The 144,179-nt window shown below is 36.8% G+C and overlaps 3 protein-coding genes across 3 annotated transcripts; 1 reads left to right on the top strand and 2 right to left on the bottom strand.

Annotated features, from left to right (window-relative positions):
* Nucleotides 1-70,599: 70,599 nt before the first annotated feature.
* Nucleotides 70,600-72,358, bottom strand: LOC127080449 (isoleucine N-monooxygenase 1). Its single transcript, XM_051020768.1, has 2 exons — nt 71,396-72,358; nt 70,600-71,205 (listed from the first exon to the last, which is right to left on the bottom strand). The coding sequence occupies exons 1-2, from the start codon at nt 72,356-72,358 to the stop codon at nt 70,600-70,602; spliced, it is 1,569 nt and encodes a 522-aa protein (XP_050876725.1).
* Nucleotides 72,359-87,539: 15,181 nt separating this feature from the next.
* Nucleotides 87,540-90,017, top strand: LOC127080448 (uncharacterized). The gene is made up of 3 exons (XM_051020767.1): nt 87,540-87,734; nt 87,957-89,004; nt 89,107-90,017. The coding sequence occupies exons 1-3, from the start codon at nt 87,540-87,542 to the stop codon at nt 90,015-90,017; spliced, it is 2,154 nt and encodes a 717-aa protein (XP_050876724.1).
* A 22,981-nt stretch (nt 90,018-112,998) lies between these two features.
* Nucleotides 112,999-115,199, bottom strand: LOC127078334 (isoleucine N-monooxygenase 1). The gene is made up of 2 exons (XM_051018782.1): nt 114,214-115,199; nt 112,999-113,762 (listed from the first exon to the last, which is right to left on the bottom strand). The coding sequence occupies exons 1-2, from the start codon at nt 115,177-115,179 to the stop codon at nt 113,160-113,162; spliced, it is 1,569 nt and encodes a 522-aa protein (XP_050874739.1). The 5' UTR covers nt 115,180-115,199; the 3' UTR covers nt 112,999-113,159.
* Nucleotides 115,200-144,179: the final 28,980 nt, after the last annotated feature.

Below are 144,179 nucleotides of genomic sequence, written 5' to 3'. Positions count from 1 at the left end.
AAATTTCAAATTTCAGAAGGATATCCCAATTTGGCATCCAGACAAAACAATTGGAGAAAGCATGGTTCAGATTACCTTTCCAAGGCCAAGCATCAAAGAAGGTAGTCCAATTCTGAGCATCAAAAAGCGCTTATGGAAATTTCCCTTTTTTGAGCTCCATCGTACCAATTGAAAACCCTAATCTGTGAGCATAAAAGGGGAGGCGAATCGTTTCAGAAGGGGGGACGAAAAATTTAAGAGAAGAAGAAAACGGCGAAAAATTCCACTAAGAACCTGAATTCGGAAATCAAAAAGAAATCGATTGAGGGAGGCGAAGTGGAAAGGGTCGATCGTTATCCGAGCTGTCGTCGCCGTCGAAGGTCCGAAGGTGAGTTCCCTGTTTTATGTTTCAGCCATGATCTTTGGTATGTGAGAGAGGGTTTTGGTGAGAGGAACGGGAGACGCTGAGAGTTGAGGGAGAGCGATGGAGATGTTGAGAGTTGAGAGGGAGCGAGACTGAGAGAAGAAAGGCGATTGAGAGCGTTTCTTTTTGAAGCAGATTGGGTTTCCATTTTCTTTTTTTCTTTTTTTAATTTATTTTTTAAACGAGGATAAACATTGGAAACCATTAAGTTTTTTTATGATTAAACTTTCTAGGTTTTCATTTCTTAATGTTTTCATTTAATATACTACATTAACATATGTTTTGATTCCCAATCTCTCATGCCTCTAGAACCCAACAGCCAAGCGGCTGGGTTTAATTAGGGCAGTCCAACAGTTTTTCTTTTTATTAGTTTTTTTATTTTAATTCTTTTTTAATTTATCTTGGCTTATATATCTAAATTAGTGTTAAAATAATAGCTAGTCATAGGTGGTCTGGTGGAGAAGGGTGGTTTCTATGATCTTTAGTGGAGTGGGTTCGATACTTATGTGTAGTATTTTTATTTCTTTTAACTTTTTTTTTTATGTTTATGCTTTATTATATTCATAGTTTCATTATCATAACATAGATTTGTTTTCTTTTAATTTCATCATTCATTCAAAACCATTTTAAAACTATAAAAATCATATTTTTTTCGATTCAATATCGAGCCCATTTTCACACCCTTGTAAGTCGATTGCTTTTTAAGCATCGCCGTGAACCTCACATAGCTTACTCTTGGGCTTTCTTACAATGAGCCGGTTCTCTTGCACTTACACTCATGCATTATTTGTTGTTTGGGCCCGATTTAATTATTTCATGATTTTTTAATCCCCATTTAACAAGATGTACCCCACTCCCCCGATGTGTAATAATCTTGTACTATTTCATTTCTTTATTTGTTTGGCTATTTAGTTATATACTAACACAAGAATAAAATCAACCATTTCCAAAAAAATACAAAAATAATGACTCGATCCAACGTCGAGTATTTTCTCAATAAACAAATCAATTCATTTTTCCTCCTATTCTATTCCATTTCTTTCAAACTTTCATCAAACGCTTGATTCAACGTCAAGCCATTTTTTCTGATAAAAACTCAAAAAATATTAATTCATATCTAAACACCTTTCAATAAAGATGGAAGTGGAACGTGGTGTATACCGCGCACTCCTGAGACTAGGATTCGAGATGTATATCTCGCCAATCCTAGCTCTCGCCATCATCCAAATTCATCCACTTTGTTTTTAGCACTCATCCAAATTTCTCTTAAACGTCCATCAATACTTGATCTAGGTCAAGTCATTTTCACAACAAAACTCAAAATACCTAAATCTTATTTAACACTTTCTCAATAAAGATGGAAATGGAACATGGTGTGTACCATGCACTCCTGAGGTTAAGATTCGAGACGTATGCCTCGCCAATCTTAACTCTCGCCATCGCCTAAAATTGTCAATGCGGTTTCTTCAAACCCTTTCTCAATCAAATTCCAAAATACTTAATTCCTATCTTAAACTCTTTCAATAAAGATGGAAATGGAACATGGTGTATACCGTGCACTCCTGAGGCTAGGATTCGAGATGTATATCTCGCTCATCCAAGTTCTCGCCATCACTCAAAATACATCCAACTGATCAAACTCTTTTCTCGCCGCCGTGCGATTAACCAAAAATCTTTTTTCATAAATGAAAGATATATTGTCTTAGGTGATACAAAACAATGTTTCGGCCACGATTGTTGAGTAGAGATAAATGACGCTTTTCCGAATGTAGATTTATAAATCCGTTCGGTGTGTGGTACGCGTCCACTCCTCATCTGTTTTGGGTAAAACAATGTTTTCGTCGATTAATATAATGTAGCTTTCGCTAAAATCGACCAACAAACAAACATTTTTCTACCCAGAACTACGTAAGCCTTGATTTCTCTTTTGAGATACGTAGGAGCAGGATTTATAAATCTTGTCAGGCCCACTAATAAAAAACTTAGGTTTAGTCCTTTGTCTAAAAAATCCAAAAACATTTCTTCTATCTTCTATTCTTTCTTTCCCACCTAATAAATTGAAAAGCCTAACATTTCAAACTAACATTAATGCACACAACTGACCTAATGGTTCCCGTTGAGTACAACGGACGTGAGGGGTGCTAATACCTTCCCCTTGCGTAATCGACTCCCGAACCCTGATATTGGTTGCGATGACCATATCTTATCCTTTCTTTTAGAGGTTTTATCGATATTTTCCTTTTCCCATTTTTGGGAATAAATAAAGTTCGGTGGCGACTCTGTTCAATCCATCATTGCGAGCGTGTAATCGCGCTTCGCTTTGAAGTCGTATCCCCATTTTTTCGAGGTGCGATAATAGTTCCAATAAATATATTCCAAACATCATTGGTTGCTATAAGGTCTCCGAGAGACATATTCCCAGTTTTCCCCTTAAATTTTCAAACTGAGTAGCATCCAGAGCCTTTGTAAATATGTCAGCCAGTTGCAGTTCAGTGGCTACATGTTCCAAAGTGATCACCTTGTCTTCCACCAGATCTCTGATGAAGTGATGTCTAATATCAATATGTTTGGTCCTGCTGTGTTGGATGGGATTCTTGGAAATATTGATGGCACTGAGATTATCACAGAATAATGTCATGACATTTTGAGTGACATTGTACTCAGTGAGCATCTGTTTCATCCACACCAGTTGGGAACAACTGCTTCCAGCAGCTATGTATTCAGCCTCTGCAGTGGACAGGGATACACAGTTTTGCTTCTTGCTGAACCAAGATATGAGATTGTCTCCCAAGAAGAAACATCCTCTTGATGTGCTTTTTCTATCATCAGCACTTCCAGCCCAGTCAGCATCACAGTACCCAAATAGGATGGGCTCAGACCCATGTGAGTACAACATCCCATAGTCACAAGTCCCATTGATGTACTTGAGAATCCTTTTGACTTGATTCAAGTGGCTCACCTTAGGCTCTGCTTGGTATCTCGCACACACTCCAACTGCATAAGAAATGTCAGGTCTACTTGCAGTTAGATATAGTAGACTGCCTATCATGCTTCTATACAAGCATTGATCAACACTAGGCCCTCCATCATCTTTGGTTAACTTCAGATGAGTAGGAGCAGGAGTCCTTTTGTGCCTAGCATTATCCATACCAAACTTCTTGACGATGTTTTTGGCATACTTGCTTTGAGAGAGAAACATAGAGTCCTCCATTTGGTTGACTTGCATTCCAAGAAAGTAGGTTAGTTCCCCAACCAGACTCATTTCAAACTCAGATTGCATCTGTTGAACAAAATGTGTTACCATTTGTTCTGACATACCACCAAAGACTATATCATCCACATAGATTTGAGCAATCATGATTTTGCCGTCTTCATCCTTCACAAACAAGGTTTTATCTATTCCACCTTTTCTGTATCCATTTGAGGTCAGAAATTCGGTCAACCTATCATACCATGCTCTAGGTGCTTGTTTCAACCCATACAAGGCTTTCCTCAACTTGTATACATGCTTAGGTTGGTTAGGATCACAGAACCCTTTAGGTTGTTCCACATAGACTTCTTCATTCAAGTAGCCATTTAAGAATGCACTCTTTACATCCATTTGGAATAGTTTAAACTTCAGAATGCATGCTACCCCTAACAGCAATCTGATGGACTCAAGCCTAGCCACATAAGCAAATGTCTCATCAAAATCAACCCCTTCAACTTGAGTGTATCCTTGAGCTACTAGTCTTGCTTTATTCCTAGTAATTACTCCTTTCTCATCAGATTTGTTTTTGTAGATCCACTTGGTACCAATGATGTTGGTCCCTTCAGGTCTTGGAACTAGCTCCCATACTTCATTCCTTTTGAACTGCTCAAGTTCCTCTTGCATGGCATTGATCCAGTATTCGTCAGTCAGGGCTTCTTTCACATTCTTTGGTTCAACCTTGGATACAAAGCAGGAATTTGAGCTTATTCCCCGTGACCTAGTAGTCACACCACTATTAGGATCCCCTATGATAAGATCCTTAGGGTGGTCTTTCTGAATTCTGATAGATGGCATTTTGGTGGTTGCATCTACTTCACTTTCAGGAGGAGGTTCCTGTACTTCTTCAGACTTGACTGGAATGTCAGTTGAACTGTCAAGGAATGTTTCAACATCCTCTATGACATCGATTCCTTCCTCTTTATCATCCACAATAACATTTATGGATTCCATCAGGACATTGGTCCTGTAGTTGAACACTCTGTAGGCTCTGCTGTTAGTGGAGTATCCTAGAAATATACCCTCATCACTTTTGGGATCCAGCTTCCTTCTCTGTTCACGATCTGTGAGAATGTAGCATTTACTTTCAAAGATATGAAAGTACTTCACTGTGGGTTTTCTGCCTTTCCATATTTCATATAGAGTGGAGGAGGTTCCTTTTCTCAAGGTAACTCTGTTGTGAACATAGCACGCGGTATTCATTGCTTCAGCCCAAAAGTGCATGGGGAGCTTCTTTGCATGAATCATTGCTCTGGCAGATTCTTGAATAGTTCTATTTTTTCTTTCAACTATCCCATTCTGCTGGGGAGTTATAGGAGAGGAGAACTCATGACTTATTCCTTCAGATGAGCAAAACTCATCAAACTTTGAATTCTTGAACTCCGTACCATGATCACTCCTAATCCGGACCACACAGCTGTCCTTTTCCCTTTGAAGTCTTATGCACAGGTCTTTGAAGACATCAAATGTATCTGACTTTTCTCTGATGAAGCTTATCCACATGTATCTGGAATGGTCATCAACCACCACGTAAGCATATCTCTTCCCACCAAGACTTTCAACCTGCATAGGTCCCATTAAGTCCATGTGCAACAGTTCCAGAACTCTGGAGGTTGTAGGATGTCCCAGCTTCGGATGTGACATCTTGGTTTGCTTGCCCACCTGGCATTCTCCACAGACTCTTCCTTCATCAATAAGCAGCTTTGGAATTCCTCTGACTGCTTCCTTGGATATAATCTTCTTCATTCCCCGTAAGTGGAGATGTCCAAGACGTCTATGCCACAGCTTCACCTCCTGTTCTTCCTTGGCTGAGGAGCATATTATGGAAAAGTTAGAGACTTTAGGTTCCCACAGATAACAATTATCTTTGGATCTGGTTCCTCTCATAACTTCCTGATTGTCACCATTTGTCACAATGCATAGCTCCTTAGTAAACTGAACATGGAACCCTTGATCACACAGCTGGCTTATGCTGATGAGGTTTGCAGTTAGTCCTCTTACTAACAGCACATTATTCAGTTTTGGAACTCCATAGCAGTCCAGCTTACCCACACCTTTTATTTTCCCTTTGGCACCATCACCAAAGGTTACATAGCTGGTAGTGTGAGGTTGAATATCCACCAGTAGATTTTCCATACCAGTCATATGTCTTGAGCATCCACTGTCAAAGTACCAGTCTTCTCTGGTAGAAGCCCTTAGAGATGTGTGTGCTAACCTAGCATACCATTGTTGCTTCTTGATAGGGACATAGCGCTTATATGTCTTATGCTTAGGCCTGACATGCGAGGCTTGGTTAGGGAAACCATGAAGCCAGTAACAGAAGGCTTTTATATGTCCAAGCCTACCACAGTGGTGACACCTCCACTCCTGGTATTTCCTCTTCTGATGATTATTCATCCTAGTTCCCCGATGTTGAGACATTGGCTTTGACTTCCGCTTGAACTTCTGAACTTTAGCCTTTGGGCGTTTGTGATCAGCTGAGGATCTTTTCCCAAATCCTAGGTCAGATTTGGTTCCAGACTGCTGTCCCACCTTTAGAATCTCTTCCAAGGTGTCAGTTCCCTTGTTCATCATTCTGATGGATTTGGTCATCTGATTCAGCTTGGAGGTCAGCAAGGCTATCTCACCATTTAGACCCTCTATGGCTGTCAGATGCTTCTGTCTCTCATCTTCCAGTTCCTTGATGAGTTTCTTCTGCTTTTCTCCTTGTGCACGGACTTCTGCACTGGTGGTACACAGCTTCTTATAGGCTGCAGCATGTTCATCAAAGGTCAGTTCATCTGCACTTGAGTCATCATCAGAGGCACAAACACTGGTTAGTGCAGTGACATGTTTGGCAGATTCTCCTTCAGATTCACTTTCAGAATCTCCTTCAGACCATGTGATAGTTAGCCCCTTCTTTTGCATCTTGAGATAAGTAGGACATTCAGCTCTGACGTGTCCATACCCTTCACAACCATGACACTGGATTCCCTTGCCTTGGTTGAACTTTTCTTCAGAAGTTGATCTTTTCCTGATGTCAGACGGGATGTTCTTGACATTAGGTCTCCCTCTTTGATCAATCTTCTTCACGAACTTGTTGAACTGTCTCCCAAGCATGGCTAAGGCTTCTGATATACTTTCATCACCTTCAGTATATCCTGCTTCTGACTCTTCTTCAGCATTAGATACAAAAGCTACGCTTTTGTTCTTCTTTTCAGCATTCTCACACAAGCCCATTTCAAAGGTTTGGAGAGAACCAATGAGCTCATCCACCTTCATATTGCAGATGTCATGCGCCTCCTCTATGGTTGTGACCTTCATAGCAAATCTCTTAGGCAAGGACCTGAGAATCTTTCTTACAAGTTTCTCTTCAGCCATTTTATCACCTAGTCCACCAGAGGTGTTTGCAATTTCAAGAATATTCATGTGAAAGTCATGAATAGTCTCATCCTCTTTCATCCTCAGATTTTCAAACTTGGTGGTCAGCATCTGAAGTTTGGACATCTTCACCTTGGAAGTACCTTCATGAGTTACCTTGAGGGTATCCCAAACTTCCTTAGCTAGTTCACAGTGGTGCACCAGCCTGAAGATGTTCTTACTGATTCCATTGAACAATGCATTCAAGGCCTTGGAATTTCCAAGAGCTAATGCCTCTTGCTCCTTGTCCCACTCTTCTTCAGGAATCTGCACACTGACTCCATCTTCACCTGTCTTCGTTGGATATTCCCATCCTTTGTTGACAGCTCTCCAGACTTTGCTATCTAGAGACCTTAAGAAGGCTATCATACGAGGCTTCCAGTCATCATAATTAGAGCCATCCAACATGGGTGGTCTATTTGAGTGTCCTATATCCTTGTCCATGGTACTAGAAAGTAACTTCCCTAGATCTCACCCAGAAATTCACAGGCAGGGTGCCTGCTCTGATGCCAATTAAAGTTCTAGTTATCAGACTTTAGATGTCACACGGGTTGTTATGACATCCAATTCTGCACAGACAAGAATTATGCAGAACTTAAAAGTAAGTGCAGTAAATAACACAAGTAATTGTTTACCCAGTTCAGTCCAACATGACCTACATCTGGGGGCTACCAAGCCAGGGAGGAAATCCACTATCAGTAGTATTAATTCAAAGCTAAACTCACCCGTTTACAACTTGTCACTTAATCCCTACCCAATGCAATTTCAATCTTACACTAAGATCAGAGTTCCTACTCACTCCCCCTCAATCACCTCAGTGATTACTACCTTTAATCAATATTAAAGACAACTTTGAAGTCACACTTCAAACAACTCTTGATTGTGCTTTACAGCTTTAATCAAGATACACAGCACTCACGCTTAAAAGCTTTGAGCGACACAACACTTACAACTCAATGAACACCCTATGCCAAAGCAATCATCTACGTGATAATGGCTTGGCTTACAAGATATGTCTAATACAAGACTCACAAAAATACAACAGTGAAGTATGATGGACACACTAAATCTTCACGCCTCAAATCCCCAGTTCTGAATGAAGGAACGACTTCCTTTTGTATTGCAGTACTTGGGCCTTTGCACTTGTATTCTCCTGAATTTATGGTCACGCGAGTTCCCCTAAATTCCACATCTAGGTTACTAACAAATAGGCTATTTGTTAGGTTCATTAAATGTAGCTTGGTTGTTGATTTCCTGGATTTTCTCTCAGCTGTTGAATCCCTGAAGAATAGCCTGAGAAAAAGCTGAAACAGAAAACTGAACAACCTACAATATAGCATATGCTGTCAGGAATGAATGTCATGACATTCAGCTTGACATCAAGGATCATATGCTAAGTCTGTTTTTCCAGAAAACAGACTGTACAATTTTGCTGACCTGTACATGACCAAAATGACCATTCTACAGTAACAGCGTACATTAATAAATGTCAAAGTATCCAATTTGACATTTACACATTTGGCCTAAAGTTAGTTCTGTTATCCTCTTGAAGAACAAACTAAGAAACATACTGAAGTGTACCAGAACACCACTCTGTCTATTGTTCAGTATATGTTGTCAATGATGAATGTCATAACATCCAGTTTGACATTCAGTCAGTAGGCCTTATGCCAGGTCTGGTATTTCCTTGATAACCAGACTGGAAATAAATACTAAGTTCTAACATAACACAAGCTGTTCTATTCCTTAGTATCTGCTGACAGGAATGAATGTCACAACATCCAATTTGACATTCAATAAATCCTGTATTAGCTAATCCTGCAGTAACTACTCAAGTGTGTCATGACATCAGTCAAGACATCAGAGTACAATTAGATATTCTAACCTACAATGCAGTCACAGATACATACCATGTCATGACATCAGTCAAGACATTAGAATCCAGCTAGTGTTTTACCATATAATGCAGCCAATTAAACACCTACAAATTTGTTTATTGAGAAAATACTCGACGTTGGATCGAGTCATTATTTTTGTATTTTTTGGAAGTGGTTGATTTTATTCTTGTGTTAGTATCTAACTAAACAGTCAAACAAATAAAGAAATAAAACAGTACAAAATTATTACACATCGGGGGAGTGGGGTACATTTTGTCAAATGGGGATTCAAAATCATGAAATAATTAAATCGGGCCTAAACAACAAATGATGCAAAGTATGAGTGTAAGTGCAAGAGAACCGGCTCATTGTAAGAAAGCCCAAGAGTAAGCTATGTGAGGTTGATGGCGATGCTTAAAAGCAATCGACTTACAAGGGTATGGAAATGGGTATTAATAACCTAAAATTAAAATAAATAGCAAGGTACTATATAGTAAAAGAAATTAAATAAAATAATGAACATAACAAATATAAACACAAAAAATTGGCTATCCCCAAGTATCGAACCCGCTCCACTAAAGACCATGAAACCAACCTCTCTCCACTAGGCCACTCATGACTAGTTATTATTTACAACAACTTGGATATATAAACCAGAATAGGTTAAAATCAAAATTAATTAAAAAAATAAAATGAAAATGAAATGGTCTGTTAGACTACTCATAAAAATAAAGGAGGAATCCCAAATGGTGACGCTAGCCGCCTGGCTGTTGGGTCTTTGGGACTAATAACTAGTAAATTACTAGGGAGCACAAAAAAAAAACAAATGCATTGATATCCATTATTAAAAAAAACAAAAGAAGACTAAACATATTAAGTTTTTTAATGGCTTTAATGTTTGTGTTGTTTAAAAAATAAAAGAAATAAACGAAAAAGAAAATGGTGAGATTCATCGTCCTCCCTCCCTCTCAACCTCACTCACAGAATCGCTCTCTCAAACTCACTCTCAACAAATCTCTCTCTCGCTCTCATCGCGTCTCTCCTTCACTCTCTCCATCCCTCAATCGCTCCTCACCTCAGTCGTCGTCTCTCAATCTAAGCGCGAAAAGATAAAGAAACCATGGTTCCCAAGAGAAAGTTGGACAGGACGGCTCACCTTCGACGGTGACGGCGAGCTCAGGTAATGCATGAATCTCCCTTCACCTCTTCAAATACTGGTTTTTGCTTTGATTTTGAGATTAGGGTTTTTGTAGTATCTTTTTCTGCCTCTCAATTTTTCGTCCCCCCTCACTGATTCCTCTCTTCTCCTTTTATATTTTGCAGATTAGGGTTTCGATTTGGTATCCAAAGATTCAATAGAGAAACTTCCTGGAAGTGCTTTTTGTGCTCAGAATCGGGTTGTCCTGTTTGATGCTACAATCTGGAAACGGTAATTCTACCTAGGCACTTTTTCGCTCTAACTTTGTCTCAATGCCAATTTGGGATTTTTCTGAAATTTTAACGCTTGGTAATTATTTTGTGTTACTGCAGTGAAATGGTGAAAATGTGAGGAGCTTTGGTTTTCACGTGGCTTTGGTTGAATTGGTATTTCCTAGCCTATTGGTTTGGCTGCAAAATGTGATGGTGAGCTCTTGATTATTGCTGCAACAAGTTCACATCATCGGAGGCAGATGCAGTCAGAAACAATCATGAGAAATAACAGGAAGTGGGAAGAAGAAAAAGAAAACGCCATTGTTGTTGGCAGTTACGTGAGGCGATGCTTTTCTTCTTTGTGTTTATAATCAATCTGCTATTGTTTTGTTCTCTTGTATTTATTTTAGCCTTCTTAAACATCCCATGAAGTGGTTTGGTTCACTGGTTTTTTATACTTTGGGTGCAGGTTTTGGTTCAAATGAGGCTATTGGCTTGGCACCTTTAATCACTTTGGTCGTTTGTTGTGCAACATCCGCCACTGTCTTAGCAGCAAGATGGATCGCTTCTCGTTGATGAGAACGAACTTGTTCTTCGGCGTTATCATTCATCGCAATGAGCTTAGCAGCCATAGCAGAGCAGTCTAAGAAAGCACGGTTGGCCTTAGACAGTGAACCTTCCATGTGTCTCATTTTCTGCAAAGCATTCCTTGAAAGATAAGTTGATCCTTAATCTCCAAAACTGTCTGGTTTGTCACTTTGCGAGACTGATAGCGTGAAATATAATGATGTTGGCTTATTGTCAAACTAGATTGCTTTTCAGCAACTTTAGTAATATTCTCAACTTTCTTTCTTTGAAAGGAGCTTGTCTGTTCCTTGGAGAAGGTCATTTTTGTGGATGCTGATCAGATTATCAGGACTGACATGGGAGAACTCTATGACATGGATTCAAAAGGAAGACCTTTGGCATATACTCCATTTTGTGATAACAATAAGGAGATGGATGGATATCGGTTTTGGAGACAAAGTTTCTGGAAGGTTCGTTTGAAATTTTCCTTGTGATTTCAATAGCATTGGATTGTTGAAAATTTGTTGCTTCTGTCAATGCCTTTCTCTTTGCAACATTGCATTTTTCCCATGCCTGTGGAACTGTTCCTGTGCTTGTTGAGCACTGCAATAATTTCCTTTCTGGTTTCTTCCAAGAATTTTCACCATTTGCTCTTTATTTCTTTGTTGTAACAAAAACACCATTTTCTTTATTTCAAGTACATGTTGAGCTGCCCGCCGAGAAGCTTTTAGATAAACCAGATTTGGAGGTCTCATTGCACTTGATATGGTTCTGCGATGTGTTTGTGGTTCGTGGTTGCAGGTTTTGAAATATTGTTGCCGAAACTGGCGTGGCAGGTCTGATGTATGAACTGGGATGAAACCGTGATATGGCTTTGTTACGGTTTTATAGAATGGTTGATGTATGGTATGCTAGATGCACGACTTCGGTGTCTTGAATGTGCACACCAAATAGAATTCATAGCTTTCTTATGTTTCATTTACTTTGTAGGTATTGAACCGTGTTGGACATATGGATCGCATGGAATTAGATGCAAGGCTATGAAGTGCATTGGATGGGGGCTGTTTCGGAATTCTCATGGGATTGGAATTGGGATTTGTTTTTGTTGGATAATTATTTTGGATTAATGAACTTTGGGTTCAAATGGTTAATTGTTATGATTGAATGTATTTTGGATATGAAATGGTTTAAATTGGTTCCAAATGGATAATGAAAATGGATATGGATTTTGGATATAGTTTGAAAAAAATGGATTTAAAAATAGAGTTGGGTTATTGGATTGGAAAAAATGGATTTAATTGTGGGTTTAAGGAATTTGGATATGGGCTGAAATTTGTAAACTCATGCAGAATTTTTTATGATAAAAAAGTGGTTAAATGGCCTACCAACAAATAATACAACCATGGCTAATTAATCGAAACTTCTAAAATTAAATCGACAAAAAGTATTGAAATAATTTCCAAAATTAATCTAATCCTCAAAATCAATTTGAATCTCTAATGTCAATTTTGGATCAAAATCAAATTGAACTTAGTTCGCTACTCCTAGAATTAATTCGAAAATGATGAAATGATTATGGATACATGATTAAGGATTTGGAGGTGGATGGTTGCCTTTGGTCATGAATGTATGCAAATGAACTTTAGGCCAAGTGCCTAATAAAAATGAAAAAATGGAAAAAATTTAGGACCAAAATCGGGGTATGACAATACCATTCTTACAACCAGTATGCAAGTTATAGATAAAATCCAAAGTTAACAAAGTATCACAAAGTTATGTAAAGATCATCCAAGCAAATGTCCTAAATGAGATCCTCTAAGTTCAACTTGATTAAGTGGAAATAATCTTTTTGGTCTTATCATTTTATCATATTTTTGTTGTTTTTAATGTATGATGATATTAAAGATAAATGACAATAATAAACATGCATGATGAGTTTATACAATGATGATGATGATGATGATGATGAGTACTTGAATATAAATTACAAAGTAACAAAATATAACAGCAAATCACAAGGTAATAATGATAAAGTCACAATAACGATGGTTAGTGAATATGGATGACATAAAATAAACCACAAGACAATAGTAACAAGATCACAATAATGTTTAGTGGTAAACAAAAATCAATAAAGTAAAGTAAGTAGTTAGTAGGAATATGTTCAAGTTAAACTCTTGAGGATTATCAATCCTTGGGTCAAAATATTCAAAACATGACGCATCAGGGGATAACTTATCATAGATGCAAAGTATTGAAGATGATCAAATGAGCAACTTACAATAGATTTATCACAATGAAAGTTATGCAAACCCCAAGTCCATCTATCAATAGCTTGACAAAAGAAAGACTATACCAACTCAAGGGTTAAAGGTTAATGTTTTGATTAAATGATTAAGTTAGACAAGTTAGGAAAATCAATATACAATAAGAACAAGTTAACAATAAGGGTTAGTGGGTTAGTATAACAATGGAGACAAAATGGAACAAAAGGAATCACAAGTTAGTATGTACATAAACAAAGCTTCATCTATATATCAAATGATCCAAGTTTGGTTGATATAGAGGTAACCTATCCATGCCCTAAAGTATCATGAATGATCTATTGATCATCCATTAATAAGTTTAAAGCATAGAAGGTTCAATCAACCCTAATCAATCCAATATCATGACAACATAGACTTCATTAGCCACTAATATTCAAGACCTCATAAGTCAAAGAAAAATTTCTCAAATGAAATGAAGCAAAGCATAATAAAATAGTAGAGGCCAAAATAACATGAGTTTATGTTGGAAATATTTTCAGAATAATAAATATGAGTGGATAAAAAATAAAATGAAATGGGAAAAATGGGATAAAAATAAACAAAATAAAAGTGAAAGAAATAAAAAGAGAGTGAAATGTAGGCGTTGGGGGTTAAGCCCATGACCTTGGGGTCATGGGGAATAAACCCCCTCATCTACTGGGCTAAGTGCCCACTTGTGATAAAAATGCACGCTCATTAAATAAAATAACAGACCAAAATAAAAAGAGGTTGCGCGCTAGCTGGCCAATCAGAATGTGTCAGCACAAAATTTCAAATTCAAAACACGCGTAAATAGACCATCTTCAACCTTGAGATGTTGAAACCAAACTAAAAAAATGTGTTATACATGGGATTCAATTAGGTCTTTTTAGGGTTTCAGATTAAAGGATTTATGGCCCAAAATTTATTTTAACCCACCCATTATACTTGATGTTCTCCAGTCCTACATTCAAATGATTCAACACAAGCGTTCATTTTTCAAAAGGATTTTAAATGGTGATGGTAAAGGGACCAACAAGGTTTTTGGAGTGGCGGTCACTTACTTTTTGTTTTTTACTTATAGTAAAAAAAAATTATTCTTGCTGAGGATTTTTTCTTTTGATCCTTTCTTTTTCTTTTTCATTTTTGCTTTCCTTAGTTTTTTCCTGGATTGATTTTTCGAGTTCGTAGTCCACCGAGATACCCTAATTTTTATCTAAGTCACTTGTTTTCAAGTTTTTAACTTAGCAGACTTTTTTTGAATTTTTATTTTATTTTTTTTGCATTTCTCAGTTTGATGGAACAAATCATGTGACATTTGTTAGTTTGATTTGTTCAAAGGGTCATGATTGCTTCGTTCCTTTTATTGGTGAGGGACAACCATTATGGATTTGTGATTATCGTCGTTGCGTGAGGGACAAGAGGTGGTTGATCCCCATATGGGATACTTCTTCTTTTTTATAAATTTGAATGCATGGTTAAACTAACTGAAGACTACCCTGCCTCTAGTTAAGATTGACAGTTTTTCGTATAAAAAAGAAACTCCTACTCCTAGGCTCAATGGGGTTGACTAGGGATTATCTTCCTTATACCTTTGGTGTTTTGGAATTGAAACAATGCTTTACATCGTCATCAGGTTTTTATTCAAAAGCATACAACCAGTAGTCTTGTGTAATTTTATTCCATCATTATCCTTTTGATTTTTTACTTAAACAAAAGTTTGATACTGATAAATAAAATATCAGTGAACATGAATTGATTGATTCAGAACATGCATATTCATTTCATTATTATTATCATTCAGACACAAACAAGTTTTACAGATGAACAATGCTTGACAAGCAAGAAAGATTACAAATGAAAATGATAGAATGACAGAATAACCACCAGTGTTGAGGAGGCGCTCTCAGGCTTGATTAACTGTCTCAAGGGACGCTTCTGCAGTTTGTTCACTCACTCGAACAAGGGATTTTTGTTCACTAACAGGTTCCCTCTTTGCAGAGTTAAGCACTTCTTGTCAATCAACTATTGTATTTTAGCTTTAAAAGCGTTGTAGTCCTCGATCGAGTGTCCTGCCGACCCAACATGATATTCGTATTGTACATTGGATCATACCAAGGTGGGAAATGGTTACGGTGGTGTAGCGGGGTTTTCGTTACCCTTAAGTTTATTGACTAAACCAAAAGTTAACATACAATTCGAGTCGCCACCGCACTTTTATTTGTCCAAAGGAAAGGCTAAAAAGCGAACAAAAGCCAAGGTAAGAAGTTTTTCAAATAAAAAACTAATAAAAATGTCAGAGATCTGGGTAAGGGGGTTGGTTATGAAATGGGAAGGTTTTACGCACCCAAAACATCCTTAGTACTCTAAGGGAACCCTTTTTGCAAATATATGTTGTAGGTTGGTATTTGTGAAAATATTTGTGCAAAAGATTGAGGGGATGAGAAGAGAATAGATTATATTTACAAGTTTGTTGTTTGAATAGATGAACCCATTGTCTACGTACCATCACAAAGGAGGATCAAAACCTCGTAGTTCGGGGTAAAAATCTCAAAGATTGGTGAATTGATTTGACCAAAAGCCTTAAGGTCTTTTGTTATCAAAGGGAGAAAACTCAACCTAAACCAACAATCCACCGTGTGAGGAAGGCTTCAATATACTAGTGAGGGATTAACCCTATAATAAGTATGGAATACTTATAATCCAATCACTAAGGATGGGGTGAGATTTACATCAACCACTATGATAACTCAAACCTATGACTAATGTTTATGAAAAAAGTTTTTAATAAGGTGGCCATTGGAACCACAAAAACAACTTGAAGTGAGTTATATTTATTAGTTAGACTTATTTACAAAATGAAGTCAAAGTTGGATTAATGTTTATTCACAATGAGTATTTATGAAAAGAGTTTTGAAAAGTCAAAGGCATAAGGCCTAGGTTTCTAATTTGAAACAAAGTCAAAGTTTGAAAAAAAAAGACTTTTGGCTTGGTTAGAGTGAGGAGAAGAAGAGAAGGGTTAATCCTAAGCATACAAAGATAAAAGAGAAAAGATAAACCCTTGGAGTTCCTTTTTTTGAAGTCATAAAGATGACTCAAGATGCTCCTTTCCTTTGGACTTAGCACACAAACAACCAATCAAACAATTGAACTCAAGCTCCTAGGATCTCCATTTGGCTTGTCTCTTAACTTGGCTACTCATGACAATGGTCCTCTTTTCACAATCTCAAGATGGAATCCCTATCACACAAGAGCAAACATCAAAAAGTTCACAACACAATAAGGGGAATGGACAAAGAATAAGTTTGGATGAGAAGGACTTTGAAGTCAACTTTGAAATTTAGCATTCTAAAGGCATGAGGCCTAGTTTCTCTTCAACAAGTTTTGCATTCTAAAGGCATGAGGCCTAGTTGCTCTTGAACTCCTTTAAGCATAGGTAAATCCTAATTCTAAGTCCTTTCTCCTTTTTTACATTTGGTTCACACAAAACAAACACAAAGGAAACACAAGATAACAATATATTTATATACAATAATGAGCTCAAATGAGCAAAAGAAAAATGACATAAACATAAAATATGTGCTCAAGTGAGCAAAGTGAAAATCAATATGAATAATGAGCAAGAAATAAATGGCATTAAAAGTAAATGGCAAGAAATTAAATGCTCAAATTAAAGTTAGTAATTAATGAGGTTATATTAGCTTGTCATAAGACAATGTAGCACTATGTTAAGCAATCGTAAGTGGACTAATGTAGTAGTCACACCTATCTGAGGTCGCTCAATAAAAATATAGGCAAAGAACACAAGTTAGAGATCATGACTATTAAGCCAAGCTCCATAAACTTGCCATGCCAAAACAAAAGGGGAATTGCCTTGTATTGTCTTTAGGTTATTTGCTTGACCAAGAAGCAACCTATCTTGGACACAAAACAACTCACTTGATCATTGATCAAGTTGAGTTTGGTTTGGATCAAAGAAGGTTAAACCTCTCATTTGTCAAGACCAACCATAAGAACTTAACTCATTGGTCATTGATGGAAAGAAAGGGATGAAGATGAAAGGGGGGGGGGGGGGGGGGGGGGAAGAATACAAGTATCAAATCCAATTGATCAAATATGGATCAAACCAACATAAATCAACACCAAACAGAAAAGAAATGAAGATTACAAGTCAACAATATTTTTTTGGTATTTTTTTGAATTAAAATAAAATGCAAAATGAAAATAAACAAATAAGGTCAAACCTCAAATTCAATTCACATCAACTTCAACAAGTCCAATTAAATTCTCATAGGTTCAACATGGTCAAACAAGCTATGACTATTTTTCTCATCAATTTTTAAAATCAGAAAGCAATTAAAAACAATTAAAAAACAATTAAAAATAGCACAAAATGGATTAAAATCTCAAATAAATCTCAAATCAAATAAGAAATTGATGAGACTATTTTTCATTGACTTATCATGATCCATAAATGCTAGAAAAATATTTTTGGATTTTTCAAAAGTCAGAAAGTATTTTAAAATGAATTAAAACTATTAAAAATCAAATAATCCATGAAAAATATCAAATGAAGTCACAAAAATAATTAAAAATCAAAATATGAAACTAGATTTTTCAAGAAATTTTTTGGAATTGGTCTCATATTTTTATGACTTCAAATAAATTTTTTATGAATTTTTGAAAATAAAAGGAATTAACTGAAATTAAAAGAAAATGAATTAAATGGAAAAAACCACAGCCGCGTGATGCACCTCATTAATTGACGTGGCAAGGCTGAATGGCTCAGATGTGAGGGCGCAACGTGCGCTCGAGTCAAATGTGCAGCAACATGAATTAAATAAAGTAAACGCAATGAAGGACCAAGATTAGATCCTGAACTCATGATCCAAAGGCCAAGAGTGACACACATGGTGATGGTGGTGGAAACCACCATCTTTTCCGGTGGAACAACAACCTCCGGCCACCAGTTGCAGAGAAAAAAAACTTAACAAAAATGGAAAGTAAAGACATGAAATTGAAGCTCGTGTGATGGAGATCAACACTATATCCATGGATCTTCCTCACTCTTCCTATATTGAGAGAAATGTGAAGTGGAAGATCATGGTGTACCAATTGTAAATGCACGAAATGCAAAATTGAAACCACCATTGGCTTGCCTCAAGTGTGAGGACTTCAGAAAACCACACAAATAAAAGGGTACTACATTGAAATGAGAGTTCTAGATCCAAAAAGTTTGAAGGTATACCTCTGAATTGGAGCACTTCAGGCCACGATTTCTTCAAGATCTTGGCTCCTCTTTACTCTAGGGATGCAGTGGAGATGATAGGCTAAGGAATTAAGCTTTGAAGATCAACTAATGATGTTGAATTTCAAGCTCGAAAGTGAGAAAAATTTCTGAAAAATTCCTTTGGTATGGCTATGGTTTCAATGCTGCAACAATTCAGATCTCCAAAAGGTTAATGAATGAATGGGAAGGAGTGTTTATTTATAGCTGAAATTGGTTGTGCATCATGCTTCCCTCGTGTGCATGGCATTTGAAATTGGATATGCATGGGCCTGTACAGGCGTATGGAAAGCCCAATGATGGGTGTAAAAACCTTGCTGAGTTCACTTGAAGAGTAATTGGACGTCCATTTTGGAGGGAACTAGCTTGCACATTAAGTTTCATCATAAAAAGTTCAAAATGTACATAAATGAAGATCTCTTCGAAACTCACCAATGGCAAGTCCAAAAAAGTATATGAGTAATGGTTGGAAAGCCCTTGAAATAAGGAACAAAAGTCATGTTGGGAAAAAATTCATTTGGAATTTGAAAATTAATGAAAACTGGCTGTGAAAATTTAGGTACAAAACATGTTTAAGTCACCTTTGAAAATTTTCACCAAAAGTAAGCCTAATCAAACCCCTCTGTTTTCATGATGGAAGCTTCAAATGAAAAAACCTCCAACATAAAAGTTGTAGATATTTTCAAGATGATCAATTTAGACTCAAAGTTTGCATCATTTGGATTTTATATGACAAAGTTATGGGCATTTGTAGTTAGGTACTTTTTCAAATTCAATGACTTAGGTCCAATATGACCTATAATATTTTGTATTATCACATGTATTTACTTTAGGATTATGAAATTTTGTCCAACATAAAATTTGAATTAAACATCTCAAGATTTCCAATGAATTTTGTCTCACCTCAAAATCATAAAAATTAAGGAAGTTATTCCCTTGGTAAGTTGACCCAAAATTAGGGTTTCAGTCAAAACGACCTATAATGTTTTGAAATGAATGATGACCTTCCAAGTCTCAAATGGATTTTTGATGAACATGAAAGTTGTTCATATGGGTTTTAAGAACATTTTTATCTTGGGGTCATCTTCATTTTACAAACAAATTAAAAGTTACATCTCAATGGTGTTCAGTTTAGTCAGATGACTTGACTGGTCAACTTCTCAAGGCCAAACTTCCAATCTTGATGAATAAATGATTGAGGATCCTCAACAAGGCTCACATATGAATAAAATGATGAATTAAATAACTTCCCTTGATTAAATTTGATCATAGGTTGAGGTTGTTTCATGGGCAAGGCACAGTCAAAGCACAGATGAATTTAGGGTTTCCTTGGGAAACAATCCTTAACCCCTTTGAGTTATCTTGATAAAATTGGAAAATTGAGATACTTGGGAGACATATATGATGATTAGGAGATTTGTGGAACATTGTCATGATTTTTCTCATCTTCATCTAGCCATTTCATTGAGCTTGGGAGCCTCCTAGGAGCATTGGAACACATGATCACTTTAGCTTTAAAACAAAAAGAGTTAGTGACATATTTTTGTGCTTTTGGTTAGTAATAAAAATAAGAAAAGCAATAATATACAATACAAGCATGCTCGGTGGTCTCAAACCACTCACACAAGTCCCAACCATAGGGTTAAGGAGCCAAACATGTTATGATCCTTGAGGTAATGCACTTGTGCAATAACATGATGTCATGAGGGATCTTAGGATCAAAATTAGGGTCTTACAGATGCCCCTATTTAAGGTCATTCTAGCCGGAGATATGAAGGTTAAAATCTTCATCTCGACGAGATAAAATGAGCTTAAATAATAGCAAAGAGACGAATTTTGGTCCATAAGAGACCTCATGATGCAAATGTATGCATGCAATATAAAATCTTCATGGTGAATACTTGCCACGAAGGAAAAGAAATCAGGAGAAACTGAAAAATCCATAGGAGTAACACACTCACTAGGGAGACAGAGACTCTGGGGGGAAATAAGGAAAAAATACGTGAGCAGGTCACGACTTGAAAACTTGCTGAGAGACACGAAGGGATTCCACGAAAATAAATCGATGGAAAGACTCGAGTTGACGCAAAGATGCATGTACTGGGGAATATGTCAATACAACAGAACTATCCACAAAGGAAACATCGGATAAAAATCTGGACTCAGACGGGGATGTCCATAAAGGACTCAGCTGAGGGAGAAACGACGAGATATTACCGTTTACTGGGTAATAAACTCAAAGAGAGACATGTTATCAAAACACCGGTTACTGGGTGAGAAAACAACACGCTCAAGGAGAAAGAATATCTAAGATCGGTATAAGGGTGAAAGATAATTAAACGTCCAAAACATCTGAGAAGGACCCAAAAGGCACATCTCAACTCAGGAAAAATATGACTCCACAGGGACAAAAAGTCATAATAGGGAGCAGAAGGAAGGAACAACAGGGATACCGGTTACTGGGCATATAATAGGTGACCAACCAGGCGTGAATTGGGAACATATCCAAGACACTCATCATCCAAAAGGAGGGATGAAAAAGCAAACTCGACTTACAGGATGGACATTCGATTCCACAAGGAAATACGAATCTTACTCGACTGAGGAAGAAAAAGACTTCAACTGAAGAGCGCATGAGACATATTATCTATTACCGTCATAACATAGATAACATACTCGCATGGAAGATTATCCACAACCGGTTACTGGGTTAATGAAGGATAAATCGATCGTAAAGAAAGGACATCGGGATACCGGTTACTGGGTATATAATGATGACTAATCAGAAGGAGAAACAATCATTACCAAACAAAGGTAACTGAAAGATAACTCACAAGGGGTGAATTGCCTGACAAAAGCAATTATGCAAGAGATATATCATCGGTTACTGGGTGGTATACTAAAAAACGAAGGAATATCAATATCGGTTACTGGGTAAAGATAGCCAACAAAGAGGGGATTACATCTACCAGCTACTGGGTAGAAAACCACAGAAAAAGAACTTAGAACTACCGGTTACTGGGTAGAAGGCCACAAAATCCACTGAGGAAAAGATGGACAATTACTGGTTACTGAGCAATTGAACAACTAAACCACAGGGAACTGCAGGGGATAACAAGAAAGGAAAGTCAATCTAGGAACAAACTATAAAAACACAATCAAACAAGACTCAATCTGATGAGGATATAACTCAGGGGAGTAATTTCGTCCCAATACACACTTGGGGAGGAAACTGAAACAATAATCATCCATGAGGACATAACTCAGTGGGGAATAAAGAAGGAAAGATATACACTTTCTGCCTATGGGGCTGACTCTATATGAAGAGATCAGACGCAAACATCTTCTTGGGGAAGAACATTTCACCAATAGCAGGAGATAACAATCAAGGATATATGGCAAAGAATGCAACATGAATATCTGAATGCTAGGATTATGCATGTATGCATGATTTGTGTATGATTAATGCTGACAAATAGACATTTCTAACACAAATAAGTCCGAGAATCAAGAACGGACACCCGACACAACATCTCAACAAGAAGGTCAAAGCCTACTGGAGAACTCAGTTCGGGAACAACCCGAGCAAGATGAAAATAAATCATCAGGGATATCAAACCCTATCCCAGAGCTACACTCGCTGAGGATACAAAGAAGATGTATTCAGGAGCAGCGAAAGAAGATAACCAAACAGAGAACTCAACTCTGGTGGGGATGATCTCTGGAAGAAGAATGAACACGGGAAGACACCGACCACAGCTGGGGATAGGGAAAGTCAAAGCTTCCACCTACAGGAAACAACACTATGCACATGGGGAGTCTTCCAGGGGCAAACAATCCTGACATAAGGAAGATGTAGAAGATCTGCCCGAGAGATTCCATCAACTCTCTCAGGGATACGTAGTTGATAAGATCCGTCGGAGGGGAAACTCTTCTAGGGAAGCTTATCAAGGAACGACATGAAACTCCGTGGGGAACAACCACCAACCAGATGCACATCAATCAAAACACTCCCTTCTATCTGCTGGAGAGGAAACTCTGCAAAGGGGGAAAATAGCATTTTGCGCCACTAGGGAAGAAAATAAACACATCTTCAACACCAGCTCTTAATGCTAGAAGAAAACTTCAAACCTGGAGAAGATACCATCATCAAACTCGGATCAGGCAACCCTACTGGGGACAAGCTGCAAATATTCTTGAGGGAACTATCCTGGCTGAGGAAATGGAAATGAATCCTTCATCAACAAGCAACATGCCAGGGATAAAAAGGGAGACAAACTCTTCACCAAATGCTCTAGGCAACTTCCTGCTGAGGAGACAATTATCTGGGAAGATAGCTCTGCAGGGAACACATGCTTACTCCGCTGGGGACTTTTACTCATGCTGGGAAAAGACAAACTTCCTCGTGAGTAGAACACCATATCAACCCTTATCAATCTATAAGGGATTTTAGGTCAGTCCATACAAAGGGATGACAACCATATAATTGATAAAACACAAATGCTAGTGCCTGATATAGAGGGATACAAGTCTCTAAAAGATCAAGGCAAGAACTGGAACAGAAAGGATCACCCATAGATCAACCATACAACCAATCATGGATTGCTAAGACTCCACTGGGGAAACAATCATGTATGCACAAACAAACTATCCTGGAATGCGTTGGGTGAACATCCACAAATTCTGCTAGAAGAAAGAAATCCAACAAGATAGATCAATCCACTTCCATAAAAGAGAACTTCTCATACCAGACCCTCTGGGAAGCTAATGATGTACTATTCTTTCTGCGCTCGCTGGGGGAGACAACCTGAATAGTGATAAAGAGGACATAAGGAGCAAGAATTCCAGAATATAAACAAATGTCTTACCCTTTGGTGATCATACTATCCTTGGGAGAGCACTGAGGACATCCCGCTTATCCTTTTAGTCATTGTGAATGTTCATTTTGTTTAAAATAATTTATTTATGAAAACTTTATTTATTTAAAATAATGATGTTCATCAATTAAAACATGCAAACATTTGTTAAATAGAAACAAATAAGAGTGCAAAGAATTGGATAAAGGCTCAAATTTATTTAATAGAATGGTAGTCCGCAAATGGCGAGACTCCATGGATCTTTACAAATTTGAAATTGGTGATATACATGGAAAAAGGGCTACATTGAACATAATGACCGTTTCTCCACCAACTCTGAATCCACTGTATTAGAAGCTTCAATTGACGATGACTGAGCGAGAATCTTTAACAGATGACAGTTGTAGAATAAAGTCTTGTCAAGATGCAGTTACTTGCCAAATCCCTAATTTTTGCCTAGATTGCCCCAGGGTGAGGTACTCAATCTAGCGGGATATATATATTCATCATTTTTTCATGTCTCTAACTTTTGCCTGGACCTCCCTTTCGGATTTTCAATCCACCGAGACGCTCATTTTTGCCTAAGCCGCCCTTTCGGGTTTTTAACTTAGCGAGCTATTCTGTTTTTATTTTTAGGCAAAGTATTTCTTGACTGCATATGAATTCACAGGACGAGTGAAATCCTCCTCATCCATAGTTGTAAGCAACAAATCACCGCCTGAAAAGGTTCTCTTGACAACGTATGGACCTTCATAGTTTGGAATCCACTTGCCCCTGGAATCGGGCGCGAAAGACAAGATTTTCTTGAGCACGAGGTCACCTTCTCGGAACACACGAGGCTTGACCTTCTTATCAAAATCTTTCTTCATCCTCTGCTGATATAACTGACCATGGCACATGGTAGTTAATCTCTTCTCTTCAATCAAATTCAGCTGGTCATAAACATGATAAATTGGATTTTATTTGATAGATTTTTGTAGCCTAAGTTTTTGGCACATGAGGGGGTGTTTGGATGGTTTAAAACTGATTTTTGGGAAAATTTCACAGTATGCGTCGACCTATGAAGGTCATGTGTTGAACTATGAAGGTCATGTGTTGACACATTGACCAGTGTATTTTGATGCACATTCTTCTATAATTGTACTTAGGTATTTATCTAATTTATTTTTCTTATTTTACTATTTTATTATGTTTTTAGATTCAAGTTCATGTTTGCCTTTAATCTATTTTCGTTTTCTATTTTCAATTTTAGCGGTTAATTGATACCTGTCCACTGTTCGGATCATAACTCGAGCTACGAGATGTTGTTTCACGCGTTCTGACATGCGTTGGAAAGATAAGAGAAAGAGCTATAACCTTTGTGTTGAATATGAAAGCTGATTCGGAGTGTATAAGTCTTAAATAATTTTTTGAAGTTTTGTACTTTAGGAAATAATTTATTTTGGGTCATTTGTTGGGCCGAATTTAGGTTTTTCGGCCCAGTTTAAATTATAAGTGAAACCCTTATTCTGTTTAAAAGGGAAGTCGTGGTACTGTAGCAAACACACATTATTCACGATAACTTTTTGCTTTGTGCGATCATGAAGAAGAACTAATCTTCTAGGGTCAATCTGTTGTAACCGAATTTCCAAGGTTTTGAGGTTTTTATCCTATCAATTTAATTTTGTTCTCTTTCAATTTAGTTCTATGAAATTTCATTTGCTTAATCTGTATTTTATGGAATAATTTTGATTAAATTCGTATGATTGTATTCCTAACTGTTAATCGCCATTTTCGTCGCTTTGTCGTTAAATTACGTTTATAAATCGTGTTTGCTTAATTCACGATTGTATTCATCTATTTGCTTAATTCGGAATATAGGAATATAAATCTGTCATATATCTATTTCTCTTGTCAATCTAAATTGAATCGAATAGAGATCGAAGCCGCTTAGGGAATTGGCAGGTAAAAACCAATGATTAGCCGGAAACCGAAACAGTAGATTGACTTATTTTATAATCACTTTTTTTTAATCACTTTTTTTGCTTTGTTTTCTAAATCAATCACTAAAACATAAACCCCCACTTAAATAGATTTCATTAGGTTAACAATAATACAAGAATCCTTGTGATACGATACTCGAGTTGTCGCTTCCCCTAAAATACAGTTTTCTAATTACTCGTTTTGACCCGTGCGCGACAGCGGATCAAATTGGCGTCGTTGCCGGGGATGGATCAAAATGAGTATAGAGTTGTTCAAGTGAATGAAATATTTTGTAAATTCAACTCCCGCAGTTTCTTTCAAGTCTACTTTATCTCTTTGAATTTTAGCCTAGTCCCTTAGGATTTATCTCACCCTTACCTTGGCCATGTTACAACCAAATAAAAGTACTTTTGATATTTGTGTGCATGCATTTCAATTATGGATGTTAGAGTCTTTTCAAGCTTATGGTTTTACTAACTTTCATGTTGTGCTTTGAGTGTAAACAATTAATCTAAACACTTGAGAGTTGAGTGAATTATATCATGTGAGGATTTTACTGCTGTTGATGTACTCTTTGGTAATCTGTTTTTCTATCTGCTTTAAATGTAACAAAAAGATGCTTACTAACACCATATTCTTGAAGCTTAGACTTAGAATTCTGCTTGTACCTTGTATCTTGAATACTTTTGGAAGTGCATGCTCTATTTTCTTTCCTTTTATTTTGAAATTGTAATTTTGTTCGGAGTGTAAAAGTTCAAGTGTGGGGAAATTTGATCAGTGCATTTTAATGCATATGCTTCTATAATTGTACTTAGGAATTTATCTACTTTATTTTGCTTATTTTACTATTTTATTATGTTTTTAGATTCAAGTTCATGTTTGCCTTTAATCTATTTTCGTTTGCTATTTTCAGTTTTAGTGTTAATTGATACATGTCCATTGTTTGGATCATAACTTGAACTACGGGATGTTGTTTCGCACGTTCTAACATGCGTTGGAAAGATAAGAGAAAGAGCTACAACTCTTGTGTTGAATCTGAAAGCTGACTCGAAGTGCATAAGTCTCAAATAAATCGTTGAAGTTTCTTACTTTAGGAAATAATTTATTTTGGGCCATTTGTTGGGCCGAATTTAGGTTTTCCAGCCCAGTTTGAATTATAAGTGAAACCCTTATTCTGTTTAAAACGGCAGTCTTGATACTGTAGAAAACACACATTATTCATGATAACTTTTTTCTTTGTGCGATCATGAAGAAGAACTAATCTTCTAGGGTCAATCTGTTGTAACCGAATTTCCAAGGCTTTGAGGTTTTTATCCTATCAATTTAATTTCATTCTCTTCCAATTCTATTCCATGAAATTTCATTTGCTTAATCTGTATTTTATGGAATGTTTTTGATTAAATTCGTATGATTGCATTCCTAACTGTTAATCGCCGTTTTTGTCACTTTGTCGTTAAATTGCGTTTGTAAATCGTGTTTGCTTAATTCACGATTGTATTCATCCGTTTGCTTAATTCAGAATATAGGAATATAAATCTGTCATATATCTATTGCGCTTGCCAATCGAAATTGAACCGAATAGAGATCGAAGTCGCTTAGCGAATTGGTAGGTAAAAACCAGTGATTAGCCGGAAACCAAAACAGTAGATTGACTTATTTTATAATCGCTTATTTTAATCACTTTTGTTGCTTTGTTTTATAAATCGATAACTAAAACATAACCCCCCTTAAATAGATTTCATTCGGTTAACAATAATACAAGAATCCTTGCAATACGATACTCGAGTTGTTGCTTCCACTAAACTACAGTTTTCTAATTACTCGTTTTGACCCGTGCGTGACAGCAGATCACACATGCATGCAACATATCTAACAGAACATACAAGCTTTAAAAATGAAGCACATGTGTCGACACATGCAAAATTTTCTTCTATGTGTCAACCTATGGTTCGTATGTGTTAACACATAGTCTGCTTTTTCAGTTAAAAACTTATTTTTCTAGCATGAAACCTTTTCTAACTTATTTCAAAATGCTTATAGGCTTCATAATGCTAAAGTACACTCATAATAGTCAATTGTCAATTGTAGAGATGTTTATGATGACTTGTTTGATTATTTAGTGGATTGTTACATTGAATACAATGATGTGTTATTATTTTTGGGTGAAGTGACATGAATGAATGTCGTGGAACCATGTATGATGAGTTGTTGTTATTTGTTGATGTTATTGACATTATAACCTGAATTGATGGTTGCATTACGAATGATATGATGCATAATTGGTGATATGTGTGTGGGGATAATTTTGGTGAACCTTGTTATGTTAATGCATGTTAATTGAGAGTCATGCATCATGGTGTATAGACTTCGGTCTAGTTTTGGCAAGCCATGGTCCTATCGTGATGGATCGAGTGCGAGTAGTTAATTTCTATTATGGAGGATTAGTGAAACGGTACTGTCATACCCCAAAATTTGCCCGCTAATATTACAAGGCATTTTTCAAGGCACTCCAACTTATTGTTCAAGACATTGACCTTAAAGGAGCAAAGACCCAGCTCACAAATGGCCCAATCCAGAAAAAGACTCAAACTGGCATGCTCGCTAGGCGAGCAACTCCTTCGCCTAGCGAACCCTTCGCTATGCCACTCGCCTAGCGAAGCTTGCGAATACCAGAAAATTCTGGGCTTCATTCTGAGCCCATTAGGTCATAAAAAGAGCATTATAAATACCACAACTTCAGTGAGAAAAAGAGAGAACGAAAAGGGGAGGAAAACGAGAACAAAAGGAGACGAACCGGAACCCTAGCAATCAAACCTTGGAGGCTAACCGAGAGAATTCAGAGCAACCCTAAAGGAAACCCTGAAGGCAACTCATCTGCACAAAGGTTACCTCCGCCCAACTCAATCCGATACTAAAAGGACCTGCCAATTCAACGTTGCAATTCAATTGCAAACAGGTTTGCGCATCACTACTGTTTTATGATTCCAATCTGTAATCTCTCAATACATAATGCATCATGATTGAATTTCTGGATATGTAATTAGAGTTTGCATGTGAGTTTAAATGTGCCTGAATATCCTGAATGTTTGACCATGTTATTTCTGTAATTGAATGCCATAGGGCGTGCAGCATGCTGAGATCGTACTGTTCTGAAATTCAAAACCCGCAGCCGCTCACTAGCGCATCGCTAAGCGAGCATGTAGCGAGTATTCGCTAAGCCTTCGCTAGGCGAGGCAGAGGCGAACGTGACAATCGCTAATATTTTGGTTGTTCTGTTCTATGCTTATCTGATCTGTTCTATTTTAATCATGCGTTATTTTGCCTGACATTCCTACTGCTGTGTTTCTTTTGCGGTGTAATCCTCGATTGCACCCCCATTTGGTATTCTGACCTGTTTGCTGAATATTGTAAGGACTCACATAATCCCGAAGAGGGTAGCTTGCTAGGTATCCCACTTTATTTGTGGGATACCCTTGTGGAGATTCATCCTATTTACTTAATTGATTTTAATGTGGAGATTCATCCTATCTACTTAATTGATTTTAATGTGGAGATTCATCCTAATTACTTAATTAATATGGACCTAATTACCTAATTGATTACAACTACCTAATCGATTGTAAAATGTTGCCTTTGAATATGTGATCTTGGACCTCTCTTTGTTGCCTTACGATATTACGGTATTATGGTCATGTCCCGCGAATGTGGGGATACACTTAGCAAAGACCCTTCGGTTAAATCATCATGTCCCTATAAAATAAATCATAGTCCCTCGGACGTTGCCTGCGAATATATGATTTTGTCCCTCGATGACCCTTCGTTGTAGCCTACGGTTAAATGATGATCGTCCCTTCGAATGCTAAGGTATCCTTCCAAATGTTGCCTTCAATGACCAAACGATGACCCTACGATGTCCCTTTACATCCAAAGGGATAAGACTACTTACTTCTCAATAGTAAGGACAGTTTTACCCTCATAAGGATAGGAAATGCCCATAAAGACCTTGGGTGGTATAACTCTTAATTGCTAGCTCACAACCTAAAATATTTTTCACACCCCACACCTTTCAAAACATCTTTTAGAAAATCACCACTTGGTATACATTCATACTAGAATCATTACCGAGTTATATTTTTCTAAACAACTTTCAAAACTAAACGAGATAACCACTTTGTATACATTCATACAAGAATCATTACAAAGTTAAATTCTCTTTTCAAAACATTTTCTAAACAATTCACAACCACTTTTTCCAGACAAACATAAGTGATCAAGCAATTAAGAGCCCATGGATAACCATGGATACAAAGGGTGCTAACACCTTCCCTTTGTATAATGTACCTCCCGAACCCAAAATCTAATTAAGGTCTTTCCTGTTCTTTTCCACCTTTCCTTATTGGATAAAAGAAAAGTCGGTGGCGACTCTTGCTATCCGCGACATTTGCTTTCCAAAGCAAAAACACACCGAAGTCAGTTCACTGTATGACAGAACTGGCGACTCTGCTGGGGAAATACTTAAAGAGAGGTTACCTTAAAAACAAGATCACTTATTTAAATTGTCTGATTTACTTTTGAGGGATTGCTTGGGTATTTTATGCTTGAGTGAAAGATCCTACACCCGGATCTAGTGTACCTTAGGTAAGTAGCAAAATGATGGAATGGTCAAAATGATGGCTACGGTTAATGTGACACTTTGGATGTCCTGATATTCCTCATGTTTACTTGAGGAAAAATTTGGCTTCCGCGTGGTGTCATCAAAGCATTAACCAGACCTTTAGAACCCTAATTGACTCATCCTAGCCATTAGAAAGTAGTGAGATAACTGACTTCGGTTCCGACTGGGGTTGGTTGAGACTCGATACTACACTCTTTGAGATTGGACTTTAGGGAAGCTTCGGTCAACCACTTGGTGTTGCACTGAAGTGGACTTAAAGGAAGGTCAATGATTTGAGATCCTTCTAGAACCCGGTTACTATTCTAGGACAGGTGGAACCAACCAAACTTCAGTGGGGAGGGTACTTACCTATGGAACTCATGCAGGCCTTAAAACCGAAGAATGATTGTTGTGTGACTTGTTTGTGCTTGTTACTTATTTAACATCATAACATCATAACATCATAACATCATAACATCATGGCATTGTACTAACCATTTCAAGGACTTAGGGATTTAACGTTGCTCTATTTTGTAAGGCTATGGCTTCCAGAAAGACCATTCGGATCAATTTTGTAGCAATCTCTCCTCAACTAAAGGATTTAGTGTCAGAACTTCCCGATCAGGCTCAGTTCATCAAGAAACATGGTTCTCTCCTCAATTTGGTTACCACTGGTTTCAAAGAGGATATGATGAGGGTTCTATTCCAGTTCTTCGATCCTAAACATCATTGCTTCACATTCCCAGATTATCAGTTGGTACCCACATTAGAAGAATTCTCCAGGATGCTTGGGATACCTATCCTTGATCAAACACCTTTCAGTGGTTTAGAAAAGATTCCGAAGTCTGAAGAAGTTGCCGCGGCTTTACACATGACAAAGTCCGATATTGAAACCAATTGGGTAACAAGAAGTGGAGTTAAGGGTTTACTTGCCAAGTTTCTGATAAATAAGGCCCGAGAATTTATGAATGTCCATGCTTTCAAAGGCGTTCTAGCATTACTAATCTATGGGTTGGTGTTATTTCCTAATCCAGACCAATTCGTAGATATGAATGCTATTAAGATATTTCTCACTCATAACCCTATGCCTACCTTGCTTGGAGACATTCTGCATTCCCTTCACACCAGTACTATGAAAAGGCAAGGGACTCTCATGTGCTGCATACCGCTATTGTCTAGGTGGTTTATTTCACACCTTCCTCAATCAGTCTTGAAGAATGAGCAAAATCTGAAATGGTCTCAAAGGATAATGTCGCTCTCCCATTCAGACATCCGTTGGTGTCCTCATCTCAAAGAAAATGTTATCATCATTGACCGTTGTGGAGAATTCTCTAACGTACCACTCCTGGGGATAAGAGGAGGTATTACTTATAACCCAGCTTTAGCCCTACGCCAGTTGGGGTATGCTCGAAGAGAGGGTCCACATGAAAGAATTATTCAAGGCACTGTGTTCGATTATGACACCGATTCCCAAGGTCTCCGTCAGAGATTTGTACGAGCCTGGGGCATGGTGAAAAGAAGCACTTTAGGACAGAAGAACTCTATTCCCATGGAACCTTATCTCAGATGGGTACGCGCCAGAGCTCGCGAACTTGTCATGCCATATCTTGCAGTCGGACCACGGATTGTTGAACCAGAAGTTGAAGGAGGTACTCCCCAGATCATTCCTTATCCAGATATGCCCACCGATGTGGAAGAATTAAAGAGATCCTGGATCCAGTTGAGAGAGGAAAGGGATACTTTTGAGATTCAGTTCGTTGCAGAAAGGAAGAAAGTATTAGAGCTCACCAGTCAGCTTAATGAGGAACGAAGACTCAATACATATCTTCGCCCAAAAAGAAGCCGTCCCTGGGAGATTTGAGCTTTCATTTATTTCCTTTTGTAATGAACATTGATTAAAGAAATTATTAATAAAAGTTCCCCTCTTTTTGGTGGTTTACGCAAAGTTAAATTCCAAAAGTCCTTGAAAACATTTCATACATTGCATAGCATGACATAACATTGCATAACAGGTATTCTAAAGGATCTATATTCTCACGATCTTCCTTGCAAACAGAAAAATGGCTCTCGAACAAATTGTCAAAGATCTCCAGGCTCAGAATGCTCAATTCCAGGAGATGATGCTGAGCTTATCCAAGGGGCAGGAGGAACTGAAGGCCCTCTTGCTCGAGAAGAAGAAAGACCAGAAACCTGTGAGTTACATTAACCCAGGAAGAAGGCATAAAGGACAGGCTGCTGGAGTCAAGATTAGACTTCCGAAGGATCAAGAAGAGGAGACAGAAAATGATTCGGAAGATGAGAATGCTGATCCTCTCAACCAGGAGGACGACGAGGAAGATTATGAAGATGAACAGTACTCTCCAAAAGAGGATAAGTATAAGTTGCTGGAAGAACGTATGTTAGCTATGGAGGGTCAAAAGGCGCCCGGTCTGGATTTCAAAAGCTTGGGACTGGTCTCTGATGTGGTCATTCCTCGCAAATTCAAGATCCCCACTTTCACTAAGTATGATGGTGCGTCTTGTCCTCAGATGCATCTGAGAGCTTATGTGAGAAAGATTCAGCCGTATACCACTGATAGGAAACTATGGATCCATTTCTTCCAGGAGAGCCTGTCTGGCACGCAGTTGGAGTGGTATTATCAACTCGAGAGCTCTAACATCCGCACCTGGACTGATTTAGCGACAGCTTTCTACAAGCACTACCAGTACAATTCTGAATTGGCGCCTACTCGGCTACAGTTGCAGAATATGACTATGGGATCTAAAGAAAGCTTCAAAGAATATGCTCAAAAATGGAGAGATTTGGCTGGCAGAGTCAAACCCCCTATGACTGATCGAGAATTAGTGGACATGTTCATGGGTACACTGACTGGTCCATTCTACAGCCATCTACTGGGAAGTTCTTCATCAGGTTTCACTGACCTTATATTGACGGGTGAACGTGTTGAAAATGGTATTCGAAGTGGAAAGATACAGGCAGCTACCTCCGCAAGCACCAGAAAGACCCATCAGGGAAAGAATGAATCAAATGTTGTGTACGGTGAAAGGAGTCATAACAAGAAAAATCGTGACCATGTCGTTGGAGCAGTTACGATTGCAGCACCGCCATCTCAAAACTTCCAGCACAGGAAAGACAGGCCAAGAAGGTAGTTTACCAAGATCAATATGACTTTGGCGCAAGCACTGCAGGGTATGCTAAAGGCAAATTTAATTACTCTCAGAGATCCTCCTACGAATCCCAACACTACTTCTTCTCGTTATAATCCCAATGCCAGGTGTGCATATCACTCCGATAGCCCCGGGCATGATACAAATGATTGTTGGTCGTTGAAGAATAAGATTCAGGATATGATCGACGCTGGTGAAATTGAATTTGATCCTCCAGGGACTCCTAATGTCATCACTGCACCTATGCCTAACCATGACAAGACTGTTAATGCTGTGGATGACAATTCTCACATTGCTAATGTGGCCGACTTAGTGTCTCCTCTCCTGACCATCAAGAAGAATTTATTGCAAGCTGGTTTATTTCCAGGTTGTGCTGAAAGTTGCGATCTTTGTGTACTCCGACCCGATGGTTGCCTGAAATTGAGAGATGGTATTCAACGGCTGATGGATGATCGTACAATTCTCTTTGAAAGGATTCCTAAGGTGGAAAACGCTGTTGAAGAAATATCTGTGATTGCTAGGTCCAAAGTTCCAGTGAAGATTACCGCCACTAGAGTACCTGTGAAGATTACTGTTGAGCCCAAGGTAGCTCCCCTAATCATTATTGCACCTGGCCCAGTACCGTATTCCTCCAGCAAAGCCATTCCGTGGAATTATGGAGGTGATGTTTACATCCATGGCGTAAAGCAAGTTGGTAATGCTGCTAATCATAATGACATTGTTGGGACTAGTAAAGTTACTCGAAGTGGAAGGATCTTCTCTCCAGAAATCTCACCTCCCGCCCCTGAAACCCGAGGAAAGGAACCAGTCAACCCTTCTCAGTCAGAGACACCCGTCGAAGTTGCTACCGAAGATGTTGCCAAACAAGAAATGGAAGAAATGCTGAAAATCATCCGCAAGAGTGATTTTGATGTGGTAGAACAGCTGGGGCATACTCCGTCTAAGATCTCGATGTTATCCTTGTTATTATCTTCTGAATCTCATGCCAAAGCGTTGATAAAATTCTTGAAGATTGCTCATGTACCTCAGGAGACCTCCGTCGATTAGTTCGAAAACTATGTTGCTAACCTGACTGTTGACAATGGCTTAGGCTTTTCCGATGCTGATCTGACACCAGCAGGAAAGAATCACAATAAAGCTCTGCATATCTCCATTGAGTGTAAAGGGATCACCTTGTCTCATGTGTTGATCGATAATGGCTCTTCTTTGAATGTACTACCGAAAGCCGTGCTCGATAAACTTGACTGTAAAAGCATTGAACTGAAGCCTAGTGACGTTGTGGTGCGTGCTTACGATGGGGCGAAGAGTGTTGTCCATGGTGAAGTGGTTCTCCCTATCAAGATAGGACCTTAAGTCTTCAACACTATCTTTCACGTAATGAACATTCGTCCTGCCTATTCTTGCTTGCTGGGACGCCCTTGGATTCATGGGGCAAGTGCTGTAGCCTCGTCTCTCCATCAAAAGCTGAGGTATCCAATAGAGGGCAAGATTGTCACTGTGTGTGGAGAAGAAGAATATATTGTCAATAGTGTGCAGGCCTTCAGATACGTCGAGATGGATGGTGAATTCTTTGAGACTCCCTCTCAGTCATTTGAAGTAGTTCCTCCGACCAATCCTGTCCTTAAGCCAACTCCCCTTGTGCCCAAGGTTATTCGTGCTCCTCCTGCCATGATTTCTCTGAAAGATGCCCAAGCCGTGGTTGAAAACGGTGGTCGTACTGGTTGGGGTCAACTGATCAACGTACCATACAAGTCTGACAAGTCTGGTCTGGGATTTAACTCTGAAAATATGGTCAAAGATCAAATTAATGCTGTAAAAGATGCTGATAGCGATTGCGATCTGGATAGCTGGATTTTCCCAACAATTGGTGACGGACTCAATAATTGGAAGGCTGAAGACACTATCCCGATTTCCCTTAGTCAGGAGTAATTGTTATTGTCTGTTTTAGGGTTACAATTTTTTAAATTTTACAATTGAACTTCTTAAAGCATTGTGTCTATGCCCGGGGCACAATAGCTAATTTGTTAAGGGTTTTGTCATTTTCATAAGCATATTCACATTCAATAAATCAATGGACTTTTGGCATTCAAATATCGCGCTATTTATCTTTCCTGTCATCTTTTAAACAAGCTATGTATTCTTACACACACTCACGTAACGAATTGCAGAACCATACCCACTCTGGATCCTGTTGATAATAGTTCTACTACTGTTCATTATGACTTTGAAAATCCGATCTACCAAGCCGAGGATGGAAGTGAGGAAGATTGTGAAGTACCTGGAGAACTTGCCAGACTGGTACTGCAAGAAGAGAAGACTATACAGCCGCATGAAGAGTCAATCGAAATGGTAAACTTGGGTACTGAAGTGGACAAGAAAGAAGTCAAAATAGGAGCAGGCTTGGGAGACAGTGTCAAGGAAAGATTGATTCAGATGTTACATGACTATATGGAGATTTTTGCTTGGTCGTATGAAGACATGCCAGGACTGGATACTGATATAGTAGTGCATCGTTTGCCAATGAAGGAAGATTGTCATCCTGTTAAGCAAAAGGTTCGTCGCATGCGTCCTGAGATGTCCGAGAAAATCAAAGTCGAAGTTATGAAACAGTTCAATGCCGGTTTTCTAGCTGTTACTTCTTATCCCCAATGGGTTGCTAATGTGGTACCAGTGCCGAAGAAGGATGGTAAGGTGCGAATGTGCGTCGATTACAGAGATCTGAATAAAGCGAGTCCCAAAGATGACTTTCCACTTCCGCACATTGATGTTCTGGTAGACAATACCGCTCAACACAAAGTATTCTCCTTCATGGATGGATTCTCAGGTTATAACCAGATTAAGATGGCACCTGAAGACATGGAGAAAACTACGTTTGTGACACAATGGGGCACTTTCTGTTACAAAGTAATGCCATTCGGTTTAAAGAACACTGGGGCAACGTACCAGCGTGCTATGGTGGTTTTGTTCCATGACATGATTCATCATGAAATAGAGGTATATGTGGATGACATGATAGCCAGATCTCATACTGAAGAAGAACATCTCGATCATTTATACAAACTGTTTGAGAGGTTGAAGAAATACAAGCTGAGATTGAACCCGAACAAATGCACCTTTGGAGTAAGATCCGGTAAACTCTTGGGATTTATTGTCAGTGGTAAAGGAATTGAGGTTGACACGGCTAAGGTGAGAGCTATTCAAGAAATGCCAGTGCCCCGTACAGATAAGGAAGTCAGAGGTTTCTTGGGACGTTTGAATTACATCGCCCGGTTTATCTCCCATTTGACTGCTACCTGCAAACCCATCTTCAAGTTACTGAGAAAAAATCAAGAGATGATATGGAATGATGAATGTCAAGAAGCTTTCGACAAAATCAAGAAGTATCTCCAGGAACCTCCGATCCTGATACCACCAGTTGAAGGAAGACCTCTAATCATGTATTTGACCGTGTTAGAAAATTCAATGGGGTGCGTGTTGGGGCAACATGACGAGTCTGGTCGAAAAGAGCATGCCATATACTACCTTAGCAAAAAGTTTACCGACTGTGAAACAAGATACTCGCTGCTCGAGAAAACTTGTTGTGCTTTGGCCTGGGCTGCTCGCCGACTAAGACAGTATATGTTGAATCATACCACTTTGTTGATTTCTAAGATGGACCCTATCAAATACATATTTGAGAAACCTGCCCTCTCCGGAAGAATAGCAAGATGGCAGATGATTTTAACAGAGTATGATATCCAGTATACTACCCAGAAAGCAATCAAAGGAAGCGTGCTAGCCGATCATTTGGCTCATCAAGCAGTGGATGATTACCAATCTATGAATTTTGAGTTCCCAGATGAGGATGTCATGCTCGTTACTGATTATGAAGAACCTGGACCGGATGAAGGACCCGAACCGGGATCCCGATGGACTATGGTTTTTGATGGATCTTCTAATGCATTGGGCAATGGTGTTGGTGCTGTAATTATTTCCCCCAAGGGTTGTCATACGCCTTTCACTGCTAGACTATGTTTCGATTGTACCAACAATATGGCCGAGTATGAAGCATGTATTTTGGGACTCAGAGCTGCTATAGACTTGAGAATCAAGTTTTTGAGTGTGTACGGAGACTCAGCACTAGTAATCAGTCAGATCAAAGGAGAATGGGACACTAAACATCCGAATCTCATCCCTTATCGAGAGCGGGTGTTGACATTAATCCCATACTTTGAAGAGATTACATTCGAACATATTCCACGAGAAGAGAATCAGTTGGCAGACGCCTTGGCCACCATGTCATCTATGTTCAGAGTCAGATGGGACAATGAAGCTCCCATGATCACCATTGAACGACTAGATGAACCAGCATATTGTTATAAACTTAACGCTGCTGAAGTAGAAGAGAAACCTTGGTTCCACGAAGTAAAAAGATATTTAGAAGCTCAGGAATACCCTGAAGGGGCGTTCATCAACGACAGAAAATTCCTGAGGAAGTTCTCCGCTAAATTCTTTTTGAGTAATGGAATATTATACAAACGTAATCATGATTCGACTTTGCTTCGCTGTGTGGATAAAAAGGAAGCAGAAAAGATTATGGAAGACATGCATGACGGTATTTTTGGGACTCACTCTGGTGGACATACAATGGCCAAGAAGATTCTGAGATCAGGGTATTATTGGTCTACCATGGAAGCTGATTGCCACCATCACTCCAGAACTTATCACAAGTGCCAGATCTATGCGGATAAAGTACATGTGCCTCCTGCTCCATTAAGCGTGTTGACAGCCCCTTGGCCTTTTGCAATGTGGGGCATTGATATGATTGGAGAGATTAAACCTACTGCTTCCAACGGACATCGTTTCATTCTGGTTGCTATTGATTACTTTACAAAGTGGGTAGAGGCAGCCTCATTTGCTTCTGTCACCAAGAATGTGGTGGCACGGTTCATCAAGAATAGTCTTATTTGTCGATATGGCGTCCCTGAAAGAGTTATCACTGATAATGGCACTAATTTGAACAACAAGATGATTACTGAACTCTGCACGCAGTTCAAGATAAAACACCATAACTCTTCTCCGTACCGGCCAAAGATGAATGGCACCGTGGAGGCTGCTAATAAGAATATCAAGAAGATCATACAAAAGATGACAGTAACGTACAAAGACTGGCATGAGATGTTACCGTTTGCTCTTCATGGTTATCGCACTTCAGTACGCACTTCGACAGGGGCAACTCCTTTCTCTTTAGTCTACGGAATGGAAGTCGTCTTACCGGTGGAAGTTCAGATTCCCTCTCTAAGAATCATGAAAGAGACAGGTTTAGATGAGGAGGAATGGATTCAGACTCGACTCGATCAGATAAATTTGATTGATGAAAAGAGACTCGCGGTTGTTTGTCATGGGCAGATATATCAGAAGCGCATGACCCGGGCATTTAACAAAAAGGTCAAGAGACAGGTGTATCAAGTCGGCGACTTGGTGATCAAGCGTATCATTCTACCACAAGGTGATCCCAGGGGCAAATGGACTCCCACATACGAAGGGCCATTTGTAGTTAAGAAGGTATTCTCTGGTGGAGCCATGATACTTGCTACGATGGATGGCGAAGACTTCCCACATCCCGTGAACGCAGACATAGTCAAAAAATACTACGCATAAAAGAGACCCGCTAGGTCGACGTACCTAGGCAAAAGTAAGGGCATCCTGGCGAACCAAAAGGGTTCGGGCAAAAATTAGGGATAAACATGTAGAAATGTACACCCAGCAAGTCGAAAACCTGAAAAGGCGGCTTAGGCAAAAAAGGGTATCCTGGTGGACTGAAAACCTGAAAAGGCGGTTCAGGCAAAAATTAGGGATTAAAAGCGTATGACTATGTCCCGTTCTCAGACAGCTTCATCCAAGTTCAAGGGACTGAACAAGCCAATCACTTCTATCCGACAGCAGGAGATGAGATGCTTGAAGACATAATGACAGTAGCAGAATTAAAATCGATAGGACTTTTCCTTCATAGCTTTTTCTTTATGTTCTCGACAATTTCCTCTTACTAGGATTTCTGTCTCTTTGTACACAAATTGCCTGTTTATAGGCCCTCTTTCAAACTCAATACAATTTTATTTCCAAAAAGATGCTTTTGTTTTACTTTTTCTGTTTTGTTTGCGTAAACGTCCATTGATTTAATTTGAATTAATATGTGTATTTGAATATGATCGATGTTTGTCAAAAATACATGCATAAAACGGAAATAGCAATTACAAAAGACTTCAGGATCGAGGAGAAGGTCTAACCATGCGTTCCAATGAATCCGGTTGCTAATTCCATCCCCCAGCCAGACTCTGTTGAATATCTCTACCACCAGACAGAAATCAAGTATCCCCAGCCAAGAAAGGGTCATCAATACAAGTATCTCCAACCAGAAGATGGGGATTTATTTTCCCCAGGGGGTCGCCAAAAAAAAACTTTTCAGACGCATAATTCATTCATTACATCATTTCACAACATACGCATGCATACATTGTTCGCATTTATTTTCATAAGCATAAAACATCTCATGCATCATGACATGGCATGGAGCTAACTTTATTTTTCAGTTAATTATCCTCCTGATACAGTCAAAACAAAGGTCCATCCAGACGGACATCTTTATCAATTACATTCAAGATTCAATTACATCTCTCAGATACAATCCATATGAGCATTCACTCTGGCAAGCGCTCTGATATCCGCCCAATGGTGGCATCATTAAGCCCACCCCAGATATTCATTGCAAATACAACATATACAAATACTATCAGATATAGCCTGGCGTACGGTTCACTCTGATTCAGCTCAACATATGACTCCTTCAACTCAGATGCGATCTAACGTACGATCCATCCTGACATTCTGCGACTCCAATACGGTCTAGCGAACGACCCATTTGGACCTTCAAATCCTCAGATACTGCCTAGCGTACGGTACATTCCGGGATGTAGTCTAGCGTACGACTACTTTATTCTTCAGATACAGCCTAACGTACGACTCATTCTGCAACTCAGATACGATCTAACGTACGATCCATTCTGACCTTCAAATCCTCAGATACTGCCTAGCGTACGGTACATTCCGGGATATAGTCTAGCGTACGACTACTTTCTTCTTCAGATACAACCTAACGTACAGTTCATTTTGCAACTCCAATACGGTCTAATGTACGACCCATTTGGATCTTCAACTCATATACGATCTAGCGTACGATCCATTCTGATCTTTCATCCCCAGCGAAGTCATCCGCCTAATGAACAACTCACTCTGCTATTCAGATACGGTCTAATGTATGATCCATTCTGATCTCTTATCCCCAGCAACGTATAACACACTCTGACTCCCCGGCGAAGTCGACAATGGAGGACTCGCGATACGGTCTAGCGGATGACCCGGTATGACACCCATGTCTTCAGACGTCATCTAATGTACGACGCACTCCGAAGCTCTCATCATCAAACTTCCTGGAGGGCATCTTTAAGCCCATCTCCATCAAGACTAACTTTTAATTAACAAGTGCAAATTTTTGGGGCATTCTAAGTGTTCAATAATCTTCCACCTCCAGACCACGAATGGCATACATAGCATTCTAACTCTCTCGGTTTAAGAATATTGAACAGGGGCAGCTGTCATACCCCAAAATTTGCCCGCTAATATTACAAGGCATTTTTCAAGGCACTCCAACTTATTGTTCAAGACATTGACCTTAAAGGAGCAAAGACCCAGCTCACAAATGTCCCAATCTAGAAAAAGACTCAAACTGGCATGCTCGCTAGGCGAGCAACTCCTTCGCCTAGCGAACCCTTCGCTATGCCACTCGCCTAGCGAAGCTTGCGAATACCAGAAAATTCTGGGCTTCATTCTGAGCCCATTAGGTCATAAAAAGAGCATTATAAATACCACAACTTCAGTGAGAAAAAGATAGAACAAAAAGGGGAGGAAAACGAGAACAAAAGGAGACGAACCGGAACCCTAGCAATCAAACCTTGGAGGCTAACCGAGAGAATTCAGAGCAACCCTAAAGGAAACCCTGAAGGCAACTCATCTGCACAAAGGTTACCTCCGCCCAACTCAATCCGATACTAAAAGGACCTGCCAATTCAACGTTGCAATTCAATTGCAAACAGGTTTGCGCATCACTACTGTTTTATGCTTCCAATCTGTAATCTCTCAATACATAATGCATCATGATTGAATTTCTGGATATGTAATTAGAGTTTGCATGTGAGTTTAAATGTGCCTGAATATCCTGAATGTTTGACCATGTTATTTCTGTAATTGAATGCCATAGGGCGTGCAGCATGCTGAGATCGTACTGTTCTGAAATTCAAAACCCGCAGTCGCTCACTAGCGCATCGCTAAGCGAGCATGTAGCGAGTATTCGCTAAGCCTTCGCTAGGCGAGGCAGAGGCGAACGTGACAGTCGCTAATATTTTGGCTGTTCTGTTCTATGCTTATCTGATCTGTTCTATTTTAATCATGCGTTATTTTGCCTGACATTCCTACTGCTGTGTTTCTTTTGCGGTGTAATCCTCGATTGCACCCCCATTTGGTATTCTGACCTGTTTGCTGAATATTGTAAGGACTCACATAATCCCGAAGAGGGTAGCTTGCTAGGTATCCCACTTTATTTGTGGGATACCCTTGTGGAGATTCATCCTATTTACTTAATTGATTTTAATGTGGAGATTCATCCTATCTACTTAATTGATTTTAATATGGAGATTCATCCTAATCACTTAATTAATATGGACCTAATTACCTAATTGATTACAACTACCTAATCGATTGTAAAATATTGCCTTTGAATATGTGATCTTGGACCTCTCTTTGTTGCCTTACGATATTATGGTATTATGGTCATGTCCCGCGAATGTGGGGATACACTTAGCAAAGACCCTTCGGTTAAATCATCATGTCCCTATAAAATAAATCATAGTCCCTCGGACGTTGCCTGCGAATATATGATTTTGTCCCTCGATGACCCTTCGTTGTAGCCTACGGTTAAATGATGATCGTCCCTTCGAATGCTAAGGTATCCTTCCAAATGTTGCCTTCAATGACCAAACGATGACCCTACGATGTCCCTTTACATCCAAAGGGATAAGACTACTTACTTCTCAATAGTAAGGACATTTTTACCCTCATAAGGATAGGAAATGCCCATAAAGACCTTGGGTGGTATAACTCTTAATTGCTAGCTCACAACCTAAAATATTTTTCACACCCCACACCTTTCAAAACATCTTTTAGAAAATCACCACTTGGTATACATTCATACTAGAATCATTACCGAGTTATATTTTTCTAAACAACTTTCAAAACTAAACGAGATAACCACTTTGTATACATTCATACAAGAATCATTACAAAGTTAAATTCTCTTTTCAAAACATTTTCTAAACAATTCACAACCACTTTTTCCAGACAAACATAAGTGATCAAGCAATTAAGAGCCCATGGATAACCATGGATACAAAGGGTGCTAACACCTTCCCTTTGTATAATGTACCTCCCGAACCCAAAATCTAATTAAGGTCTTTCCTGTTCTTTTCCACCTTTCCTTATTGGATAAAAGAAAAGTCGGTGGCGACTCTTGCTATCCGCGACATTTGCTTTCCAAAGCAAAAATACACCGAAGTCAGTTCACCGTATGACAGGTACCTATGGTGATGGTAACGATTTGGTGTGCTTCGGTTCCAAGAGGGAATTTGATCCTATGGTGAGAAATAGGGAGCGAAATAAACCCGAGTGTTCATATTTGGTACCATATGCATGTCGAGTCGGTGTTATGTACATTGCGTAAGTGTTGCAATTGTATTGATTATTGTTGATGTGTTGTTGGATGAGAATACTTAGTATGTTGGTATTGATTTAGTGATGTGTATGATGATGTTATGAGATAACTTACTTGCGCTTGTTTTCACCGTTAATTATTGAAGTGTATTTTCACCTCTTCTGTTTGAATGTTGCCCTTACATGGGCATCATGCAGATACTAAGGAGTAGCTTTGCTGCAGTAAGTAGAAGGTAGCTCTTGGAGTGCATTCCTATAGTTGTCATTTCTTTTTGTAGGATCTTGCTCTGGTCAATATAACATCGGGCTGGGAACGTTTGTTCTAATTTCTTTTGTCTTGTTGAAAATTGTTATTTATGTTTGATGAGGTTTCAACATTGTGATGAGTTGAACTTTACAACCCTGGTTATTATGTTATGAAAGTTGAAGTTGTGAGTCTTAGCGTCATGAGTTGCATTTATTATGTTTAAATTGATTGAAAAATGATTCCGCTACGATGATACCCTAAGTGAACATGAGCACGCGATGACAGTTCCTATGTGATATTTTTTTAGCACGTGTTATGGAGCAGAATACATTTGATGTGACTGACACCCTATGTGGTTGTGATTTTATTAAATTGTGCATTAAAATTGTATACGGGGTTTAGGGTGTTACACTAAACATGTCTACCTTTCTTTATAGCTCCTTAAAAGGAGTGTATCCATCACTAGTAAAAATGTTCTTCTCAAATCTTTACTTCACTGGTGGAATAGTTCAATTTGGAGCAAAAAAGGCATATGATATCTCTGCCAGTGAAAGAGTTTAGGGAGATTCTGAATCTTTTTCATGAAGATATCATCCTAGAGTCCTGAGATAAAGGATACAATTATAATCCCAAGATTGATGCATCCTCTCTAATGAATAACCCAACACCTTCCATATCAAATCCATTAACTGTTGGATACATTCACCCAAATAATGTAACGTTCCATTACATGAAAACCCACGTAATTTTTCCAAGGAAAATAAACTTTGGTCTCATGACCCAAGTTGATGTTGAAGTCATATGGGTAATAGAGAACGAGATTAAGGTAAACTGGGAAGATCAAGTAATCAAGTATATAATAAGAAGCAAGAAAAATGAAGTATTTCTACATTACATAAGTCTGGTCACAAAGATTATGGAAAAACCAAATTCAATTTCAGAGAAGAAGATTACATAGAAGACGTAACAAAAATAGGAAAAACAGTATTAGTTGGAATGAGATTTGAGATAATCAACGGAAAAGTGATTGAAAAACCTCTTCAAATGAGAAGAAAAGAAAAGCAAAAAATCAAGAAATACCCATAGAAATAGATGATTTCGACTACTCTATTCCTCAACCTCCTCAACTACCCTCAATTGAAGAATCACTCAAAGTCATAATTTGGAAAATAAACGTGATTAATGACAAGTTTGATTTCATAACTCGACACTTTATCCCATACCAAAAAAAACTACCACAAGACCTGTTATTCGTTGATGATTTTGATATAGAATAGTCTTGCCTATGTGTCTAAGTGTGTTTAGTTTCATGTTATTTCATGATTTCCGTTATATTTTAATTTCGTAATTTTCCTTATGTAATTTTAATTCCTAGAAATTTTAATCAATAAAAAGAGTGATATTGTTTTTCTTTTCTTAAATACTTAATTGCCAACATGTTTGCATATTTAAATCACCGCAATGTATCTTTACCTCCCTTTTTGATTTCGACAAAGAAGGAGAAGTATACTCTCAGGGAGAGTAGAGTATATTCTCTATTTGATTGAGACGAAGTTTAATTACTCTGAAAAAATATGTATTATTCCTTTTACCACCTCCATGAGAGTTGCGTTTCCATCATAAAAAGGGGGTGAATGTGATAACTGTAACGCCCCGAAATTTTATCATTTGTTTTCTTAATGTAGTTGTGCAATTTGTGTGTGTTGTGATGTTATGTTGTGTTAAGGGAGATCCTTGAGTGTAGTATACCAACCTTATAAATTAGAATTTAAGGTGTTGGGTGTGTGTGAGCAAAAAGGTAGAGATATGAGAGTGGTGGGAGAAGTAGTGGTTCTTACTATTATTTAATTAGGATGATTTATATAAATAATAGTAATAGTTAATATTTAAATATTTATTTTAATTATTATTGTTACAGTGATATATTAAAATAAATATTTAATTTGAATTTATTAAATAATATTTAGTTTAGATTTAATAAAATAATAATATTAGTTTTTAAATAAAAATAAAAAATTGGTTGTTACAAGAGAGATTACAGAAGACGTGAAAACTTAGGAAAAAGAGAGCCAGGAAGAGGAGAGGAAAAACTGTGAGGATCAAGAAAATCACCATTGTTAAGAATTTAAGCTTAACAATCTATGGTAAGGGGGGAGAAAAATCATTCTTATAAGGGTGTATATCCATGAGAGGGTAGTGAGGGGTCCTTCCCTATTAGGTTTACTCTTTACTATGTTTTTGATTGAAATTCTTGGTAGTTTGCAATATTCGTATGATGAGATGATTAAATTGTAATTGTTATATATAAATCCTTGATTGTTGTATGAATTTGATGTAATGATGTTTGCCGATTTTTTTTGTCATGATCATGAAATAAGGGTTTTGGGGATATGAACATGATGAACAAATTATGGGAAATTATAAAGTGATGATTTGTTGGTGTTTGGTGAATGAATTGTTGATATATGTATATGGTTGATGACGAAAATCCTTGAAAATATTGCGAAGGATGTTTATAGGATGGAAATTGGGGTTTGGGATGTGTTGGGTTCGTACTATTTTAGTCCTTTCAAACAACATCATTTTAAAAAATCCTTTGTACGATTTTAGTCATAACTTTTGACTCATGTCATGTTTTAAGGTGGGATTTTGTGCGTTGGCAGTTGAGAGGGAGTACTACAATTTTGATTTAGGGGAAAAATCATTTTAATGGATTTATCAAAGGGTTACAGTAGGTGGAAAGAAGTGTAAAAATATGATGGATATGAATGAAGTTCGTATCGGTAATTTAATCATTGTGTCACAAATGATTGATATGTGTGCTAATGATGTTAGTGGTAGTCCAGAAGGGTGGAATACGCATTAGTTAAGTGTATTGAGTGATTAATGGTAGAACATGATGTATTATAATATTTGCGTGTGTTATAATGAATCATAACGAAGTTCGTATCCGTAAATTATTGTGACATGTGAATCATTTGAATTGTTTGTTCATTTGAATCATTTGAATTGTTTGTTCACTTGGATTATGTTGTACATGGTTGTAGTTGTATGATCGATTATGGATCATGACATGAATAATGACAAGTATGTCAGTTGCATTTTTTTCCATGCCATGCATTCATAAATTGTTGAGTTGGTGGAGATAAGTTTAAGTTAAAAGGGGAACGTTAAACTTATCTTGAACTTCAAAGGGGATGTTTGGGATTCCGAAGGGGGAATCAAGTTCGTATGATGAACCATTGATAAACAATTGGTACCACATGCATTGGGTCGAGTTATGGAGTATTATTTCATTTTCATTACATCGTGTGGTGTTTAATTGTGGTGTGAATGTGGATTGTGAATGATTGTGGTGCATTACGCGTGGATACTATCCTTAGCATGTTATGCACCGATTAATTACATTAATGTATTTGTCACCCCCTTTTTGTTTTTTGTGTCTGTACTCCCTTGGAGTATAGAAAATCAAGTACCTAAGTAGTTGATGGTGAATGATATGTTGCTATGAGCCAGGTCTTCTAGTGGAGTCGCTCTGATAAGTAACATCGGGGCTATTTTGTCTATGAAGTTGTTTTACCTATGTGTTTTTCGTCTTACGTATATTTAAATAATAAGTATTTTTGTTTTAAACTACTATTGTTTGGATGTTTGGGTGAGGCTTTTGATGTCGAACATAAATTGTTTTTAATTCCGCTGTAACAATGTGATTTATATGAGTTGAAGTAAACTTTTAAACTTCAAATTATATGGATGTGACATCCTACTTGATTTAATTGTTTATATTTGATTTATTTATTTGAATCGGGAAGTAGGGTGTTACAATAATAACTAAAGTCAAACGCAAAGCGGTTAAAGATGTAACCAGACCATTAAAGTTTGATGAATTTGACAATCTGATGATGTCATCTAAATGGAATATAACTCAAACCTCATCTCAAGCTCAAGAAAGTGTCTAAAATCATAAAGCATCTGACAAAATATGAAGTGTGAGAAAGCTCTCTCTAACGTGTCTGAGTGAGTAACACTGTAATAGAATATGAGATTTTCCGTAAAGTTATACGGCTATTCACACACGCACTAAAAATAACTTTTCAAACCTATTTTTCTCAAGAAAATTGTTCTAAAAAAATCTTAAAGTCGTGCCAGATGATTTGAGAATTTTTAGAAAAGTTTTAGGAAATTTTTTATTATTGCCAATCGATTTGCACTTTACTCAATCAATTGGTCCAGTTTAATTTTTTTCCCTAAATGATTATGACATATTCTTAATGAGTAGCAAAGACTATGTATCTATCCTATTTTTTTTTCTTTTTTTGTCAACTTCTAGTCTATAAATAGAGGTTATGTCTCATATATTTTCACAATCCAGAAACATGAGCTTTCATTTATCTCTCCTCACTCTCTCTCTCTCCAATTTTTTTTTTACTTTCCGCACTTTAGTTTCTGAATTTTATTTTCCGCTGCTTACTTTCAAGAAATTTCTAAAATGTTTTTAAATTCTGAATTTAATCCTAATTTTTTTTTCAAAATCAAGTTTTTCTGAAACACACAATTCACCCCCTCATCCCTCCTCCTGTGTGTGGAGTCACATGTCCAACAAAAAATTCCCCAAGATGAGTGAAAAATGGTTGTTGGCAGAGCATAACAAATATTTTATAAATTGGTTTGATGAAAGAGTTTCTAAAGATAGTAGTGCATCAGGGACTAATAAATGGATGTCATATAAGACTAATTTTAAAGTAATAACTTGAAGTGCATATGACATTAGTAAATTTTAATTCTATATGAAATCTAAGAATGATCGTAGTGCCATGCAAAATAGTGGGATTATGGATATGGTTGAGTCTATGTATTTCTCTAGTTTCAAAGATGAGAATCATGAAATATCATATAGAGCCTACTCTGGGATGATTGATTAAGTTCAGGAGATTGATTATATTATATTTATATTGCATTTATTTAAGTGCAAGTGGATTGACAATAATATTGATGTACAAATCGGTGAATTAAGATTCACACGGGTTGACATTCACGATACAACTTATATGAACTAATCATTCATCATGGCATCTGTAAGACCCCAAATTTTGACCCTAAGATCCCTCATGGCATCATAGCATTTGCATTGCATAAGCCTCAAGGATCAATAAGCATCTTGCTTCTTTTCCCTATGGGTGGGATCTCTTTGTGAGTGATTCTTGATCACCAATCATGTTTGCATTGTATATCATTTCTTTTCTCATTTGTTTGCTAACCAAATGCACCAAAAATATGTCATTAACCTTTGTTACTTGCAGCTTAAGCAGTCAACAGGTCAAGCATATCAAGTGGATCCTGTGTGCACAAGATAAGTCATTTCCTTGAGATGAGGACCATTTGATCATTCTAAAGAGCTTATATGAGCTAGGGTTTCATTTTGAAGCAAATTTACCAGATGGTAGAGGCCCAAGTTCATCAAGGCATTTTCAGGTCATCTGAGGACCAATACAATCAACTGTACAGTCAATTGAGGGCTATGAGTTGAGGAATGGACTTTCTTCATCCTAATCATGTTCATACAAGGCCTATTCATCATGTCAAACCTCTATCTTGAAGATTTTGAAGTCAAAGCAAAAGTTTCCAAAAATGGAAAGTGACCTATAATTTCAAGTTTCCAAAAATGGCAAGTTTTTGGTCCACATTCAACTTGACTTTCCAACATCAAAGAAGCTTCAAATGAAATTTTGGTGAACATGAAAGTTGAAGATCTTTCTCTCTCATTTCCAAAAAGTCCAAGATCATGATCATCTGATGAATGGTTGAGAAGTTATGATCTAATGATTGCAAAGTGTACATGGAAGTTCAACATGCCATAACTTTTGATCCAAAACTCCAAATTGAACCACTCTTTTTGCAAAATGCTCCTTGTGACCAAGAGATTCCAAATCTACCATTGCCTTGCATGAAAGAGGATCACATGACCACTTGCTCATTCAAGTACATTTTGGAGGGAAAATGCATAATTCAAATTTGGTGAATCACATGAGCCAAATACCAATCCTATCATGTTCATGAGCTGATTTTAAATGATTTTGAACCTTGCATGGCACTGTTCACGTGCTCATTTGCCATGCATAGGTGTATTTACCAATTTTGCCATGGACCTCATATTTCCTTAATTTTCCATTAACCAAAGCTTAATCTCATTTTCTAGCATGATTAGTGGATGATATAAAAGCCAAATGCTAATCACAAATGAAGGGGATAACAGAATTTAGATCTAGAATTGCATTTCCCTCCAAAAACTCTCTCACTTCAAACTTGAAATTTCTTCACATAACTCATCAATATTCTTCAATAATCGTGTTTAGCATGTATCATTGATGAAGAATCAAGGCTTGGATTGAAGAATTTGGTGCAGATTCGAGCTCCACAAGTACAAGTTCATGAAGATGGTTTTCTGAAATTAAGCAAGATCCAAGTCATTTCAAGTGTTAATCTGTGCATCAAACTTCATATCAAGGATGGAGGAGAATATCTGGAAGTGCTGGAGCCTTGAACGCGAGGATTTGAACACTGTCATCTCAAACCAGGTGAAATTCGAATCTCCTTATTTGCCTTTCCATGTACATGATCTTGTAGAGCTTGATTCACTGATGATGCTGATATAAATAGTTTTGAATTTGGCTGAATAATGAATGAGATATGCTGAATTCAAGTTTGTATGCTCAAAATGTTTCTCTTCGATCCGCTCTTGTTAGGAAGAATTAATGTGAATTGAACATGGATTTGGACTGTGCATTGTGTGAGCTTTCGATTGGTACCATTTTTGTCCGTTTCTGGAAAAAAATTGTGAACCTCCGCCGTGAGCCAGCCGGAGAAGACGATCGGAATCACTATTCCGGCCGTCTGGTTCAAATGCCTAGGGTTTCACTGTAGCGCGCTTATAACCTCGTTGTCCTCGGTTCAAGCCTTGCCTTGCGCTTGTTTCTCCATTTATTTTCCATTCCAAGCGATGCGTTTCAATTAAAACGCGCTTGCAACCTTAGGAACCTCAGTTCGATCCTGCACTTTGCATGTTTGTTTAATTTCATTTCTGAGTGCGCTTTTGATCGGCCAAACCTGAGTTCGATTCCCATGCTTGCACTTTCTGATTTATTTGCTTAAGCGCTTTGCCCTGCCTCACCTGTGTTCGAATCCATGCTTGTGGCATTACGCTGTTCTCATTTTCAAATAACATTTTCCATGATTTTCATATTATTTCCATTTATTTCATGCAATTCCAAAAATCATAAAAAATAGCATACATATTCAATTTAATCCAATTTTTTTTCACATGTTCATTTTAATGTCTAGTTTTTTTTAGCATTTATTTCCTGATTTTTGTATTGCTGGATTTTTAAATGTGCTTGATTGTTTGAACATGATACCATAATGATCTGTTGTGCTAATTGATTTGTGAAATGCTCATGGTTTATCCAATTGCCTTGAAATTTGACATGCTTATTCATAACATGTGACATGATCTTTTGGCTTTTGTTTGGCATTTTTATCATTTTCTACCACTGTTTTAGACACATGAACATATGGTGTGACAATTTGTGTCACATATTGGATGTTGCTTTTGCATTTTTCATTTACATATCATATGAGCTCTTCTGGACTTAATTTTTAGTATGATGCTTGTCCATAACATGTTTAGTGCATATAAAAAATTTCATGATCATTGGATACATTTCTGTTTTAATATGGATTTTCTATCTTTGATGTCCAATTTTGATCACCTTGCTTGCCTTTGTGTTACATTGATCATGTGATGGCTTTGCCTTATGATTTAGCTTTGGTCCTTTTGAGGCATTCTTCTTATTTGATTCAATATGCTTCATGTGAAATATTGACTTCTGTTTCGGTCATTTGACTTGCCTTTGACCCTAGTCTTTGTACTAGTGGTTTGTACTCACCAATTGTTTTTGTGTTTCAGGTATTTAGCACTAATGATTGGTGTGGCCTCATTACTTGAGATGCCATTTGCTTTGATTACTAACTATTGTTGTGTTGTAGGTCCATTGATGTGATGAACTCACTTGAGTGCTTGCATTTGTGACTTGCATTGTGTAACACTGTTGCATGTTCCATTGTGTTGTCTGTTGATTTGTCTGAATACAATATTGACTGTTTGGCTTTTGTACAGGTACATTAGTCGCTTTTAGCTCTTACTTGAGCTTTGCTTTGGTTTGTGGTTGGTATACCACCTAGGTAACCACTCTCTAACTCCATGTAGTCTGGAAGTCCTGTCGCCTTTTTGGCAGGCGTTTGGCCGAAGGCCTCCTTAAGAGGCAATGATTGTGATTGTTTACATTTGTGCTAAAGACCTCCAAGTGAGGCATGTTACTTGATAAGTCCTCCTAAGTGAAGAGAAAATTGACAGATAGAAGGGATTAGCAATCAATCCCCTGTTAATCAGTGAGTCGTTCATTATGCTCGCACTACGAGCTGATGCTCTTGAACATAACCCAAAATCTTTGTATAGAGTCAGTCAAGTGGAATAGGGTCCCTCATTCTGGATCCCCTAACTTTCTTTTGTCATAAGCTCACCCAGGCCAGGGTTAAGAGCATGAGGTCTAATCCTCATTTCCTTTCATCAGCTTCACCCTAACTCTCAATGTTAGTGGTTAAGAGCTCCAGGACACCCCTACAGTTTTGGCTTGTTTGTCGAGGTTGATATGACCCCTCTTGACTAAAGCCTAACCATTTGTCTGAGCCTCTTGTTTGTATATAGAGTGTGATGTTTGATTGCTTGTTTGCTTATTTGCATCTTTCATGTGTTTGCTTTTCATGCATCCTTGTTGCTAAGAGTCAGATGTAAGTCCAGCTATTGGCACTCTGTTTCCTATTTGTTTTGAAGAGTTAGATGTAAGTCCAGCTATTGACATTTTGTTTCCTCTGTGTTGTTCAGGAGTTAGGTATAAGTCCAGCTATTGGCATCCTGTTTCCTATTCTTCGTTCAGGAGTTGGAAGTAAGTCCATCTATTGGCATTCTATTTCCATTTTTGTTGTGCAGGAGTTGGATGTAAGTCCATCTATTGGCATTCCGTTTCCTCTTTATAGCTTTTGCTTGTGCTTGTTGCCTATTCCAAAGGATGGTACTTACTTGGATCATCTACATATGATCTCAAGAAAGGAACTCCTAATGAAGTTTTGTTCTTCACCCTCCCACCTTTTCATGCTTAACCTTGATCCATGCTTTCATCCTTAACCCAAACCAGAAAACTATTGTGCAAACATTTGACTTGTTTTCAAAACTAGAAACCTAGGCCTTATGCCTTTGATTTTCAAACTTTCTTTTCATAATACTCATTTTGAATTGAACTTTAAATCATACTTTGACCATCTTTGTGAATACATCTAATTGGTTAATTCAACCCACTCAATTGCTTTTGTGGCCCGTGTCCACTCCTTAATCAAATTTTCATGCATTAGCCATAGATATGAATTATCTTAGTGGTTGATGTAAATCTCACCGCATCCTTAGTGATCGAATTGTAAGCCTTCCATACCTATAACAGGGTTAACCCCTCACTAGTATGTCAAAGTTGTTCTCACATGGTGGATTGTTGGTTCAGGTCGAGTTTTCTCCCTTTGATAACGAAAGACCTTAAGGCTTTTGTTTAAAATCAATACACTCACTGTTTCAAAATTTGTTACCCGAACTACGGGGTTTTGATCCTTATCTTTCATGAGAGGGTACGTAGGCAATGGTCATCCATCCAAACACAAAAATAACTAACTTGCACATTCTTTTCTCATCTCTTCAATCATGTTTGCACAATAAATATTTCATAAACAATACCTTTTGCAACAAGTTGTGAAAAGGGTTCCCTAGGAGTACCTAGGATGTTGTGGATGCCTAACACCTTCCCATGACATAATTACCCCCTTACCCAGATCTCTGTTTCTTTTATTAGTTTTCTCTTGCAAAACTTCTTAGGCTTTTGTTCGCTTTCTAGCCATTCCTTTGGATAAATAGAAGTGCGGTGGCGACTCTACCTTGTATGATTTACCTTGGATCTAATTAATATTTCCAATGGTGACGATTACACCGCTACAGAAAAGTGGCGACTCTGCTGGGGAACTCCTTTCCTAGTGGGTTTGCCAACTTTTCACAATTGTTGTAATATATTGTTTATGACATATTTTTGTGCAATTTGGGATTACTGTATTGTTTGTAATGATTGATTTGCTTGATATATCAATTGCTTGCATGCTTTGGTGATCTCTGTGAGATGAGTTCTATACCCGAACTTGAGTGCACCTTAAGATAGGAGAATGTCATAGTCTCGTCGACTTGTGTGGAGTTATTCCTTAGCAAGTTGACTTGCGAGTCCATTCACTTGGTGGAGGTCATGTTGGGATCAATAATGTCACACAAGTCATTTGTGGTTAGATATTACTCTTTCCAATGTGTGCCTTATAAGCCAAGGACCTTAGTTTACCAAACCCATCTTGGCCTATTTTTAGGACGTAGTGCGGAGGTCGTTCAGATGTAATGTCTGATGCGATTGTTACACGATACTACACTCATAAGAGTCTCTCTTGAGAATATTTTTGGAATACGAGTATTCGTTCCTCCGATAATATTCGAAAGATGGGATGATGACTATGGGAACCTCTGGTAGAACATGCTTGGAAGGTTTGAACCCTAGTACACTCCCTTTGGGTGGTTCTTAACCGAGACTCCATGCTCGTGACTCGCAACAAGCCCGTGATTCATGGTTGATCCGTTCACACATCCTTAATATCAATGGAACTTGGGTGTCGATAAGGTGAAAACCATAATCCACCAAAATGGATGATTGATATTAAGGATAATATGAGCCATACCATGACCTTTGTCTGGTGTGCTTTGCTTGATCCTTGAGTGTGATTGTTGCATTCATGCATTCATACATTCATCTGCATCCATATCATCAGAAAAAAGAAAATTTTCAAGGAACTTAAGGGGTTTATTTGCAAAATTTTCAGATATGGAAAGAAAAGAAAGGCATACAAAGAAGTACAGCTTCAGACAACCCGATCTGAAAGAGTTAAGGAATCTGACATCCTATGTACTAGATCCCTTGGGTTTCAAAGCTCGTTTTGGGAAGCTTCTGCCTCTTCTGACTACTCAGGTTGATGGGTACTTTGGTGCAGTTCTATGATCCTCTGTATCACTACTTCACTTTTCCAGACTTTCAGCTGTTGCCTACCCTTGAGGAGTATGCTCATCTTGTGGGTATACCTATTCTGGATCAGTTGTCGTTCAGTGGCTTAGAGAGTACTCCTACTTCTCAAGAGATAGCTGACTTGTTGCACATAGATGAATCCTTGGTTAAAGCTCATATGACTACCAAAGGTGGAATTCAAGGTCTCCCTTCTGAGTTCCTCATCGCTCAAGCTACCGTTTATGGGAAGGCCATGAGTGAGGATGCCTTTGAAGCCATATTTGTGCTGCTCATCTATGGATTGGTATTGTTCCCCAACATCGACAAATTTGTGGATGTGAACGCTATTAGGATCTTCTCTGCTCTTAATCCTGTTCCGACTCTATTGGGTGATACCTATTTCTCTTTGCATTTGAGGAACGCAAAGGGTGGTGGCGCTATTGTGTGATGTTTGCCTCTGTTGTATAAGTGGTTTATTTCTCACTTACCTCAGACGGTCGCCTTCAAGGAGAACAAGGGATGTCTACGGTGGTCTACGAGACTCATGTCTCTCACTAATGATGATATCGCTTGGTACAATCGTGTATATGACACTGTGTAGATCATTGATTCTCTTGGTGAATTCTCCAATGTGCCTCTTCTTGGTACATGTGGTGGGATTAGCTACAACCCTATCTTAGCACGTCGTCAGCTTGGGTTCCCCCTAAAGGATAAACCTAATAACATTCTGTTAGAGGGTGTGTTCTTTCAGGAGGGTAAAGATCCCCAAGGCTTGAAGGGCAGGATGGTTCGCGCTTGGCGCAAGATCCACAAGAAAGGCAGGAATGAGTTGGGTCTGAAGAATTGCATTGCTTTGGAGCCGTATACTGCCTGGGTAAGGAAGAGAGCATCTGAGTATCTCATGCCTTATGATTATCCGAGACCTACACCTTTGATTGTGGCTGGGCCGTCAACCCTCCCTAATCAAGGAGTAGAGGAGTTGAGAGACGAAGACCTTTCACGTGACTGGATCCGTGAAAGAGAAGAGTTGCTTCAGCAAATCAAGGAAAATGATGCTATGATCGAGTTCCTCGAGCATCAGGTCATTGACGATCCTGATGATGCATGGACTTCTCTACTTCCTCAGTCTTCTAAGTTCTGGAAAAGGAGGTATGACAGACTCGCCAAAGACAAGGCGGATATGGAAGCAGCATATGAAAGAGAGGTGAAGAGGCTTCGTGCAGCTTATCTTCCGGTGTCCCGAGCTTCTAGGGGTCCATAGGATGTTTATTTTCCTTTTCTCTTGTAATATGGTTGACAATGTTGTACTTCTTTCTCAGATATATATGATGAGATATTTTCCATATGCAATAACATGCTAAATATTTCAAATTTGCAAATAATACCCTAAAAGTTCCTCTGAAATAAAACAAATCATATGCACAAGCATTGCATGTATCATATGCATAAGCAGGTTTTGTTCCGGTCTCCTGTCCTGTGATCTGACTGTGTGCCCTTCATTTATTTTGAAGACAAGCTGACTCACCGGGACTACACCAGAGCCAACTCTTCGAGACTGATGGATCACCTAGAGCAAGAGAACCGTGAACTCAAGGAGGAAGTTGCCAGACTGAGTGCTTTGATGGAATCTTTCCTGGCAGCCCAGAACCAGCCTTCTCCGGCGCCTTCAACTCCTCCCCAGAGGACAGTCATCTTTGAGATTGTTTCCTCTGCTGTGCCAGCTGCTAGCGCCCATTTTGTGCCAACAGCCATGCCGTCCGGGTTTCCGTGGGGGATGCCTCCCAGCTTTATGCCCGATATTCCTGCTCCAACTTTTGCTTCTTTGCCGGCATCTAGCCCAGTCCTTGCTGTTCCTCCTCCTGTCGTGCATACCGTGCCTAGGGTAGACGACACCATCTATCATTCTGAGCCGTCTGAGGGCCCAGATGTCAATGAGAAGATGGATGCGATGAATGACCAATTTCTTGAACTCCGCAAGGAATTGAAGACCCTTCGAGGAAAGGATTTGTTTGGCAAGTCTGCTGCCGAGCTCTGCTTGGTTCCCAATGTCAAAATACCTGTGAAATTCAAGGTCCCAGACTTCGAAAAATACAAGGGGAACACCTGCCCTCTCAGTCACCTGGTCATGTATGCCAGGAAAATGTAAACTCAAACGGATAATGATCAGCATCTCATTCATTATTTTCAGGACAGTCTGTCCGGTGCTGCACTGAGATGGTATATGAGTTTAGACAGTGCGAACATTCGTTCCTTCAATGATCTTGGCGAAGCCTTCGTCAAGCAGTACAAATATAACATGGATATGGCTCCCGACCGGGATCAGCTCAGAGCCATGTCCCAGAAGGACAAGGAAACGTTCAAGGAGTACGCCCAGAGGTGGCGAGAGTTGGCAACTCAGATTACTCCTCCGCTAGAAGAGAAGGAAATGACCAAGATCTTTCTGAAGACCTTGAGCTCATTCTATTACGAGCGGATGATTGCTAGCGCTCCTTCTGACTTCACTGAGATGGTGAACATGGGGATGCGTCTAGAGGAAGGGGTCCGTGAAGGACGGCTAACCAAAGATGAAGGCTCTTCTGCTAAACATTATGGGGCGTTTACAAAGAAGAAAGATGGAGAGGCACATGCTGTGCAATCCCATGTGAAACCCAGAAGACCCTCTGCAAAGAGGAAGCCTGTGCGTTCAGCCAGCAACCAGCACCAGGTGGCTCATATAGCACCTGTTTTCAGAGATAATTCCCAATATCAGCAGCACAATCAGCTACCATCTCAGCAATATCAACAACAACATCGTCCTCAACAGCAGGCCTACCAGCCTCGCAACAGTAATCAAGCTAGTACGAGTTATTAGACGAAGAAGATCACTTTTGATCCGATTCCGATGTCATATGCAGAACTGTATCCCTCTTTGATAGAGCGGAAATTGATTACTCTCAGAGACCCACCAGCTATACCTGTTAACCCTCAGTGGTGGTATAAGCCTGATCAGCATTGTGTGTATCATTCGGGTGCTCCTGGCCACGACGTGGATAACTGCTTTCAGTTGAAGACTAAGGTTCAAGACCTTATGAGATGTGGTATTCTGAGCTTTGAGGACGTAGGTCCTAATGTTAAAAAGAACCCTTTGCCCGAGCATGGGAAATCTGTTAACATGGTCCAGGGTGGCCCTGGCAAATGCAAGGTCAAATATGTTAGCCATATTCGACAGTCTCTTGTTGAGTTGCACCGCCTGCTGTGTCAGTACAGTCATCTGGAGCATGATCATGATAAATGCCGAATTTGCTCTGTTAACAGATTGGGTTGTCGCCTAGTGCGCAGAGATCTTCAGGAACTGCTGGACGATGGGACCATCGAGATCCTTCAGAACCAGAATGTTGACGAAGACGAGCCAGAAGTCAACGTCATTTCACCGGTGTTTTTGAGTGCCCAAACCTGTTATCATTAAATATGATGGTAGCAAGCAGAAGGTTTCTCCTTCCCTGATTATCAAGCCTGCCGGCCCAGTGCCTTATTCTTCCGACAAGGCCATCTCATTCCGTTACAATGCTGTTGCTGTCGAAAATGGGAAAGATGTGCCTTTGCCTTCATCCTCTGTGGTGAATATTGCTGATGTGAGCGGATTGACCCGTAGCGGTCGCGTGTTTTCAGCGCCGAAGCCTCAGGCTAAGGCTGATTCTGTTGAGCATCCGGTTGGGAATGCAGTGAATTCTCTGAACCCGGCACTTGTTGCTAAACCCTCCTCTGTACAAAAGACTCCTACTTTTGTTGGCCCTAGTGGCAATTTGAATGAAGACTATGATGAGATGCTGAGGCTCATCAAGAAGAGTGAGTAGAGTGTTGTAGACCAGCTTCTACAAACACCATCCAAGATCTTCGTGTTGTCATTACTTCTGAATTCAGAACTGCATAGAGAGACTCTACAGAAAGTCTTGGATGTGGCTTATGTTGATCACGACATCACTATTGAACAGTTTGATAGTATTGTTGCAAACATTACTGCTTGTAACACTTTGAGTTTCTGTGACTCTGATCTCCATGAGGAGGGAAGAGACCACAACCTGGCATTACACATCTCTATGAATTGTAAAGACGACGCCATGTCCAACGTGTTGGTGGACACTGGGTCATCCTTAAATGTATTGTCGAAATCCACTCTCTCGAGATTGTCATATCAAGGGCCTCCCATGAGGCAGAGTGGAGTTGTTGTGAAGGCTTTTGATGGGTCGCGTAAGACTGTGATTGGGGAAGTCGATCTCCCAATCAAGATTGGCCCAAGTGATTTCCAGATCACCTTTAAGGTTATGGATATCCACCCATCATATAGCTGTCTCCTTGGTAGACCATGGATTCACGAGGCTGGCGCCGTGACATCCACCCTACACCAGAAGCTGAAATTCGTGAAGAATAAGAAACTGGTTGTGGTAGGGGGAGAAAAGGCTCTCCTGGTTCGCCACCTGTCTTCCTTCTCATACATAGATGCTGAGGATGAAGTTGGAACGTCTTTCCAAGCTTTATCTATAGTCGAGCCTGTTGAGAAGAGGACTCCTTCATTTGCTTCCTATCGAGATGCAAAACTGGCCCTTGAATATGGTGCAGTTGCTGGTCTAGGAAAGATGATCGAGCTTGAAGACAACAAGTCCCGGGATGGCATTGGCTTTTCTTCTGGGGTCTTCAATGAAAAAGGGTTGTTCAAGAGCGGAGGTTTTATCCACGCCGATCAGAGCGAGGAAGCTGCTGCTATTCTGGAAGAAGATGTAGAGGATTCTGACAATTTTGTCATCCCTGGAGGGATCTGCAACAATTGGGTCGCTGTAGATGTTCCTACAGTCATTCATAAGTCAGAGTAATGATTCACTTTGTTTAAAAACCCTTCTCCCATGCCAAAAGGAGAAGTGATGACATTGTTGGCAACATTTATACAATGATATTTCATTCAAATAAATTCAGGTTAAACATTTGTTTTTCCAATTTCGCTTTTTGCATGAAAATGGCGATCACAAAAAACCCTGAAAAACATGAATAAAAGCAATCTTTTCATCTGCATAATGATTGCCTTGTGTGATTTCTAAAAAGCTTTTATATCCAAAATCATTATGCAGGTTGATTCTAAAACCCATTGAACATAATGATCCAACGCCATCTCCCAATTTTGAATTCCCTGTATTCAAGGCAGAGGAAGATGATGTTGAAGGGATTCCTGACGAGATTACCCGTCTCCTTGAGCATGAAAAGAAGATCATTCAGCTGCATCTTGAGAGTCAGCAAAACAGTCAAACTGGGGCATTACAAATGTAATAAAAAAAAAAGAAAAAGAAAGGGGGTGAAAAATAAAATCAAAATCAAAATCAAAATCAAATCAAAATAAGAAAAAAAAGAAAGAAAGAAATAAAAGAAAGAATAGCACCCTCAAATCCCGAGTTGACTGATGCTGAATGGATTCAGAGTCGTTACGACCAACTGAATCTGATCGAAGAGAAGAGATTGACTGCCATGTGCCATGGTCAGTTATATCAACAGAGAATGAAGAAAACATTCGATAAGAAGGTCAAGCCTTGTGTGTTCCGAGAAGGTGACCTTGTGCTCAAGAAAGTCTTGTCTTTCGCGCCCGATTCCAGGGGCAAGTGGACTCCAAACTATGAAGGTCCATATGTTGTCAAGAGAGCCTTTTCAGGCGGTGCTTTGATGCTTACAACAATGGATGGGGAGGATTTCACTCGTCCTGTGAATTCAGATGCAGTCAAGAAATACTTCGCCTAAAATAAAAACAGAATAGCTCGCTAAGTTGAAAACCCGAAAGGGCGGCTTAGGCAAAAATGAGCGTCTCGGTGGATTGAAAACCCGAAAGGGCGATCCAGGCAAAAATTAGAGACATAAAAAAATATATATTTGCATTCCGCTAGATTGAGTACCTCACCCTGGGGCAATCTAGGCAAAAATTAGGGATTTGGCAAGTAACTGCATCCTGATAAGACTGTGTTCTACATTTGTCATTCGCCAGAAACTCTCGATTCGTCGTCAACTGAAGCTTCGAATACATCGAATTCGGAATTGGTGGAGAAATGGTCATTATGTTCAATGTAGCCCCTTTCCAATATATATCACCAATTTCAAACTTGTACAGATCTATGAGGTCTTGCCATTTGCAGACTACCATTCCATCAAATAAATTCGAGCTTTTATCCAATTATTTGCACTCTTATTTTATTCTATTCAACAAATGTTTTGCATGTTTTAATTGATAAAATATCTTTGTTTTCAAAATAAACAAATCTTTCACAAATGTTTCTTAAACAAAGTGAACATTCACGATGATCAAAGATACTTAGGAGATCCGCAGTGCTCTCCCAGGGGTGGTATGATTCCCAACAGGGTAAGACATTTGTTCGTATCTCGGGCATAACTATATCTTTTTCCTGTAGAACCTTTTATGGTTTCTCCCCAGCGAGGTCACTCAGTGGAGTGTTGGTTGAAGTTATTCACCTTCATTTCTCCGGCATCGCAGCTTCCTGTTCTCCTTGCCAGGTGTGATTTTCCTTGGTGGATTTGGTATTTGGTGGTGGATACCCAGATTTCGTTCGCTCCCTCGGGTAAATCCCCAGTGGAATGTTGTTTGAACACTTTTGTGGTTCATCCCCAGTAGAGTGTTGTTCGAACACTTTTGTGGGTCAGTTCCCAAGCAGAGTGTTTGTTGAAGACTTCAACATTCCTCTCTCCAGCATTGCAGCATTCTGTTCTCCTCGTCAGGTGTGCTTTTCTTTGGAAGATTCAGTATTTGGTGGATTGACATCCCAATACTCCGTCATTTCCTCGGATAGATCCCCCAGCGGAGTTGTTGGCATGATGAGCTTTATTTTTGTTGATCTATCCCCATCAGAGATCTGGTTGCTTCCTGGTATCTCTGATCCCCAACGTGAGTTGTTGTTGAGGCGGTTTCTGCCTGTGCATTGAACTTTTTTCTCCGGTTGTGACTGATGATCCCTCCGGAACCTCTTGTGTCCTTCCTCCCCTGCAGGATGTTGTTGTCCCCTGATATCCCAGTCTCCGGCAGATTTCTTTTTCTCTCTGGTGATTTTGGCTTCCTTCTCGAAGGGTAGTACCGGGTGGTCGATTCCTGGACCTATGTGTGTTAGACATGTCTGTTTGTCAGCATTCATCATACATAAATCATGCATATACGCATAATCATAACATTCAGATATTCATGTTGCATCTTTGCCATATATCTTTTGATTGTTGTCTCCTGCTAATTGGTGATACAGATCTCCCCCAGTAGATCTCCCCAAGCAGATGTCGGTGTGTCTGATCTCTCCATATAGAGTCATCCCCTTAAGCAGAAAGTGTTTACCCTTTCCTTCTGCACTCCCCACTGAGTTCTATCCTCGTGGATGACGGTTGTTTCCGTTTCCTCCCAAGACATACATTGGGATGGGTTTCCCTAATGAGTTATTTCCTCATTAGGATGAGTCTTGATTCAGTTTGCCTTTTTTTTATCGATCCTAACTTGGCTCCCCTGTGGTTGTCGCTTGTGCTTCCCTGTGGTATAAATGAATAGTTGCTCACTAACCGGCACTCATTCATCTTATCCTCAACGGAATTTGTGGCCTTCTACCTACTAACCGGTAGTTATAAGTCCTATCTTTGTGGTTTACTACCCCGTAACCGGTAGTTATAAATCCTATCTTTCATCCCCTAGAAGAGGTAACCTTTGTGGTTCATTCTGGTTGATGGCGGATTCTGTGGTCTTCTACCTACTAACCGGTAGTTATAAATCCTACAATCTTTTGTCTCCCCATCGGAGTTTGTGTTTCCTCGTGGTATAGATGAATAATTGCTCAGTAGCCGGCAATCATTCACCTTATTCCCAGTGGAGTCTGTGGTCTTCTACCTACTAACCGGTAGTTGTAAATCCTATTTTCTCACTCTGTTCCTCAGCATATTTTTGTGGTCTTCTACCTACTAACCGGTAGATGTAAACCCTATTTTTCTCCCCTTTGCGGAGTTAACCCTTGTGCTCATCCTAGTCGATGACGGTTACTTTTCCGTGGTTTTCTACCTACTAACCGGTAGATGTAATCCCCTCTTTGCGGTTATCATTATCCAATATTCGGTCTTGATATTCCCTTTGCCTTGTGGATAACTGCTCTGAGTAAGCAATTATATCCTCAGCGGGTCCTCTTTCATTCACCGTTTCCCGGTAATGTTTGTTGTCCCCTTTTGATTGGTCATCATTACATACCTAGTTTGGTATCCCGATGCCTTTCTTTTCGGTTGATCTATCCTTTAACAACCTACAACCCGGTTATGGATAATCTTCCATGCGAGTGTATTATCTACGTTTTGACGGCTATAGATAATACATCTCATGCACTCTTCGGTCGAAACCTTTCGTGTTTCCCAGTCGAGTAAGATTCGTTGTCCCTTTGCGGAATCGAATATTCATTCTACCCCATTTGTGTGGATAATTGCCTTGTTTGCGCAATTTATCCCTAGTGAGTCATCTTTCGTCTACCCTTTTGTCGCTGGTAACGATTGTTTCTCTTTTCTGTCGATTTATCCTTTAACAACCTACAACCCGGTTATGGATAATCTTCCTTGCGAGTATATTATCTATGTTTTGACGGCTATAGATAATATATCTCATGCGCTCTTCAGTCGAGGTTTTGTCCTTCCCCAGTTGAGTAAGCTTCGTATTCCTTGTGGAATCGAATATCCATCCTTTAACAAGTTTGCTTTCGCTCTCTTCCAGGATGATGAGTGTTTTGGAACACACACCAATTCACGATTTCGGTCGATTTATCCTTTAACAACCTACAACCCGGTTATGGATAATCTTCCGTGCGAGTATATTATCTACGTTTTGACGACTATATATAATATATCTCATGCACTCTTTGGTTGAACCCTTTGTTTGTTTCCCCAACTGAGTAAGATTCATATTTCCTTGTGGAATCGAATGTCCATCCTATAAACAAGTTTGCTTTCGCTCTCTTCCAGGATGATGAGTGTTTTGGAACACACACCAATTCACGCCTTGGTCGGTCACCTTTTATATGCCTACAACCCGATATCCTTGGTGTTCCTTCCTGTCTGCTCCCTATTATGACCTTGGTCCCTTGTGGAGTCAGATTTTCCTGAGTCGAAATATACCTTGTTCAGGTTTTCCTCAGATGTTTTTGGTTGATTGATATCTCTCACCCGTCCACCGGTCTTAGATATTCATTCTTCCTGAGCTTGTTGTTCTTTCACCCAGTAGCCGGTGTTCAGATCACATGTCTCTTTGAGCTTGTTACCCCAACCGGTAACACCCCACCCTTTTTGCTTCCCCAGAAAGTCTTTTCTAGACAATCCCCGGTGAGGTCCTTCGTGGATTAGTTGTTGTTGTGTTGGCGTTTTCCCCAATACATGCATTGTTCCCCGGCAGGGATATCTTGTTCAGATATTTCTCCAGTCCGAGTCCTGATTTTTATCCGAAGTTTTTCTCCGCTTGAGTCTTTCCATTAGATTTATTCCCATTAGAATTCTTTTCCTAGTTTCAAGTCGTGACCTGCTCACGCATTTTTTCTTTATTTCCCGGTAAAATCTCCAGTTTTGAGTCGTGACTTGCTCACGCTTTTTCTTCTTCTTATCTCCATGAGAGTCCCGTTAGAGTCTCTGTTCCTGGTGAGTGTATTACTCCGATGGACGTTTTTTCTTCTTTGTGGACGCATATCCCCACAAAGTTGTTTATTTTACATGCATACATCTGCATCATGAGGTCTCTTAGGGACCAAAATTTGTCTCTTTGTTATTATTTAAGCACATTCTACCTCGTCGAGACGAAGATTTTAACCTTCATTTCTCCGGCTAGAATGATCTTAAATAGGGGCATCTGTAAGACCCCAATTTTTGACCCTAAGATCCCTCATGGCATCATAGCATTTGCATTGCATAAGCCTCAAGGATCAATAAGCATCTTGCTTCCTTTCCCTGTGGGTGGGATCTCTTTGTGAGTGATTCTTGATCACCAAGCATGTTTGCATTGTATATCATTGCTTTTCTCATTTGTTTGCTAACCAAATGCACCAAAAATATGTCATTAACCTTTGTTACTTGCAGCTTAAGCAGTCAACAGGTCAAGCATGTCAAGTGGATCCTATGTGCACAAGATAAGTCATTTCCTTGAGATGAGGACCATTTGATCATTCTAAAGAGCTTATATGAGCTAGGGTTTCATTTTGAAGCAAATTTACCAGATGGTAGAGGCCCAAGTTCATCAAGGCATTTTCAGGTCATCTGAGGACCAATACAATCAATTGTACAGTCAATTGAGGGCTATGAGTTGAGGAATGGACTTTCTTCATCCTAATCATGTTCATACAAGGCCTATTCATCATGTCAAACCTCTATCTTGAAGATTTTGAAGTCAAAGCAAAAGTTTCCAAAAATGGAAAGTGACCTGTAATTTCAAGTTTCCAAAAATGGAAAGTTTTTGGTCCACATTCAACTTGACTTTCCAACATCAAAGAAGCTTCAAATGAAATTTTGGTGAACATGAAAGTTGAATATCTTTCTCTCCCATTTCCAAAAAGTCCAAGATCATGATCATCTGATGAATGGTTGAGAAGTTATGATCCAATGATTGCAAAGTGTACATGGAAGTTCAACATGCCATAACTTTTGATCCAAAACTCCAAATTGAACCACTCTTTTTGCAAAATGCTCCTTGTGACCAAGAGATTCCAAATCTACCATTGCCTTGCATGAAAGAGGATCACATGACCACTTGCTCATTCAAGTACATTTTGGAGGGAAAATGCATAATTCAAATTTGGTGAATCACATGAGCCAAATACCAATCCTATCATGTTCATGAGATGATTTTAAATGATTTTGAACCTTGCATGGCACTGTTCACGTGCTCATTTTCCATGCATAGGTGTATTTACCAATTTTGCCATGCACCTCATATTTCCTTAATTTTCCATTAACCAAAGCTTAATCTCATTTTCAGCATGATTAGTGGATGATATAAAAGCCAAATGCTAATCACAAATGAAGGGGATAACAGAATTTAGATCTAGAATTGCATTTCCCTCCAAAAACTCTCTCACTTCAAACTTGAAATTTCTTCACATAACTCATCAATATTCTTGCACAATCGTGTTTAGCATGTATCATTGATGAAGAATCAAGGCTTGGATTGAAGAATTTGGTGCAGATTCGAGCTCCACAAGTACAAGTTCATGAAGATGGTTTTCTGAAATTAAGCAAGATCCAAGCCATTTCAAGTGTTAATTTGTGCATCAAACTTCATATCAAGGTTGAAGGAGAAGATCTGGAAGTGCTGGAGCCTTGAACGCGAGGATTTGAACACTGTCATCTCAAACCAGGTGAAATTCGAATCTCCTTATTTGCCTTTCCATGTACATGATCTTGTAGAGCTTGATTCACTGATAATGCTGATATAAATAGTTTTGAATTTGGTTGGATAATGAATGAGATATGCTGAATTCATGTTTGTATGCTCAAAATGTTTCTCTTCGATCCGCTCTTGTTAGGAAGAATTAATGTGAATTGAACATGGATTTGGAATTGTGCATTGTGTGAGCTTTCGATTGGTACCATTTTTGTCGGTTTCTGGAAAAAATTTGTGAACCTCCGCCGTGAGCCAGCCGGAGAAGACGACCGGAATCACTATTCCGGCCGTCTGGTTCAAATGCCTAGGGTTTCACTGTAGCGCGCTTATAACCTCCCTGTCCTCGGTTCGAGCCTTGCCTTGCGCTTGTTTCTCCATTTATTTTCCATTCCAAGCGCTGCGTTTCAATTGAAACGCGCTTGCAACCTTAGGAACCTCAGTTCGATCCTGCGCTTTGCATGTTTGTTTAATTTCATTTTTGAGCGTGCTTTTAACCGGCCAAACTTGAGTTCGATTCCCATGCTTGCACTTTCTGATTTATTTGCTTAAGCGCTTTGCCCTGCCTCACCTGTGTTCGAATCCCTGCTTGTGGCATTATGCTGTTCTCATTTTCAAATAACATTTTCCATGATTTTCATATTATTTCCATTTATTTCATGCAATTCCAAAAATCATAAAAAATAGCATACATATTCAATTTAGTCCAAATTTTTTTTCACATGTTCATTTTAATGTCTAGTTTTTTTTAGAATTTATTTCCTGATTTTTGTATTGCTGGATTTTTAAATGTGCTTGATTGTTTGAACATGATGCTATAATGATCAGTTGTGCTAATTGATTTGTTAAATGCTCATGGTTTATCCAATTGCCTTGAAATTTGACATGCTTATTCATAACATGTGACATGATCTTTTGGCTTTTGTTTGGCATTTTTATCATTTTCTACCACTGTTTTAGACACATGAACATATGGTGTGACAATTTGTGTCACATATTGGATGTTGCTTTTGCATTTTTCATTTACATATCATATGAGCTCTTATGGACTTAATTTTTGGTATGATGCTTGTTAATAACATGTTTAGTGCATATAAAAAATTTCATGATCATTGGATACATTTCTGTTTTAATGTGGATTTTCTATCTTTGATATCCAATTTTGATCACCTTGCTTGCCTCTGTGTTACATTGATCATGTGATGGCTTTGCCTTATGATTTAGCTTTGGTCCTTTTGAGGCCTTCTTCTTATTTGATTCAATGTGCTTCATGTGAAATATTGACTTCTGTTTTGGTCATTTGACTTGCCTTTGACCCTAGTCTTTGTACTAGTGGTTTGTACTCACCGATTGTGTTTGTGTTTCAGGTATTTAGCACTAATGATTGGTGTGGCCTCATTACTTGAGATGCCATTTTCTTTGATTACTAACTATTGTTGTATTGTAGGTCCATTGATATGATGAACTCACTTGAGTGCTTGCATTTGTGACTTGCATTGTGTAACACTGTTGGATGTTCCATTGTGTTGTCTGTTGATTTGTCTGAATACAATATTGACTGTTTGGCTTTTGTACAGGTACATTAGTCGCTTTTAGCTCTTACTTGAGCTTTGCTTTGGTTTGTGGTTGGCATACCACCTAGGTAACCACTCTCTAACTCCATGTAGTCTGGAAGTCCTGTCGCCTTTTTGGCAGGCGTTTGGCTTAAGTCCTCCTTAAGAGGCAATGATTGTGATTGTTTACATTTGTGCTAAAGACCTCCAAGTGAGGCATGTTACTTGATAAGTCCTCCTAAGTGAAGAGGCAATTGACAGATAGAAGGGATTAACAATCAATCCCCTGTTAATCAGTGAGTCGTTCATTATGCTCGCACTATGTGCTGATGCTCTTGAACATGACCCAAGGTCTTTGTATAGAGTCAGTCAAGTGGAATAGGGTCCCTCATTCTGGATCCCCCCACTTTCTTTTGTCATAAGCTCACCCAGGCCAGGGTTAAGAGCATGAGGTCTAATCCTCATTTCCTTTCATCAGCTTCACCCTAACTCTCAATGTTAGTGATTAAGAGCTCCAGGACACCCCTACAGTTTTGGCTTGTTTGTCGAGGTTGATATGACCCCTCTTGACTAAAGCCTAACCATTTGTCTGAGCCTCTTGTTTGTATATAGAGTGTGATGTTTGATTGCTTGTTTGCTTATTTGCATCTTTCATGTGTTTGCTTTTCATGCATCCTTGTTGCTAGGAGTCAGATGTAAGTCCAGCTATTGGCACTCTGTTTCCTATTTGTTTTGAGGAGTGAGATGTAAGTCCAGCTATTGGCATTTTGTTTCCTCTGTGTTGTTCAGGAGTTAGGTATAAGTCCAACTATTGGCATCCTGTTTCCTATTCTTCGTTCAGGAGTTGGAAGTAAGTCCATCTATTGGGATTCTATTTCCATTTTTGTTGTGCAGGAGTTGGATGTAAGTCCATCTATTGGCATTCCGTTTCCTCTTTATAGCTTTTGCTTGTGCTTGTTGCCTATTCCAAAGGATGATACTTACTTGGATCATCTACATATGATCTCAAGAAAGGAACTCCTAATGAAGTTTTGCTCTTCACCCTCCCACCTTTTCATGCTTAACCTTGATCCATGCTTTCATCCTTAACTCAAACCAGAAAACTATTGTGCAAACATTTGACTTGTTTTCAAAACTAGAAACCTAGGCCTTATGCCTTTGATTTTCAAACTTTCTTTTCATAATACTCATTTTGAATTGAACTTTAAATCATACTTTGACCATCTTTGTGAATACATCTAATTGGTTAATTCAACCCACTCAATTGCTTTTGTGGCCCGTGTCCACTCCTTAATCAAATTTTCATGCATTAGCCATAGATCTGAATTATCTTAGTGGTTGATGTAAATCTCACCGCATCCTTAGTGATCGAATTGTAAGCCTTCCATACTTATAACAGGGTTAACCCCTCACTAGTATGTCGAAGTTGTTCTCACATGGTGGATTGTTGGTTCAGGTCGAGTTTTCTCCCTTTGATAACGAAAGACCTTAAGGCTTTTGTTTAAAATCAATACACTCACTGTTTCGAAATTTGTTACCCGAACTACGGGGTTTTGATCCTTATCTTTCATGAGAGGGTACGTAGGCAATGGTCATCCATCCAAACACAAAAATAACTAACTTGCACATTCTTTTCTCATCTCTTCAATCATGTTTGCACAATAAATATTTCATAAACAATACCTTTTGCAACAAGTTGTGAAAAGGGTTCCCTAGGAGTACCTAGGATGTTGTGGGTGCCTAACACCTTCCCATAACATAATTACCCCCTTACCCAGATCTCTGTTTCTTTTATTAGTTTTCTCTTGCAAAACTTCTTAGGCTTTTGTTCGCTTTCTAGCCATTCCTTTGGATAAATAGAAGTGCGGTGGCGACTCTACCTTGTATGATTTACCTTGGATCTAATTAATATTTCCAATGGTGACGATTACACCGCTACAGCATCCTAGGAAAATAATTTTTTTATGTCACTAACTCTTATAACAACAGATGGTAAATTATTCTACACGAAAAACATATTTCTGATAGTGATGAAAATCAAGATTTAACTCTTGATATTTTTGTGACCCTTTCTTTCACAACGCATGTGTGTATCTCATATGAAGAAAATGATTGAGATGATGTGCATGATTTTCGTTATGCCAATCAAGTAGAGATGTGGAAAAATTAACAAGTATTTTATATGACTTAGTAATATATATTTATTAATTGAATGATTATTGTTGTTATTATCGAAAGTTTAATGTTGTTGTTGTGTTATCTAATTGCTTTCATATGTCACTCAAATTATACGTGTTTAATGATCATATACAATTCACGCAAATGAAGACTTTGGGACATCCTTTCAAGATTTGACACTTTGGGTTTTTGTCTTAGTTTGTTAATCATGTGTATATGTTTTTAGTTTGGTTATGTTTAGTTTAAGTTCGTTTTCTATTTTGTTTTTATAAAAAAAACCCATTTTATTATTTTTTAACATAATTTAGAATTGGTTCTGTTTAAAAAAGATAGATATTACAATGAAAATTTTGTAAAATTAAAAAGATAAAATAATAAACAAGAGTTTTACACCGATTGATAACAAAAACTAAGATAAAAAGACTCAATATTTTTCCTCAATTATGAAATCTAATAAAGGAAAAAAGTTGGCGTGTTTGAAAAGAAACAATATTATATATAAAATCCATGACCATTCCAAAATTTCTCTTTGGTTCCATGACACACTTCTTTACCTAATCGAAATGAAATTTACCAACCGAGATAATATCATTTATTAGTCGTAGTGATATATATATATATATATATATATATATATATATATATATATATATATATATATATATATATATATATATATATATATATATATATATATATATATATATATATATATATATATATATATATATATATATATATATATATATATATATATACCTGAATTTGACATTGACACCCGTAGTGATTTCAATTGGAATCAATGCTATGTGGTATGTCTTCGATCTAAAATGTGTAGATAATAATGTACATAAGATCTGTATTCATTTCAATAAGGCTCAGCATACCAATATAATTTATAATAACCATATAGACAAATCTTTTCTTTCCTTAACTAATTTATTTAGCAGCATATTTTCAAGTACATAAAAACATAAACTATCTTTATTGTTCTGAGAAGAAAGAAAAAGTAATGACATTATGAAAACAAATCTGTGTCACAGTTTCAATATCCGGTGACGGCAATGCTCCTGGCTTAAACTTCAACCTTTGGCAATATCAGCACAAGTTTTCTCCTTCAATCAACATATTTCACTACAAAAAATTATACAAATCTATTTTTAATCGTGGCTTTGCTACAAGCATCAATGGCTCATCAAGATTGATTTTTGATATATCGGGAGGTGCACTCCAAGTGAAGCCATGGAGCAACCTAGCTAATAAAAGAATAGTCATTGTAGTGCCAAGCTTGACACCAGGACAACCACGTCTTCCAGTACTAAAGGATATGAACTTTAAGTTCGGCTCTGTCAAAGATATATCATATCCATCATTCTTGAGATGACGTTCCGGTTGAAATTTGTAAGGTTCCGTCCAAACTTTTGGGTTCCTCCCAAGACCAGTTCTTCCAAGCAAAACATGGCTACCCTTTGGTATCAAGAAATTTCCAACTATTGTATCATTCGTAGAAAGATGAGGAAGATTGAAAGCAAATATGGGATGGAGGCGAAAAGCTTCTCTTGCACAAGCCTTCAAGAATTTGAGATTAGGAATATCTGATTCTTGGACCAGCCTATCTTTTCCAACTATATTGTCCAATTCTTCTATGGCTTTTTCTAATAGAACAGGTTGATTTAACATTTCGGCCAATGTCCATTCAACTGCGTTTGATGGATTGTCTACCATTGCCATCATCAATTCCTGCATAGAAATTTAGCATATAATAATAGTTTAGTTTAAATGTACTAAATGAATATTCAATATAATTGCTGGTTTTGTCATCCTAACATTGGAGTTTGTTATCTGTTTCTGTATAATATTTATTAATATATTAAAAATAATTTGTTAGTAAAAGTAAGAGAAAGATAAAGGAAAATAATGGATGTCTTACAATAGTTTGAGCCTTGATTTCGTTCATTGTCAATAACAGATTATTATTGACATCTTTTAAAGAAATCAAAACATCTAGCAAATCTTCTTCAATATTTTTTGATCCACCTTTCGATTGTTTGACTCTCTTTTCAATGAGAGAATCATGATACTTGTTTATTATATTCATTGCATTTTTTACCTTGTCCTTATGTCCATCAAAATCAAATAACCTCAACCATGGAATATAATCAGATGCAGAGAAAGCATAAATATGGTTAAGCAATTGGAAAACAGCATCAACATGTTCAATTTCTTCAACACCAGGCCCTCCATTTTTCATACCATTTCCAAAGTATCTCGTATTAAAAAATATTTTTCTAAAGACATTACCACAGTAATGTTGTGTTGCAATCCTAACATTCACAAGTTCGCCATTGCTGCATTTGTTGTAGACATAAAACATAAGATTGTCGGCTTCTTCGTTTCTTTTTTGTTGAAGCCATTGATGTCTGAATGGAGATAGCAAATCGGTCGCAACGATTTTCTTCATCTTTTTCCATTGTTGGCCGGAGGGTACAAGGGCTGAAGTCAAGTAGCCATTGGTGATGATATGAGTGGCCATGGTTTTTGGTCTTGATGCAAAATCAGCATCATGTTTTCTCAAGAATTCACGAGCAATTGTGGGACATGTAACTGGGATAACATGGACATTTCCTAGGCGAATACATGCTATATCAGTGTTGAATTCTTCCATAGTTTTGTGTATCCACTCAGTTGGTGATTTGCTTGCAAGCATTTCAGGAAGATTGCCAACAATAGGCCATGGTTTGGGACCTGGTGGCAATTTTGGTATTTTTGGCTTCATATTCATCAAGTGATGATATGTTAGAGATTTAATAATAACAAAGGCAAAAGACATAACAAAGAAAAGAGGCCAAAAGGACAGAGGGAGTAATGAGAGGAAACTAGGAGTGTAACTCATCATAAAACAATAATAAGGTTCAAAGAAACAATATTTTAAGTGGTTCAGCTTGGCAACATAAGAAGTTGGAGTCCTATTTATAGATGGTAATATGATTTGATGCAAAATCAGCATTAAGTTTTGGACATCCACAAATTAATGAGAATAATATAATCAGGATGTGATTTAAATATAATTAGATGGTAATCCGCCCAACGCACTTATGTTTAACATTTTTTTAATCAATTTTGTATTTATTTGAATATCGTAATTGTTGATATTTTATTGTTTTCTTCAAATATAAAGATATTTAATTTATATATTTTTAATTGTTTTGGATATGTTTTATATATAGAATGGTATTGATGTAGTTTCAAGTTTTTAGTTAAATACAAAAAGAAATTATAAAATTATTTTGATATTATTCAATTATTTTTTGTTGGATTAAAATATGTTAATTATTTTGAATTTTGTGGCTACTTTTTTTTAGTTAAGACTAATTTTTTTATTTGTATGTAATGGGAATATTTCATGTTATCGAGGAAGTGTATATTGTGTTTTTAAATTATACATTAGAATTTTGTAATTTTAAAATTAAAAAACTCAAATTAGTTAGAAAAGTTAATCAAATAATAAGATGATTTGCTATTAAAAATTTTGATCACATGATTTTTTTTTAACATTTAGAAACCAAAATATTACTATTTTATAGTTTTTAATTATTAATTTGTAAATAAAGTTCAAATTAATTATGAAAATTGATCGATTAATAAAATTATTGTAGTTATTAAATTTTGTTAGAATTTTATATATTTAATATCATTATTTTGTTAGTCATCCATTTTTCATTTTTATTTTTGAATGAACGGTTTATTTTTGTGCTACATGGTTTTTTATTTAACAAAATAATATAGTTATTATATTTTCAGGTATTAGACTCTAGAAAAAAAAAGAAATAGTGTAGTTATTAATAAAATAGTGTAATCATTATTTTTTTTAGGTGTAGGTAAAAGATTGAATTATATAAATAGTGATATTTGTGTTTAGTTGTGATTAACTCTTTTAAGATATATAAAAATAAGATTTTTGTAATATATTTGGAACAAAGGTTGAAGTGTAACTGTATTTTATTAATTTGTAAATAAAATTTAAATTAATTATGAAAACTGATCAACTAATGAAATTATTGTAATTATTAAATTTTGTAAGAATTTTTTTTTGTTAGTCATCAGTTTTTTTTAATGATTGTTTCTTTTTGTGATGTTTTGTAATTTAACAAAATAGTGTAGTTATAAAAAAAGAATAGTGTCTTATTAATAAAACGGTGTACTTATTATTATTTTTTATAGATGTAAGGTGAAAAGACTCAATTAGATAAAGAGTGATAATTATGTTTAATTATTAACTCTTTTGAGATATTTAATAATAATATTTTTATAACATATCTTTTTGAAATAGAAGTTAAATTATAATTGAGTAAATTTATTCCAAGATTCAATCTTTAAGGTGACACATTAGATTTTAATTGATGTCGTAAAATAATCTGCTGCATTAGATTTAATATATTATAATAGAAGTGAGATGAAAAGTATACGTTTATTAAATATTATCACTTTAAGAGTTTTTATAATATACTTCAAATTGTATTTTTTTTCATTTATCTTTTGTCTCGTTTTTTTAATGATATATTGTTTCAAAAAGAAAAAGAAAATCAAAACAAAAGAATTGGCGAGGAAGGCTTGATCTAAGACCAAAAATTGACAAAAAAAATCTCTTGAAAAATGACAAAGAATACTCATGTTAAGGTCCAAAACACTTAATTTATTATACCCAATCTCTTGGTGTGTAGCTCACTGATTCCTGCTAGAGATCTCATATCCCTATTCAACCGGCGTAAGTGAAATCAGGCGATAATATAGTACATTAAGTCTAAGACCACTACTTGAGGTCTCATATCCCTATTTAACCAGCGTAAGTACGATAATTACCCTAGATCATACGCATATGCTAAGGGCCAGTATTCCCTATACGTCCATAATCACATTAACAGAGTATCTCAAATAATGCTCTTTAAGTAAAAGAAGCAATTAAATAGAAATATAACTAAGATAATTCACGCAGCATCAAATTAAACATATGTTCGAAACAGGTTCATTAGACAAAACCTAACCTAAAAGTGTTTAGCTACTCATACTGATAAAATTATAAAAGTAATTGATAAAAATAAGATTGCATAAGAATTCTTTGAAGATTTGGCCTCCAATGGCTTTGAATGCATTCCAAAACTCACGTTCGGTATTGTAAATCGTACTCTCCAGTCTCCAATCGCAGAACCCCTAAATATTTCCAAAGTTTGCCTTTTTATACCCATCAAATCCTACCAGAACGCGTCAGAAATTACCCAGAAAAATGGCCTATCACGCTCGCAATAGATTGCATCACGCACGTGATACTGCTTTGGTTGCTCTTCCACGCATACAATACCATTTTTCTTCTTTTCTATCTCATGCACGATAGCGCGCGATGCAACGCGTAACTATTCCAGTGGCTTGCTTGCTTTTGATCCTTTGTCAACCAAATTTCTCTAACTCCCCAATTCTTCATACTTAGTCATTTTTGCTCAATTCTTTGGCCATTATTCATCAAATTTGATCATTTTCGACTTGTTTTTCTTTGTTTCTTTGACAGAAAACATGCAATGACACAATGTCATCAAATATCTAATTTTCTGAAAGGGGAAAATTGACAAAACGAAGATCCCAAGGCACCTTGATGCATAGACTTACTGATATCAGACCATTTAACAAAAGAGAACTTAGAAACACATTTGACCCCATCCCATAGAAACCTTTTTGAATCCTAAAAATATTTTCAAACATTGACAAACATCTTTAGAGAGACAAGAACAAAACAAGGATAAAATTCATATGTCTTCGCGTATTTAACTATTTAGAAATAAGACTAAATATGGGTTCCCACATAGACTTAAGATGAAGATTAGAAACCTCCAGGTAAGTCCAAAAACACAAGATCCATATTAACTCTTTTAAAGCTAATTTTTGAAAAATAAATATGAAGACTAAATGTATCTAAAAACCTCGAAGAATAACCTTAATCGATCAAAGATTACCAACTGAAACATCCGCCAAGATAATAGATTTATATATTGTCTCGTATTATTTGTGTTTTTAAGAATGATATTGCAACATTCATTAATTTTTTCTATCAATTTATATTTATTTATTGTATTTTAATATTGTACATCCCAAAATTTTCAAAGTCGGGTTATTAGTCATTGGGGTCGAGCATGGCAATTCGGGGTGTCGGGTATCTGCAGAAAGTAACAAGTTCCAGGTTGCTGCGTATGAGACAATCGGAGTCGGGTTACATGGCTATGGGAGACACGTTTTCGGAATATGTGTACAAATCAGCATAACGGCTACAAGGTACCTCCATAGTTGCATGGGAGTTATAAAAGGTGATAAAGTGATAAAGAAGACGTTACATGATAATAATGAGGACGACAAACGTTATCAATACAATTTAAACATGAGATTCGAAGGGACATTTCTTAAATGATCCCTGGAGGCGTGATAGGTATAAAAAGGCTTCCCATTGAGGAAGAAGAGACGACCAAGAAAATAATAAGCAAGACTGGATCCCCGTTTTATTTTTTATCTCTTCTGATTCACTTCAGGAAGATTATCCAAAAGTATTTATTAGAAACAACTATTAATCAAAATATTTTAAAATATGAAATTTATTTTCTCATAAAAACCAATATAATTAATCATTATTTGAAAAAGTATGTAAAACTCAATAGACCAGCAAATCTAATTTGAGAGAGAGAGGGGATGATAATCTAATACTATAACTTTTTTTATAAATTGATCATTAGTAAAATTCCACATTTGAGTAGTCCATAGGTTTTGAGAATTTTTATTTTTTTAAGGGGTTCAAGTTCAATGGTGATTATATTGGGTGGTAACAATTTTTTAATTTTTGATGATAGAATCAAACTTAAAAATAGATTTTTGGTCCATAAGCTTGTTCTCATCTCACTATTCAAAATATACATCATTTTTATATAGTAGAGAGTAAAAGTTTGGAAGACTCAAATGTAATGCCCTTACAACACAATAACAATGTTTGAAGGTAATTATATTAGTTATATTTTCCACATTTGATTTATTGATTTTTTTTGTTATTTTGTTTTCAGGAACATATAATCGATATAATTATATAATTTCGTTTGTTTTTCTTGTTTTATTAGACTTCCTTAATGTTTGATCTACTGGATTATCAGCTGATCAATATGACCCATAAGATAATGTTGATAAAAAATTGAGGAGGTCTACTAGAAAAAGAAAAAAATTATATGATTATATTGATCATATGTTCCTGATAACAAAAGAACAACAAGATCAATAAACCAAATACATAAAATAGAAATAATATAATTGCCTCCAGTCATTGTTACAAACTTACAATATTGTGAGTGCACTGCCTTTGAGTCTTCCAAGCTTTTACTCTCTATTATATAGATGATGTATATTCTAAATAGTGAAAGGAGAGCAAGCATAGGGATAAATATCTATTTATACATTTGATTCTACCATCAAGAATTAAAAATCGTTACCATCCAATATAATGACCATTAAACTTGAGACCTTTAAAGATCAAAACTCTCAAAATCTATGGACCACTTAAATGCGGGTTTTTACTAAAAATCAATCTATAAAAAATATTATAGTGTTACATTCTCCCACATGGTTCATATGATCTAATTAGTGAGCTAAATTTAGTCATCATATACCTTCCTTAAGAAATAAACACTTGATAATATCGACAACTCTTCTAAATTTATGTATTACGACATGTTTTGCTTCTTAAGTGCATACGTAATGTGGTATCTAAAATTAATGAATAAATCATATATTTATTCTTGGTCCAAATAAAATACATTTAAAAAAAAATTATAAAGTGCATAAATATGAGAATACATCACAATATAAGAGTTTTATTAATGAACTGAATGTATATAATCATAAGGAGGAACCAAGTCCCATACTTTCTATATGATCCTTGAATTTCAATCGTGGCATGCTCTTAGTAAAAGGATCAATAATAATTAAGCCATTGCTAATGTGCTTAATAACCACTACTTTATCTTTAACTCTTTCTCTAATGGAAACGTACTTATCATCGATGTGTTTACTTCAACTTTCACTTTTTATGTTCTAAGCCATAAAGACAACAGTTGAGTTGTTGAATAAAATTTTCAAAGGCCTAGAGATAGAGTCAATGATTCTAAGTTCAGAAACAAAACTCTTAAGCCATACATCGTGAGAAGTTGCCTTAAAACAAGAGACAAGCTTAGTTTCCATAGTAGAAGTAGCAAAGCAACCAAAGTTTATTTGGTACTTCACCATGAAATAGCTCAATCGACATCATAAAAATATACCCTAATGTTGATTTGTGAGAATCAACACAATCATCAAAGTCAGAATCTGAATGGCCTATCACATATAAGATGTCTGTGAGCTTATACATAAGCATATAACCTTTTGTTTCTTCAAGGTACCTCAACACTTTCTTTGCAGCTTTCTAGTGGTTCATGCCTAGATTACTCTAATATCTTTCTAAAAAATTATTAATATAGGTTTCTTATAATAGTCATATAACTATCTAAAGCCTATCTCTATGGATCTTAATGCTAATGACATGAGATTCCTCACCCATTTACTTCATATCAAAGTTTTTAGAGAGGAATTGGTTCACCTCTTGTATAAAACCCTTATCATTGGTAGAAATTAAAATATCACCCCAATATAAAATAAGAAAACAAATTTTACTCCCACTAACCGTAAAGTGTATGCATTGATCCATGGGGTTTTCAACAAATCCAAATGAGAAATCTATTCCATAGAGTTTAAGAATCCTTTGACGAGAGACTTATTTTAAACCATATAACATTTTTTTAAGTTTTCAAATTAAGTGCTCACCATTACTATAAGAGAAATCTTCAGGATGTTTCATATAAACCTTCTCCTCTAAATCAACGTTAAAAAAAGTTGTTTATACATCTATTTAATGCAACTCAAGATCAATATGTGCAACTAACGACAAGATGATACGAGAGAATCTTTCTTAGATACATAAGAAAAGATCTTTATGTAATTGATTATCTCATTTTGAGCAAATCTCATCTAATTTTCATGTTTCACTTTCTATATTAACTAGATATTAAAATAAGGCTTAATGCATATTTTAGTCCCTTAACTTAATTTAATGTTTCAATTTGGTCTTTTAACTAAAAAAATCATTACAGGTTAGTCCCTTAATAACTGCTTAGTTAGTCTAATTGGTATTTTCCGTTAAATTTTGAAAAAAAGGTTACGTTTTGCATGTGCGGAGACCTCATTTCCATTATGTAATCTAACTGGTTTTTAACATGACTTTTTAATTTATTTTAAAATTATTGTTTTTTCTCCTCTCTCTTAAAACCTAATTGGCATTATGAAACCTAATTGACATGGTTTTCTCTCTAAACCCACAAAACCTAATCGTCGACATCTCCATCTCCATGGTCCTCAAAGTCAAGTCATTACATGAAAAGGTGTTTTCATAGAGATACGACAAAACTCACACACTGAGAGAGAGAGAGAGGGAGAGAGAGAGAGAGATATTTTGGTGGTTTTTTCTTCTTCTATAATTTATGAGTTAAGCTCATTAACAAAGAAAACTTTGTGAATCAACCCTTTTTAAATCTCTCTCTCTCCCTCTCTCTCTCTCTCTCATTTACTCAGACTTAAAGGTTAGTTATCTTAGAATTGTTTACGTTAAGATGTTCACTGAAGGACTTGACAAAAACACACTTTATTAGGTCAGAGAGATTATCTTGACTCATTTATATTTTCTTCACTTTTATCTTTGTTCAACTTTGTCCAAATTTGTTACTTTTGGTTTTATCATCATGGGTTTCTCTTAATTCATTACTAATGAAGTTCCAATTTTTCTTTTGTTGTGTTAGACATTTGTAAAGTTCTAATTTTTATATTTTTTATTGTTACTATTTTGTGTGTGTTTTTCTTTTTTGTTGTTGTTGTTTGTGAAGCTATCGGAAATATACCCGAACGTATCGCACACTCGAACATACAACAGAGTTGCCATCGAACTTTATTTATTCCCGAAGGAAAGGGAAAACATCGATAAAACCCAGGGGAAAGAGATATGATGGGTAAGGAAGTCGATTATGCAAGGGGAAGGTATTAACACCCCTTACATCCATGGTACTCCATGGGAACCGTTTTGATTATTCTCACTCGAATAGGTCTTATCTAAAGATTACTCGCAAAAGAATGATAAAGGAAAATAAATAGATAAAGTGTTCGATGAGGATTAGGGCCCTCATGCCTACGAACCCTCATAGTGCAATGAGGATTTCAGAGCTTCGAAGTTCAAAGAACTAGTGGTGGGAGATGAAAAGAAGTTGTGATAACAGTATGGTCTAAACCAAAGGATAATATGATTTGAACTCCAACAAGGGGTGTCATATGAACCCAAGAGTAAGGTATGAACCAACAAGTGAGGGGTCTAAGACATGGTATCACTGTATTGGGATAACCTGAAAAAGAATGAATTAAGTGTTTGGTTTCACAACACAAACATCTCTTGTTTCACAAAGGGGTAAAAGATGGACCACAAAGGATAATGTATTTGGCTCAGAGAATAGGTATATCACGTGAAGTGAATGAAGTTAGAATAATGAGTGAATCATGGAGATGAATGGAATAAAGTGACCAAAGTCACATAATTGAAGGATTTGATAACAATGACTGAAAAAGTATGATTTGAAACCAAAGGTAAAGGTATATTGGAATCCATAAGAGAAATGGAGTTTGTACCATAGAGGTAAAGGTGGCATGGAGCATAAGTGAGGGGTCTAAGACATGGTATCACTATATGGTTGGAACGAAAAAGAATAATTAAATGTCTGGGGACAATCCAAACAACTCTGGGTACAAACGCGAATTTTTCATTAGGCGTTCTAAAAGGGTATATATGGGTGTCCAAAGAAAGTGTATTTGATTGTAAAGAAACAGTATGTCACTAGGGTGAACGGTAATGAGTGAAGGTAGATACTGGATCATGAAAGGTATGGATAATTCCCTGAGGAAAAAGGAGGAATAATTAGGATTATGCTCGTCAAGGATTCGCATCCTCGTGCCTACGTATTCTCAATGTGCAATGAGAAAGTCAGAGCAATCGTAGTTCGAAGAACTAAGGAAACAAAGAGAGAGATTGAGAATGATGAAAATTATAGCTCATACCAACAACATGGTAACATGGGAATCCAGAAAGGCAAATGGTTTTGAATCAAAGAGTAAACAGACAGATCGACAAGTGAGGGGCCCGAGGCATGGTATGACTTTCGTTGAATGACTGGAAACAAAGAGAATTAAATGTATGGGAATAAGTCAAACAACTCTTGATGCAAAGATATACATTGATTAGGTCGTACTAAAAAGGTGAATATGGAACCCAAAAGGAAGTATTGATTGGCACAGGGATATGATATATCACTTGCTATGGAACAGACAATTCGAGTTCAAAGAGAATGATATTTTGGATCCATGAAGGAATAAACTTTGAACCGAAGAGTAAAGTTAAACCAACATGTGAGGGACCCGAGGCATGGTATCACTATGGTGAAATAACCAAAAACAAAGGAATTAAATGTTTGGGTACAAGCCAAACAACTCTTGGTACACAAGACGGACTATTCATTAAGCATCCTAAAGGGATGAACATGGAAACAAAGGAAAAGTAGTATTTTATCTAAAAAAGATAGTATTGGTTGATGAATAAAGAATGGATTAATAAATAGGGTAGCTCACGAAGAATATGAATTCTCCTTCCTACCTATCCTTATAGTGCAATAAGGAAATCAAAGTTTTCGTAGTTCAGCCCACTAAGGCTGAAAATAAGATGATTGATGAGGCAAAAGAAGATGATTGACTGATTAAATGGAAGAGTGGAATAGACTTGATAGTTACTTGATAAGAATCACACTAAAGTCTATGAGTAAAGGTGGATACGATAAGCAACGGGCCAAACGTCCCGCGCCCAAAGATATCCAGAATGAGTGTAGGAAAGCTCCAGTCTCATTCCTTCTTTATTACTTAAGGCTCATGGCATGTAATTTTCATCCTAACTTTCAAGTGGAGAGAGGAGAATTTTGTTGATGTGTTGATGAAGACCATATCAATCGTTCGATCCGAATTGCACTAAGTCTATGAATAGAGGTGAATACGATGAGCGTTGGATCATTCGTCCCATAACCAAAGATATTCAGAATGGGGGTAGGAATTCTCCAGTCTCATTCCTTCTCCATTGCTTAAGGATCGTGTCGTACAACTTGATTCATGATTGATAAGTTATTGATGTAGTCCTTACTTGTTGCATGATGCTTTGTGAAGAGAGAGACTTGTCAATCGTATGATTAGAATTGTGCTAAAGTCTATGAATAGAGGTGAATACGATGAGCACTGAGTCATTCGTCCCATACCCAAAGATATCCAGAATGGAGGTAGGAATTCTCCAGTCCCCTTCCTTCTCCATTTCTTAAGGCTCATGCCACACAATCCTAGGTTTGATTTAACAGGCTCTTGAAGATGTCACCTTTGATATGATTGTATTATCCACTTCTTAGTATAACTGAGGACGCCTTAATTGAAAAGTTGACTTGAGGCTTCGAGTTCCACAACTTAGAGAAAAAGTCTTATTAAGTGACCAAGGGTCTTTTGGTCACTCAATGTAGACTGTGGGATCATACAAGTTCAAAGGATTTAATTGACCAAGCTTGCTTTTGATCAATTTGAATCCGGGGCTTTGATGTAATTTGAAAACTAGGTTAACACCTAATTTGATGGTTAGAAATGATCAATCTAGCCTAAGAGAGCATGTTATAGTTAGTCACAAATCTTGGTTTACATTCTATATTAAAATGCTAAGGGAACATGTTATTATATGGCTAAAACATCCAAATCACTCCTAAAGAGTAAAATGGTCATATCACAAAATATTGATAACAAATTTCTAACAAAGCAACAATCAATTAAAACGCTAAATCTAATGCCTAAACCAAATTGATTAAACCTAATTCTAAAGGATCTAACTAAGCCTAATCCACTTTAAAACCTAATCAAAATTAAAGGTTAATATTTCTAAAATCTAGTCTAATTCTAATTATTTTTAATATTCTAATTAACTCTAATTCTAGAAATCTATTATTCCTAATTAACCTAAAATTTGGTTCTAATCACTATTAAAAATCTAATAGCTATTTAAACCTAATTAACTCTAATTCTAGAATTTAATTCTAATATCTAAAGGCTTTCAATATCCTAACTAAAGTCTAATATTGCTAATTAAATCTAACATTCTAAATATAACCTAATTACAACTACTAATCCTAATTAAATCAACACTAAAATGGATTAAAACAAAATTAAGGGTACAGACCCTAATTTATGGGATGAAGGGGCGCATACATGCCCATCCTATTAGGTCCAACCAAAGCCCAACTTGTGGAAGGGGTGCATGTTTTCTATGGGGGAGTGCGAAATTGAATCTTCACATGGGCCTCACAACGGAGGCCCAATCGTTACTGCCAACGATGTAGGGGGTGCAACGGCTTGAACTGTGTCTGTTCAGCGACTAAAACCCTTAAGCCCAAACTCAAGCCCAACTAAAATATGCATTTTAATCCAAAAGAGTGAGCAAGGAGTGGATAATAACACTACTGTGGCCATGAAGATGAATCAGTAGGGAGTCAGCGTGGTCAGTCAAACAGGCATGAGTTGGCCAATGAATGCACGCATGGGAAACCACAACAACGGCCACGTTATTAATGCACGTGAATATAATCCATCGAAAAGAGCAGTCTGGGAAACCAAAACAACGGTCATGTTATTAATACAGGTGAATATAATCTATCAAAAGGAAAACAGAACGAGAAGAGCAGTCAAACACATTCTCATTCTCTCTTATTTCCATCACCATCTTCGCCGCGTCGGAGGCTTCCTCGGCGACGGAGCTACCCCGACAACACAGATCGAAACTAAAATCTTCATCTACTCCATGTTCTGAACCCAAATATCTCCATGAAAGACTTTAATCTTAACTCTAAATAGTCCAATTGGAAATTTCAGTCAAGAACCCTAAATTCTTCCAAGTTCAATTAACTGACGTCGAAGTGAGGGTACTCTCATAGACCAAGGGGTTATCAACGCTAAAGTTTGGTCGATTCGTGGAAAATGTAAGAGGAATGTTTACCTTGTAATAGCTCCGACGAACTTCGGTCGGAGAAGACGACGTGCAAACAGATTCTTGAGCCGCCAGGTAATGAAACGCTTCTTCCTTGAAAATGTATTACACAACTCAAACGTAACTCATTTAACAAGTTCCAAACATATTACACAACTCAAACGTAACTCATTGAAAATGTATAATTGATGTATGGAAAATGCCTTTAAAATAGTGATGCATTTGAAGCATGAACGTTGAACTTGCAGTTGGAAAATGAAATTTAATGTTTGGATTGCTTTGGACGTGGCTTATAGGTTATAGAATGAAGTACACAACTGAGATGGAAATGAAAGTTATAGTTTTGAATTTGAGTGTGGCTTTGAATAATGGTGTATGATGAATGTTAGGTCCATGTCTTGGTTCGGAATTGAAACATGAACATGCCTTGAAAATGTGATGTGGATTAATTGAAATTGAATTATTCAATTGTGTATGCAAATTTGATTTGGTTTGATGCTATTGTAATGAACAAGGTTGGTTTGAAAACAATCTTAGTTTAACATGGTTTGTGTACAAGATTTAAGAATAGACAAGAATGTAAGTGATGGCTACCAATGAACACGGTTTGAAAATGGTTTAAAATGAATAAAATTTGAAGATGAGAAAGGTGGGAAAATAACTTTGGTTTTAAAATGGGTCATGATATTTGGAATGGACATGGATGAATGATGGACAACAAGAGCAATGTCCCGACGATTGTGGGATAAAAATCTAGTAAGTTGGCTTTGGTCAACTGATGCAAAAAGGTGATGAAATAGGTTTCTCTGATTGAAAAATCCACGTTCAAGATGGCCCTGAACTGATTGGAATCAATGTACATTGAATGAAAGAATGATAGTGAGGCTTGTGATCATGCCATGACATATGTAGTAGAATATGGATGCAATCATGCTTGGCATAAAACACCTCATGTACTAGGGTTTAGTGGCCCAAGTTCAAATCCAATCAGCAACTTATCAATGCAATGAACCAGACTAGGGTTTTCAATCCTTCCAAGCAAACCACAAGGTTTAGTCCACCCTAAGATCAAAGGTTAGGGTTAGGATGAAATAGGTACTGGGACACAACCTCCAAGACCTTAAGTCATCCAAGCAAAGCACTTGAGTACCAATAATTCCTCATTAGGGTTTCTAACCAACCATCAAGCTACTCAATCAGTATCTTAAACCGTGAGCCTACAATTAGGTTCCAGAAGTCAAGTCACTCACACAGAAGGTCAAACACAAGATCCCATAGGAGCAAAGTCAGGAGTTAGGGTTGGGCTGTACAAATGAATTTCAAAATGTAGACCTCAGTAGTTGAGGTCCCAAAGAATTAAGCAATTAGGGTTTCAACCCACATGATGAGGAAAATCATCGTCCTTAGGCCAAAGCCCATATTTTCATTGCCCACCACCTTGAATTAATGATGCTTGTTAACATGTGTTAATCATGAATGAATAACGCTTATGAATGAGATATGAGTCTCAAGCAAAAAGGGAAGGGCAAATTTTGGGGTACAACAGTTCGTTTTAGACATATGTGTCGCACCTCGAAAAATGAGAACATGACTTAGCGAAGCGCAATCGCACGCCTGCAATGATGGACTGAACAAAGTCGCCACCAAACTTTATTTATTCCTAAAAGGGAAAAGGGAAATATCGATAATGTCATACCCTAATTTTCAACACTAAGATGCCACCATCATTTGTACCATTTGGATGACATCTAGCATTTTTGTACTACTAACCTATTGAAAATACAAAAAAGATTTTTTACTTTGTTTGTCTTAAGCTAGGGTTTTGCACCAAAAGCTTTCAAAGATTGATCAATCAAGACTTGACATGAGTTTTAACATTTCAAACTCCTCATTCTTACCAAGTAATCAAGTGACTTCCATCAATAAGAATCGATTTCAAGATCATTCCATCTCAAGTTCATCAAGCCACAATTCATCTAACACTCAAAATTAGGGTTTTGGTCAAAGTCAACTTGATGTTGGCTCTTTGACCAAAGCATGATTCTATGGCTTGAGGCATGATCCAAGGTATTAAAATGTGTACTCATAACCCACTCATACAATTCATATGGCTCAAGAGGTTAGGTTCACAAGCAGATGAAAGTTTGAACACAACTGATGAAAAAGTCAACAAATGCTTAAAGTCAAAGTTTGACTTTTAAGATTTTTGGTCAACTATCGACTTTTCAAGTCAAGGATTATGAAAATATGATCATTGAAGTCATTTGATCAAGTTTAGTCAAGAAAATCAAGGTTACTTGCAAAAAGGGCAAAGATGGAGATTTTGAAATTTTTACCAAGTCCCTAAAAAACATGTCCAAGTATCCAACTTTCCAAGGCCATACCTTATGATCCAAGCCACCGTTTTCTTTGCTCCAACGATCAAATTAAAGACCTTGCTTCATACTCCAATTTTTTCCTATGTGATAAAACCTCAAAAAATTCACGAATAAGGAGATATGGGGTCATGAAGTGGATGATTCATTTGTTTGTCAAGTGGTAAAACACTTAGTGAAATTTTCAGCATGCTAACCTAGTCAAGTAACCAACTTTATGCCAGTTTTTCACCCAGATCCCAACTGATTCAAGAAAAGTGATCAACATGAAAGTTGTAGATCATGATTCCATATTTCCAAAATGTCCAAGGTCAATAAATTCCCGTGCTCGAGCTAAGAGAATCGAATTTGGGAAGACAACCTCATGGAATGGTTCATAAGTCAAATTCTAAGATAAAGTACACTACAAATCCAAACAAATCCACAAGTACATGTACTTCTTGCTTCTAAATCTCACTCTAATCAGAATATAACACACACTTTTGAGCCATTATTCAAGCAACCAAACCATTACACAATGAATCATTCCATTTTTGGCATAAAGGTCACACTTCCATTTGTGTAAAGTGGCTTTAACCCAACATTAAGTACCATTGAGCTCCCAAATTACTTTGGCTCTGATACATACCAACTCTAAACATTAAATCTACTTCTACACTTCAGACAAAGCCCAATAAAACACTCCAAGCCCCCCATGCTTTTGCCATGCTTCCTACTTGGTGTTTTGTGCAAGAACCAACCAAGCAAGCAAACTAGTACAAGTCTTAATTATTTTATGATATTTGAGGCTTCTTGAACCCCCAAGGATCCCTATAAATAGAGGACAAAACCTCATCTATCCATACACCAAGCTTTCTAAGAAAAACTCCATTCTTGAGAGCTTTTCAACCTTAACCTCCATTCTCTCATTTGGCTTGTGCATTCTGCAAACCAAAGGTTTCAATCATCTTCTGAGAACACATAAGCATTAGGAGAGGCATCAAACAGTAGCTGAAAGTAGTGTTGAAGAGGCATTGGACCTTTCTCCAATAGGTATATTCTTGCACTTTGAAACTCATCATACATACGTCATTTCATTTTGATTTCTGAAGCAAATATGTAGCATTTATTATGTTAAGAAGGATCATTAGCTTACATGTCATTTATATTGTTGTTTATGTGAAATTATGTTGCATGAAACCTAAAGTTTTAGTTCTGGTTTTTGCCTTCGTGCATCTCCTTCTTTGAGGATTAGCCAAAACCCATGGTACCATTGTGTTCCTTGCATTTTTCTATGCGATTTTGATCTTTATTTCATGAAAAATGGTTGAGAAATGAGAGAGATATGATTGATGAAAGATTGGAAAAATAGTGGGAAAAAGAAAACGAAAATGAGAGAGAGAGAGGTTGAAGATGATGATGGTGAGATGACTAAAATCTTTTTGAAAAATCTGAGTTCATTCTACTATGACCGCATGATCGCCAGTGCACCCAGTGATTTCACCGAGATGGTAAACATGGGCATGCGACTTGAGGAAGCAGTCCGAGAGGGACGTTTGACTAAGGAAGCCGACGCTTCTAGTCATGTTAAGAAATTTGCCAATAATTTCTCCAAAAAGAAAGAATCAGATGTTAGTGTCGTTTCATACGGAAGACAAAGAAGAAAGTATCAACATGTTGCAGCCGTTTCACCAATCATTAGTCCACCAATGGTAGCGCCAATTTATCAACCACAGTTCTCGCATCAACATCAACAACATTATCCTCAACAACATCAGCAACAACCACCAAATCAACAACATCAACAACCTCCACAACAAGCTCGCTCTCAATTCAACAATCAAAACTGTATTAAAAAAAGGCCACAGTTTGATCCTATCCCAATGTCCTATGCAGAATTGTTTCCTGCACTGCTAGCTAAAAATCATGTCCAGACAAGGTCTCCACCACATGTGCCAAAGGACCTTCCCTATTGGTACAAGGCAGATCAATTTTTTGCTTACCATCAAGGGGCACCAGGACATTACATTGAAAACTGTTTTGGTCTAAAGTCAGATGTTCAGAGGCTCATCAAGAGTGGTCTCCTTTTATTTAAGTACGTAAACCCCAATGTTCAAGTTAATCCTCTACCGCAACATGGTTCAGCCTCAGTTAACATGGTATATGGTTGCCCAGGCAGTTTCTGGGTCTATGATGTACGATTATTGGGAGAGAGCTTAGTAAAGAAACACGTCAGATATAGCAAGAATGGTTTTGTTCCTCCACATAACTATGCCTCTTGTAGGGTTTGTTCTAGGAACTCTCAAGGATGCCTAACTGTTGTAATGGATCTTCAGGATCAAATGGACCAAGGTTACATTGAAGCCTACCGAGACAGAGATTATAATCAAGTCAATATGGTCAATAGTGACAACGAAGTGAATGTCATAGTTCCTCAGTTCAACGACTCTGAGCCTATACATATTACTTATGACAGTCAGAAGACTTTTGTGACTCCTTTGGTCATTAACTTACCGGGCCCAGTTCTATACCAATCTGATAAAGTCGTGCCTTACAAGTACAATGCTACAATGATTGAGAATGGAAATGATGTTCCTCTACCCTCCATTGTTAACGTCGCTGATGTAAGCAGAGTCACAAGGACTGGGCGTATATTTGCAAAAAGGACTAAGGATGTCGCAGCAGGAAAGCAGGCTCATGTTGAGATTCCTTTTGAACCGGTTAGCCAATCTGATAAAATGAATCCGAAAAGTGATGATGATGAGGTGTTGAAGCTCATCAGGAAAAGTGAATACAATGTGGTGGAACAATTACTGCATACACCTTCCAAGATATCTGTGTTATCTTTGTTGATGAACTATGAGGCTCACCGTGAAGCTTTGCAGAAAGTCTTAGAACAAGCTTATGTAGACCATGATGTGACGGTTGGACAATTTGATGGTATCGTCGCTAACACCACGACCTGTAACAACTTGAGTTTCAGTAATGAAGAGCTCCAAGAAGAAGGAAGAAATCATAACATGACACTAAATATCTCAATCAACTATAGGAATGACTCTTTGTCAAGTGTGTTAGTTGATATAGGACCGTCTCTCAATGTCATACCGAAGTCGACACTTTCCAGACTTTCTTTTCAAGGTGCTCCTATGAGGAGTAGCGGGATTATTGTCAAAGCTTTTGATGGTTCCAGAAAAACAGTCATTGGAGAAGTTAACCTTCCTATGACCATCGGACCTCATGCTTTCCAGATAATATTCCAGGTGATGGACATAGAAGCTGCGTATAGTTTTTTATTGGGTCGGCCTTGGATCCATGAAGCTGGGGCAGTCATTTCCACTCTGCATCAGAAGCTTAAATTTGTGAAGAACGGGAAGCTAGTGACTGTCTGTGGGGAGAAAACACTGGTTGTGAGCCACTTATCATCTTTCTCTTATCTTGAACCTGAAGAAGATGTTGGAACTCAATTCCAAGCCCTTTCTTTGATTGAAAAAGATATCAAGAGAGGAGTATCTATCTCTTCATTCAAGGATGCACAACGGCTAGTCAATGATGGTATAACCGATGGTTGGGGAATAATTTTGGATCTCCCAGAAAATAAACACCGAGAGGGTTCAGGCTTTTCTCCTACTTCCAAGAAGATTGCAGAAGGAAGTAGATCTGTTCGTTCAATCAAAGAAACTTTCCATAGTGGAGGGTTCATTAATCCCACTTTGCCAGAAGTTAGTGTTGTCAATGAGGATAATGATTCAACATGGGAACCTTACTACGATGATACTGAATATGATCTTGAGGCGGAAGATGCATATGTGCCTTTCTACTTTCCTCATCATAGAGAACTTGAATACATCCCGAGGTCAGAAGACGAAGCAGCTGAAGCCAATGCCATTGTGGAAGACAATCCTAAAGATCTTTCGACCGACTTCATAGCTCACAGAGTAGTTCGCCAAAACTGGACCTTTGTTGATGTTACTGTTGTTGTTCACATTTCAAAGTAATATTTTGTTGTCTGTTTTCTTTTCAAAAAAATCCTTTCGTTATGCCTAAGGCGAAAGTGACAATGTTTGGGCTTGTGTTTGAAGAATTAAATCAATGAAAATGTTATTTTGTTTCCATATTATTGTTTTTTATTATTTTGTTGTTTTTTTTCTTCTGGAAAATGGTAATCTAAAAAAAAAGCAAATAAACACTTCCAGATAGCTGCACATAACTTCACACTTTTATCTGTTTTTTAAAACAAGCATAAAATCACATGTTCATATTAATTCATGACATATCCATTAAAACCAATGACCCTATGCCCTCTTGCAATTTTGAATTCCCTGTGTACGAAGCGGAAGAAGAAGAGGAAAACATTCCAGATGAAATCTCTAGACTGCTCGAAAATGAAGAAAATACCATCCAACCATTCAAAGAGCCTATGGAAGTAATCAACTTAGGGTCTGAAGAGGATAGAAAAGAAGTCAAAGTTGGAGCATTGCTCGCGCCAGAGGTCAAAGAGAGGATGATAGAGCTTCTCCGAGAATATACTGATGTGTTTGCTTGGTCATACCAAGACATGCCAGGGTTGGACACCGATATTGTGGAGCATCATTTACCGCTGAGGCCAGAGTGTCCATCGATCAAGCAAAAGTTAAGAAGAACTCGGTCGGACATGGCGATCAAAATCAAAGAGGAAATGCAAAAGCAGATTGATGCAGGTTTCCTTGTCACATCAGAGTATCGACAGTGGTTGGCCAACATTGTGCTAGTTCCTAAGAAGGACAGAAAGGTTCGCATGTGCGTTGACTATAGAGATCTAAATAAAGCTAGTCCTAAGGACGACTTTCCTCTACCACACATTGACATGTTGGTCGATAGCACCGCCAAGTTCAAGGTTTTCTCTTTCATGGATGGATTTTCCGGTTACAATCAAATCAAAATGGCGCCCAAAGATATGGAAAAAACAGCTTTTATTACACCTTGGGGCATATTTTGCTACAAAGTAATGCCTTTCGGCTTGAAGAATGCTGGTGCCACCTATCAACGAGCTATGACTACTCTTTTTCATGACATGATGCATAAAGAGATTGAAGTCTATGTAGATGATATGATAGAAAAATCAAAGACTGAGGAAGATCATGTTGAGTATCTTTTGAAACTGTTTCAGCGTTTGAGAAAATACAAACTCCACTTGAATGCAAACAAATGCACCTTTGGGGTTCGATCAGAAAAGCTTTTAGGCTTCATCGTCAGTCAAAAGGGTGTTGAAGTTGATCCCGACAAGGTTAAAGCCATTCAGGAAATGCCAACACCTCAAACAGAAAAACAGGTGAGGGGATTCCTTGGACGTTTGAACTACATTTCGAGGTTCATATCTCATATGACTGCTACTTGTGCTCCCATTTTTAAGCTCATCCAAAAGGATCAGGGTTGTGTTTGGACGGATGATTGTCAAAAAGCCTTCGACAATATCAAAGAGTATTTACTAGAACCTCCTATCTTGTCCCCTCTAGTTGAGGGAAGACCATTGATTATGTATCTGACTGTACTAGAAGAATCTATGGGCCGTGTCTTGGGTCAACAGGATGAAACAAGAAGAAAAGAGTATGCCATCTATTATTTGAGCAAGAAATTCACTGATTGCGAGTCCAGATATTCCATGCTAGAGAAAACTTGTGGTGCTCTGGCTTGGGCTGCCAAGCGTCTCTGTCAATATATGATGAATCACACAACTTGGTTGATATCCAAGATGGATCCGATTAAGTATATCTTTGAAAAACCTGTATTGACCGGAAGAATTGCTCGTTGGCAGATGCTCTTATCCGAATATGACATTGAGTATCACACCCTGAAAGTTATCAAAGGAAGTGTCTTGGACGATCATTTAGCTCATCAGCCAATCGACGATTATGAGTCTATAAATTTTGAATTTCCAAATGAAGATGTGATGTAATTAAAAGCCAAAGATTGCAATGAACCACTGCCAAGTGAAGGGCCAGAGCCAGGTTCTCAATGGGGTTTAATATTTGATGGAGCAGTTAATGCTTATGGTAATGGTATTGGGGCAGTAATCATCACTCCTCATGGCTCACATATCCCTTTTACTGCAAGATTAACATTCAAGTGCACGAACAACATGGCGGAATACGAAGCCTGCATCATGGGTCTAGAAGAAGCCATTGATCTTAGAATAAAAAATCTCGATGTTTATGGAGACTCAGCTCTAGTTGTCAATCAAATTAAAGGAGAATGGGAAACTCGTCAACCCGACCTAATCCCATACAAAGACTATGCAAGGAGGTTATCTACTTTCTTCAACAATATTGAATTTCATCACATCCCTCATGAGAAAAATCATATGGCAGATGCCTTGGCAACTTTGGCTTCCATGATCATTGTGAATCATTGGAATGATGTGCCTAAGATCGATGTTATGCGTCTTGATAGACCTGCTTATGTATTTGCAATGGAAGAAGTCTCTGATGACAAGCCATGGTACCACGACATCAAGTGTTATCTCCAGAGTCAAGAATACCCACCTAGGGCATCAAACAAAGATAAGAAGACCTTGAGAAGACTGGCTAATAACTTCTTTCTGAATGAAGACGTGTTATACAAGAGAAACTTTGACATGGTTCTGCTCAGATGCGTGGATAGACACGAAGCAGGCCTATTGATGCAAGAAGTTCATGAAGGTTCCTTAGGTACTCATTCCAACGGACATGCAATGGCTAAAAAAATGTTAAGAGCGGGTTACTATTGGATGACAATGAAAGCCGACTGTTGTAAGCATGTGAAGAAGTGTCACAAATGCCAGATTTATGCTGACAAGATACATGTACCTCCGACTCTGCTCAACATTCTATATTCTCCATGGCCTTTCTCTATGTGGGGTATCGACATGATTGGTATGATTGAGCCCAAAGCTTCCAACGGACATCGTTTCATTCTGGTGGCTATTGATTATTTCACAAAGTGGGTTGAAGCGGCCTCATATGCCAATGTGACCAAGCAGGTGGTGGTTAGATTTATCAAGAATAAACTTATTTGCCGTTATGGTGTGACAAGCAGAATCATCACTGATAATGGTTCGAACCTGAACAATAAAATGATGAAGGAAATGTGTGAAGAGTTCATCATAATTCCTCTCCCTACAGACCTAAGATGAACGGTGCTGTTGAAGCTGCCAACAAGAACATCAAAAAGATCATTCAGAAGATGGTAGTGACTTATAAGGACTGGCATGGGATGCTCCCTTTTGCTCTGCATGGATATCGTCCGTCCATCCGCACTTCAACAGGGGAAACCCCCTTTTCTCTTGTCTATGGCATGGAAGCAGTGCTCCCAATAGAAGTAGAGATCTCGTCAATGCGTGTCTTGATGGAAGCTAAGTTATCAGAAGCTGAAGCTGAATGGTGTCAAAGCAGGTATGACCAACTGAATTTGATTGAAGAAAAGAGAATGACTGCTTTATGCCATGGTCAGTTATATCAGTAGAGAATGAAGAAAGCATTCGACAAGAAGGTTCGACCTCGCGTATTCAGAGAAGGTGACCTTGTGCTTAAAAATATTCAATCTTTCATATCTGATTCTAGGGACAAGTGGACTCCTAATTATGATGGCCCATATGTTGTCAAGAAAGCTTCTCTAGGGGGCCTTGATTCTTACAAATATGGATGGTGAGGAGCTCCCACGTCCTGTGAGTACTGACGCACTCTAGAAATACTTCGCCTAGAAAAAAATAAAAGAATAGCTCGCTAAGTCGAAAACCCAAAAGGGCGGCTTAGGCAAAAATGAGCGTCTCGGTGGACTGAAAAGCCGAAAGGGCGGCCCAGGCAAAAATTAGAGACATAAACAGAAAATGATTATTCTGGTAGATTGAAAACCTGAAAAGACAGTCTAGGCAAAACAAAGGATTATGGCAAGTAACTGCATTAGATCAGATTGGATCACTTGAAGAAACGTCTGCCTGTCAAAGCTCTCAACTGGCTCTTATCAGAAGCCCAAATACATCTGGAATTCAAATTTGTTAGGGAGAATAATTTTATTTTATTTTAATGTAGCCTTTTCCCATATTACCATTTTTCTAACTTTGTAAATATCCATGGGATCACGCCATTTGCAGATCATCATTCTATCAATAAAATTCGAGACTTATCCATTTATTGGCAATCCTTATTTTATTTCTACTCCGCAAAAATATCATTTTTATTTTGATAAAACTTCTTGAAACGAATATTTGAAAAAAAATTGTTTTTTTTTCAAAATAAAATTTTGTTTTGATTTGTGAATGCAAAAAAAGAACGTTCATAGTTAAATCCCCAAGCGGCGAGTAAGTTGTGAAATGTTGGATGTTGGAACTCAATGTTCCCCAGCAAAGTGTTAAGCCTGTATTTTCTATCAAGCTTTAAAATAAACAGTCAAGCTTTTTCAACGATCTTCATTATCCCCGGTGGAAGATGCAAATTTTGATGATGTCTCCGGAAGAATCATTTTGAAGGTTTTCCTGACCAATCTACACCTGTCCTTGGTAGAGTCTACATGTTTTTCCCCTAAGTGAAGTCTTCTTCTCCAGGGAAATTGGAACCCTACAACAAGATCTTTGCTCCATCAAAGGTTCGTATTTCATCCCCAGACGAAGCATCCCCCCCTCCCTAGAGAGAATTGGACCTCGTTACGAGACTTTTTCCTTTGATGACCTTTAACTCATCTCTAATGATGTTTTCCACCTTAATGAGATTAGCCAAGCTCATGTTGAGCTATGAAACATATTATGTCCCCAACATGTCTGTTTTGTCTGTTTTTGTCAGCATAAACATAACATGCATACATGCATATATACATACATGCATATATATATCATGAATAACCAAATTCACATCCATTTTGCATTCCTTGATGACATTTACCTTAATTTCTTTGAATATGTTCATCCTTGGGTGTTATGTTTCCTTCCCTATAGGAGCCGTCAACCTTAAGCAGAGAGTTTATATCCTTTCTAACTCCTCACTAAGTTCATTCCTCGTGGAAGATGGTTGTTTTAGTTGTCCTTTTCCATCTTTGGATAGGATAAAATCCCAATTGAGCTTCATTCCCCATTGGTAGAGTCTTACTTTTTTTTCTCTCAAGTTGTTCCTGGAGTGAGCCAAATATTTGGAAATTAATGGTGAATCTCTCTAGGTTGTTAAACCTAGACCGAGAGTGCATTTATTTTGCATTGTCTCCCCAGGAGAAACATCTTCATTATCGCCAGTGAAGACATATCCTTTTCCCCGGTATGAACATAAGTGGTTATCTCTTTTGAGAAGCTTGTCTATCTCGAAGGAATTATCGATGTAGAAGTTTTCTTCCATCAGATGGTTTTCTCTCTAGAGAAGTTTGATGAAGACTTCCAGCAGGTAGCTGTCTCTTTATTTGAGAAGCATGTTTCATGATCTCTGATCCCCAATAAGTAGCTATCTTTTCCCGAGAAGCTTATTGACTCCCATTTTGGATAACAAATGGCAGCCTCTTTTTGAGAAGTTTGTTTATCCCCAGTGAAGTTATCAACATATCAATCGTTCTTTCCAACAAATGGCCATCTCCCTAGGAAATTAGAGAAGTTTGTTGAAGACTATTACAAGAACCTTTCTTTTATCACATGACTTTATATCCCTGGTGAGGTATTCCGTTACAAGGACTTATATCACCACTGAGGTATTAGTCACAGCCAATGGTACTTTCCCCAGTAAATCATGGTGGAAGTCTGTTGAAGATCCTTACTGCGATTTTCTATTTATTTGAGAATTTCAGTTTTTTATAAGATTAACTGACCCTCATCCTTCGAAGATACCCGGTGAAGTTACTTCTCTTTCCCCAACAAGTGGTCACCTTTTTAGGAGCTTGTTCATTAATCCTTTCCGAGAAAAAGACTTGGTTAAAGAAGAAACCAAGGCCCGTTCGCTGGTTTATGACCCGAATCGTAGATAAGCTTATTTTGCCTTTTCTAAGTGGAATACTTAAGTAAAGAAGAAGTTGACTCATGTTTTGATCATGTAAGCATATTTTGACTCGTTATTTGAATAGGCGGCCATCTCTACCTTTGAGAAACCTATTGCGAAGATATTTCCTCAGTGAAGCGTACTTTTATTTTGACTCGTTATTTGAACAGGAGGTCATCTCTACCTTTGAGAAACCTGTTGCGAAAGCTAGAACTCGTTATTTGAACAGATTGTCATCTCTACATTTGAGAAACCTGTTGCAAAGATGTTTCTTCAGTTGAAGTCATGATCATTTGGAATGATCTATTCCCCAGGGAGCCCGGATCCATTGGAATTTGCAAACTGAAGTTGTAATCTTTTCCTCGGTGGAATTTCCTTTTGTCTGTCCCTATAGTGGTGTTCCTTTATCCCTATGTGTTTTATCAACTAATATTACTCCCCTATGACATTGTTCCTCACGGAATTCCTGAGTCCTGCATGCATATCATATCATAAGCATTTGGTGGCCTCTTAGGGCCAAAAGTCGTGCATGTTTGTATTTAAATCCCTTCAATCACGTCGAGATGAAAATTCTAATATTCATATCTCTAGATTGAAGAAACTTAAATAGGGGCATCTGTCATACCCTAATTTTCAACCCTAAGATGCCACCATCATTTGTACCATTTACATGACATCTAGCATTTTTGCACTACTAACCTATTGAAAATACAAAAAAGATTTTTTACTTTGTTTGTCTTAAGCTAGGGTTTTCCACCAAGAGCTTTCAAAGATTGATCAATCAAGACTTGGCATGAGTTTTAACATTTCAAACTCCTCATTCTTACCAAGTAATCAAGTGACTTCCATCAATAAGAATCGATTTCAAGATCATTCCATCTCAAGTTCATCAAGCCACAATTCATCTGACACTCAAAATTAGGGTTTTGGTCAAAGTCAGCTTGATGTTAGCTCTTTGACCAAAGCATGATTCTATGGCTTGAGGCATGATCCAAGGTATTAAAATATGTACTCATAACCCACTCATACAATTCATATGGCTCAAGAGGTTAGGTTCATAAGCAGATGAAAGTTTGAACACAACTGATGAAAAAGTCAACAAATGCTTAAAGTCAAAGTTTGACTTTTAAGATTTTTGGTCAACTATCGACTTTTCAAGTCATGGATCATGAAAATATGATCATTGAAGTCATTTGATCAAGTTTAGTCAAGAAAATCAAGGTTACTTTCAAAAAGGGTAAAGATGGAGAATTTGAAATTTTTACTAAGTCCCTAAAAAACATGTGCAAGTATCCAGCTTTCCAAGGCCATAACTTATGATGCAAGCCACCATTTTCTTTGCTCCAACGATCAGATTAAAGACCTTGCTTCATACTTAAATTTTGTCCTAGGTGATAAAACCTCAAAAAATTCACGAATAAGGAGATATGGGGTCATGAAGTGGATGATTCATTTGTTTGTCAAGTGGTAAAACACTAAGTGAAATTTTCAGCATGCTGACCTAGTCAAGTGACCAACTTTATTCCAGTTTTTCACCCATATCCCAACTGATTCAAGAAACGTAATCAACATGAAAGTTGTAGATCATGATTCCATCTTTCCAAAATGTCCAAGATCAATAAATTCCCATGTTCGAGCTAAGAGAATCGAATTTGGGAAGACAACCTCATGGAATGGTTCATAAGTCAAATTCTAAGCCAAAGTACACTACAAATCCAAACAAATCCACAAGTACATGTACTTCTTGCTTCTAAATCTCACTCTAATCAGAATATCACACACACTTTTGAGCCATTATTCAAGCAACCAAACCATTACACAATGAATCATTCCATTTTTGGCATAAAGGTTACACTTCCACTTGTGTAAAGTGGCTTTAACCCAACATTAAGTACCATTGAGCTCCCAAATTACTTTGGCTCTAATACATACCAACTCTAAACATCAAATCTACTCCTACACTTCAGACAAAGCCCAATAAAACACTCCAAGCCCCCCATGCTTTTGCCATGCTTCCTACTTGGTGTTTTGTGCAAGAACCAACCAAGCAAGCAAACTAGTACAAGTCTTAATTATTTTATGATATTTGAGGCTTCTTGAACCCTCAAGGATCCCTATAAATAGAGGACAAAGCCTCATCTATCCATACACCAAGCTTTCTAAGAAAAACTCCATTCTTGCGAGCTTTTCAACCTTAACCTCCATTCTGTCATTTGGCTTGTGCATTCTGCAAACCAAAGGTTTCAATCATCTTCTGAGAACTCATAAGCATTAGGAGAGGCATCAAACAATAGCTGAAAGTAGTGTTGAAGAGGCATTGGACCTTTCTCCAATAGGTATATTCTTGCACTTTGAAACTCATCATACATACGCCATTTCATTTTTGATTTCTGAAGCAAATATGTAGCATTTATTATGTTAAGAAGGATCATTAGCTTACATGTCATTTATATTGTTGTTTATGTGAAATTATGTTGCATGAAACCTAAAGTTTCAGTTCTGGTTTCTGCCTTCGTGCATCTCCATCTTTGAGGATTAGCCAAAACCTATGGTACCATTGTGTTCCTTGCATTTTTCTATGCGATTTTAATCTTTTTTTCATGAAAAATGGTTGAGAAAAGAGAGAGATATGATTGATAAAAGATTGGAAAAATAGTGGGAAAAAGAAAACAAAAATGAGAGAGAGAGGTTGAAGATGATGCTGAGTTGGCATTGGAAAAAGTCCTTGGAACCCCAAGGACGTGGGTTCGAACCTGGCCAGCGTAGTGTTTATTTTTTCTCATTTGTTAAATGTTCATTTTTCTTCATAACTTCAAAAACCCATAACTTCATGATCCCTTAACCTTTTTGGCCCATTCTTTTTGCCATGTGTCCATAGGAATGTCTATTTTATGATGACACCAAAAAAATCCCAAAAGTATTATTTATTTCACCACTTTTGATTGGATGGAAAACATGTGTTTTAAGTGTTTTTTAAGGCTCCTAATCGATTCTTTCGGCTTATGTCTTATTTGTTCTCGATGTTGAAAGTTTGTATGATTAAAGCACACTCTTTTAAATGTTGATTGTTATCCTTAACATGTTTGAACTTAATTATTTTCATACAATGTATCAATTGATTCACCTTGAAAACATGTTTGAATGAATGGTTAGGAGGTGATTAGGTTTCCACTTAAGTTTGGTCTTATCATGAGCTTTGATTCAAGTCTAATGTTTATTTTGTGAAGACTTATAATGTGATGCATGTTTGACCTAAATTGATTCATGTTGTGTTTACCATGTCCCAATGAATGCTTTTACCATGTCAAGTATGATTTTGTCTTCACCATCAATATGTTGTGTCTTGTGATGTCATGTGAAACTTCGTCATGTCTTGTTTATGCTTATCTCAATGCCTAAAAAACCATGTTTAACATTGTGATCCATACCTTATGATTGGCATTGTACTTATGCCATATTTTGTGCCACAATGTTAATGCATGTTCAATATTGTTATCGTTTATATTCAACGGAAAAGAATCATGACATTATTGTCATTTTGCGTGTGTGTGCTCATCTGTATTCTATACAACTTTGCTTCCCCTTAATCCAAAAACTTCTAGATATAATCTTAGGTTCCCCTCAATTTAAACCTTAGGATTCGATCTCTCTCTTCTTCTTATAACCACTTTCATAATAAACTTTGACTTAGGTAATTGTTTCTCCTTTTATTTCTTAATCAAATGCTTCAAAACACTTAAGCATATTCAAAGATCTTTTCATAAGACCTAAAAACATAAACTTAATTCAAACCCTTTTGCCACTTTGGCTTTTCCATGTTTAAAACCTTTTCATAAAAGGATTAGACATGAGTCATCCCTAGTTGAGATTTAAATCTCCTACCCCATAACATTGTTGAGATTAATATTGATTCTTTTCCATTTGGAAGAGGTATGTGGCATACTTGTTGATTCTATATCCAAGTGAGATCCCTTCTTTCAATTTGATGCAAAAATCTATCTTCCACATGTTTGTGGTGGTTTAAATGGGAGTTTTCTCCTTAAGATGACAATTTGTCTCTTTCTCATAAAATCAACCCCAACAAATCCCTTCTTACTTTTGAATGGGAATGTTAGGCTTCTGAAGTTATTATAAGGGAAAGAATAATAGGATCAAAAGAAAAGATAAGATGTTTTTGGATTTTGAAACGAAAGGGACTAAACCTAGGTTTTTTATTAATGAGCATGACAAGATTTCGCAATCCTGCTCCTACGTAACTCAATAGAGAACTCAAGGCACATATAGTTCTGGGTAAAAAATGTTTTTTTATTGGTCAATTTTAGCGAAAGCTATATTGTATTAATCGACGAAAAAATATTGTTTTACCCAAAATAGATGAGGAGCAGACGTATACCACACATCGAATGGATTTGCAAATCAACATTCGGAAAAACGTCACTTATCTCAACTCAGCAATTGTGGATGAAGCATTGTTTTACATCACCTTAAGACAAGATTTCTTTCGTTTATGAAAAGGTTTTCCTGATCAATCGCATGACAAAAAAAGAGTTTGATTGGTTGAATGTATTTTTGGGCTTGAAAGACGAGTATTTATGACTTGCAAGCTCTTACAACTTGGGTCTAATACTTGAGACTACGTCTGGACCTTTCATCCAGGTAATCTTTTTCTACCAATTTTAATTATGAAAAAGGTTTGAATATTTACAAATATTTTGAAGAGAAGACGAGTACATAGGGCTTACAAGCTCTTACAACTTGGACCTAATATTCAGATTACAATTGGATATTTCATCCAGGGTAATCTTTTTCTTCAAATTCACTTATGAAAATGATTTGAATATTATAGCGTTTTGAAGAGAAGACGAATACATAGGGCTTACAAGTTCTTATAACTTGGGCCTAATATTCGGGTGCATAGTGTAAGATTTTATATTCCGTAAGTGTCAATAACTTAGTGCATGTAAGGCTTGGAAGAAGAAAAGGAAAGAAGAACAACCGCGTTGGTCGTAATAGATTAACTTTCATGCTGGAGCAAGAACTAGCATGAAAGTTCCATTTCAGGGAAGGCTTTTTGGACTAAGGGTACCATGATACTTTCGGTTTTGTCGAGCCCCGCTTTGGTCTCTGGTTTGATGTTTGCACGTGCTAAAAATCCGGAACATTCCGTTTTGTTTCCCATCCCAGTCTTTCGCGACATTTCAATTTTCACATTTTTTACGATTGGATATTCCATCCAGGGTAATCTTTTTCTTCAAATTTAGTTGAGAAAATGGTTTGAATATTTACAAGTGTTTTGAAGGGAAGATGAACACTTATGGCTTGCAAGCTCTTACAACTTAGGCGTAGCATTCGGGATTACTACTGAACCTTTCATCCAAGTAATCTTTTTCTTCCTATTTTATTAAGAAAGATTTAAAAGAAAAGGCTAATGTAAAGGTTTGAGATTAAAATGATCGAAGTATGGAAGTTTGAAATCAAAGGAAGTTGAATGGATCCCCTCACAAAGACTTGATATAAAAGGACCCCAAAATAAGTCGAGTATAAACAAATAAATAAATATATAAATAAATAAGTTTCTTTTTTTGACGTACTGAAAAATTAAAAAAAAAACAAATAAAATCAACAAGTGTTTTAAAGTAACTTGAATTAAATAGGGGATATAAAAATGATTAATCTAAATCATAAAGTTACGAAAAGTAAATAAAATAAAGAATGACAATTATATGAAAATAAAACTAATGACTTCAAAATTGTCAAGGCGAAGGATCAAACCTATGACCTAGTGGGAAATAGCTAATGTCTGAACCACCAGGCCATGAATAGTCAATTTGAAGTTAAACACACTCATCAATACATGAAGCTAAGCGAAACTCTCTTTTAAAATAAATAAATGGGCCATGGTGCATTTTAGCGAAGAGGGGGAGGCAGCCCACGAGGGAATCCAAATGATGGGCGCTGGGCCCGACCGGTTGGGTCAGATCCGACCCGGTTCGGCTTAACTAAAGGAAAGGGAAGCCAAAACCCTAATTTTACACCACTTCCCTTCTTCTTCTTCACTAGAAAACATGAAAGAAAAAGAAAAAAAACAAACTCGCAACCGATTCGGACGAAATCGACCTCTATCCCACCCCTTTCTCTGAATAAAAAAACTATGCCTTACGAAGCCCAAACCTGTTTCGGTTGCACCTCGGTTTGAAGGAGCGGTGGTTAGCCAGCCGGAGCGACAACATCATTTGGACGACGACAAATCTCATGGTACAGGAATCAAGAATCAAGTGGAAAAAAAACCATGGATGTCTTGGTTGCACTCAGACTCAGATGAATATCTCACATCTCTGAGACACGGCTCTAACATTTTAGGTTTGGAATTTCGTATTGTTATAAAAAACACAGCAAAAAAAGCTTATAGTAACACTTCAAGGATCAAACAAAGACAAAATTGGAAATCTAAATATGCAACAACTCAAATCAAATCAGGGAGTACATATCACATCGAATCAGCAAAGTGACAATTTTTTTTATTTAACTTGGTATGGCTGCAGGTATGAACAAATGTATGAATGACATAGTAAATTAAGATCTTATTATTTATATTTTATGTCAATTGGTAAATAAATAAAAAAATTCTAATAAAAATTAAATAAATTTCATTAAAATGAAATTAGTTTATGAATATGAATGCTTATGAATGAAGATCATGTTTTTTTTTATGTGAATTGGTAAATATAAAAAATTCTAATGAAAATTAAATAAATAACATTAAAATGAAATTAAAAAAACTGGAATAATTTATGAATATGAATGCTTATGAATGAAGGTCCCTTAGCTTAGGTGTATGAATACATGCCTTGAATTTTTTTTTTGATCTATGCTTGTAATTCCTTAATTAAAATGTGACCCAAACCTAACTCATAATATTGACTTTCCAAACATCCAAATATCAAATTTTAACATAAGTCTAAATTTAGGAATATGTGAAAGTCACCTATTAAGAGACTTATAGCATGTACCAAAATTTATTTATGTAGTATGACAAATTGTAGCTTCATGATTTTGAATGCAACTTTCACCCTTTGTAAATTCCAAACTAAATGGTCCAATTTTTTAAAGATTTTTATCACCATTTTTTCTTCAAAACTTAGATCAATCATGAATTAAAACTAAATTCTAAAAGAAATCTAACCTTTTTATGATATTTCTCAAAAATAAAAAAAAACATGACTCAGACTAAAAAACTATATTTATTTATTTAAATCCACATTTCAAACAAAAGTCAAACATTAAGACATTACTTGTTAAAATGAATTGTGATGACAAACGATCATGGATGATAAATTAAAATGGCATGAGACTTACAACTATTCTAAATTGAATGAAATGGTGCATGAATGAAAGATGTCTGTATGATAAGAATGTATGCACTGGTCTTAACAAAGCGACACAAGCAAAGCTAAATTCTCCTTGATTAATGAATTCTGACCTATGCATGGAAATGAGATCTTAACCAGATGAAATGATCATGAGACATTGCAGCTGAAATACTTAATAAATTTATGTTAATGAGTGGATGCAAATTGATAAATACAAATGCTTGAAATGTATATAAATGCCTTTAGACGGAACAAAATTTAAGGTATGACAATATGTATAAGTCATCTATACCTAAAAGTCATCTCATTAGTTTAATTACCTTTGTAGAATCTTTTTCTGCTAATTGACAAATCATATTATTGTTTGAATATGTTAAACACAAAAATCTATGTTTCGCATATGCTACTTCATAAGTGCATATGATGGGAAATCAAAGCTCCAAGTCTTAAATGGAAATTACCGCATTCCTGATATATCTGAATCAATTTTGCAGCTATTATGATGCAATTGAGAATATTACTAAATGAATGAGTGTTGAAATAGTCTAATTTATTTGCAATGATCAAGAAAGAAGGTGTATCCAGATTTTATGAATATATATATATATATATATATATATATATATATATATATATATATATATATATATATATATATATATCAATTTTATGATCAATTTTCTAGGATCAAGTAATAAAGTTAGATTTGATGAAAGATCAGCTCATTAATTAGAAATTAGAAATTAGAACATAGGAATATGTAAAAGATTTAGTAGATGATGTTTATGTTTAGATAATGTATGTATACATCTTTTGTAGTAGTGTTTGTGTATACATTTTATAGTTGTGTCTCTTTTTAAAACATGTTTAATGTCATTTTGATTTAATGTTTTTTTTTGAACTAAATAATATATATCAAGATTCTAGCTTAATGTCATTAAATTTAATATTGTATTGATATGAAAAGTTTCGTTAAACCAAAATGCTATAAAATTCTGGTTTAGAAAATAATATGTTCCAAATACACTTTAATCATAGTTTTATTATCTTTGTTAGTTTGGTCTTTTAAGTAATTGTAAAGTTTCAATTTAGTTCATTAACAAAATTGTTGACTTATTATTTTACCATGTTGTCATTCCACAGCCTAACTTAACAATTTTTTCATAAAATTTAATAAAAAATATCAATTTAATTAACATAATCGATTTTAAGAAATTAAATATGTAATATTTATTAAATAACAAACTAAAAGTTAGGAGTTCGACTAATACTTTCTAAATGTTGCATAAGTATTTTTAAGATACTTTGTTAATTTGTCTAATTAGTTTTCAAATTTATGTATTTGATTAATAATAGGAGTTAATTCAACCATTTTCAAAAATATTTAAAATTACTTTTGCATATTTATAAAATAAAAAGGACAAATCGTAATAGACTTTCCTCATTTTTTTCAAAACTGATGAACAATATACTGTTGCAAAATTGACTGAGTATCGCACACTTTCCGGTAATGCAATATAGTCCTTTCAAAATGTCGGAAACTAGGTAAGGATTATGGCACGTTAAGAACGAGACAGAGGATAAGAAAATAATTATAAACACGTGTTTTTACTATATTATTTTATAGTTAGATATATTTCTTTTCACTGCCTTAGATTTGAAAGAAAAATAAATTAAAAATGGATACAAATATATAATACTACAAAATTATGGTTGTTATAAAAATATAATAGTACAAAATTATGTTTGTTGCAAACATCTTGTTTTTCTTATATGTCAAGTCACATCTTAAATATGTTTTAGATCTTTGAAAACAGTCCTTAGTAGTGAAGCTTGTTACTCTTTTTAAAGGCAAACCGTAAAAAATATAACCTCTAACATCCTACATGGATCATTAGGTAAAATAAAAATCAATCCAACTATCTTAAAATCTTATACCCTCACATGTAACAAAATGATGAGAATATGACTCCAAAAAAAACCTAAGCAAAAAAGACAAGAGATATCAATAGGATCAAAAAAATTACAAGACCCTTAAACATATTATCTTTATTAAATATTCCAACTTTAAAGAATTGTGAGGAAAACTACTAGTTCCTAACTATCCAGGATAAGGGGCACACTTTTCACAAACCAGTCAAAGATGGTTACTAGTTTATAGCCAAGAAAGGGGACTTCTTTCCACCAAGAATGAGTTAGATCTCAAAATTGACAACCTATCCCTTGTGAGGGACAAGTTATCGTGTGGACATTATCTAGCAACGAGCATATCATTCCACCAATTGGTAGAGTCTAAATTCAACCCCATTGCCATTTCCTAACTAGTACTAAATTAAACAGTGAACCCTACCCTAACCCACCTTTATACCAATTCTTGCATTCATCAGACCGTTTAATCCAAAAGATTTTATTCTCACCATTCACCCCACCCGAAAGGAACTTTATATAAATCTTGACAAATTTTTTTCGTCTATACATTAACAAGTATTTTGAAAAAGGATAGGAAGAAGATAGAGATTCAATTAAGGATTAGATTAAGCAAAACCACTTTTATCCTCCAAATTAACATATTTATGGCTCCATGAGAGTAACTGTCTAGTAACATGTCTAATCAGCGACTCCTAACTGACTCTTAAGCAAGGATTGACACCAACGAATAATACGAGTTATTTGAACTAGACATACTCTCATTAGAAGTGCATAAAATCTTCTTCCTTAGCCAAAATATTCAGTCCAACATTAACCCCTATTAGCTTGCTTTGTAAATATTTTACACTAAGCCCTAAAGCAAGCTCAAATATCCATAGGATCTTAATGGTCTAAATATTCTCAATCGAAGCCTCCCCAAAGACCAAGGCATCATCTGCATATTGGAGATGGTAATTTACCAAATTAAAGAACCCCACTTTCAACCCAAATAAATTATCCAAATCCACTATTTTACCAAACTAACCACTTAGCCCTTCGACCACTAATAAGAAAATAAACGGGGCTACAGGGTGTCCTTAATTTAGCCCCTTATGGACATTAATCTCTTTTTTATGTTTTCCATTAACAAAAACAATAAATATTCCTCAATAACATGCACACATATATTCAAGCACGCCATTCATCACAAAAAACAAACCTACACAAATTGTAGCTCATGAAGCTCCATCTAACGTAGTCATATATAAACCTTTTCAAAATCATTCTTCAAGACTAGGAAATGTTTCTTGGTTTTTCCTGGCCAAATAAAAAATTTCATTAACCACCATTGTAACACCTTAAACTCAAACACTTATTTTTCTAAAAAATACACTCAACAATAGTGTGTCACATCTTCTCATCATAAAACAACTTCTTCAATTAACATAGTATGACAATGGAAATAAATAACAACATCTCAATTTCATTTGTCTCAGGAATAAAAATCAACTTCACTTCAACTCATAAAAGAAATATTCAACAACTCTAAAAAAATACAAAAAAAAAAAGTAACTCATCTTAGTGTTACACTATCAGAATGACACATAAAAGTTAAAATAACTCAAAACAATAAATGACGAAGAAGGTTTCTACGCCATGCTCCACACAACAGAAGCTAAGGCTCCTCTATCTAAGTATTTTCACCACAAACGTAAAGGATAAAACAAACAAACAAACATAGCTAAGAAATACATTCTTATATGTTAGCGGTGAATAAAACAACAAGGATGGTGTAAATAATATCACTCATCAAACACATAAATCATCCACACATATAATCAATCCAAAATTGATTATGTATGCAATATATCTCATTTCCTCTACTACAATGTATATGGTACCAAGGTTTTTGGATATCAGAGGTATGTTACTGATTAATCCACTAATCACTGGTTCCTCTATGAACCTGATTCCATCTCTAAAACATCAGACTCGTCACAGGTTCCACCTCTAAACATGAGACTCGTCACTGGACTGAAGTTCGTCACCATCAAACTCGTCACAAGTTCCATCTCTGAACCTAAGATTCATCATTGGACCGAAGTCTGTCACCTATCTTTTATATACATGACACATGAATGCAATAAACAAATGCAATACTCGTCATAAACCTACATTTCCTATACTTATTATCGGTTCCACTATGAACATAAACTCATCATGAACATCATGAATATAAGGACACACATTGGTTCCTCTTTGAACAAAACATCTCGGTACAACTCAACATTTTTCATAACTCATCATAATAATTATATCATGTAATTTCTCAACAATACTCATAAATATTCATCAATAACATCAAAACAACACCAAATGAATATCGTAAACATAATCTACTCGAAAAACCGAGTCAAACGATCAAAAATAGGTCAACCAAGGGCATGATTGTCAACCACTAAGGCATGACATCCGTCATCTCTTCCTATCATACCTTTCTCAAACACCCGTCATCATGCTGATGAGTGGAAAAGAACTCTCCCCTGAGTTCTATGACGGTTGGCCCGTTATCTTGCTGATGCCCATAATCTCCCTAAATGCAGTGATGGTTGATCCGTCACGAAGGTGACGCCCGTCACCGCTGTGCAGAATGCATATCTTCATTTTCACCGTTGGAGTACTTTCAAAGCTCTTATATTGATCCCAGAAACCCAAAACTCACAGCAAATCATCATATATATTTTATACAACGTTAAGCACATCAATTTTGCACATATTAATCATTTAACATCAAATCATTCATACTTCTCATCAAAACAATCACATAAGCATATGAACGTCAAAATCATAATTTCACATCAATTTCATACAAAAATCAATCATTAATTACAACATGAATTTCACAAGACATCACTACAATCAAGAGAGGTTTTTCATAAACCATATCTAGATCCAACAATTTCATCAATAGGAAAAAAATCAAAAGAAAAGAGAAAGAGGATAAAGAATCCTCTCTATCCTTTATGCCGTAGATACACATATCACGAACAATTCCCCATTACCTCGAATTTGCAGCAAAGATTGAAACTTTTGACAATGTAAGCTCTTTTCTCTCCTTCAATGACTCTCTTATGGTTTTGCCTCCACTTTTCTCACAACTTCTACGTACCCACCAAAATTTCTCTCAAAATTTCTATCTTAAATAGATGAAACCTAATTTCTATTTTGTTTTAAATTACTATTGTTTGGATGTTTGGGTGAGGCTTTTGATGCCGAACATAAATTGTTTTTAATTCCGCTGTAACAATGTGATTTATATGAGTTGAAGTGAACTTTTAAACTTCAAATTATATGGATGTGACATCCTACTTGATTTAATTGTTTATATTTGATTTATTTATTTGAATCGGGAAGTAGGATGTTGCAATAACAACTAAAGTCAAACGCAAAGCGGTTAAAGATGTAGCCAGACCATTAGAGTTTGATGAATTTGACAATCTGATGATGTCATCTAAATGGAATATAACTCAAACCTCATCTCAAGCTCAAGAAAGTGTCTAAAATCATAAAGCATCTGACAAAACTTGAAGTGTGTGAAAACTCTCTCTAACGTGTCTAAGTGAGTAACACTGTAATAGAATATGGGATTTTCCGTAAAGTTATACGACTATTCACACACGCACTAAAAATAACTTTTGAAACCTATTTTTCTCAAGAAAATTGTTCTAAAAAAATCTTAAAGTCGTGCCAAATGATTTGAGAATTTTTAGAAAAGTTTTAGGGAAATTTTTATTTTTGCCAATTGATTTGCACTTTACTCAATCAATTGGTTTAGTTCAAAATTTCCCCTAAACGATTATGACACATTCTTAATGAGTAGCAAAGACTATGTATCTATCCTAATTTTTTTTCTTTTTTGTGTCAACTTCTAACCTATAAATAAAGGTTCTATCTTGTATATTTTCACAATCCAGAAACACGAGCTTTCATTTATCTCTCCTCACTCTCTCTATTTTTTTTTACTTCCCGCACTTTAGTTTATGAATTTTATTTTCCGTTGTTTTCTTTCAAGAAATTTCTAAAATGTTTTTAAATTCTGAATTTAATCCTAAATTTTTTTCAAAATCAATTTTTTCTGAAACACACAATTCACCCTTTCTCGTTCCTCCTGTGTGTGGAGTCACATGTCCAACAAAAAATTCCCCAGAATGAGTGAACAATGGTTGTTGGCAGAGTATAACAAATATTTTATAAATTGGTTTAATGAAAAAGTTTCTAAAGATAGTAGTGCATTCGGGATAAATAAACGGATGTCATATAAGACTAATTTTAATGTAATAACTTGAAGTGCATATGACATTAGTAAATTTTAATTCTATATGAAATCTAAGGATGATCGTAGTGCCATGCAAACTAGTGGATTATGGATGTGGTTGAATCTATGTGTTTCTCTAGTTTCAAAGATGAGAATCATGTAATATCATATAGAGCATACTCTGGGATGATTGATTAAGTCCAGGAGATTGATTATATTATATTTATAGTGCATTTATTTAAGTGCAAGTGGATTGACAATAATATTGATTTACAAACAGATGAATTAAGATTCACACGGGTTGACATTCACAATACAACTTATATGAACTAATCATTGATCATGGCATCCTAGGAAAATAATTTTTTTATGTCACTAACCCTTATAACAGTAGATGATAAATTATTCTACACGAAAAACATATTTCTGATAGTGATGAAAATCAAAATTTAACTCTTGATATTTGTGACCCTTTCTTTCACAACGCATGTGTGTATCTCACATGAAGAAAACGATTGAGATGATGTGCATGCTTTTCGTTATGACAATCAAGTAGAGATGTGGAAATATTAACAAGTATTTTATATGACTTAGTAATATATATTTATTAATTGAATGACTATTATTATTATTATTGAAGGTTTAATATTGTTGTTGTGTTATCTAATTGCTTTTATATGTCATTAAAATTATATGTGTTTAATGATCATTTATCATTCACAAATGAAGACTTTGGGACATCCGTTCAAGATTTGGCACTTTGGATTTTTGTCTTAGTTTGTTAATCATGTGTATATGTTTTTTAGTTTTGTTATGTTTAGGTTAAGTTCATGTTCTATTTTGTTTTTATAAAAAAAACCATTTTATTATTTTTTAACATAATTTAGAATCAATTTTGTTTAAAAAAGATAGAGATTACAATGAAAATTTTGTAAAATTAAAAAAATAAAATAATAAACAAGAGTTTTACCACCGGTTGATAACAAAAACTAAGATAAAAAGACTCAATATATCCCCTCAATTATGAAATCTAATAAAGGGAAAATATTGGCGTGTTTGAAAAGAAATAATATTATATATAAAATCCATGACCATTCCAAAATTTCCCTTTGGTTCCATGACACACTTCTTTACCTAATCGAAATGAAATTTACCAACCGAGATAATATTATTTATTAGTAGTATATATATATATATATATATATATATATATATATATATATATATATATATATATATATATATATATATATATATATATATAATATATATATATATATATATATATATATATATATATATATATATATATATATATATATATATATATATATATATATATATATATATAGAAAGTCGACCCAACCGTATCGGAGGCCCCGTTCTAATTTTAAAAATAGGTTCAAAATTTAAAAAAAAATACAATTATAATAATTAAAAAAATATCAAAAATACAATTATGTATTAATTAAAAATAAATTTAATTATAATTATTTTGAGTTTTGATCAATCTTAATTTTTGTATGTATTAAATTTTTATCATAATATTTTTTCAATTATTGAATTTTTTATAATAATATTTTATTTATTTTTATTAATATTTATAAAAAATAATTGAAAATTTTAAATTTTGAGGCCTTATAAAATGTAAGACCCTGTGTTGCAGCACATGCACATGGTCAGGCATATATATATATATATATATATATATATATATATATATATATATATATATATATATATATATATATAATATGTGAGAAACGAGAACTATTAATATCAATCGTAAGATTTAGTTGACGTGTAAGATTTAAAAATTCTATATCAAGATCACCTTATTGATTTTTTGTTCTATTAAGCTTATTTTGGAAAATATTTCATAAAAAGAAATTCTTGCCCAAAACAATTTTATTGCAATGATTATATTATTATTAAAATATTTATTGCAATCATATTTAATATTTAATTAGCATATAAATATAAAATATAAAATATAATTTAAATGAATTTAATATTTGAGGAGTGCTATAATGTAGGAATGATTTAAGTCACGGACCACACAATTTCATATGTGGCATCACATCCTTTGTTTAAATCAAAAATTAATTAATATAAATTGAAAAATAAAACACTTTCTTTTAAATGAAAATTCGGTCCTGCAATTTCAATGAAGTTTAATTCGTAACATTTAGCATTTCTGTGAGTTTTCTTATTTAAAATTAAAATAATCTAAACTATAAATATTTGTGAAGATTAAATAAAATTCCAAAATAAAATATATGAAAATAATATTAATTTTGAAATAATGAAAAATATAGATTGTTTACTAATCGTCCTAATATTAATTTTTGTAGTAAAATCATATCATAACTTTCTTTGAAAAATATTAACTCTTGTAAAATTGATTTCATTTAAAAAAAATATTTTAACGTTGTATCTCAAATTTTATATAATTATATATCTTTTTCATAATTTATTTTGATAGTAATTTTTTTTTAAATTTTTTTTTAAAACCAAATGAGACTCATAATATTTTAATTTAATCATTACAATAGTGATTATTAATTCAAAAATTAACACAAATTAGATAGCTCATTTCTTGAATTATCATGAGTTTTAAAATAATAAAATGATTGATATTTCTAATATTAAGTATAATGATTCCGAATTGAAAACTATTGTTACAAAAATCTCTTTTTATAGAATTTTAAAATATCAAGCGTGATAGAAAAATATTTAATAAAACACTCTTTTTATAATTAATATATTAACAATATTTTAATAATAATATAATCATTTTAATAAAATTATTTTAGATAAAAATCTCTTTTTATGAAATATTTATATATTAAGTTTAACTAAAGTAATTCAGCAATATGCTTTTTTTAATGTGGAACTTTTAAATCTGACAATGATATTGATAATTCTCGTTTCTCACAAAAGATATTAGTTCTCATCGGATAAACTTTATATATATATATATATATATATATATATATATATATATATATATATATATATATATATATATATATATATATATATATATATATATATTTATTTTGATGCAAGAATTATATACCTGAATTTGACATTGACACAGTAGTGATTTCAATTGGAATCAATGCAATGTGGTATGTCTTCAATTTAAAATGTGTAGATAATAATGTACATAGGATCTGTATTCATTTCAACCAGGCTCAGCATACCATAGATTTGTTTATGAACATCATTTGCTAGATCAATATTGAATTTATGACAACCATATAGAGAAATCTTTTCTTTCCTTCACTAATTTATTTAGCGGCATATTTTCAAGTTCATGAAAACATAAACTATCTTGATTGTTCAGAGCAGAAAGAAAATGTAATGACATTATGAAAACAAATCAACCTTTGGCAATATCAGCACAACTTTTCTCCAATCAAGTACTGGACTACAAGATTTTTAAACTTAGAGATCTCAAATAATTTTTCCTATATAAAAGGGATCTTCTGTCACATTTATTTCTAAATTTCCTTATACACTAATCAACATATTTCACTACAAATAGCATAATAATATCAGTGGCTACTTATTTTCACTTCAAAAATTATACAAATCTATTTTTAATCGTGGCTTTGCTACAAGCATCAGTGGTTCGACAAGATTGATTTTTGATATATCGGGATCTGCACTCCAAGTGAAGCCATGGAGCAACCTAGCTAATAAAAGAATAGTCATTGTGGTGCCAAGCATGACACCCGGGCAACCACGCCTTCCAGTACTAAAAGATATGAACTTTAAATTCTGCTCTGTCAAAGATATATCATGTTCATCATTCTTGAGATGACGTTCTGGTTGAAATTTGTAAGGTTCAGTCCAAACTTTTGGATTCCTCCCTAGACCAGTTCTTCCAAGCAATACATGACTACCTTTTGGTATCAAGAAATTTCTAACTATTGTATCATTCGTAGAAAGATGAGGAAGATTGAAAGCAGAAATGGGATGGAGGCGAAAACTTTCTCTTGCACAAGCATTCAAGAATTTGAGTTTAGGAATATCAGATTCTTGAACCAACCTATCTTTTCCAACTATGTTGTCCAATTCTTCTATGGCTTTTTCAAATAGAATAGGTTGATTTAATATTTCGGCCAATGTATATTCAGCCACGTTTGATGGATTGTCTACCATTGCCATCATCAATTCCTGAATAGAAATTTAGCATATAATAATAGTTTAGTTTAAATGTATTAAATAAATATTCAATATAATTGCTGGTTTTGTAATCCTAAGTTGTCTGTTTGTCAATACTCCCTCCGTTCCTTTATAAGTGTCACTTTTTTGCAAAAAATTTGTTTCTTTTTAATTGTCACTTACAAAGTTCTAGGTAGTATTAATTGCAATTTTGTCAAAATTACCCCTAGATAATGATTAGAGAGAAAAAGTAAAGTGAATGTAATAAATAATTAAGGGTATTATAGGTAAAAGAAGAATTATTGTTTGAAAAGTAACAATAATGATTAGCTTCCTTGGTATGTGTAAAAAGTCAAAAAATGACACTTAAAAAGGAACGGAGGGAGTAATATTTATTAATATATTAAAAATAATTTGTTAGTAAAAGTAAGAGAAAGATAAAGGAAAGGAATTGATGTCTTACGATAGTTTGAGCCTTGATTTCGTTCATGGTCAATAACGGATTATTATTGACATCTTTTAAAGAAATCAAAACATCTAGCAAATCTTCTTCAATATTTTTTGATCCACCATTCGATTGTTTGACTCTCTCTTCAATGAGAGAATCATGATACTTGTTTATTATATTCATTGCATTTTTTACCTTGTCCTTATGTCCATCAAAATCAAATAACCTCAACCATGGAATATAATCAGATACAGAGAAAGCATAAATATGGTTAAGCAATTCGAAAACAGCATCAACATGTTCAATTTCTTCAACACCAGGCCCTCCATTTTTCATACCATTTCCAAAGTATCTCGTATTAAAAAATATTTTTCTAAAGACATTACCACAATAATGTTGTGTTGCAATCCTAACATTCACAAGTTCGCCATTGCTGCATTTGTTGTACACATAAAACATAAGATTGTCGGCTTCTTCGTTTCTTTTTTGTTGAAGCCATTGATGTCTGAATGGAGATAGCAAATCAGTCGCAACGATTTTCTTCATCTTTTTCCATTGTTGGCCGGAGGGTACAAGGGCTGAAGTCAAGTAGCCATTGGTGATGATATGAGTGGCCATGGTTTTTGGTCTTGATGCAAAATCAACATCATATTTTCTCAAGAATTCACTAGCAATGGTTGGACATGTAACTGGGATAACATGGACATTTCCTAGGCGAATACATGCTATATCAGTGTTGAATTCTTCCATGGTTTTGTGTATCCACTCAGTTGGAGATTTGCTTGCAAACATTTCAGGAAGATTGCCAACAATAGGCCATGGTTTGGGACCTGGTGGCAATTTTGGTATTTTTGGCTTCATATTCATCAAGTGATGATATGTTAGAGATTTAATAATAACAAAAGCAAAAGACATAACAAAGAAAAGAGGCCAAAAGAGCAGAGGGAGTAATGAGAGGAAACTAGGAGTGTAATTCATCATAGTTTGGAAAAAGATTTTTTAAATACTTCAAGTGGTTGAGCTTGGTCACTTGAGAATTTATGGTCCTATTTATACTAAAGAAAATAATGTTTGGACATCCATTCATATGATCCATTTCTTAAAAATAAGAAAAAAACAAAATAAAATAATGAGAATAATATGAGTAGAGATGTGAATTAGAAAGGAAAAAAAAGAGATTGATGAAAAATAATGTTTATTACATATTAGCACGCTAAGAGTATTTAAAAATTAAATGTTTGTTTTTACATTTATCTTTTGCCTCATATTATTTGTTTTTTAAGAATACTATTGTAACATTTATAATATTTTTTTTAGAGAAAAAAAATCGTGTACTGACAATGTAAATGATTTTTAACGGTGTGAATTATTTTTATACTGTCAATTAATGACAACCATGTATTCTATCAAGTGAGTATGTAAATCTTAAATTATTTATATGATTCGATATTTTAAAGTATTTTGATTGAATGTATAATACTTTTATAATATTTTATTTTTGACATTTATATTTTGTCTCATATTATTTGTTCTTTAAGAATATTATTGCAACATTTATAATAATTTTTTAGAGAAAAGGAATGATGCATTTTACACTGTCAATCAAGGATAATCATATATATTGTCAAATCAATATGTAAATTTTCAATTCTTTATATGATTTAACACTTTAAAATATTTTGATTGAATATATCTGTAGTACTTTTAAATAATTATAAAGTTTCAATTTAGTTTATTAACAAAACTGTTGACTTATTATTTTGACTTTTACCATGTTGTCATTCCACAACCTAACTCAACATTTTTTCATAAAATTTAATAAAAAATATCAACTTAATTAACATAATCGATTTTAAGAAATTAAATATGTAATATTTATTAAATAACAAACTAAAAGTTAGGAGTTCGACTAATACTTTCTAAATGTTGCATAAGTATTTTTAAGATACTTTGTTAATTTGTCTAATTAGTTTTCAATGTTATATATTTGATTAATAATAGGAGTTAATTCAACCATTTCCACAAATATTTAAAATTACTTTTGCATATTTATAAAATAAAAAGGACAAGTCGTACAGACTTTCCTCATTTTTTTTCAAAACTGATGAACAATATCCTGTTGCAAAATTGACGGAGTATCGCACACTTTCCGGTAATGCAATATAGTCCTTTCAAAATGTCGGAATCTAGGTAAGGATTATGGCACGTTAAGAACGAGACAGAGGATAAGAAAATAATTATAAACACGTTTTTTTACTATATTATTTTATAGTTAGATATATTCTTTTAATTGAATAAGTGAGATGTCTTTTAGTATGTTAGATTTCTTTTTTGTTTTAAAATAAAATAAGTGAGATGTTGTTTGCAATCAAATATCTGATATATAATATAAAATTAAACTATAAATTAAACTTCCTTCATAAAAATATAGTTTAAAAAAAAATTAATTGACAAATTCTAATAAAACTGAACAATCTTTAGCTAATCTTCTCACTGCCTTAGATTTGAAAGAAAAATAAATTAAAAATGGATACAAATATATAATACTACAAAATTATGGTTGTTATAAAAATATAATAGTACAAAATTATGTTTGTTGCAAACATCTTGTTTTTCTTATATGTCAAGTCACATCTTAAATATGTTTTAGATCTTTGAAAACAGTCCTTAGTAGTGAAGCTTGTTACTCTTTTTAAAGGCAAACCGTAAAAAATATAACCTCTAACATCCTACATGGATCATTAGGTAAAATAAAAAGCAATCCAACTATCTTAAAATCTTATACCCTCACATGTAACAAAATGATGAGAATATGACTCCAAAAAAAACCTAAGCAAAAAAGACAAGAGATATCAATAGGGTCAAAAAATTACAAGACACTTAAACATGTTATCTTTATTAAATATTCCAACTTTAGAGAATTGTGAGGAAAACTACTAGTTCCTAACTATCCAGGATAAGGGGCACACTTTTCACAAACCAAACAAAGATGGTTACTAGTTTATAGTTAAGAAAGGGGACTTCTTTCCACCAAGAATGAGTTGATCTCAAAATTGACAACCTACCTCTCGTGAGGGACAAGTTATCGTGTGGATATTATTTAGCAACGAGGATATCATTCCACCAATTGGTAGAGTCTAAATTCAACCCTCATTGCCATTTCCTAACTAGTACTAAATTAAACAGTGAATCCTACCCTAACCCACCTTTATACCAATTCTTGCATTCGTCAGACCGTTTAATCCAAGAGATTTTATTCTCACCATTCACCCCACCCGAAAGGAACTTTATATAAATCTTGACAATTTTTTTCATCTGTACCTTAACAAGTATTTTGAAAAAGGATAGGAAGAAGATAGAGATTCAATTAAGGATTAGATTATAAACAAAACCACTTTCATCCTCCAAATTAACATATTTATGGCTCCATGAGAGCAACTATCTAGTAACATGTCTAATCAGCGACTCCTAAGTGACTCTTGAGCAAGGATTGACACCAACCGATAATACGAGTTATTTGAACTAGACATACTCTCATTAGAAGTGCATAAAATCTTCTTCCTTAGCCAAAATATTCAGTCCAACATTAACCCCTATTAGCTTGCTTTGTAAAAAATTTACACTAAGCCCTAAGGCAAGCTCAAATATCCATAGGATCTTAATGGTCTAAATTTTCTCAACCGAAGCCTCCACAAAGACCAAGGCATCATATGCATATTGGAGATGGTAATTTATCAAATTAAAGAACCCCACCTTCAACCCAAATAAATTATCCAAATACCAAACTAACCACTTAGCCCTTCCACCACTAATAAGAAAATAAACGGGGCTACAAGGTGTCCTTAATTTATCCCCCTATGGACATTAATCTATTTTTTTTATGATTTCCATTAACAAAAACAATAAATATTCCATAATAACATGTACACATATATTCAATCACGCCATGCATCACAAAAAACAAACCTACACAAAATGTAGCTCATGAAGCTCCACTAACATAGTGATATATAAACCTTTTCAAAATCATCCTTCAAGACTAAGGAATGTTTCTTGGTTTTTCCTGGCCAAATAAAAAATTTCATTAACCAGCACTGTAACACCATAATCTCAAACACTTATTTTTCTAAAAACATACAAATACACTCAACATTAGAGTTTCAGATCTTATAAGCACAAAACAACTTCTTAAATTAACATATTATAGCAGCGAGAATAAATAACAACTTAATTTCATTTGTCTCATGAATAAAAATCAACTTCACTTCAACTCATAAAAGAAATATTCAATAACTCTAAAAAAATATAAAAATAGAAAAGTAACACATCCCATTGTTACACTATCAGAACGACACACAAAAGTTAAAATAACTCAAAGCAATAAATGACAAAGAAGGATACTACACCATCCTCCACACAACAATAACTAAGACTCCTCTATCTAAGTATCTGCACCACAAACATAAAGGACAACACAGACAGACAAACATGAGTGAGAAATACATTCATATATGTTAGGAGTGCATAAAACAACAAGGATAATATAAATAATATTACTCATCAATCACATAAATCATCCACACATATAATCAATCGCAAATATGGTTATGTATGCAATGTATCTCATTTCCTATACTACAATGCATGTGGTACCAAGGTCTTTGTATATCAGAGGTATGTTACTGATTAATCTAATAATCATTGGTTCCTCTATGAACCTGACTCCATATATGAACCATGAAACTCGTCACAGTTTCCACCTCTGAACTTGAGACTCGTCACTAGACCGAAGTTCGTCACCATCATACTCGTCACAGGTTTCATCTATGAACCTGAGACTCATCACTGGACCGAAGTCTGTCACCTATCTTTGATATACATGATGCATGAATGCAACAAACAAGTTCAATACTCGTCATAAACCTCCATCTCCTATACTCATTATCGGCTCCACTATGAACCTAAACTCATCATGAACATGACGATGATAAGGCCACACATTGGTTCCTCTCTGAACCAAACATCTCGGCACAACTCAATATTTTTATCATAACTCATCTTAATAATTATATCATGTAATTATTAACAAAACTCATCAATATTCATCAATAACATCAAAACAACATCAAATGAATATCGTAAATATAATCGACTCGAAAAAATGAGTCAAAGGACCAAAACTTGGTCAACCAAGGGCATGATGGACATCCAATATGGCATGACGGTCGTCATTTCTTACTGTCATACCTTTCTCACACACTCCTCATCACGTTGACAACTAGAAAATAACTCTCCCTTGAGTTCCATGACAGTCGTCCCATCATCTTGCTGATGCCCGTCAGCTCCCCAAGTGTAGTGATGGTTGGCCCGTCACGAAACTGGCGCCTGTCACCGCTTGCAGGACGCACTTTCAAAGCTCCGATTTTGATCCCCAAAACCCAAAACTCACAGCAAATCATCATATATCTTTTATACAACCTTAAGTATGTCAATTTCGCACAGATTAATCATTTAACATCAAATCATTCATACTTTTCATCAAAACAACCTCATAAGCATATGAACATCAAAATCAGAATTTCACATACAATTTCATATGAAAATCAGTCATCAATTACAACATGAATTTCTCAAGACATCACTACAATCATGAGAGGTTTTGCACAAACCATCTAAAGATTCAACAATTTCATCAAAAGGAGAAAAATCAAAAGAAAAGAGAAAGAGGATAAGGAATCCTCTCTATCCTTTATGCCCTAGACACCCATATCATGAAAAATTCCTCATTACCTCGAATTTGCAGCAAAGACTGAAATTTTTGACAATGGAAGCTCCTTTCTCTCCTTCAATGGCTCTCCTGGGGTTTTGCCTCCACTTTTCTCACAACTTCTACGTACCCACCAAACTTTATCTCAACTTTTCTATCTTAAATGGATAAAACCTAATTTATAATCTATTTTAATTAACTCCACAAACTCCCCTTAACTCTCACTAATTCCACACTTTTCCTTATTTTTAATAAAAACTCTAATTTCCTCCCCAAAGCTCAATTTCTCAATATTTATATTACTTAATTAACTAAAATTAAATATGAATCTAATAAAATTCTACCCAACCTCAATAATACCAATAAATCAAATATAGCACTAAAATAAAATCATATAAATCGTTTAACTCAATTAAAATATTAAAATCAAAATCGGGGTGTTACAACTCTCCTCCACCTAAAGAATTTTTGCCCTTGAAAATTACCTGAAAGAAACAACTTCGGATAAGACTCTATCATCCGACTCTCCATCTCCCATGTTACGCTCCCTCCAGCAAGTCCCTCCCTGATCGGGAAAATAGCAAGTGTACTATTTTGCCTTTTATAGTAATAATGGGGAAATTCTTCGAATGTCGATCTCAAGGACTGCACGTTAGTATTGAGTTTAAATTATCATTCAATTAAACAAAAAGTATTAATTTGGTTTTTGAGTGTAAAAAGAAAATAATAAAGAAATATGAAAATAAGGGTTTATAGAGAAAAAGGAACAATGCCAGGGAAGGTGTATGATTTATCCCTGTAACAACTCTGAGTTACTATTGCATCAATAAATATCAATCACTACCAGTTCTCAAGGGTATTTTCTCCCAAGTCCTTGGTGAGAAAACCTTTAATCAATCTACCCTAATTCCTATGTCCATAGCCAATGAGGGTGAAGTTAAGTTGTATAATATCAAGAATGCTCTGGTTCATACAGGGTATCCCTAGTCCTAGGTGATATCTACTGCAAAGTAACCTGATGAAAACCTTATCACTGGCGATCCAGCCTAAGTGATAACCATAGATAAATCTCAATTGGTCCGAAAGAGAAAGCAATAAACACATCAAAAGGTTACCGTAAACAATATATTATAAATGCAAATGTAAACTCAAATTCATTACAATTCTAAATCAGGGACACCCCCTAGCATTGAGGGGTTTAACTACTCATATTGTTTAAAACAAATTCAAGATAAAAATTACACATTACAAGTAATTGGATGACTTTGATCTTCAATCGCTCCCGCTCATGAATCTCTCCAGCTCTCCAAATACCTTGATCTCTGTAATACTTGATTGCTTCACAATATTGTGGTTTGCTGTATTCCAAGATGATTTTTCCTTTGGCAGAAGACCTCTTTTTATAATGAAAGTTCCCAGCAGCAGTTGGACAGGTCCAAAGATGTCTCCACAAAGCCCGAAGAATGAAAAGCCCGAAAAAATTGGAAATATTGGGCTTGGGCTGACACGGCCCGTGTCAGCCTACTGTTTCTCCTAACACGCCCATGGCAAGCCTAACACGGGGGGGAGGGGGGGGGGGGGGTTCTGCCTGACACGGGTGGCCGTGTCAGGCTACTGTTTTCCTTCTTCTGCTTCCCTTGCCCTGAGACGGCCCGTGTCAGGTGACACGGGTGGCCGTGTCAGGCCTCATGTACCGGGGTTTTCTGCTCTTTTGTGTGCCGGACTCTCGCACTGTCGTGTTCTGAGTTCTCTGGTTCTTCTGCCTGGATCTGTCGGACAAAAACACAACTATCCCACGCATAAAATCAAGATAAATAAAGTAAAACATAACAAAGATTAAAAATGCGTAAATAAAATAACGGAAGTAAAACTACTCGAATTGTACCTTAAATGCTTGCACAGTGTATCAAATGTCTCTGTTTTGCGTCGGATCAGTAATGAAAACTTACTATAAATGGTGACTGATCACAACCCCAAACTTAGCTCATTGCTTGTCCCAATTAATGTTTCATTATCATTCCCCAGAATTCTTTATGCTTTCCACCACTGCTGAGATCATTCGCGAACGTCTTCCCTTTTCCTTCCACAAGTCCTACCCATCCTCGTAAGTCATCATTCACACTTCTACTTTAAAGCACCGTTGCACCTGTCAGCTTATTTCACATTCTCACCAATTCTCTCGGGGTTAACTGCTTACACTCATAATTCAAAGTATGCAATATCACTCACAAGTTTGAATAGTCTCTCTTTTCTCATCACCTACACATAACACACACACTTTTTGAGGTCTTTCGGGTTGTAACTTGGCTTGGGTTAGGGTATGGATTTAAAAAGGAAAACAAGGGGCTTTTGGTTCAGAGGCAATGTTACATCCTGTGTTTGTTTCTTTTATTTCCTCGGTTTTCTTTTCTTGAATTTTTACCGACTGCTCTTTTTCGTGCTTCTTTCTTTTGAATCATCGAGTATTTGATTTTTATTTTTATTTCTTTTTCTCGATTCATCAATTTTTCTTTTGTTTTTGCACTTTCTAGGGCTTTGAGAGCTTTTGGGGTTTTTACCCTAAACTTAGCTTTTCAACACATCTGGAATATATTCTCATGACTCTGAACAGGGTGAGGAAGTGTTTTGGCCAATGGTTACATTCATGGGGTTTTAAACAAAAAAACAGATATAGGCTCAAAGGGGGTTAACGAAGGATATAATAATGCGGGATTGCTAGAAAGGCTCGGGGTTAATTACAAACAACGTGCCTCAGTGTGTATCATGCAGTAACAGTCCCAGAGAGTCTACACAAATTTAGAGTGATAAAGACAAACCTGAATGACGCTCATGATGATTAATGTGTTTGGCCTTTTCTGACTCACTTGGTTTGGTTCAGCTTTGACAGGATCCACATTGTTCCTTAATTTGGTGCAATTGCTTTCTTACTTCGGAGTGTGCAGGATACTCATGTCGGTTAAGCTGTGTACGTTGCGTCCGTTCTTTACTTTCAGCAGTGTCACTTTCTGGGGAGATCCTTCACAACAAGCCATGGTGAGTGGTGTGATCTTTCATCCACTCTCAATTGTGATCATTACTTTTCCAACCTGTTAACACAGACTTGACACACACACTTGCAGCATAATGTACATTCAACAGACAAATTCAATCTTAGAATACAAAATTAAAAAGTAAAAATAACACAAAATAAATTACAAATAAAAGACATAAAATCTCCCCCACACTTGAAATCAACATTATCCACAATGTTTGTGAACAAGCGCGGAGGATGGAACTCACAGGATCCTACTTAGGAGGAGGGTGTGGGAAATGCAACATCAACTGTCGCATCATGCTTCTCATCTCATCCAACATCGCGCCCTGACGGGCTTGCTCGATGCCTTGCCTTTGCTGTTCAGTCCTCAAGTCACCTATCTCGGTCTGTACCCAGCTCCATTGGTCAGTTGACCAAGATGAGGAACCCGCCGTCTGCTGGGTGGGTTCCTGATGCTGTGAGGCAAACTGCTTAGGAGGTGCTTAAGGATCTTCCTCTTCTATTGTCGTTCCTTCTGCCTGATCATCTACAAATTGCTCACCTACATAAAAATGGTCAGTGTCGTGGCCCTCATCCGCATCGGGATCGACGCTCACATACATCCAATTCGCACAATCAGTAATAGCCACTCTGTCCAGATCCGGCAGAGCAATGATAAACCGTTTATGAATGAGGACGGAATAATAGGTAGGGGCAACCGCAATCATACCTTGGGAAATCAGAGCAGACATGTCAATTTTTGTATTACCTGCAATTGGCATGTCCTTGAGTAAAATAGCCTGATACCTGAAATGCAATGCAATTTGGGTGATCATACCTCCCACGGAAATGCCTCCGGAGTTCGCTCGGCCGACTCTCCCCAGGTATTCTGCTGCAAAGGCAGCTACATTGATGGTCTTGGTTTGAGCCATCGAGTACATGAAGAATAGCTCTCTCTGAGTAGCTACTCCAGTGCTTTCGCCTCTACCGAACAATGTGTAGGCTAAACCTTTTTGGGCGTACCTGAAACAGGGATTCTGGATGCCCGAGGCTTTCGCACCTTTGGAGGAGTAATCCATCCTCCCAGTTATGGCGATCCAGAAATCCTTAGGAGAAAACCCGTCTGGGACCGCTCCAGGTCCGTTCAGCGGGAGTCGGAGTATGGCAGCTAACTCCTCAACAGATAATTCGTGATAATTGTTAAACAATCGGAAGCGTAAGGTGCCGAAATAATACCTGGTTGTGTTAACCCACCGCTTTTCTAGCTGGAACTCCAAGGTGCTGAGGAACTCGAGAGTAATGCGTTCGTAGGTCGACGCCTCCAAACTCATAAACTCGAGCATGCCCAAAACATGGAACATTCGGTTTACCTCAATTTTCAGCCCTAGAGCGGTCAGAGTCTTCTCACACATATACTTGGTCTGCGTGAGCTTGCGCTTCCGATGAATTTGGTAACGTCGCTCTTGCTCCGGGTTGTCAAACAGAACATTATGGGGATTAGGATTCCGGCTCGGGCGCTTCCGGGACTTTGCCATCTCTGCACGTTGTTGCTTTCCGGTAAGGATTCTGTTCGAGGACATTTTGGACCAGCAAAAATAGCAAAATTCCGAACTTTTGAGTTAGAAAAATCTAAAACCGTGGTTGCGACCGGGACGGCGAGGTGAGAAATATTTGTGAAGGGTGTTTGGGCTATAGGTGAGTGGAACTTGGTTGCATGTAGGGTTTTGTGTGGTGAGGTGAGTGAATTTTAATGGAGTTTGTGAGAGAGTGAGAGAAGAAGATGAAAAAGTATGAGAGGGAGTGATGATAAGTTTTTTAAAAATCTGATAATGATGAGTGATAAGGGAAAAAAGAGTGGTTAAGAGTGGTTTAAGTGGTTGGGCCCCACGAAAATTAAAAATTTTCAAAAAAAAAATTTCAAAAAATTCACACGCCTGACACGGCCGTGTCAGCTGACACGGGTGGCCGTGTCAGGCCACTGTTTACCATTTTCCACAAATTCTGTTACAGTGCTCCTGACACGGGCCGTGTCAGCTGACACGCCCGACCGTGTCATGCCACTGTTTTATCATCCTCAAAACCATCTTTCTTACAGTGCTCCTGACATGGCCCGTTTCAGTTGACACGGTCGGCCGTGTCAGGCCACTGTTTTACCAAACCACAAATAAATTTTTCTTCAATGCTCCTGACACAGCCCGTGTCAGCTGACACGGGTGGCCGTGTCAGGCCACTGTTTTCCAACCTCCTTCAAGCATTTTCCCTCTCCTGACACGGCCCGTGTCAGGTGACACGGGTGGCCGTGTCAGGCTGTCCTTTTGGCCTTTTTTTTGGTTTTCTTGTCAGGTCAACAACTGGTTCCTCTGGCTCCTCCTTGTGGGACTCTTGTATACCTACAGACACACACAAATGCTTAGAAATAAAAAGCGTGGGTTTCCTCCCACAAAGCGTTGCGTTTAACGTCGCATGGCTCGACGGTTCGTTTCCCTTATCATGGGGGGTGTTTTAGGTTCAAAACCTTGTTGCATGTCTTGTCTATAACTCGAATGTTGTCTCTTTTATCAGTGTAGGCTCCTTTGTGCCATGATTCCTTTTTAACCTTCCTTTCGATGTTAGGAATCTTTCCGTTTAGGGTGGCTACTGGCAGTGGTGAGATTTTGATAGTACTCAATGTCCTGATTAAGCCTACTTGATACTGAGATTCTGTATCTGCCTCCATCTCCTGGTCTTCAATAGCATTCAATGTTATTTCTTTGTTGTGAACTTTCAAGGTTAACGTGCACTCATCCATGTCGAGCTTGCATCGACTCGTCTTCATGAAAGGTCGTCCCAGAATGATGGGTGCCTCATTGTCTTCAGGTATGTCTAGGATTACAAAATCGACTGGAAAAGTCAAGTCCGTTATTGTTACCAGCACATCTTCTGCTATACCATATGCATCTTTTCTTGAGTGATCCGCAAACTTCAGATTGGTCTTTATATCACTGATATTTTTAATACCCAGCCTGTGATAGATCGATAATGGCATCAGATTCACACTAGCTCCAGAATCTATTAGTACCTTTTTGAAGGTTCTTTCTTTGATTGTGCACGGTACTGTGACAGTTCCTGGATCCTTTTGTTTGTTAGGAATGTTCTGCTCCAGTGAGTTTGCATTATATTGTTCCTTACCGGATACCTATTCTTCAGTGGTTGGTTTCTTTTCAGCCATTACCTCTTCCACGAATTTCTTGTACATGGGCATCCTTTCAAGTGCTTCAAACAAGCCCATATGACCTTCAATCCTTTTAAACATTGTCATGAATTTCTCCAAGTCTGACTCACTAGGTTCCTTCTTTGTCATTCTCTAAGGGTAGGGCAACTTAATCACCGGTTTAGTTCCTTTTGTAGTTTCTTCTTTAGTCGGCTCGCTCGGTGATATATTTTTTTTTCTTTTTAGCAGCCTTTTTCTCTGTCGTCGTTACAGTATTAACATTCTCCTGACCTCTCGGATTTTGAGCTATTTCACTTGGTAGGGACCCTGGTGTTCGAGAACTTGCCAGTTGCTGTGCTATCTGCCCCAGCTGAACTTCGAGATTCTTTAGGGAGGCGGTGGTGGTTTTTTGATTATTTATAGTCTCTTCTTCAAATTGCCTATTTTGAGCTGCCAGGCTTTCAATGGCAATCTCCCAGTCTGCCTTTTTAGGTGCCTGTTGTTGTTGTTGTTGTTGTTGTTACTGAGTCTGATATTGCCCTGTACCCTGTTGCGGAACGTTCCCTCTCTGATCTTTCCAGGAGAAGTTTGGATGATTCTTCCAACCTGGGTTGTAGGTGTTAGAGTAGGGATTATTCTGCTTTAAGAATTTGATTTATTCAATTTGTTGGGGAGTCGCAAAGCAATAGACAGTGTGATGAGGTCCATTACAGATTTCACAAGTGCTCTCCTGAGCTGGTTGAAACTGCGCTATCTGTTGAGTACCTATATTCATAGCTTTTATCTTTTTGTCTACTTCGGCAGCAACAATGTCTTTCAGACGGATTTTATTTGTCTCTAATTTTAGATCAATCACCCCATTTGGATGCCTGGTACATCTGTCATATAGCTCTATATGCTCATTAGCAGCTATTGCTTCAATAATCCTCTTGATACCAGTGGCTGTTGAGAAATTTGTTGAGCCACTGGCTGCTGTATCAATCAACTGTTTTGTCTTTATTTTCAGCCCATTAACGAACATCTGCATTTGTTATGTCTGATCCATATTATGAGCGGGACACGCGACTAAGATCCTTTTGAATCTTTTGTAAGTGTCTCCCAATGATTCACCATCCTTCTGTTTGAAATTCAGAATTTCATACCTTTTTCTCAGGAATACTGATGCTGGAAAATACTCATTTAAAATGCAGTTTCCATCTCCTCCCAGGAAGTGATACTACCGGCCGGGAGAGAGTAGAACCATTCTTCCGCGTCTTCAGCTAATGTGAACGGGAACATTCTTAATTTTTTTGCTTCATCAGTGTGACCATCAATTTTCAAGGTGGTGCCCATGGTCAGAAATCTCTGCAGGTGTTTGTTGGCATCTTCATTAACCTTTCCGGTGAAAGGTTTTCTTTCCAATTGATTGATCGTGCTAGGATGCAGTTGAAAATCTGTCACATTCACCGGTTGGTTAACAATGGTCAGTCGACCACCCGATGCGTTTGCACCTCCATAGTCAACTAGGAGTCTTTCCGAAGGTGGAGGAGGTGGAATTGGAGGAACTTCAGCCATTAGTTCCTTGACTTCTGGTTGATCCGAGGTACTTTCTTCTGTAGAATCCACTCTTTGTTCTATGCGTCTTCTGTGAAGGGTTCTCTCGATCTCTGCGTCAAAAAGAATTTCAGCTGAGGGTTTTCCTCGCATACACTGGTTAGTAAAATATAAATGACAGAAAAATAATTTTATTGCAGAGCAACAAAATTTTAATTGAAATAAAATTAAACTCTATATTTTTGGCAGTCCCCGACAACGGCGCCAAAAACTTGATCGGGAAAATAACAAGTGTACTATTTTGCCTTTTATAGTAATAACGGGGAAATTCTCCGAATGTCGATCTCAAGGATTGCACGTTAGTATTGAGTTTAAATTATCATTCAATTAAACAAAAAGTATTAATTTGGTTTTTGAGTGTAAAAAGAAAATAATAAAGAAATATGAAAATAAGGGTTTATAGAGAAAAAGGAACAATGCCAGGGAAGGTGTATGATTTATCCCTGTAACAACTCTGAGTTACTATTGCATCAATAAATATCAATCACTACCAGTTCTCAAGGGTATTTTCTCCCAAGTCCTTGGTGAGAAAACCTTTAATCAATCTACCCTAATTCCTATGTCCATAGCCAATGAGGGTGAAGTTAAGCTGTATAATATCAAGAATGCTCTAGTTCATACAGGGTATCCCTAGTCCTAGGTGATATCTACTGCAGAGTAACCTGATGAAAACCTTATCACTGGCGGTCCAGCCTAAGTGATAACCATAGATCAATCTCAATTGGCCTGAAAGAGAAAGCAATAAACACATCAAAAGGTTACCGTAAACAAAATATTATGAATGCAAATGTAAACTCAAATTCATTACAATTCTAAATCAGGGACACCCCCTAGCATTGGGGGGTTTAGCTACTCATATTGTTTAAAACAAATTCAAGATAAAAATTACACATTACAAATAATTGGATGACTTTGATCTTTAATCGCTCCCGCTCATGAATCTCTTCAGCTCTCCAAATACCTTGATCTCTGCAATACTTGATTGCTTCACAATATTGTGGTTTGCTGTATTCCAAGATGATTTTTCCTTTGGCAGAAGACCTCTTTTTATAATGATAGTTCCCAACAGTAGTTGGACAGGTCCAAAGATGTCTCCACAAAGCCCGAAGAATGAAAAGCCCGAGAAAATTGGAAATATTGGGCTTGGGCTGACACGGCCTGTGTCAGCTGACACGGGTGGCCGTGTCAGCCTACTGTTTCTCCTGACACGCCCATGGCAAGCCTAACACGGGGGGGTTTCTTCCTGACACGGCCTGTGTCAGTTGACACGGGTGGCCGTGTCAGGCTACTGTTTTCCTTCTTCTGCTTCCCTTGCCCTGACACGGCCCATATCAGGTGACACGGGTGGCCGTGTCAGGCCTCCTGTACCGGGGTTTTCTGCTCTTTTGCGTGTCGGACTCTCGCACTGTCGTGTTCTGAGTTCTCTGGTTCTTCTGCCTGGATCTGTCGGACAAAAACACAACTATCCCACGCATAAAATCAAGATCAATAAATTAAAACATAACAAAGATTAAAAATGCGTAAATAAAATAACGGAAGTAAAACTACTCGAATTGTACCTTAAATGCTTGCACAATGTATCAAATGTCTCTGTTTTGCGTCAGATCAGTGATGAAAACTTACTATAAATGGTGACTGATCACCCCCATACCACCTTAACCAAAGTAATCTCTTTACTTCTCAAGTGTTTCGCTTCTCGATCCTCAATCCACAAGGATGGTGCCTCAACAATCAAGTTCTCTCTCATTTACACATCATCCAATTGGATCATATGGGGAAGATCGGGAATATACTTATGAAGTTCATACATATGAAACACATCATGAAGATTTGAAAGAGATGGTGGTAAGTCAACTATGTAGGCCACTTCTCCTACTTTCTGAAGGATGTGATACAGACCAATAAAGCGAGGCGTGAGATTTCACGACTTTAATGCACGACCAATACCATTCACCAGAGTGACACCCAAGAACACATGATCTCCCTCTCGGAATTCAAGGGCCTTACTTCTCTTATCATGATAACTCCTCTGTCGGCCCTGCAATGCCTTTATCTTCTCCTGAATCATCTTAACCTTCTCATTAGTCCGCTGAACAATCGCAGGTCTAAGCACAACACTTTCACCTAACTCATACAAACACAAAGGTGTTCTAACCCTTCTACCATAAAAAGCTTCCAAAGGCGCCATTCCAATACCAGAATGGAAACTATTATTATAGGTAAACTCAATCAATGACAAGTAACTATCCCAATTACCTCATTTCTTTAAAACATAGCTCTAAAAAAATCTCCCAAAGATTGGATAGTCCTTTATGTCTGACTGTCCGTTTGTGGATGGTGTAGCGGGAAATTCATGATCATTAAGCTATTGACAAGCTGGAGATCAATTAACAAGAGTCGCCACCGCGCTTTTATTGTTTCCAATGGAAAAGGGAAAAAGTACGAACAAAACCCAAAAAGGTAAGAAGTTTTCAAATAAACACTAATAAAAGTTAGAGATCACAGGTAAGGGGGTTAGTTACACAGAGGGAAGATGTTAGCACCCAAAGTGTCCTAGGTACTCCTAGGGAGCCCTTTTTGTGTGCATATGTATTTTGTACAAAGTGATGTTTACAAACAAATAGAATGGGGGGATGAGAAAAGAATTCATTAATTATATTTTTGTGTTTGACAAGACCTTCGGTCTTGTGCCTACGTACCAACATAAAAATGAGGGATCAAAACTTCGTAGTTCGTGCTACAAATTTCAAAATGAGTGTGTTGATTTTACCAAAATTTAAGTTTGGAAGGCACAAAGGCCTAAAAATGGTTTGAATGGGTTAGTTCTTTTTGGCTTTTTGAAAGTTTAAGTCAAGTATAGTTAAGTTTATTTACAAGTTTGATTTAAGAAAAGAAGTTTGAAAAGGCAATGGTAGAAGGCCAAAGTTTCTATCCTTTTTTGCAAAAGTGGTCAAAGTTTAGAACAAAAAGTAGTTCACACAAAGAAGATTTTTAAAAGTGGAGGGAGAGATTTTGATATTAAAGAAATGGGGAGAATATGAAGAGACTATCCTATGCACAAAAATTAAAAGTTTAGAGTTGAAAAGATCTGACCAAATGGGTAGCAATCCAATAGACAAGTATGTCAATAGAAACCCAGAATTCCCTTGGACTTTTTAGAATCAAGCAACACACAACTGCACAATTATATTATCTTGAAGAGCAAGGCATCAAATAAAGATGGCCTCATCCAAGCTCACCCATTCCATGATCTTCTTCAAAATAGCCCATGCAATAGATGAATTCCACAAGTCACAGGTTCAAAGTAACAGCTTCACAAGTGTCATGTTACAGATGAATTTTAGAGAGATCTTCAAAGATGTATCAGATGAAGTTCAAATTGAAAGCACTTGGTTCTTCAACAAGTTGGCATTGGTCAATTCCATTAGCTTAGGGAGGTTGCCTAGATTCTAAGTCCATTTGTCCAAGATCAAGCCAACAACCCACTCAAAAGTTTTTTAGGGTTTTTTTTCATTATTATGTGCATTAATGGTCAAAGACCACACAAACAAGCAAAGTATACACAAACAAAATATATCACACAATATGGTCCAAATGGACAAAGTGAAAATTGCATTAACATAAACAATTAGAATGATATGAACAATGGCAAATGAAATAGAGTGCTAAAAGTAAATTGCATCAAAGTAAAAGCTTGAAATTAAAAGTTAATGGTTAGTAAGTTAGAAGTTAATTTTGTTTTGGTTTTTCATTTCAAGACATTCTTTGGATAACACTCAATCCACTTATCACAAGCATGGATCCTTGAACCAAACATCTTCCAAAGGAAGCAAAGAAGGCCAAGTTTCCACACAATACCATGAAAGAGGGGAGACTTACAATCTCACTAACTAGAATGCTTATGTCTTTTATGTAACAGATTTAGCGCTATGTTAAATAATCGTAATTGGACTTATGTAGAAGTCACAACTATTTGAGGTCGGGCAATAGACTTTTGGTGTTAATGCATGTTGGAGACATAGTATTATGAACTATGCTCATGAAACATACCACACACAAAAAATATGCAAAAAGGTGTGGCCTAATCTCATCCATACTCATGTCAATTTTTCAATCAACTAGCATTAGGACTTTGAGATGTCATAGGCCAAATGGAAATGAATGAATAAAGAAGAGGAATAAGATGAAGTGGGAAGGGGATGAATGAGATCACAAATTGGTCAAAGGAGGACTTTTACCAAATTAATATCATTCATTCAATTTGGGAGATGGAATGTACATTCCTTCAATCCCCTAAATCCAATGATATTAACTTGACAAAGTCAAATCAACCTTGACCAAGGCCCAACAACAATAAGCAAACTCATACAAGTCAATACAAATGGTCAACAAAATTTAATTGACATTTATTCAATAAAAAATAATAAAGTAATGCATTTAAATCAAATATGTTTTGTCCAATTCCTAAAATCTCATCAAAGCACCAAAGAAATGGCCATGAGATTTATCATAGGTCAAACAAGGTCAACGAACCTTGGAGAAAAAATTTCATAGTTTTTGGACATTTAAAAATATTTTTAAACAATTAAAAACAAATGCAAAATCAATCAATTCATGAAAAATAATAATAATGATCCAAATAATAATTTTAATTCAGAATTTGAAAGAGAAAAATATTTGAATTTTTTTGGTGAAAGTCCCATATTTTTTGGATCAATATTGAATTTAATATGAATTATTAAAGAAAATGAAAATAAAACAAAAATTCAGAAAATCAAAAATACGTGGACCATCAGATCCCCCTCATTAATTGAGGTGGCAGATCTGATGGTCCCTAGCGCGCATTCCACATGGACATTAGTTAACTACGCTGTACAAATGGTAATTAAAAGGGACGATCAAGATTAGAACATAATACATGGATCATGTGGTTCACAGCCTTGTCAAGTCATCGCCGGAGCCAGAGCTCCGGTCATCTTCTCCGGTGAACCTCACTGGACTGGTCAACATGAACCATCACCAAAAAGAAAAACAAGGACATGATCTTAAAGAAAAAATGGCACTGAGCTTGAATCTGACCTCCATTCACTCCAATTCCAAATATATTGAGAGATATGTGGAATTGAAATTTGAGGTACATGAACTGAGTTGCTTCAATTTGACCTCAAAGCAACTCAATCGTCTTGCCTACATTGGTAGGACTTCAGACAACCAAAGAATCAATAGAATTGATCAAGAATTTGAGAGAATCAAAGAGTTTAAAATTTCTGAAAAATAGCTTCAATGGAGGTCTGAACTCGATGGATATTGATCTTGCTTCTGCCTGGACTCACTCCACTTGCTTGCAGGAGATGGATTGAATGGTTTAGAAGCAATGAATTCCTGGAGAATTGAATTCCAAAACAGTGGAGATTCAAGCTCAAATTCAAGAGAATTTTTCAGGCTTATCCTTTGAGAAGTGAGGGTTTGCAATGGGGGATCAAAGTTGGCGAGATTGTGTGTGAGATTCTGAGCAATTGAAGCGCTATTTATAGCTGAATTGGTTGACAATTGCACACTCTCTTTCACTTTCCAAATTTGGAAAATGATGATGCAATGGTGCATGGGCGCGCATAGGCCCATGAAATGATAGCTTTAGGTCCATAATTGAAGATCAGATGCACTAAAGTAAGCTTGGATTGCAAGGCAAATGCACATTGATGTTTGAAGTCTGATCCATGCCAAATGATATCAGCATGTTTAAGCCATGCGCAACCTATGCATTTCGCATCCAAAATGAATGAATTTGAGCTCTTTGGAAAGTTGAGCTCAAGAGGAACAACTTTGATGTTCAACATTTTTTCATTTGGATCTTGGAACTTGGATAAATTTGAGGTGTAAGTTTGGAAATATTTGACATATCAAAATTTTTCTAAGTGTCAAGCCATATGTCTCAATATTCCACCTTGCTTAATGTTTTATATGAGCTTCAAATGAGAACAATGTCTTCATTAAAGTTGTAGCTCTCTCAAAACCTTCAAAATGGTTACTAATGTCATGTCATTTGTATTTGAAATGATAGAGTTATGCATTTTTGAAGTTTGGAAAAATCACTTGATCAATGGTATAGGTCAAAAGTGACCTGTAATGTAGCCTCATATCACATGCTCAAAAAAGTTGAATTAGCTCCCACTCCAAACATAAAAGTTTAAGTTGACACATTGAATTTGATTTTTCAACTTGGAAATCTTCCATCTCATAAAAATTGAGCAAGTTATGGCCTTGGGAAGTTGATTTTCAAATTAGGGTTTAGACAAAATGACCTATAATGTTTCAATATAGAAAATGATTTTCCAAGAAACAATAGCTCTAAGTCTCAACAGGAAAGTTATTTAGAATATCATTTAGAGTAAGTTTTCTCTTGGAATCATTTTCATATGGTGAAAATTGTAGGAGATAGGGTCTAGGGAGACCCAGTTTTGATCAGATGAATCCATCTGGCCAATCACCATCAACCAACCTGCTAATTCCAATTCTCTTGACTTTCTTGACTCATGGTATATCATATATGCATAAGATGATGAAATTTGAAGTGTCCCTTGATAAATTTGATCAATTGGTGAGATAGCTTGTTGGAGAAGTTACTCAAGATACCCAGTCAAACTCTTGAAGCAAACTTGATCAATAAAACATGTAGAGATCATTGGGACTCATATATGATGTTCATAACCATTCTTGAATCAATTCTTGGTTGTGCTCTTTGTTCATAAGGGTCTCAAACCCTAGATGTGATCTTGATGAATCAATGAGATCATGCCCTACCTACAAAAGAGTTAGGCAAATGCAAAGACATATTTTTGGTATTTTGGTTAGTGAAATGATAAAATACAAGTATTATATAACCACAAAGTACTTGGTGATCTCTACCAAAACAAACCCAATGAAAAGGGGTAAGGAGGATGCCAAGGTATGATCCCAATGCTAATGCTTATGATGGAATTGCATGAGGGATCTTAGGGTCAAAATTGGGGTCTTACAGCTGCCCCTATTTAAGGACATTCTAACTAAGGAGGTGAAGGTTAAAATCTTCGGCTCGACTCAGTAGAATGGGCTTAAATAACAACATAGAGAAACAAATTTTGGTCCCTAAGAGACCTCGTGATGCATATGACATGAATGTAAAAATTAATGCCTTGTGGGAAAATATTTCCACAAAGGAAAAATAAATCAGAGAGACCGAAAGTCCATAGGAGCATAATGCATTCCGTAAGGAAAACTCGCTGGGGAGACAGAGACTCTGGGGGATAAAAGGGAGTTATGTGTAGTGCCAGGCTACAACTCAAAACTACTGGGGGGACTAGAGGGAATCCATAAAAATGGAGAGACTCAGCCGGGGAAGCAAAACATCTGCAGGGGACACGAATAAGTCAGGATAAAACTGAGGTACTCGAATCATGCAGGGGAATAACGATTTCACTAAGGAAATGCGTGCTTAACTTAACTGGGGAGAATAGACTTCAACACAGGAGGAGAAGAAATCTATTATCTACTACCTATTACTGGGTAAGGAGATAATAAAAGTCTGATAGAGAGAACATCCGTCATCGGTTAAGATGAACATATCAAGGATGACCCGCCGAGGAAATGCCATGAGGGAGTATTCATTACCGGTTACTGGGTAAGAATAACCTTGCTGGGGAAAATTGCAAAAAATAGGATTTATAACTACCAGTTACTGGGAAGAAGACTAAAGGTGAGAGTATCCATCATCGGTCAGGATGAACATATCAAGGATAAACTCGACAGGGAAGAAAATCCGTCATCGGTTAGGATGAACATATCAAGGATAAACTTGCCTGAAAATGCCAAGGAGGGTATCCGTCATCGGTTAGGATGAACATATCAAGGATATACCAACTGAACAAAAAGGGATGAATTACATCTATCGAAAACTGGATAGAAAACCGTCGGAGAGAAAATCCGTCACCGGTTAGGATGAACATATCAAGGATTACCTCTGCGAGGGGACAAAGCAGGATTTACAACTACCGGTTACTGGGTAGAAGACCAATCAAACTGTCACCGGTTAAGATGAACATATAAAGGATAGACTCTGAAAAGGAAAAAGTAGGATTTACAACTACCGGTTATTGGGTAGAAAACCAACAAGAGAAGGAAACCCGTCATCGGCTAAGATGAACATATCAAGGATTAACTCTCTGAGGAACAAAATAGGGATTACAACTACCTTTTTACTGAGTAGAATACCAAAAAAATGAGAATATCCGCCACTGGTTAAAGTGAACATATCAAGGATAGACTCCTGCGGGGAAAGATAAGATATCTGTCACCGGTTAAGATGAACATATCAAGGATATACTTTCCGGGGAATAGATCCATCGGGGATTCCACTGAGGGGTGAAAAAGGGTACTTTTTCCGGGTATTGGGAAAGAAGTAACAAACTGCAAACTAAGAAGAATATTACCAGTTACTGGGTAATAGACTCTTAGGGGACCAAAATATCTATCTAGGTAAGAGCTAGAAAGAAAACGGTCAATCAAGACTCAACCCAATGAGGATATAACTCAAGGGGAGCGATTCCATCCAGAAAATTTGTTGAAGAGAAAACTGAAATAACAACCATCCACGAGGAAACAAACTCAATGGGGAAACAAAGAAAGGTTAAAGTCTTTCTGCTTAAGGGGCTGACACTCTACAATTGAAAGAGGACAGACACCAGATTTGGTATGGGGATAAAGTACCGCCATAACAGAGAATGAGAATCTCAAATAAATCAAATATGAAGATGCGAGATATGCCAATCATGAAATTATATGGATGTATGCATATATGTATATGTATATATGATGATTATGCTGATAAAATGATCGCAAAGGATACTGTAGGTGTTTAATTGGCTGCATTATATGGTAAAACACTAATGTCTTGACTGATGTCATAACATGTATGTGTGACTACATTGTAGTTACTGCAGGACTAGCTAACACAGGATTTATTGAATGTCAAACTGGATGTTGTGACACTCATACCTGTTAACAGATACTAAGGAATAGAACAGCTGGTGTTCTGGTAGAACTTAGTATTTATTTCCAGTCTGGTTATCAAGGAAAGACCAGACCTGGCATAAGGCCTACTGACTGAATGTCAAATTGGATGTTATGACATTCATCATTAACAACAGCTACTGAACATTAGACAGAGTGGTGTTCTGCTATACTTCAGCATGTAACTTAGTTTGTTCTTCAAGAGAATAACAGAACTAACTTAAGGCCAAATGTGTAAATGTTAAGTTGGTCACTTTAACATTTATTAATGTAAGCTGTCACTGTAGTATGGTCATTTTGATCATGTACAGGTCAGCAAAATTGTACAGTCTGTTTTCTGGAAAAACAGACTCAGCATATGGACCTTGATGTCAAGTTGAATGTCGTGACATTCATTCCTGACAGCATATGCTATATTGTAGGTTGTTCAGTTTTCTGTTTCAGCTTTTCTTGGGCTATTCTTCAGGAAGTCAACAGCTTAGAGAAAATCCAGGAAACCAACAACCAAGCTACAATTAAGGAACCTAACAAATAGCCTATTTGTTAGCACACTAATATGTGGAAATTAGTTAGAATCCTATGTGGCATTATTTGTGGAGGTCTTGAGATATTTTAGGAACTAAATATGGAGATATTTTAGGAACTAAATATGGATATATTTTAGGAACTAAAAGATTGAAGACCTTGTTTGTAGCAGAAAGTTTCTGCTGATGTTGTAACAGCAAAGGAGAAGTTTGCTGCGATTTCTGAAGGCCCAAATCCACTTGGGTGATTAGGTTATAAATAGCTGATTGTAATCTAGTCTTTGTAAGCCTCCTAGAATGAAAATTTAGGGGTGTGTGTAAGGTAAACCTCCCAACCTGTGGGATGGTTACCATGTGTTTCTCAGTGGTAAAAGCTGAGAGTTTTTGTAACTCAAGCCTGTAGGCAAGAGTGATTATGTGCTTGAACGAAGCTGTGAAGCAAGTTCAAGTTGGTTAGCATTACATTGTGATTGTAGTGATAGGAATGGAAATTGGAGGTTTCTATCTAGGAGTTCCTAGGTATAGATTGCATTGGGTAGGGATTAAGTGATAAGTTGTAAACGGGTGAGTTTAGCTTTGAATTGATACTACTAATAGTGGATCTTCTTCCTGGCTTGGTATGCCCCCAGACGTAGGTGATGTTGCACCGAACTGGGTTAACAATTACTTGTGTTTTTACCTTTTGCATGTTATAATTTTGTCAGTTATAAAATAAGGTAAACCTGTAATGCTGTAACAGATGATGTTCAAATCAATGTTAAGACATCATGCTGATAACTGTGCAGGCTCAACAGAAGTAAGTGCTATGTTTGATCTCTGCTGTGCCTGTGTACCAGATGGACAGAACTGGGTGTTCTTCCATTCTATGGTGATATAGTAGCAGATGTCGTGACATCTGTGAATGTGTGCATATCAGTACTAGTTTGTAATTTGTATAACTGTCTTACTGTATTAGTTACAATGTTAGATTAGATGTCATTACTTGGAGTAGAACATCTAAACTCTGACTACACCAGAATTTCAATTGGTATCAGAGCAGGCATCCTGTTCTGCTTCTAGATGAGATCCATGGGTGATACTTTCTGGTATCTTGCAAGGAGTTATGTTAGTACTAATGCTGGAACCTGTGAAAGGTTCTGTAATTTACCTGAATGGTCCCTTGAAGTAGGTGGATGGACTGTTCATGACAGGAATGGTGTGTACCTGTCTCTGGAGGGTGGCAATTGGCCTGTGTGTGGGACAGCTGTGCCAGTATTGAATCAAATTCAAACTTGGTATGGTCTTGGAGGCTGATCTGGTGAAGTGTGTGTTCATAGGTTGAGTTGTATTATGATTTCCGCTACATAATACCTGGCAAAACTCAAACTCTGATGTTGTTTCCCCTCATGTGGATGAAAGGCTGCTGTATTCAAGATCTCATCATAATCTACTGAAGATGTCAAAGATACTTGAGTCCCATCAAGTCCACTCATCATGACGTTCTCACTTCAGGATGGTAAGAATCACTTAATCACTGATTCTTTTACTCACTTGAGTAGGGTGTATGAAGACCTTGAAGACCTTCAAGGAAGGTTTGTTCCAAGGAGGTGGAACTAATGTTCTATGCGATGTTAGAACATGTTGTTCAACAAGTATGCAGCTACTGGTTGAAGAGCAGATGTTTTTAGGTATCAAACAAAGGGATACTTCTGTTTGGAACCTACTCCTGACCTGGAAGAGGAGACATCTGTGTGTGCTAAGTTGACAAGGGTAGGGTCAACTGTGTGTGTGCTCAAGAAGGTCACCTTTAGAAGTCTGATCTCTAAAAGTTGAGTTGGTTGAGATGTGACATTGTGCAATCTCCTGCTGTTTGGCATATTCCTATGGATTGATCAGGGTTGGATAGCTGTTCCCTGAAGTACTATGTTGTGTTGGAAGACAAGTCCCCTGGATGTTAGTAGTCAATAATGGGATAACCTGATTGCTATACCATTTAAGAGGATTGGAACCATGAATCTTGTTATTCAAACACCACGTTTCAGAAGTGGAAGTTCTTTCGAGGAGTGAGAATATGAAGATTCAGAGGTTAGTTGAGGTAGTATGCTCTAGCAATGCATATTTACCATTGACTGGTGCTGTTTTGTATCACTAGTACTTATGGACAGCTGGAGTCTGATTGGTGTGATTGGAGTATGTATAGGTATAACTCATAGAGTTGGTTGCCACTGGTAGGGATGGTGTATGTCATGTTGAGACATGTCTGTACAATGCATGAATATTGGTGTGAAGTTTCCATGATTGTTAATTTGCGGGGGAGTTTTGGTTAACCTCCTCACGTTTGGTCAGCCTAGGGTCTGGTTGGCTGTTGACCGGTGTGACATGGGTTCTGGTGGTTGTGTGACACATTTGCAAGGAAGAATTCATCTCTCTCATTCCTAAGGGTGAATTTAATCTGGGAAGACTTTCAAAATTGTCTAGGTGCTTGCAAGCAGAAGATGTTGACACAAGAAGAGTATTTTCAAAGTATTCTTATGGTGGAAGTATCTGAAGGGATAATTGGGAAAGGATTTAAGATCAATGTCTACTTGTGCCAAGTACAAGTGTTTAATTGATAATCCTTGGAGCTCAAGATAACTGATGTTCTTAAAGATGTTGGAACATCACTTCTTCAAGACCCTGTGCAGAATCACAGGAAGGATAGTACATTGGCTTATGATCTATCTCTTTGGTGGCAGCAAAAGCATATGATCTCTGAAAAGGTTTCCTGGCAAGAAACATGTTCAGCCTTGGTATGTACAAGAAGAAGAAGACATCATAGTCTTGATGGTGGTTACTTGGATCAGTTTATTTCTGATCTAGGTAAGGAAGTGCATTAGCTTATGCACACTGTGAAGTCAAGAACAAGTGGCAGCAGTCTTGACATCATGGAAACAGCCTTGCTTTAGGAAGAGCAATCCTTGGCATAGCTGAAGGGATAGTTTCTAACTGTTCCTTCTGAAGACTCATACATCAAAATGTCTGATGTCTTTGGATAAGAAGCAGGGATTCATCAAGGTGTGAGCTTGGATGACTTAACTGCAAACCTGCAGGATGGAGGTTGTTTATTCAAACTTGGTTCCACAATCTTGGCCTATTCGTAGGACGTAGTGCGAAAGTCGTTCAAGTGTAAGATTTGATACGATTGTTACACGATACTACACTCATAAGAGTCTCTCTTGAGAATATTTTTGGAATACGAGTAGTCGTTCCTCCGATAATATCCTAAAGATGGGATTATGACTATGGGAACCTTTTGTAGAACATGTTTGGCAGGTTTAAACCTTAGTACACTCCTTTTGGGTGATTCTTAACCTAAACTCCATGCTCGTGACTTGCAACAAACCCTTGATTCATGGTTGATCCGATCAGGTATCCTTAATATCAATGAAACTTGGGTGTTGATAAAGTGTAAACCATAATCCACCAAAATGGGTGGTTGATATTAAGGATAACATGATCCATCCCATGACCTTTGTTTGGTGTGCTCTTAATTTCTCTCCAGACAGTGCAACCTGACAGATGTTCAAGCAAATACAGCGATCCTGATTCCCATGCCACTGCACTGCATTCACATCATTTTGCATCACATCATTTTGCATTCATAATCATTCACACATGTTTATCCATTTCTGTGGGGTTTATATCCTCTACTTGATTCTAGTCGGAATTTTCTTGGTTCTCATCAACGGCTTAGTTTTTTTTACATCGTTTATCTATTGAGAGACTGGAATCAAGGGGGTAGAATACCTTTGGAATTGATAAACATGTCATTGCATTTACATATTCATTAGCATGTCTTGCATAACAGGTACCGCCACAGTGTTCTCAGTTTGTTTGGTGTTCCATCAGCAGGATAGCTGACCCAGGCATTCACTGGTACGGTACCCGCAGAAACCAACGGAGAGTAATGGAAAGCCTACAGGCAGAGTTCGCCGAGATGAAAATCCGCATGAATCAATTCATGGATGTGGTTCAAGGGGTGACTCAGGGAGAGCAAGAGCTCAGACAGATGATACAGAGGAATTACCCTGCTCAACCAGAGACGGTGACTGATCCTCCAGCTGGAGAGGCTAATGGACCCGATGGACCAGGGCCTATCCCAATCCTACATGTCACCTCCGGTCAACAGCCCGTTCATGATGATCAGGACGATCAGTTCCCCCTGCTGCAGGAAGACTTTGGTATGGGTCATGGTGTGGACCCCATGTTTAGAAGATTGGAAGAGAGGTTGAAGGCAGTGGAAGGACAAAATCCTCTGGGAGTAGATGTTGCTGACTTGGGGCTGGTCCAAGGTGTGAGAGTGCCACCGAAATTCAAGGTCCCGATATTTGACAAATACAATGGCAACTCTTGCCCGAAGACCCATGTGCAAGTCTATTTCCGTAAAATGGTTGCATACTCCGATGACGAAAAGTTGCTTATGTACTTTTTCCAGGACAGCCTAGCTGGGGCATCCCTGGAATGGTATATGAGGCTGGACAGAGCCCACATCCGTTGTTGGAGGGATTTGACTGAGGCTTTCGTTAATTAGTATCAGTATAATGCAGACATGGCTCCAGACAGAACTCAACTTCAAAATCTGTCTCTTAAAAGCAATGAGTGCTTCAGAGAATACGCTCAACGTTGGAGAGAAACAACTTCCCGTGTTCAACCTCCTATGTTGGAGAAGGAAATGGCTAACATGTTCATGAACACTCTGCCCGGACCTTATTTGGAGCGCCTGGTGGGTTGCAATGCCTCCAATTTTGCTGATGTAGTCTCTACCAGAGAGAGGGTGGAGAATTACCTGAGGACATACCAGACCCAAAGTGGAGATGGATCCTCATCAGGGGTGAAGAAGTCGTTCATTCAGGGACAGAAGAGGAGAGAAGGGGATGCAAGTGCCATATCTTCTTATCAGAACGGGGATAACCGGAGGAATAACTTTCAGAACTATCATCAGCAACCGTATGTTGCGGTTGTGACCATTCCAGCTGCAGCACCACTACAACAACAACCACAACGTCAAACAGCTCAGTACCAACCACAACAACCGGGTAACAGACCCGCCTATCAACCGAGGCCAAGGACGATGGACCGGCGTTTCGACACTCTTCCAATGTCGTACGCTCAGTTGCTTTCTAGTCTTCAACAACTACAACTTGTGCAGTTGCGCACTCTGGTTCCTCCCGTTGGTAGGCTTCCGGTGGGTTATGACGCCAACGCTAGGTGTAGCTTCCACTCTAGGGCACCTGGCCACAATATTGAGAACTGCAAAGCTTTTAAGCACGTAGTTCAGGACCTCATTGATTCAAAGGCCGTTAACTTTGCACCAGCCCCTAATGTCGTCAACAATCCCATGCCCCAGCATGGTGGAGCCAACGTTAACATGGTTGAAGGAGAAGTCAAATTAGTCTATGCGGTTAACAATGAAGATGATGATAGTGATTGCGACATCGATAACTGGGTGCGTCCGAGGATCCCGAGTGAAGTTCTCAACAATTGGTCTTCTGAGGAGATTGTCCAAGCCACTTGTCTGGAGGAGTAATTTTCTTTGTTTATTCATGCATATCTAAGTCTTACGTTCCTCCAGGGCGTAATGACTCATTGTAGGGCTCATCTATGTGACACTTGCATTTTTTATCATAAATAAAGGACGTCTTTTTTTGCATTCAAATATTTTGTTCACTGTCTTTCTATTTTTGCAATTTTCAAAAATAAAAAAAAATGGCAATGTTTTGTTTAGTTTTCATTCCTTGTTCACACTCATAAGCACATACCATCACTCATGCAGATGCACATCACCGGATCCTATTGATAACGGTTCTGTTATGGCTCGCTTCGACTTTGAAAATCCAATCTTTCAAGCGGAAGAAGAGGGTGATGAAGACTGTGAACTCCCTGAAGAACTTACCAGGTTATTAAAACAAGAGGAAAGGGTCATTCAACCGCATCAAGAGTCTAATGAAGTGATTAATCTCGGCACCGAGGACGCCAAGAGAGAAATCAAGATAGGGGTTGCTTTGGAAGATAATGTGAAGAAGGGGTTGATTGAATTGCTGCAAGAGTATGTTGACATCTTCGCTTGGTCTTATCAGGACATGCCAGGGCTTGACACAGACATCGTGGTACATCGTTTGCCTCTCAAAGAAGGTTGTCCTCCGGTCAAGCAGAAGCTCAGAAGAACAAGACCAGAGATGGCTGTCAAGATAAAGGAAGAAGTGCAAAAACAGTTGGATGCAGGGTTTCTAGCAGTCACAAATTATCCGCCATGGGTTGCAAATATCGTTCCAGTACCTAAGAAGGATGGAAAGGTACGGATGTGTGTTGACTACCGGGATCTGAACAGGGCTAGTCCTAAAGATGATTTCCCCTTACCTCACATTGACGTTTTGGTGGATAACACGGCTCAGTTCTCGGTATTCTCCTTCATGGATGGCTTTTCTGGCTATAATCAAATTAAGATGGCACCAGAAGACATGGAGAAGAAGACATTCATAACCCTATGGGGCACCTTCTGCTACAAGGTGATGTTGTTTGGTCTGAAAAATGCCGGAGCAACATATCAGCGAGCGATGGTGACTCTGTTCCATGATATGATTCATCATGAAATCGAGGTTTATGTTGATGATATGATTGCCAAATCTCAGACAGAAGAAGAACATTTGGTGAATTTGCAGAAACTGTTTGAGCGTTTGAGGAAATTCAAGCTGAGGCTTAATCCGAACAAGTGTACTTTTTGGGTGAGATCTGGAAAACTACTGGGTTTTGTTGTTAGCGAAAAAGGGATTGAGGTGGATCCGGCCAAAGTGAAAGCGATATAGGAAATGCCTGAGCCAAGAACAGAGAAAC

This window comes from Lathyrus oleraceus, chromosome 5, assembly GCF_024323335.1.
Source record: "Lathyrus oleraceus cultivar Zhongwan6 chromosome 5, CAAS_Psat_ZW6_1.0, whole genome shotgun sequence".
In the NCBI taxonomy this organism is placed as follows: domain Eukaryota; kingdom Viridiplantae; phylum Streptophyta; class Magnoliopsida; order Fabales; family Fabaceae; genus Lathyrus; species Lathyrus oleraceus.
This window is presented reverse-complemented; position numbering and strand designations above follow the sequence as displayed.

Excerpts from the sequence above, each read along its gene's own strand:
- LOC127080449 (XM_051020768.1), bottom strand. The coding sequence starts at position 72,358 with ATGAGTTACACTCCTAGTTTCCTCTCATTACTCCCTCTGTCCTTTTGG. Across the intron at positions 71,206-71,395 it reads AAATCAAGGCTCAAACTATT|GAATTGATGATGGCAATGGT; the intron begins GTAAGACATCCA and ends ATTTCTATGCAG.
- LOC127080448 (XM_051020767.1), top strand. The coding sequence starts at position 87,540 with ATGGGCATGCGACTTGAGGAAGCAGTCCGAGAGGGACGTTTGACTAAG. Across the intron at positions 87,735-87,956 it reads CAATCATTAGTCCACCAATG|ACAAGGTCTCCACCACATGT; the intron begins GTAGCGCCAATT and ends AATCATGTCCAG. Across the intron at positions 89,005-89,106 it reads CTGTAACAACTTGAGTTTCA|GACCGTCTCTCAATGTCATA; the intron begins GTAATGAAGAGC and ends TAGTTGATATAG.
- LOC127078334 (XM_051018782.1), bottom strand. The coding sequence starts at position 115,179 with ATGATGAATTACACTCCTAGTTTCCTCTCATTACTCCCTCTGCTCTTT. Across the intron at positions 113,763-114,213 it reads AAATCAAGGCTCAAACTATC|GAATTGATGATGGCAATGGT; the intron begins GTAAGACATCAA and ends ATTTCTATTCAG.